Raw genomic sequence first — 103,136 nt, 5'->3', positions numbered from 1 at the left:
AAAGTAACCCTGACAGATTTGCACTACCATATAGTACTGTTTGAAACTGTATTATATAGGTCAGTGTCGACTTATATAATGCAAATCAAACTTCATTATATGAGTCTACACTGACCATATAATGCTGTTCAAACTGCATTCAGTGGTCAGTATAAAAGGGGTCTTGTCTCTTATGCAGGTCTACCAAAACAGATTTCTGGCTGCATTTCTACCACCATAATTGATTTTAAAATGATATTGTTGAAGGCTTTCACGGCTGGAATTACTGGGTTGCTGTGAGTTTTCAGAGCTGTATGGCCATGTTCCAGAAGCATTCTCTCCTGATGTTTTGCCCACATCTATGGCAGGCGTCCTCAGGGGTTATGAGGTCTGTTGGAAACTAGGCAAGTGGAGTTTACCTATCTGTGGAAGGTCCAGGGTGGGAGAAAGTACTCTTGTCTGCTTATTTTGTATACAGAAGGCAATTACAACATTAGGGGTTGCTGTAAGTTTTCTGGGCTGCATTCTCTCTTGATGTTTCACTCACATCTATGGCAGGCATCCTCAGAGATTGTGAGGCAAACTTGGCCCCTCCAGGGGTTTTGGACCACAAACCTCACAACCTCTGAGGATGCCCATCATAGATGTGGGCAAAATGTCAGGAGAGAATGCTTTTGGAACATGGCCACACAGCCCGGAAAACTCACAGCTACCCAACTTTTAATTTTTTTGATGGACAGAGTACAGGCAGTCCCCAAGTTACTAACATCTGACTCATAGTTAAGAATGGGGGTGAAACAACAGGAAGGGGGAATAATCTACCCCATAAAAGGAAAGTTTATTCCTGAAAGAGTGATCACGGGGAAAAGAGGACTCCAATGAAGTTTTATCACCAATCCTTGTTTCCATAAAAAGCCAATTTTTTCAAAATCCAATTACTACCGTGACAGAAAGTGAGGTGAAATATTCTGAACAGGGGCACAGACAACAAAACAAACCCCACAAGGGCGTCAACTCTTCTCTATGCTATCCAAGGCTGGAGTTAAATTTTAAAAATGTATCTCTTCCAACTTACAACTAAATTCAACTTAAGCACAAACTTACAGGGTTTATCTTGTTTGTAACTTTGATTAATTGTATAGCCCATATACCAAAATAGGACAAATCTGGATACACTTCCCATACAAGAATTTAAACTATAATATTCCACTTTGTACATTGCTCTTCCAAATCTTGGCCCTAAATGTATGATGCATTATTAGAATGAATAAATAAATAAACAGAAAATGAAGCATTCATGTTCTAAATCACAATGCAGAATTTGAACACTGAGATATAAGATGTGAAAATTTCAAATTTTTAAGGTAATTATGGCTCCTTCCACACAGTTGTATAAAACCCACATTGAACTGGATTATCTTACAGTGTGGACTCAGATATTCCATTCAATGCAGATATTGTGGAATTTTTTTGGGGGGTGTCAGGAGCGACTTGAGAAACTGCAAGTCGCTTTTGGTGTGAGCTAATTGGCCTTCTACAAAGACGTTGCCCAGGGGAAGAAACTGAAATCGCGGTTTTGGGACCAGGCTTTTGGACAGCAGACTTAATTAGCACTTTGGTTGGAAATTGACTGGAATGGCATGACAGCTGATGATACTGTTTATTGTTTTAATCAATGCTTTATGTACTGTTTTAATTAATGCTTTATATATATTTAATGGTTGTATTATTGTAATTGTTTGTTTGTAGTGGCATCAAATCGCTGCCAAATTTAAGCCATGCTGAGTCCCCCTTCAGGGATAGAGAATCATAGAATCATAGAATCAAAGAATTGGAAGAGACCTCCTGGGCCATCCAGTCCAACCCCATTCTGCCAAGAAGCAGGAATATTGCATTCAAATAACCCCTGACAGATGGCCATCCAGCCTCTGTTTAAAAGCTTCCAAAGAAGGAGCCTCCACCACACTCTGGGGCAGAGAGTTCCACTGCTGAACAGCTCTCACAGTCAGGAAGTTCTTCCTCATGTTCAGATGGAATCTCTTCTCTTGTAGTTTGAAGCCATTGTTCCGCGTCCTAGTCTCCAGGGAAGCAGAAAACAAGCTTGCTCCCTCCTCCCTGTGGCTTCTTCTCACATATTTATACATGGCTATCATATCCCCTCTCAGCCTTCTCTTCTTCAGGCTAAACATGCCCAGCTCCTTAAACCGCTCCTCATAGGGCTTGTTCTCCAGACCTTTTATCATTTTAGTCGCTCTCCTCTGGACACATTCAAGCTTGTCAATATCTCTCTTGAATTGTGGTGCCCAGAGTTGGACACAATATTCCAGGTGTGGTCTAACCAAAGCAGAATAGAGGGGTAGCATTACTTCCCTAGATCTAGACACTATGCTCCTATTGATGCAGGCCAAGAGACGGGGTAGAAATATCGGAAGCAAAATAATAAATAAATAAATAAATAATGTCCCTGCATTGGAAGCTGGAGCTGACAGACAGGAGCTCACCACACTCCCCGGATTTGAATGGTCGACCTTTTGGTCAGCAGTCCTGCCGGCAAAAGGGTTTAACCCATTGTGTCACTGGGGGCTCCTCATATTGTGGATTATCTGCCTTGATATTCTGGGTTATATAGCTGTGTGAAAGAGACATACATTGTGAGATCTGGGGCCCTTCCACACAGCCCTATATCCCAGAATATCAAAGCAGAAAATCCCACAATATCTGCTTTGAACTGGGTTATCTAAATCCACACTCAATGTGGGATTGATATTCTGGGATATAGGGCTGTGTGGAAAGTTCCCTGGAAAAAAATTAAAAAAAAGAAATTTGGAAAACAATACTCAGGCCGTCCAGAAGGGGCGCCAGAGATACACACAAAGTAGGCCACGCCCCTGAGAAGGATCCCACCAATCAGAAAAGAGATACAGATCCCGGAAGTGTGAGGCAGCAGCGAGAGGGAGCCTCAGCGTTCCGAAGGACGGCGTAGGGAAAACAGCGAGGATGAATATCCTCCCGAAAAAGTCATGGCACGTACGGAACAAGGACAACGTGGCCCGCGTGAGGCGGGACGAAGCGGAGGCCGAGGAGCAGCGGAGGAAGAAAGAGGCCCGAGTCCTGCTCGCGGAACAGGAGGTAAGTTGCTTCTACGGCGCATGCGCAAAAGGGACAACGGTTGTGCTCGGGGCAGCGCCGCGCATGCGCTGTTTTCCTATAACTCATGACATTAAAAAATAGCATTTTATTGCGCATGCGTCCCCGAGCTAGTTCGAATGGGCGGGGTTTGGAAGAGAATGAATGAAGGGAGAGGCATGAGCAAAGTTGGGCCTTCCTCCAGGTGTTTTGGACTCCAACTCCCGCTATTCCTAACAGCCTCAGGCCCCTTCCTTTTCCCCCTCAGCTGAGGGGGAAAAGGAAAGGGCCTGAGGCTGTTAGGAATGTGATGCTTTGCACACAATCAAAGCATCTCCAACAGATGGCCATCCAGTCTCTGCTTAAAAACCTCCACAGAGAAGGAGACTCCCATTTCAGTCTGTGGGACATTTCGATGGAGGTTTTACCATCTAATATACTACAGTAGAGTCTCACTTATCCAACATTAATGGGCTGGTATAATGTTGGATAAGGAGAGATTAAGGAAAAGCCTGCTAAACATCAAAAAAACCAAGATTATGGCAACAAGAATGGTTGACAACTGGAAAATAGAGGGAGAAAATGTGGAGGCCGTGACAGACTTTGTATTTCTAGGTGCAAAGATGACTGCAGATGCAAACTGTGGCCAGGAAATCAGAAGACGCTTACTTCTTGGGAGGAGAGCAATGACCAATCTCGATAAAATAGTGAAGAGTAGAGACATCACACTGGCAACAAAGATCGGCCTAGTCAAAGCCATGGTATTCCCTGTAGTAACCTATGGATGTGAGAGCTGGACCTTAGGGAAGGCTGAGCGAAGGAAGATAGATGCTTTTGAGCTGTGGTGTTGGAGGAAAGTGCTGAGAGTGCCTTGGACTGCGAGAAGATCCAACCAGTCCATCCTCCAGGAAATAAAGCCCAACTGCTCATTGGAGGGAAGGATACTAGAGACGAAGTTGAAGTACTTTGGCCACATCATGAGGAGACAGCAAAGCCTAGAGAAGACAATTATGCTGGGGAAAGTGGAAGGTAAAAGGAAGAGGGGCCGACCAAGGGCAAGATGGATGGATGGCATCCTTGAAGTGACTGGACTGACCTTGAAGGAGCTGGGGGTGGTGACGGCCGACAGGCAGCTCTGGCGTGGGCTGGTCCATGAGGTCACGAAGAGTCGGAGACGACTGAACGAATCAACAACAACAAGGAAAAGCCTATTAGGATTTTACAAATTAAGCACCAAAACATGATGTTTTACAACAAATGGACAGAAATAGCTGTTCAAAACACAGCAACGTTATGTAATAATTACTGTATTTATGAATTTAGCACCAAAACAGACAAGGGCGCTTTCTTTCTCCCACCCTGGACATTACTGTCCGAACATATCTCCTGGTACAAACCATCACGAACCTTAAGATCATCTGGAGAGGCCCTGCTCTCGACCCTACCGACACTGCAAACGCGATCGGTGGGAACAAGGGACAGGACCTTCTCATCAGTGCCCCCCCCCCCCCCCCCGTCTATGGAACGCTCTCCCCAGTAACATCATAGAATCATAGAGTTGGAAGAGGTCTCATGGGCCATCCAGTCCAACCCCCTGCCAAGAAGCAGGAATATTGCATTCAAAGCACCCCTGACAGATGGCCATCCAGCCTCTGTTTAAAAGCTTCCAAAGAAGGAGCCTCCACCACACTCTGGGGTAGAGAATTCCACAGCTGAATAATAATAATAATAATAATAATGATAATAATAATAATAATAATAATAATAATAAAATGAACCTTTATTTATACCCCACTAACATCTCCCGAAGGAGTCGGTGCGGCTTATAGGAGGCCGAGGCCCAACACATCAATAAAACAACAGCATAACAAATACAACAATAAATAAACTCATAAAGCAAGCAGTAAACATTAAAACAATAGCAATAAATATTAGACAATAACACCATGACACATTTAAAACTAAGGCCAGGCCAAATGTAATGATTAAAATTTTAAACAGATCTCACAGTCAGGAAGTTCTTCCTAATGTTCAGATGGAATCTCCTTTCTTGTAGTTTGAAGCCATTGTTCTGCGTCCTAGTCTCCAAGGAAGCAGAGAACAAGTTTGCTCCCTCCTCCCTGTGACTTCCTCTCACATATTTATACATGGCTATCATATCTCCTCTCAGCCTTCTCTTCTTCAGGCTAAACATGCCCAGCTCTTTAAACCGCTCCTCATAGGGCTCATCATAGGACATCAGAATGGCCACCTCCCTCCTGTCTTTTAGAAGAAAAATCAAGACCTGACTTTGGGACCAAGCATTCAATTAGAGAGCAAAAAGTAAAAGAAGATTTTAACACCCAGACTGGATTTTAGACTCTGATTTTAATAGGTGTGTGTTAATCAATTGTTTTAATTATTGTTTTAATATTTTAATGTGTTGTTGTTTTATTATGATGACACCGTATGGTGTTTGTGAGGTTGCCCTGAGTCCCCCCCTCAGGGGTTAGAAGGGCCGGGTATAAATATAGGAAATAAATAAATATTGCACAGGTAAATATACACTCCACTTCCCTCACCTGTGGATCCGAGCAGGAGGCAGACAGCGTTGGATAATACAGAATGTTGGATAAGCGAAGGTTGGATAAGCGAGATTCTACTGTATTTGAAGGACAACTGACCATGGCTGGCAGAAAAATAACAAGTTTGTCCCAGACTTCTGTGTCAGAAACAAGCCTGTGATGCTGGAAGCGAGCCTAGGGAGACCACCTAGCATTTCATCAGGGACTGCCCTTTGGCCAAAGAGGCCTGGCAAAAGGTGGCTGTCATCTTTGACTGGCCGGACTTGGCGCTCCGATCTTGGGAGGCAGTGGCCTCTGGAATGGAGCTGGAAACCGGGGGCCACGTCAACACCAAGGAAGAGGAAGAGAGACAACCTGGGAACACTTGAGAGGCCTTTTAGGATGTTCCTTGGTCAACAACAAGGTTGATGAACTTGTATGTTCTCCTGACCCTGGTTTTCCAGAGATGTTGAGAAATAACAACTCAAAACCCAGCAAATGTTACCTCTTGCTTAGGCGACCCCTTGTAGCTCGAGGATGATGGTCTTCCAGATGTGGTGTCTTGGCAGTAGGTCCGTAGGTGGCTGTGGAGCCCTATTCTTGACCCACATCTCCTCCTGCAGTGAGGAGTTTCCAGGTGGAAGGCAGTCCCGGTCAGGGTTGGCTTGACGCGCCTTCCTTTTGGCACGTTTCTCCCTTTTGCCCTCCATTCGTGCCTCTTCGAATTCCACAGCACTGCTGGTGCCAGCTGACCTCCAGTTAGAGCGCAGTTAGAGGCAGAATGGCCTCTAACCAATGGTAAAAACTCTCTCCCTGGCTAGCAGAGACCACACCGGGGATCACCTGAAGGGTTGTAGATTTTATATATAGACATATATAATACAAAAGAAAATTTTGAAAAGTTTGATACATATTAACTGAGATATATATAAATTTGCAATTGTATTTGTAACTACAACTGTATTTGTAATTGAAACCAAAGAAGAAAGAAAAACTGAAGGAATATTGCAGCTCGTTTTATAACTAATGATTTAGAAAATGTAAATGTTGCAAGCATTGTAAATACTGCAGAACTAAGTATGTCTCATTTGACTGTAATTGTTAGCAAATGTGTTTGTAGTATGTATTTATTATTATAAAAATTACTTATATCCCCCCAAAATGTACTGATATCCATCGGACTCTCCACTGCCTTACAGCTCTTACTATTAGGAAGCTCTTCCTGATGTTTAGGTGGAATCTCTTTTCGTGCCATTTGAATCCATTGCTTCATTGTGTCCTTGTCTCCAGAACAGTAGAAAACAAGCTTTCCCCCTCCTCAACGTGATATCTTTTCAGATATTTAAATTGCTACAAGGGCAAATAATTTCCTTCTGTTCTCCTAGGCTCGAACCGATTTCCTGCGCAAGAAAGCACGCCTCTCAGCCCCAGGAAGTCATGACAAAGACTCAGAGCTGGTCCCTTTAAGCTTGGAAACACCCACAGGCCATCTCAACCTATTTCAAGAGTTGCAGGAGAGTGGCAACAAAGAATATGAGGAAGAGAAGAGGAAAGAAAAGGTAAGATGGGTTATTCATTTATTTGTATTGATTTCACTCCTGCCTTTCTTTCAGCAGAGGACCCAAAGCAGCTTAACACCTTGAAAGGGGTGCAGGACAAGGAAGCTTGTGAAGGCTTTGTTTCCTCTTTCCTGCAGACCCAGGAGGATGAAAGGCTCTGAGCTGGTGGAAGTTGTATTTATTTCCTTTCTCCACAGTTTCAAAAAAGGCACCCAAGATAATAGTGGCAAGGATTATAACTAGTTAGTGGTCATGTTTAAATGAATGGTATGGGGGGAAAGGTATTCTGCACTGAGGTTCATTAGTCTAGAGAAATTTGGTGCTGAGGTTAATAGCATGGGTGCGATCTCCAGCCACTCAGCCATGGGTGATTGAAGGAATCTGGGAACTGTTATCGAAAATTACTTTTTCCAAGTTTTGGCCTAGATGGGATTTTCTCTTTTGTAAAAGAGGAGCAACAACGTGTAGTTCACAGAGATCATCCTTACAGCTGTGATGCCAGCTGCATACAGTAGAGTGACACCTCTGGATTCTTTCACTCCCTCTCAGGAGCGACAGGAAAAAGCTCTGGGCATCCTCACTTACTTGGGCCAGAGTGCAGCAGAGGCCCAGACCAATCGTCCTTGGTATCAGGAGGCGCCAGAACGAGACAAAGCTGTTGTCAAGGATGAGAAGCTGAAAGGAAAGCTGGACCCTCTTTTGGAAATGGAGAAGCACTTGCGGAAGAAGAAAGGTTCCCACAAGAAAGAAGGAAAGAAAGAAAAAGAGGAACGCAGGGGGAAAGAGAAAGGAAACCTGGCTGTCAGGTGAGTACTTTGGTGCATGTGTTATCTTTTGGTTGCCAGGATGGAGGATAATGGGAAGATGGTAAACACTGCCATTCCTTTCCAGCTAGTTGACCCTGTGTGGTCCAAAAAAATGTCAGCCCTAGGCAGGAAAAGTTGTGAGTAATGAATTAGGAGAATTTATAATAGACCATACTTCAGGAAATAAAGCCCAATTGCTCATTAGAGGGAAGGATAGTAGAGGCCAAGATGAAGTACTTTGGCCACATCATGAGAAGAAAGGAAAGCTTAGAGAAGACAATTATGCTGGGGAAAATGGAAGGAAAAAGGAAGAAGGGCCAACCAAGGGCAAGATGGATGGATGGCTGGCATCCTTGAAGTGACTGGATTGACCTTGAAGGAGCTGGGGGTGGTGACAGCCAACAGGGAGCTCTGATGCGGGCTGGTCCATGAGGTCACGAAGAGTGACTGAATGAATGAACTGAATGAATGAACAACATAATAGATCTCTTCCTTTTGGGTGCAGCTTGCTTGAAAAGAAAAAAAATGATTGTGTGTACATCTATGCACCCACACAAACTCCCATTTCACCTAGATCACCAGTAAGTGTAAGGGAATGTTTGTTTGTGGTTTCCCATTACTTCCTTGAGTTTAGCTATCACAGGGAGACTTAGCAGCACTTCATCAGAATGATGGGAAAAGACAACACTTCAGCCATTCTTGAAGTCAATGGTACCTAAATTAATTATGACATAGTTCCTCAAGACAGTTTCCTTGATCTGCTGGGTGAGCATGAATTGAGAGTTGGATCCTAAATAAAATTTCCAGTCACTATGACATAGTTGTCTGACTGGTTAGTAAGGGAATTGCAGCAAGTAGTCCAGTGCTGCAAGAATGACACGGGACTCACTCCTTTTTGGCTGTGGATCGTGTTTACTCCATGGATTATCGACTGGCTGTCACAAACTGCTCCTCTGACAAGTTCCATTTCAATTTAAATTGACTGAACTCTTGTTTTTGTCTTGTCATTGTCCTTTCTGCCTTGAGCAGCTGTTCTAGCCTCTTAGCCTAGAGGTATACAACAAATACTCTTGCTGAAGCTGTTAGATCCAGGAGCCCTCCCCATCCTCCTGGACGGTTAGGCATGCTGCCATCTCAGGTTTAGTGACAGAAGAAAAATAGGATATCAGTTGAATGAACTTTTCATGTCACTAAGCTTGTAGGGTGTGAAGTCTGTATTTTAGGAAATTGTCTTGTATCATTTGGATATCTAGCCCAGCATTTTGTCTTTCTAATCTAGGGCTCTTTCCCATCCTTTGCCTCCTCTACCTTTTGTAACTGGAAGTGCCAGGATCAAACTTTCTCTTTCAACATGCAACACCAGTGGTCTGCCCATGAACTATTATTCTCACCTCTTTTGATTTGAAAAGAGCAGCCTTCCTTGTCTCCTGCAGCATGACCACAGGAGCCCGTTAAGAGTGCAAAGATGCATGAAAGCACAAGATGGCATGAAAACATCTCAAGGAAAAACAAAGGCCTTATTTAAACATAAACCTTCTTGCTCCAACTAGGCAGCTAAAAATTGCAAAAGTTCAATGGGTCCCTTGCATATTTCAGTTTTTTCCTCTCACTTATCTGTGGTCTTTCCTGGTACAGGCCTGCATCTTCATCTGCATCATCCCCTTTGGAGCAGCTCCGTCAGGAACGGTTGCGTCGTGAGAAGGCAGAGCGAGTGCGTGCCGAGTCTCTTTTGGCCCAGAGAGCAGGAACGCTCCAGCCGCAGGAAGCAGAAGAGGAGCAGGATGACAGGAAACGTGGTTACAACTCCCAATTCCACCCTCAGCTGGCAAGGAAGAGGGTCTGGGAATCACAGTGAGGTGGTCTGTCCCAGCTGTTATCAGTGAGATAATCGCAAGGCAGTTTGTTGGGGAAAAGCTGCATTTTCCCTTCTTGTAAGCTATAGTATGAAGAAAAGTGGAAACATTAAATCATTTTTTTTCTTCTGGATAGCCTTTTGTGCTGGCTCTTGCAACATACCACATGGACACATCATCTGCAGAAGAGAGACTGGTGGGTTTTCTCACCTTATCAACTCTATAGAAATGCAGTTTTAATGTGGATCTTTTATATAAATATTTGTATTTGTTGAATTTTTGCAATGTTTGTGTTTTTTAATTGTTGTTGTTATATGCCAGGGATGATCTGCTCAGAGTATTGTATTGCTCCGTAACTGGCATTTCAAATATGGATTTCAACTGGGTGACAAATATAATAGGTGCATAATTAATTGTTTTGAATTTGATTGTGCAGGTGAAGGAAACTCCCCCCAAAGGATCCCACCATTTCCTCTCCATTTACCAGGTCCTCAGCATTTGTTAAGATCAGATCCAGAATAGATGATTGCTTTGTTGCTTCTTCCACCTTCTGGACAGTAAAATTATTTGCAAGAAAAGTGAGGAATTTGTTGGACTTTGTCAGGAAATAAAGCCCGACTGCTCATTGGAGGGAAGGACATATTAGAGGCAAAGATAAAGTACTTTGGTCACATAATAAGACAGGAAAGCTTAGTCAAGTCAATGATGCTGGGGAAAATGGACTCTGAAGGAGCTGGGGGTGGTGACGGCCAACAGCTCTGGCGCAGGCTGGTCCATGAGGGCACTAAGAGTCGGAAGCGACTGAACGAATAAACAATTTATGGCAGAGTTTGTTTTCCAACGCATATCAGAATAGTTGAAATCTCCCATTAATACTATGTCTTTTCTTTCTGTATGTTTGCTCATCTGTTCAAGGAAGGCTTTATCCAGGTTCTCAGTTTGGCTTGGAGGTCTGTAGTAGACCCCCACAACATCTTTTACAGTTCTCACTCCCTTAATTCTTATCCAGATGCTCTTAACCTGTCAGGATTGAAGTCCTGTATCTCTTCACAGGTGTAAACATGCTTAACATTTAATGCTACCCCTCCATTACTATATTCCAATTATAGGACTCATCCCACCAAGTTTCAGTGGTGCCTATTACATCATAACTGTTTTGTTGTGCTAAGAATCCCAATTCATCTTGTTTATTCCCCTTAGCTGGTTATTTTGAGATTACTGTCCCCTCATTGCGTGGTACTTGTTCCGTTTATCAAACGCTCTCTTGAATCTTTGGGCTCAAAGACCAAATTGTTCAAATAAAAATCCTTTCTAAATTTCCCATTAGCTGGAGTTCCAGTATAGGGCTTGTATATTTCAAAGAGATCAGACAAATTTCTAGAATTCACAAAAAAATGATTTTGTGCGGCCAATAAACCAAATGGCATTTCTTGTCAGAAATATTAAAAATTAACTGGGTATTTTTGATGGCAAAAGTGTGAGTCTAGCACTGAAAGTTAGTAGGCCAAAGCTAGCACCACCCTAAGGAGGGTGAGTAGGCTGAAGCCTGTTTGTGTTAGTTTGCCTCAGTGAGGGAACACCTCAGTCTGTGTGAGGAGGCTTCTCTGCATGGCTGGTCTCACAGTATGCGGAAGGCGTGATATGAGAGCCATGTGTGAGAAAAGCCTCATGAGAGAAAGCTCCAGTGTGAAGGCTGCTGTGTGTAAAGCTACTATGTATTTGTTTATTTCTGTTATGGAAACCTAGTTATTGTAAATAGTACAACCATATTATTTTACTATAACGAAAACTCTCCTATGGATGAGATAACATTGGTCTGTATATGTTGTTGTTCTTTTCCTCACCTTGGGCTACTGGTGTTGGGTCACACTGCTGCTAATAAGTTACTCTGCTGTATGTCTATGAGCAGGGTCTTTTCCTAATAAGCCCACTTGCCCAACATTCATATCCTATTTCTTGGAGCCTGCTAAGTTACTCTGCTTAAAAAAGTAGGGCATCCATATACAATGCAGTTTTTAGTAAATTCCTTTACACCAGACATGGGCCTTCCAGGTGTTTTGGACTTCAAGTCCTAACAGTCTCAGGCCCCTTCCTTTCCCCTCTCAGCTGCTTAAGGAAAGGGCCTTAGGCTGTTAGGACTTGTGGGAGTTGAAGTCCAAAACACCTCAGGGGCCGAAGTTTGCCCATGCCTGCTTTACACCCTTTAACCAAAGTTGGAAATTTACTAGAGTTTAAAAAGTGAATACATCAATCAGTGTGTTTGGATAGCAGGGTAAGGCTGACTGGGAACCCATTAAAAAGGCTCCTATCTCACCCTGTATTTAAAAATAAACATAGAATCAGAGTTGGAAGAAACCTCATGGGCCATCCAGTCCAACCTGTCCAAGAAGCAGGAAAGTTGCATTCAAAGCACCCTTAACAGATGGCCATCCAGCCTCTGTTTAAAAGCTTCCAAAGGAGGAGCCTCTACCACACTCAGGGGCAGAGTGTTCCACGGCTGAACAGCTCTCACAGTCAGGAAGTTCTTCATAATGTTCAGATGGAATTTCCTTTCTTGTAGATTTCTAGCTTTTGTGCATATTTGGAAGGGTGAAAACAATGCCTGCCAATGGCTCGGCTGGCAAAATTTATAGTCAAGCAGAAGTAGGATGCCAGCACTTTTATGTTGATGCATGCTTTATACGTCAAGACAAGATGAAACATTGGTGTTTTTAAGCACAGCCCTATACAATTGAGCAATGTAGCCTTGAGGTATATGGTACTTTTTGCTTTATCAAGTCATCCTGAGTTGCAGCCTTTAACTTCACAGACGTACAAATAAAAAGCAAAATACATTGTTTTGTCCCACCTCCCTCTGTGCATTTTATCTCCCCTTTCTCTACAAGAGAAGAAGAACACTCATATAAAACTATTTATTCATAAATATTTTCCAAAACGAAAATAGGCTTACGAAAAAATATCTTAACAGCGGCGTGGGCGGGGTGCTCCAGTTCAGGGGGATGGTTAAGGAGATGGGAGGAACGTAGCAATCTTCCCACCTCCCCCTGGGTTTCCCCAAATCTTTCCCCTCCAATTTGGAATAAATTGCAAGTCATCAAGGGGGAGGGCTCTCTGTGGGAGGAGCAGCAGAATACATACGAGCTCATACCAAATTCGGGGCGATGACAACGTTTTTTGGAAAGGGGGAAAAAGAAAGAGAGAAGCAGCAGCTTGTGGGAGAGTAGACTTGGCTAAATCCAAGTTCAGTCGGGAAAAGAAATTTCAGGACTCTTCTAAATCAGGAGATATGAGGGGATGGTGGACATTTCATACTCCCCAAGAATACCCCTTAACAAAAGGAAGTGAACGTTATCGCAGTTCTTCTACTGGCGACAGACTTTGCCTGTCCATCAAAAATATTTGTTGCAGGGCTCTCCTTTCAGGCTAGCTTCTACAATTTATAACCAATTTGTTATTTGCATTTTTGTCATTTTCAGCCATAACAAATGGGCTCAGTTTGGAGTAAACTCACCATGAGATGTTCCCAACACCAGAAGTTGTTATGGGGCTCTATGCCTTAATATCACTAGGGCACATTATGGTAGCCAAATAAGGTGTGAGGTCTATGCCTAAAAGTGGGAAAAAGCAAACTGGATGGGGTGGGTTTGAGTTCACTGCAATGGGAATGGGATTCAAATTCTCTGATTCAGGACACACACAAAAATGGAGATTTGGGGAAAGTCACTTCTTCGGTGAGATTCTCAAAAAAAAAAATTTTTTTTTTTAATCTCCACTTTCGCACCCAAATGTGATGCACATGAAGAGCATTTCCCCACTTTTTTCCTGACCTCTTCATACACTTTGCAGGCAGAAGAGAACATGGGAAATAAAGGCAGAGGAGAACCCCGCTGCCGCTGCCCCTCCTCCGTCCCGCGGTCACTTTTAAAACTTGCATGCATTTTTTAAACGTGCGGCTGGCCCCCGTCCCCCCAGGATCGTGATGTGCGGGAGGCGGGAAGATGGAGTCTCGCCGCACCGCAGCTGTCTCTGGAAGAAAGGCTTGGCACCTCCTGCTGGCCCCAGGGCATCACTGCAGGTCCCGGTCTTCCAGGTAGCGGTATTCAAAGGTGAAACCTTCCTTTTTGCGCTGGCCCCATTTCTCATAGTCGAAGTAGATGTAAGTGCCCTGGGGAGAAACAGGTCGCTTAGAAAGGATTTGTACTGAAAGGATAGCTTTATCCCAATCACTATGAACACTTCAGAACCTGTGCTAAGGGTCAAACTGGAAGGCAAGGAGTAGCTCATGCCTTCCATCATGTGCCTACTGCAGGAGTCTACCATAAGTGCTGGCGTTGGCCTTTAAAGCACTAAACGGTTCTGGCCCAACCTACCTATCCGAACGTATCTCTGCCTATCAGCCCACCAGGACCCTAAGATCTTCTGGGGAGGCCCTGCTCTCTATCCAGCCTGCTTCACAGGTGCGGCTGGCGGGGACGAGAGACAGGGCCTTTTCTGTGGTGGCCCCTCGGCTTTGGAACGCCCTTCCCATGGAGGTAAGATCAGCCCCCTCGCTGATGGTGTTTCGAAAAAGATTGAAGACCTGGATGTTCGAACAGGCATTCGGTTAATTTGGTACAATGAACTGATGACTAAAGGATTGGTAATATGGACGATGAAATTGGATTATGATTTTAGTTAAGAGATGCATTGGATTATTATTGACGGGCCAATATTGTGTATTGTGTATGTTGTTTTTTATGGTTTTAAACTGAATATTGTTGTTTGTTGTACTGTTGTAAACCGCGTTGAGTCGCCAATTTAGGCTGAGAAACGGCGGTATACAAGCACAGTAATAAATAAATATACCATGCAGCTGTGGACAAGTCTACATAGAGTCCTCCAAACGCAGCAGCGCCCAAACACGAATCAAGGAACATGAAAGATACTGCAGACTAATTCAAGTCAGCCATAGTAGAGCACTTAATGAACCAACCTGGACACAGCATATTATTTGAGAACACAGAAATGATGGACTACTTTAATAACCACCATGTCAGACTACACAGAAAAGCCACTGAAATCCACAAACATATGGACAATTTCAACAAAAGGGAAACCATGAAAATGAAGAAAATCTGGCTAACCGTAATTAAAAAACCTCTAAAATCAGGACAGTAAATAAAGAGGAACATTCAAACTACAGGGGAATTACAGACAAGAATCAATTAGGGTCAGCTAACACCTCCCAACAAAGGATTCCCCCAGGCAGCAAACAGCCATGCATTGAACCTGCAAGGCCATTAAATGCTAATCATGGTGGCCAGTTGCAAGATTCACACCTGCCTCAAGCAGACCAGAGTTCGTTCTCCCACCCTGGACATTCCACAGATATACAGGGTGAGGAAGCATAACTTCCTTTTTAAAATGTACACCATTCAGTCGGTTCAAGACGTAGCGGAGTGCTAGTGGTCTCGCTAGAGAGGCGGGAGTATAAAGTTTTGTCCTGACACAGTTCAGTCGCCATCATGCATTGGAACAGTGAGGAGCATGCTTTAGCCATTGAGGCCTACTTTTCGAGCAGATTTGGAGTGGCCGGCACGCTCTCCAGATTTGGCCCCTTGTGATTTTTTTTTCTATGGGGTTTTTTGAAATCCTGTGTTTATGTGAACCGTCCAAGGACCCTACAAGATTTGAAGATCAACATCCAGGTAGAAATTGCCAACATAACGCCTGCTATGGTGGCAAGACTCATGACAAACGCCAGAAATCTGTTTACTCAGTGTATGGAGAATGGGGGATGTCACCTACCTAATTTGATCTTCAAAACTACATAAAACAAAACTTTAGGTATGCACCTACATTATAAAAAAAATTAAAAAATTCTGATTTATACAATGGGTTTTATTAAGTTTTGAAAAAAAGGAAGTTATGCTGCCTCACCCTGTATAAACCCCACTTGCCTAGTTTCTAACAGACCCCTCAACCTCTGAAGATACCTGCCATAGATGTGGGTGAAACGTCAGGAGAGAATGCTTCTGGAACATGGTCATACAGCTCGGAAAACTCACAGCAACCCAAAAATATTTATGTTGTTTGTTGGGGAATTGAGGCAGGCTCCACTTCACAAAACCCATAATCCCCCTTCTCCAACTTTGATGACATGAAGGGATGTGCTAGGATCACATGCCTCTGCTTTCTGGAAGATGGCATCAACCAAAGCTTCACTGAGTTTTGTATTTACTACAACTGGGGTTGGGAAATTGCAGGACACAGCCAGCTCCCAATACCCCACTCATGTCTTCCCTGGGCTTTTCAAAAGAATGTGGTGTATATAGGTGACAAGCATCAATAAATTGTGCTTTAGGCCTTTCAAAATCCAAGCAAACACAAAACAGTATTTGATCCTTACCAGACTCTTCCAACCACTTACTTTTCCCTTCATTTCTCTTCCAATACAAAATTACTTCTTTGTCATTTTGGAAGAGAAATTGAAGGAAAAAAAGAGATATTTTGGCATGCTCAGGGGAGGTTTGCAGGCCATAAAGGAGTCCCTTGCACAGCTGCTTATTCCCATCCTAGAGAGAATTCTCTGAGACCTTTCAACCAAAGAAGGGAAGAGGCATTTGAAAGAAAACAAAGCCAAGAGAGAAGCCAAATGTCTGTCATATAAGAAAGTTATCACAATATTATTTCACATGGCTTTTTATCTTTATTTCATGGTAAAGGAATTGCAGAATTTTGCAAAATGAGGTAGCTATTCCAATTTAAAAAAATAATGGCTGTTTGGGAACTTTGTTTCTTTCTTGACTCTGGATATCATTACTCACTGCATACTTAACACTCTCTACAAGTTGACACTAAGAGTTAAAAAAAGAAAATGTTCATCCTGTCAATTTTCTTTCAAGTCAGAGAGTATGGCATATTGACTTTTGTCTGTCATCACTCCACCAAAAGAGAAGGCACAAAGCCCTCCTCTATCCCTGCTGTTCCCCTCACTAAAAACATACTTCTGTATTTCTCCTATTATCAGGGCTTAATAGTTAATCCAACCCTATCCATTATCAAGCAAGAAGGCTAGGCATCCTCACCTGCTCAAATTCATCTGTGATCGTCTTGGGTTCTTCGTGCCGCTGGAACCACATCATGTACTTTGTATGGAAGCGCCATGACTGCTTCTTCAGTGCCTTTGCTGCCAGGTACTGTGCCTTCGTGCCCTTCAAATTGGAAGGGGACAAACAGATTGGGACTATGGGATATATATCTAGAGGGAAGTACAACATGGGCAGAAAGGAACCCTTAAATCCTCTAGAGGGGAAAGGATGGGGAGAGGAAGATTTTATTTCCCAGTGAGCACCAGAAAGGTTTCAACATACTACCTCCAAATAGTAGAAAATGAAGAAAAGGGTCTCTGTGGAGAGGCGCTGGTAGAACTCCACGGTGTCGGAGTGTGGGGGAGGCATCTGGTGGTGGTACGGAGGGGTTGGGCAAGGATTCCGAGGAAGGTATTGCCTGCAAAATTGAACAAGGATACCGCACAATGAATGTGCAGGACAATCTGACAAAGGTCTTGGCTTCCAGCTCCATCTTGATGGCAGTCTTCTCCCACTGGTATAAGCCTCCAAACACAGGGACCCTCAAGTTTTCTTACTCTAATGCCCTTGCTGAACTGTTGCTAACCAGCAACAATGAGGTAAGGCTCCATTACAACTGGGGTTAACTCATTGTTCCTCATCTCAGAACTGACCGAAGTCTGTCCTAGGAAAGCAAAGGTGGGACTTTTGGAAACTTTTAAATAGCTCAAGGATTTTAGGAGGGCTGGCAGAGGACCTACTTGATGATAAAAAGAGTGATTACAACAAGGGGAAGAAAAAGAAGGCACACATTTGTTAGCAGCAGCTAAATAGGTGCTGAGCAATTATCACATTTCCCTTGCCATGAGCACTCCAATTTAATTTCCCAGCATCCTTTGCTCTAACACAGTGGTTCCCAACCCATGGGCCCATGGGTGGGCTGCAAGACCTGAAATCAGCTGGTGGATAAGACTCACCCCGCAGCACGCACAAGGGGGTGAGAGAAAAAAGGAGAGGGAAAGAGAGGGAGGAAGGAAGGCCGTTGTGTTCGCCAATGCTTTCTCAGCCTTGGGGGGCTTCCCAGTTCAGGGTGGAGAAGACTCACTTGCGGCACAAGTGAGGAAGCGAGATAATAGTAATAATAATAATAATAATAATAATAAGCTCCCATTGCCAGATCAGTATTAATGAGAAAGCAGCCCTTTGTTAGACCCTGTTTAGTCCCCCAAATAACAACAACTATTATTATTATTATTATTATTATTATTATTATTATTATTATTATCTCCCATTGCCAAACACAAGAGTTGTAATGGGAAAGCAGCCCTTTGTAAGACCCTGTTTAGTCCTCCAAATCATCATCATCATCATCATCATCATCATCAAAGCCGTTAGGAACAGTTTCTTGGGTCTTGCACTCTACTATTTGTATTTGTTTCAGCCTCAGCCCCCTCTCCTTTTATTTTTACACATGCATTAACAAAATCCATGGATAATAACACAGCCCAACCAAAAATGTTTTTTCTTGACGTCTTCGTTTTTAGGCCTGTTCCTGAGGTTATTTAGAGTGCTGATTCAGAAAATTGCATTGGAATAGACCACATCAGCTCTAGATTATTAAATATAGTTTTCTGTGCGCGAGTAGATGGCGATTACTAGATGGCTTATGTTCTGTATCAGAAACTAGAGCTGATGTGATTTATCCAATGCAACTTTCTGAATCAGTACCCCAAATAACCAAACCGAATCTAAAGTTGACCAAAAACTGATTCATAATCCTTTTGACACTGATGTTGGAGAGTGGTCCTTGATCAAGTGGTCCCTGTTCAAAAAAATGTTGGGAACCACTGCTTTAAAACCACTGAGTACACGTGCAAGGTTTTGGACCAGTTGCAGCCTTTAGCTGCAATATTGTGCTGCAGAGACTTTATTTCATAAGTCTCATTTCTCTTTTTGTGGCCTATTTACGGGTAGAAGATTTTAGATTAAAGTGGCAAAACAGGACCCAGAAAGAGGACTTTGAAGCCTGGGATCCAAACAAAAACATTTACAGTATTTTCATGTAAAAGATACATTTTCCTGCAATGTGCAAACAATCTCCTCCCCCCCCCCCAAAAAAAAACCCAAGCATCGTAAGTGCCCACCATTTCCCAAAATCAGGGCAATCCCTGCCCCACCTCCTTACCGGATTCTTTCTGAGTCAGAGGGATGAGGCATGTGGTGCCAGGCGGCCTCCTCCATGGCCTGTTGGTAGAGCTGCTCCTTGGTGAGAGGCACAGGCCCCAGAGGGCACACCCCAAGCGAGAGGGGAATGTTCACCTCAGATAGCTGGATGGGGGGCTGGTTGGAGGCTGGCTGGGAGGTCGTGCTCGTGATTAAGATATCAGCTGAGGAGAAAAGAACATTTAGAGGCATCTTCATACACACACACACGTAGTACATCAGTAGAAATTTTCCTTTTGCATGGCACATCCTCACAAGGCTCCCCACCCTTAACAATAATGGCAAGAGACTTCTGGATCCCACCAGAAGAATTTGTCTCTTTCAAATTCCTAAAGTCAGTTAACTGATAATTGTTTTGTAGGCTTGCCATTTCTTTCCCAAAGACCTTCCTCTTCTTATAGAGCCACAGAACACTCTGATTTTAGTATTCTCATTAAACTCTAGAGTTTTGCTTTAAGTGTTTTCATCAACATCAATTAGACTCTCAGAATGATTATTAAAAGATCACTGACTAAAAAGCTGGACCAGAAGGAATTATTTATATTTGTATCGTGTTCTTCCACCCGCTCTTCAATTGCCTCAACATCAAAAGTGAGCAGAGGAAGCAATATCTGTAGCAAAAGCATCTTCCCAGTGGGCAGGTTCAAGAAGGGGTAAAGCGAGAAAGTTGGAGATGGGGGTAACTACCTGTCCTCCAAAGTGGTCCTGCAGGAAGCGTGATTTCTGACCAAAGATCTAGGTTGTCCACACATAGAAAATATTGAGGGGGCTTGGATGAGAATCTGAACAATACAGCTGTTTTTATACAGAAATTGGTTGAAAAAGAAATGTCCTTATTTCACTTACCCCTTTCGGCAAGGTGAAGCGATGGCACAGGGTCTTCTATACTAGAGCTGATAGCTGCCCTCTCAGCCATAGATTTCAACGTACTTAGAGGCTCAGGTGCCTGCAGATCAAAATGTAAACTACACCAATGGGGGCTCATGGGAGAACTTTCTCCTCCCAAAGTAGAACTCTGAGTCACAAGATAATCAATACAGTAGAGTCTCGCTTATCCAACATAAACGGGCTGGCAGAACACTGGATAAGTGAAAATGTTGGATAATATGGAGGGAATAAGGAAAAGCCTATTAAACATCAAATTACGTTATGATTTTACAAATTAAGTACCAAAACATCACATTTTACAACAAATCAACAGAAAAAGCAGTTCAATACACAGTAATGTTATGTAATAATTACTGTATTTACAAATTTTGCACCAAAACATCACAATGTATTGAAATAGCTGTGGATCCGGGCAGGAGGCAGACTGCGCTGGATAATACAGTGTTGGAAGAGCAAAGGTTGGATAAGCGACTCTACTGTACGTCTTAAGAGTACCTCATTGTTGGGATAACATGGAACAAAAATACACATGCCCAAATAAGATTCTACAGAAAGGAACTGCTTAAAGCACTCTCATGATTAATCCAGTCCTTGCTCCTGTGAATTTAGTATTTTTTCCACCTTTCCACTAAAAAACACAAACCCGGGTACCACCACCAAGAACAAAGTGATCAATGAATCCATTAAAACTAAAGATCTAACATTAAAACTAAGTAAATTCTTCCAAAAAGCAGTGGCAACGGGAATTGGTCACATCTCTGAGAAGGGCACATACCCAATCTGGGAGTAACACACTCAGAAAGCATTATGACAATGCCTGAGAAGGTGAAGACTTTTGAGATGACAACATCCAGAATTCCTTGTCCAGTGACCCCACTTTTTCCCCAAGCCCCGGAGGCAGAGGGCCAGGGCAGCCCCTCACCTTAATTTCAGGCGTGGAGCTGAACTGGGGAGGCCCGTTGAGCAGGGTCTGGGCAGGCTTGCTGTCAGAAAAGCTGGGTGTGGGCGAGGCAGGCGGGTTGGCAGTCAGAGGCACCAGGAGGCTGGATCCAGTGCTGTTGCCACTATTTGGTGGCTGAGGAGCTGCGCTGGGCTCCTTCCTGCCAGAAAGAGGACAGACAGACAGATGTTGAGAGAATAGCGTGTCTCTGAAAACCAGGAGCCAAAACCTAAAGCCCTCAGATGCTCAAGTGTTCCTAGACAAGGAGATGAGATGAACAAAGCAACAGCCATGCAGGAGACCTAGCCTTGTGATTTTAAGGGCAATTGAATCCTACAACACAGTACAGAGCAACAGAATGTGCTCAGAAAGAAAACAGAATGTTTAGAGAGGAATTGGGAACTGCTTTCCTCATGCTAGTTTATATTGCATTATTTTCTCTGCCCAAGTTCTTTGTGGTCAGAGCTGTATCCATGTTAGGATTCCATGAGCATAACAGAATGTTCTATTAAGTTCAGAATGGAGCTTCTAGAGTCTAAGATTTTTTTTCCTTTGGCTTCCAAATGGCTGGGAAGAACCTTGTGATGCCCTACAAGTAGTTGGACTCCAGTTCCCATCAGCCCAAGCTAACATGGGCATGATCATGGATAACAGAGGTTGAAACCTATCAAGACCTGAAAGGGCATATAGTCCCTTAGCCTGTTCCAGATCCATGATGAAAAGGAGGAAATATATAATATTTAGTTAACTTTGTGAAAGGTTACAGTTCACAGAATAGGAAAAACTGACCTCATAAGCGACCTACCCCTCACCCCAGCCCCCAAACCACAGATCTATGTTTTGCCTCCAAAATAGAAATCCTAAGAAAAGTGGAAGTTAGTGAAAACAAAAGACACGTTTGGATGCTTTTTGGAAGAAGGTGTCAAGTTGTCTTTAAAATGTTCAAAATGTTATTTACTTGTGCTTACCAGGCCTTGTTATTTCATTTCACATGTGCACATGGTCATTTTTCAATAAAAAAAGTTCACTAAAATATGTTGTACTGCTCTTTTTGTAGTATATTTTTTGTACCTCTTTTCTTTACTCTTTACATGTTATTTCTGTGCCTTACTAAATTTATGTTAAAAAAAGTAATGCACAGGAACACATTTACCATGTGAACTGAGGTATCATATATACTCGAGTATAAGTTTTTCAGCCCTTTTTTTAGGTTGAAAAAGCCCCCTTCGGCTTATACTTGAGTCAAGGTTATTATTTTACTCTGTTATTATTACATTTACATTATTTTACAGTATTCTTATTTTATTATTTATTTATTATATTTCTTATTTTACTCTATTGTTATTACTACATTTATTTTACTCTGTTGTTATTGCATTTTTCTCTCAATTATTATTACATGTATTATTTTACTATATTATTTTATTTTTTATTACATTTCTTATTTTACTCTATTGTTATTGCATTTTTCTCTCAATTGCTATTACATATATTATTTTACTCTATTATTATTTTACTCTAAAATAAGAAATGTAATAATAATAATAATAATAATAGAGTAAAATAAATGTAGAAATAATAGAGTAAAATAATAAATGTATTTCAGTTAAATAAAATTTTGAAAAATGACTTGCACAATCCTGAAAAAATGTTTTACAAACTATGAATAAAAAGAAACCTTCGAATGCAGAGGATCAGTAAAATACTAAAACCCTGTTTGAAGTAGATTATGAACATCTATTGGCACAGTGGAAAAAAATAAACCTAATGGGTCCCTTGCGAGTTATGGACAGTATTCCAATTACCTGGAACACAGCAAGATGAAAGTGGTTGAGGTATGAGTGAACTGAACACATTTTGAAGAGATGAAAGGAGACACTCACGTGGAAGCGCTGGGCGGGTTGTGCGACACTGTCTGGTTCGGCAACGACTGGCTGCTGCTGCTTAGTGTCGAATCTGAACTGCTGTCAGCTACTACGGAGCTGTAACCTGGACAAGGAGACAACTGTTGAACTCCTGGGCTTGAATCTTTACACCAAGCAATCAGTTGCTGCACAAATGAGGAAACCCTGGGCTTCATGACCTAGGTTCAGTTTTCTGTCCAGTTAAGAACTCAGTGGAGCACAGAAAACTTTTTGCATCCCTCACAGCCTGACAGTAATAACTGACCAGAAAAAAAGACACCCTGCCTTGCTCCTGTACCTTTAAATGCATCTTGCTATGATAAAGTCTGCAGGTGAAACTTATAAATGGCTCAAAAAAAACCTGAACATTACCACTTGCTAGTTTTCTGAAGTTTAAAACGCTGTTAAAAAGCCACAGCTGGGGATGTAATGTCAAAGAAGACAAGAGTAGCTACTCTTGAGTATGAACAAAAATTGTATAAGGAATTAAGCTTTGGAAATTTTTTTTGCAGTTTCTACAATATTGGAGAAAAGCTAGAGCAGTGATTCCCAATCTCTACTCCTCCAAATGCTTTTGGATGTTAAATTTCAGAAGCCTCGGGGATTTTGGGAGCTGAAGTCCAAAAAACATGAAAGACCAGAGCCTGAGAAACACTGAGCTAGAGTTCACAGGAAACTCATAAGGAGAAGAGAGTGGGGCAAATTACATAACAGGGCTAGGAAAAGACAAGGAGAAATCTGTGGTTTCTGATGAAGGGCTTGAATAAGAAGGAAGGGTTATTCTAGGTCTGTGTAAATAGTAATATGGGAGAGTGTAGTCATTTTAAAAAATCATCCTAAATTTGTGGGGAAAGAAAGGAGATACCTAGCGTCATGTTCTTGACTTGGCTCAGATGTGCAGCCTTCCAGGCGTTGACTGCAACTCCCAGCATTCTTCACCCTTGCTTATGCAGACTATGGCTTGTGGGATTTGTGGTCCAGCAGCCCTTGGCCCATCCTTGTTTTGAGAGGGCTCTTCCCTGGTTGTGGCAATGACTACTCAATGGGAGTTGGCATTAGCCTTCTATTATAGAGCCCTCAGGAAAGAAGAGGGTTTCTACAGGTGCAACTTTTCACATCAGGAGGCTGTACTGACGAGGAAAAATGCACCTGTTGAATGTTCCGCTTCAAAGCTTCTTAAAGTGACAGGAGTCCTGTTCTGGGCTGAAAGATTTCCGCCTCGGGTGATCATAATATTTGTAAATACTGGTTCTTCAAAGCTTAAGTGAAATGCTAGTTGCTCGTATATGTCAGGGAGCATTCATGCTTCCACCAATCACTGCATATTCCTCCCAATGTAAAATTGTATTGCAGTGTGAGCAAAGGGTAGTCCTTTAGGAGTTGCTGGACTATAAATTCCCATAATCCTCATTAGCTTATAATGGCTTGGAATGATGGGAGCTAGTAAAGGTAAAGATTTCCCCTGACATTATGTCTAGTTGTGTCCGGCTCTGGGGGGTGAAGCTCATCTCCATTTCTAAGCCAAAGAGCCGGCCTTGTCCGTAGACAGCTCCAAGGTCATGTGGCCAGCATGAGTGCTGTTATCTTCCTGCCGGAACGGTGCCTATTGATCTACACACATTTGCATGTTTTCGAACTACTAGGTTGGCAGAAGCTGGTGCTAATAGTGGGAGCTTACCACGCTCCCCGGATCCGAACTGCCAGACTTTCGGTCAGCAAGTTCAGCAGCTCAGCGGTTTAATCTGTTGTGCCACCAGGGAGCCACTATTCCTAGGATTGCATGTGGCCTGTTCCTGGTTTAGAAAACAACAGCTATAGCAAAAGGCCTGCCTTAGAACTTGATTCTCATTTTTGGGAGGAAGATGTGATACAAATACAGTAATTGCAACAACAACAACATCTAACCAGCAATACTTTTGCCAGAGTTTCAGGCCCATGTCTATTACCACCTGCAATCCAAACCAATTGTATCTGGAGACCGCCCACATAAAAAACATGCATGCTACCAGTACTATGTAATGGTTCCTTCCCTTGAACATTTGCTTATGCTGTACTATAAAAACAAATTATGTAAAAATAATAATAAACCACGGGTCATGTCTTGCCTATGCTTCCCAGTAGCTTAAGAAAGATTTTCTTCAGACTTAATCAAATATTTACACCCTGGGAACTTACAGAAACCAGCCCCCCTCTAACCCTTGGCTCCACATTGACGCAGACTCACTGGTTGCCCCGTTCTGCTTGCTGGCGTTTTGCTGGGTGCTGGGAGGCCGGGGCTGGGAGGCGTTGGTGCTGGTGGGCGGGGGTGCCACAGCCTGGGCATAAGGGGTCGGGGTGGTGGGTGCGTGCCCTGCCGGAGGGTTAGCTTTGCTGGTTGCATTCCCACTGCCAGCCACAGCCCCGTTGCTGTTGGAGCCAGGCCCATTCCCCAAGGAAGATGAGGTGCTGGAGCTGCTGCCCATCGGGTAGCTAGGAGGGATCGGGGGAGGTGGCTGATGATGGTTGTTGTGGAGGCTTTTTGAACCGTTCTTCGCTGGGGACTGAGGAAAACAGAGAAAACATTTTAGGCCTGTAAACATTTCTAAAGAGTTAGAGTGGCATAGCAATGTGAGTGCTGGACTGGGACTCAGAGAGACCAAGGTTCAAATCTGCCATGGAAGCTCATTAGGTGACCCATTCTCAGTTTCAGAGGAAAGCAGTGGCAAACTCCTTCTTACTAAGAAGAAAGTATAGAGGTTCGCCTTTGGATTGCCATAAGCTGGAAACAACCTGAAGCCAGGAGGCAGCAACAACAAATAATACTCTTCATTCTAAGAACTTGCCAATTTGCGTTCCCTCTCACTTTCCGCAAAATGGCAGTTCCAAGAATACTGTTTCTAATGTGGTAGAATTAAAACACATAATTGTCTTACTCTTGATCAGTATGCAAAGGAATCTTGTAGGACCTTGTGACTGACTGAAAGAAGTTGGTGGCATAAGCACTTGTACATTACATTACTCCGACCTGAATATAAGCTGAGGCACCTAATTTTACCACAAAAAACTGGGAAACGTATTGACTCAAGTATAAACTGAGGGTGGGAAATGCAGTAGCTACTGGTAAATTTCAAAATATAGATGACAATACAATTACATTGAGGCATCAGTAGGTTAAATATTTTTGAATATTTACATAAAACTGTAATTCAAGGTAAGACTGTCCAACTCTGATTAAACCATTATTCTAACCTTCTTCAATGTACATGTGCTTATGTATCTTTCCAACCATAATGAAGAGAATAAAATAATAAATGTAATAAAAATAATAATGGAGTAAAACAATGGAAATGTAATAATAACAATAACAAATGGAATAAAATAATAAATGTAATAATAATAGAGTAAAATAATAAATATCTGCCTCAAGTATAAGCTAATGGGGGCTTTTTCACACTAAAAAAAGGGATGAAAAATTCAGCTTATGCTCAAATATATTCGGTACCTCATCAGATGTGTGGAGTGATGTGCCCTAGAACAGACAATACCCCTAAGGACTTCACTCCATGCATCTGATAAAGTAGATGTAGTTTATGCTACCAACTTCTTTCTCTCAGTCTCAAAGGTGCATAGGGTTCCGTATGTGGCACAGTCCTCCTACAGAACAGTATCATCTTAGAATCTTTTGAATTACTCATGGGAAAACACTTGCACATTCTTGCACGTAAAAGCTGTCTATTTCGAAGGAGAGCCAAGACAAGGAGCATTTCATCTTTGGTATTCAGTTTCATTCAAAAGTCAAGATTTTGATATAGATAGTAAAGGTAGACATCTCCTAGGTCATGTGGCTGGCTTGACTGCATGGAGCCATTACCTTCCTGCCGAAGTGGTACCTATTGATCTACTCACATTTGCATGTTTTCGAACTGCTAGATGGGTAGAAGCTAGGGCTAACAGCAAGAGCTCACACCGCTCCCCAGATTCGAACTGCTGACCTTTCAATCAGCAAGTTCAGCAGCTCAGTGGTTTAACCCACTGCGCCACAGATCCAACTCTTAAAAACAAACAATATAGCCATCTACATCCTGAAGGTTATAGTCTCCACAGCAGAATCATATTCTAACTGGAATGATACATATGGACTGACTGTAGCTGATGAGCACCAGTCTTCCTCTGCTCCTCCCAAACAGAACGCTTTGAAGCCCCAAATTCCTGGATGCCAAACTCACCTGACTTACTTCACTGTCCGTTGACCGTCCTCGTTTCTTATCATCTTCCGAGTTCTCCTTAAAAGGATAAAAGGTGGTATAAACATCACAGAAAGAAGAATGCCTGCATCAGGGCTTAGCATGCAACCAACTACCTCCTTGAAGAAAAGTACATGGCCCAGAAACCCAGATGCACAACAGAGTACTTTCCTTACCGTCGTACAATTTGCAGGACTGGGTGGGATTGGGGAGCTGGACGTGGTGGATGTGGGTGTACTGCTGGACTGATTGAACATCTCATCCTCCATGTGGCTGTGGCTGGGTGGGGAAGTGGCTACCAGGGCCTGTGCTGCAGGGCCAAGAAAAAGGAGAGCTTACAAACCAAGGACCAAAGCTACAGGTAATTAACCAATCAACCAGCACTATTAATCAGGTGGCACAGTTGTTACAAGGCATAGGCCCACAGTCCTTGCTTGAGAACAGTTCGCTATTGTGACTTTTAAATTTACTGACACCTTCTAAAGTTTTATAGACAAGACGAAGAGAAAAACTGACATCACCAATCTCATCTTGAAGAAATAATAATAATAATAATAATAATAATAACAATAAATGTTATTTATATCTTGCTCATTCTTCTCAAAGGGACTTGGGGCGGCTAAGAACACAAAAACAATATACATAATATGAAACAAAAGGCTGCAAATCAAAATCAAAATGCAATAAATTAAGGGTAAAACAATAAACGTAGTTAAACGTAGTTAAAACAGCTTATGGCTGTTAGACTTCAAGTGAAGCACGCAAGCAACAAACAGAACAATTACCAAGTTACCTCAAAACAGTAAAATATCAACAACACAGGAAATTTTACCAACACAGAGTCCAATGGGAGGCCACATATGCCCAACAAACTATCAACTGACTTTAGCACACGGGCTGACTTTAGCACATGGATGCTTAGCAAAATAAATACCCCTCGCAAAATGTCATTATTTTCTCAAGTTTACACACAGATTTTCTTAAAAGGAAGAAAGTAGCAGTCCCTTCAAAACTGCCATAACTAGCAGTGCAATAGCAGCTTCTCCACAGGAACAGGCCTACAGACTGAATCTACTTCTGTCTCATACTTCCCCACAGATCAAGGAAACTTACGAATGTCTTCTAAGTCGAGGTCATCATAAAGGAACTCATTTTCTTCAAAGTCGGGGTCCTGTGAGGAGTCTACATAGTACTCCACATCATCCTTGATCTTTCGGATGGAGTCCACATTAATGGAGTCATTGTCCAGCATGCGCAAAATCGTCTCCAGCATCCGAATGTGGTACCGGTGCTTCTCAATGTGCCGCTTCAGCCCTTCTATCCGGTCTTGCTTCTGCTTGTGAGCAGGTGGAAGAGAGCACCAGCATATTTAAAATGTCAAACCACAGTGGGACATAGGTTCAATCCCTCATCTGCCCATAAAGCTCATTTTGGATCAGTCAATCTCGCTCTTGTGCCTCACGATGTTAAATAAAGCCCTACTATTATTGAGAGCTAAGCCAGGACAGAAAAAAAAAAACACAGAGAAGGGAGGTTTCAGTGACTGCCTCCACATCCTCAAGTGTCCACTCTTTGAAGGACACACTTTCGCAACAAGCTACACTATGCAATTTAAGAACTTTAGACAGTGCTCTTGAATCAGACCTTTCTTTTCCAACCTTAAGTCAGAGCCAAAGCCAAACTGCCTCCTGACATTCACAATATTCACCACACAAGGTTCTGGCAACTTATCTCTGTGACAGACAAGTTCACCATATGATTAATTTATCTCTTTCTCCTATTCTTTTCTTTGCCCAACCCCCGCCTAACCAAGCTCCCAGAAATATCAATTTCCACACATATCCCCTCCAACTTTTTAATATATTAAAACCATGTAATGTCCTCATGCACTAGCCCCACTGTGCATCACTCACACTCTCAGGAAGACATTTTATCAACTCACATCCTTATCTCCTTTCTTCTTACGTGTCTGGACAGAAAGAGACTCCACTTCACTCTCAAACTGATCCACTTGCATGTTCAAGGTATCTATTGTATTCTGATATAGTGAAGTTGGAAAGAGGGAGGGAAGAAAAGAGACAGATCATGCACCAGCCAAACTTGAAGGTCTCGAACATACTGAAAGTATTGCCAAGGTAAGCAATACAGCAATAAAGCATTTTATGAATACACATATCTCCCTATATATAGCGGTCAAGCATTACAATGTACCGAGAGGGCTTTCATTTATGTCCTACTGGTAGAAACAGGTAAAGGTAAAGGTTTCCCCTGAGATTAAATCTAGTTGTGTCTGGTTCTGGGAGGTGGTGCTCATCTCAAAGAGCTGGTGTTGTCTATAGATACCTCCTAGGTCATGTGGCCAGCATGACTGCATGGAGTGCCATTACTTCCCGCCTAGGCAGTACCTATTGATCTACTTACATTTGTATGTTTTCAAATTGCTAGGTTGGCAGAAGCTGGGGCTAATAGTAGGAGTTCATCCCACTCCTCAGATTCAAACTGCCAACCTTTTGGTCATCAAGTTCAGCAGCTTAGCAGTTTAACCCACTGCACCACCAGGTATTTGGAAATGCGAGGTAGGACCTTCCCACATATGGGATCTTTTTTATGAAATCCCACATAAAAGAGGTTTGGCTGGCATTTACAAGAGAAGCCTGGCTGTACTTCAGCTTATACACAAAGAAAAGATCTGGCAATTTACCAATTTATCTGGATCTTAGTGATCACAGCATGAGGTATTCTTGCTGATCTCATATTGAATTATAGGTTTTAGTACTGTATGTCAATTTGCTTTTGTCAGCTGCATCCCTGCTTGAGCCCCTTTAATACAGGATGGATTATGAATATTTCAATAAATAAAAATATGAAATTAACAATGAGAAAACAAAATGAAGACAGTAAAGCCTTTAAATAACAAAGCATTGAGGGAAATAACAAAAGAAGCTTGATTCCTCAACCATTAACAACTAATCACTACCAACTGAGATGTGGAGATTCTCTCCGATGGAAAACGGGTAATTTTCCTAACATGCTATAAAGCAATTTATGATATCCAGTCCATGGGAACACCTTCAATTTAACAGTTTAAAAAAATACACTCAGTTTTTTCCTTCTTCCTAAACCCCCAGACAAAAGCTGCTACAAAGAATAGTGTTTTCCCCCTCCAGTTATCAGTGAGCCAGCTAACTTCCCTCCATTCTCACCGTCAACCACTGCCCAACGTCCTCCTTTTCCTTCTGAGCTGGGTCCACTTTCTGCGCCAAGCCCAGCCCTTCCTTGGAGTAGGCTTTCGTCTTGGTCTCACGCTCGACTACCTTGAACCTCTCCATTTGCTGGAAAAAAATGAGAGTGATTCAGGAAGATCAGCAGGACAAGGAACAAATCCAAGTGTCACTGAGAAGTCCACAGCCCTAGCCAAATTTCACACTGATCTTTTAAACTATTTATGGCATCATTTCCAATGGCAAAGAGAAAGGTTAAAAACTGCATAAAAATTCAGTTTAGCTACTTTCTCAAACTTTGACCTGTAATGAGACCACTGGATCTAATACAGGAATGGGCACATTTTGGCCCTCCGGGTGTTCTGGACTCCAACTCCCACAACTCCTAACAGCTTACTAACTGCTTGGAATTGTGGGAGTTGAAGTCCAAAACACCTGGAGGAAGGCCAAAGTTTACATTTGAGCATGCCTGCTCTAATGTATATATATATAGGTGAGATATCTATAGCAGGCATTTAGGGACCACTATGAGCAATTCAGGAATATAATATTTTGGTCCGAATTCTGAAATGAAACAGCCCCAGGAAAGCTGGACTGAGTACGTTTGCTGAACATTTGGATCAATCTAGTAGTTAAAGCACAAGCTTGCACTGAAAAGTTGTGGAACTGCAATTGACTGTTGCACATATATGGTGACAAAAATAAAATTTCCAAGCTCTACATTGGTCAATGACAAAAACACAGCATTTGGCCTTGGCATCTCTAAGCTAGATAATGATAGCTAAGATATTTCTAGAAGTGCAACCCCCACCCCCCAACCCCCCCCCCTCCCACAATATACATAATTTGAATGACAAATGATCACTGAAAACACAAGCTTCAGCTTGACTCTTGCAAATGCAGTAGTTGAAAACGTATTGCCAAAGGAGTCAGGAAAGTCTCAGCTCACAGTTCAACAGACTTTTCCATAGGTGTCCAAGAGGCAATCTCCTAAGTGGCATCCCAGTCCTCACCATCTATCCCATGCTGATTCACTCAGGACACCTTTACCAACAGGATCCTGGACTCCCCACAAAAGCACTTTCTTCTTCTCTAGATTATAATGGGCAGCTTGCTCACCTTTATGAGGTCATACTGTCTAATAGCCAATTGCAACACCATAAGGGAGGAGCTAAGCCAAGTTAAACTTATAGGTCTAAGTTTATCAACGAGCAAAACCTACCTGGGTGAATCTTTGAAAAGTTGAGGGGGATAAAATGAAGCAAGGCATATCCCATTTACACATTTAATGCAATACATCACTTTAACAAAGGAAAATGTAACTCAGGATATTGCTGAGTCCTGGTATGTAAAAGTTCACAGATTCTTCTCTCCTGCTCCTCACCGTCTCAATGAGTTTCCTGTTGTCTATTAGCTGCCTTTTGTCTTTGATCTCATTGGATGCAACCCATGTCTTGATCTGGTCCCTCAGTCTCTGTGGAACAAAAAGAAGAAAAGTTGAGAAGAGGAAAAGGAGATTTGCTGCCAAGAAAATCATCCTTACATTTCCACCCACAGTCATAAAGGCTACTGACCTGATTAATATTCTGGCAAAAAGAGCAAATTATCAATTGCTTACTACTGGCAATAAGTTGTAGAAGTGGTATTATGATTATGGAAGGCACAGTCCACCCTCCCCCCACAACAAAATACAAGTGTTCAATAACTCATTAGACAACCTACCCTTTATGATATCTCAGGATTTTCCCAAGTCTTTCTCTCAATCTGCCCCAACCTAGTGCTCCTCAAATAGCAAAGCTGCCTGCCCGTAAGGGCAATCATAGTATAAACACATCTAGAGGTCACCAGGTGAAGAAAGCATGCATCCTTATTCTTCCTCCAGTAAAATGAGGAATGCCAGCAATGAGAACTGCTAAACCCATCTTCATAACACTTTAACTCCCTGTCACCCAAAGGATAATAATAATAATAATAATAATAATAATAATAATAATAATCTTTATTCTTGTACCCCGCCTCCATCTCCCCGAAGGGACTCAGGGTGGTTTACATATGGCACAAAGTGTCTTAAATAGAGCATAAAATAAACACACAACAGAATACAAGAAAGTAAAACATACAGCATATAAAAACAAAAGTTTAAAACTCAGAACAACACCCAATAATCTATTACGACAACTATCGTAAGACATGGCAAGACTGTAAACAAGTCATGGGAATGGGATAGTGCAAACTGTAGCTGAGGAACAAGGGCATGGGATGAAAGGGGAGTGCTATGTCATTGATTGCGGACCATTGGGGCTAGACATTCCCAAAGGTTTGTTTACACATCCAGGTCTTCAGATCCCTACGGAAGGAGGACAGTGTGGGGACCTTCCTAATCTTCCTGGGGAGGGAATTCCAAAGCCAGGGGGCCACCACCGAGAGGGCCCTCTCCCTCGTCCCCGCCAACCGCACTTGTGACAATGGCAGGCACGAGAGAAGGGCCTCCCTGGCAGATCTTAATGCTTGAGCAGGTACATAGAAGGGGATGCGGTCACGAAGATAGGCAGGGTCCGAACTGTTTAGGTTTTATAGGTAATGACCTGTACTTTGAATTGAGACCAGAAACTTATCAGCAGCCAATTTAACTGCTTTAATAGGGGCACTGTGTGCTCCCTTATAGCAAGCTCCAATTAGTAGCCTAGTTTATTGACAGCCATCTCCTTTGCTCTTAATCAACACAAGACCTACAAGGACGAAAATTCTCGTTTTTCTTCTGTTCTTTCCAAAAGACTCCAGTAGTTTACCTTTCAGAACACCACTATCTCCTCCTGCATTCAGCCAGCCAAATGGTTTCTCAGAGAGATAACAAAACAACAACAAAAAAAAAAAACCTTGAAAGGATCCTAGACAATTCTTACCTGGAGTTTTTTAATCTCCTTTTTCAGATCGGCTTCATATTTCTCCTTCTGGTTTGCATTAGCTGCATTGTGGAGCTGTAGTATATATAGAAAGAAGAGTGGGGGAGAAAGGGAGAGAAAATATTAAGGTTGGGGAACCCAGGTGTCAAATATGTGCAGCCATAAAGAAAACCTGGCAACAGAAACAGCAAATAAACTCATTTTTTTAAAAAGAGAAAGTGAAAAGAAAAGATCAGGAATTTGTGTAGATACACGAAGAATGAATACACAATGATATAATGATCAAAGAGGCCAAGGTGAGATAAAAATTCCGAAAACAACTCAGGAAGGGGGAAAAAGCAGCTCTCACCTTCTGCCAGATATCTTCAAACTGCTCCACACCTTCTGCCACCTTTTTCAAACACCGATCAATCTCACCTGGGAAGGGTGAGAATGAACTATCACTACTATGGAGAATAACAAACACTATGCTCCCCACCCCCTATGTAGGAAAGAAAGGGAACAGAGGTTTCAATTTTGTCATGGACTACCAAGGTTTCTTTTTCTATGAGACTGAAGGTCTACTGGTGCCCTATTTGGCAGGTTTCCTATATTTTCAACCAATTTGACATCCTAAAAAAGCTGTCACCCCTCCTAAGATGTTGTTACTAAGAAAAGCTCTAAAGGCCCTTCCACACAGCACTAGAATATAGGGCTGTGTGGAAGGGCCCTCAGTTAAAGCTTTAAGCTACAAGTTGGAAGCTAGAATCTCACACTGGCAGCCACCTTCACGTATCTTCTAATAATATTTTCAAAATCAAATTTAATCTCCCAGGACTGAAAGACCTTCCCCAGCATTATCCTAGAGCAGTGGTTCCTCAGGTTCTCCAAATGATTCTCACGTTTTGACTGTTGGCCAACGCTGGCTTGGGCTTCAGACAAATGAAGTCCAAACACATGAAGCACCAAAGGTTGGGAACCACTATTCTGGAGTCTTCCTCCCTTGATTATAGCATCCTTGGTCTTCCCCCTACTCATGTATTAGGCCTGTCCTTCTACTCACAGGTACCTAAGGTCTCAATATTACCTGTAGTTTCAACCAAAGTAGACTCACTGAAGGTTTATATAAATGAGTGAAGACTTAGGAGACAAATCTTAGGCAAATGCCATTGTTTTGATGGCTCTGCCCTAGTTGGGATTAACAAGATTAAAGACAATTACTATTAACCATCCTAAAATTTCCCTCTTCAATAAATAAATAAAACAAAAAAACCCAAAGATTATAATCCTTGATATTCTAAAACATCCCCACTTTCAAAATGAAAGGTTCTGTCTCTGCTCAGCTTTTTCCCCATTCTATCTAACTAGGGCCTCTTCCATATAGCTGTACAAAACCCACATTGAACTGGATTATATGGCAGTGTGGACTCAGATAATCCAGTTCAAAGAAGATATTTGGATTATCTGCCTTGATAGTCTGAGTTATATGGCTGTGTGGAAGGGCCATAGATCTCACTCTCTTCTATAGAACCCAGGTGTTTTGGCCCTTGGTCACCTGTTCTGATCAAAACAGTTTCTTTTCCAGAAAAGCCAGGTGCCTAGTTTGCACCAGGAAGCATAACCATTAAGATTGTAAACATTCCATCTTACCTTGTAGCTTCCTCTTATCTGCCATGTTTCCTTTACTATAGAGGGGCTCTCTTCATACTTTATAGAGCGTCAATGCTTCAAAAAGAAGAGAAAAGAAAGTTAGAAGGCAAAGCCAGGACAAAGCCTTTCATGTGAGGGGCCAAACAGGGGAAAATAAAGACTGAGATTCAGGCTTCTGGGTTGTTGTTTTTTAAAGAGAAGAGGCATGGGAAGTAGAAATCCATACGTTTCTATCTTTTATCTCAGAAAAGGTTTCTCTCTGTTGATTTTTACTTTTCAATAGCAAATAGATTTTGTTCTTATAAGAATCAAGGCTGAAAACCTAGATGAGTCATAGACCAAAATCCTACAAAAATCAGGAGAGTAGCATGAAGATAATGACTTAGGAGATATTGGAGCAACAGAAGAGCTACAACAATTAACAATTAAAGGACCCCCTTCTCTATCTGACAGGCAAATGTTTGGCAGGTTAAGCCTTCACTAGTAAACACAGAATGCAACATTAGGACCAGCTTCACTTTCTATTTCTTGTATCAGACAGCTACTATGAATACAGAAATCCTGCTGGGGACAGATTCTTATATCGATGTGTGAACTTGGTCATACTTTGAGGCCTTTCATTCAAGACTTGTGGGCTGTTTACAGCTGAGTCAATACAATTGTTTTTAGGTAGTCTTGTGGATACCAATGTTAAAATAGGCATAAAAATGAATACTTCAGAACTTAATGAGAGAGAAAGCTTACTCTCAACGGCTCTATGAAAGAATCTCAACACATATACTCAACACTTGGAAGGCAGACTTCGCCGTGGTAGTTCACTCTCGTTACATCCCAAATAGACTACTGCAACACATTCTATGTGGGGCTGGCTTTGAAGACTGTTTGGAAGCTACAAATGGTCCAACAGGTGGCAGCCAGATTGCTCACTGGAGCGGAATACAGGGAGCATACAGCCCCCTGTTACATCAGCTCCACTGCCTGCCAATCTGCTACCAAGCACAATTCAAAGTGCTAGCTTTAGCCTATAAAGCCTTAAACGGTTCTAGCCCTGCTTACCTGTCTGAATGGATCTCTCCCTATGAACCAATTTGGAGCTTAAGATCATCTGAGGAGGCCCTGCTCTCACTCCCGCCTCTCTTGCAGGTGCGATTGACGGAGACAGGAGACAGGGCCTGCTTAGTGGTGGCCTCTTGGCTGTTGAACTCCCTCCCTAGGGATATTAGATCAACCCCCTATCCCCTGATCTTCCACAAGAGAATGAAAACATGGCTTTGTGACCAAGCCTTTAGATAAACTTGGAACAACGTGGAATGACCATTTGAACAGCCTGGATTATGCTCGTGGATTACGTGTTTAACTCTGAATGTATTGTTTTAAAATGTTTTAATTGTTTTTAATGTACTTTTTAAATTCTATTTTAATATTTATTTAAGTATACATTGTGTTTTAGGGGATTGAGAAAGGCAGGGTAGAAATGTAAATAAATACTCCTCCTCAGGAGGTTTTTTTTTGCTGCATTTTGGAAACAGGTTTCCTCAATAAATCTCACTTGTTTCTTTCTTTCATTTTTGCATGGGGTCCAATATGATATTTGAAACAAACTTCTCAAAAATTGTCTCAATCATGCACAGATCCCTCCTTTCAACTATGTGTAACTGATATCTTACATTGAAAAAAGTTTTAAAAGTTACTATAAAAGTCAAAAAAGCGAATCAAGAAAAGAAATATAGAGTTGAAATACAAAAAAGCTAAAAGAAATAAGAAACAAAAGAAAAGGTAGATTACCTCCAATCTAGTCTCACCTAGCCAAAATAAACAACATAAGTTTCATGCTCTAGGCCTCTCAATGTTGATTCCTTTTTCAAACAAAAAAACCCCCTCAAATTATTCTTCAAAACTCAAAATTGGCATCACTTGTTTATTTGAGTTGTTAGGATTTGGGGAAATTTTCACAAATCAAAGAGCACCCCCCACCACTTCCTTCTCTTGTTCAATATAGAAACAAAACTGGCTGGGAAAGCTACTGAACAGTGGGTGAGGGGACATCCTAGAGTTTGGTAATCTGATATACTTGCAGATTAAATTATCTAGCAGTGTTGTTTTAATTTGTGGAGCCTGGTGCTTTGTGGAGAAGGTAATATAAGGACAGGACTTACCTAGTGGCCCCTGGGCGCTTGCTGTCTTTCCAGCCAGGTTCCTGTGTAGGTGAGAAAACACATGACTTTTTATTTCCCAACCAAATGCCCACGATGCCAGAATTCACAATAGGATATGTGAGAGACCACAATCAATGCACAAAACTGCTTAAGCACTTCAAAGGTTTAGGCAGCTAAGACCAAGGCTAGTAGACAGAAAGGAAGAAAGAGACTTCTACTCTACCATGAACACCCTGCCTCGAAAACTATCCATCATTACCTCACTGTCACTCTTTTTCCTATCAGAGTTCCAGTACCTTTAACAGGTTATAGCCAAGTAGAAGTATAACAGGTTAACCCCCCTTGCATATGTTAGGAAAAGGAGCCTCTGTTAGCAAAATGAGTTAAACCCTTGTGCCAGCAGGACTGAAGACCAACAGGTTGGAGGTTTGAATCCGGGAAGAGCGCAGATGAGCTCCCTATGTCAGCTCCAGCTCCCTATGCAGGGACATGAGAGAAGCTTCTCACAAGGATGGTAAAACATCAAAACATCCGGGTGCCTCCTGAGCAATGTCCTTGCAGATGGCCAATTTTCTCACACCAGAAGTGACTTGCAGTTTCTCAAGTCACTCCTGAGACACACACACACACACACAAGTTAGGAAAAGCATTGTTTGCATTCCAGTATGAATAAAGCTGGCAATCTTACCAATAACCCTGTGACCAAATGTCAGTTTATTTGCATATCGCAAGAAAGTTATGTCCCCGAGATGCAGTTTTTCTAGTTCCCATGCTGCAAACATGCCAAAGCAACTCTCATTGATGCACCTGTGTAAGCACACCTCGTAAATTTAAGAGACTAAAGAGACTAGTCCGCATCCCTTCCCCAGAGTTCGCAGATAATAAACAAATTCACATTCCCTTCTGTGAAGTACCAACAGTCCTTAATACAAATATGCAACAGAATCCTGAAGTGCTAGAGTGGGCTGAAAGAGGAAGGCGAGCAGGATACTGTGCTCTAGTGCACAACATTAAAAAAATGTTTTGCGATTAAAAGTTAGCACATCAGGTTATCAGTTTTCAGTGGTTTGCTCCCCATTGCACTGGCATAGCAGAAGCAGACATAGCAGGAGCATTAAAAAGTGTGACCAGCATTTGTCGTGACACGGCTCATTCTATGCCTACTCCTTGTGCTGCCTCAAAGACGAAGCCTAAACTGTTATACTCCATTCCATTCTCAGTAATTACAGAATGTGTTGTAGGTCTATTCTTCTCCAGCGTCCTAGATGCTACTATTCTCCCAGACAACCCAGGAGCCCAGAAAAACTACACACGATTTCCGTTAACAACTGAAAGACCTGGTGGGTGGGATGGACAATTGCTAAAGCTGCCTTTGGAATACAGGCAGCCTCATGTGACACAATATTGCCTCATAAGTAAGCTCCACTGACTTAAAAGGGAATTATTCTCCAAGTAAGCACACATGTAATTGCTGTTTTAGAATTCCCAGTCTTCGCAGAATGATAGTGTTTGTACCTCTAAGTGCATTCTTTTCCTCCTCTACTTGCTCTGAGCAAAATTAGAATTTTATCAGTAACTGAAACATGGGGAAATTAGGAAAGCAAATGCTGGAGGAAGAGGGCTGGCAATCTAAGGAGTTTAATCAGATGCAACTCCAGTGCCATTAACAGCAGCTGCGGACACCTAATTCATAACACAAAAAGCCTCACCTGCCAATCCCTGTACTTCAAACTATTGTTCAAGGGTCAAGATTAAGCCAAGCCAGTTCCTTCTGGTCATCCGGCATCTTAAGCCATCCTGAGAATACTTAAAACCAGATATTTCAGCCTTCAAACCCACCCAGCATGGAGTTGTAATCCAAAACATGTGGGGAGCAAAAGACTGCACACTACTAATGGAGAGCTGGGATGGGCAACTGTGGCCCTCCAGATGTTGCTGGATTGCGGGTCCCACAATCCTTCACCACTGGCCCTGCTGGCAAGGATAAGGAGACCAACAATATTTAAAGCCACACTTGTCCGCAAGTGATCTAGAACACTCTCCTTACTAAAAAGAATCTGACTAGGAGAAAGGCAGGAACTATGCAGCCTTCTAGATAGATGTTACTGAGCTGCAGCTTCCAGCATTCTTAATCTCTGGCAATGCCAGCTTGGGCTGGTGGGAGTTATAGTTCAATGAGATCAGGAGAGCCACATGATTCCCCCCCCCCAGCCTTTAATGGGGGCAGAAGCTTTGTTGCTGTTACTATTGTTAAGACAATTAGAAATGAAATGCCATTGCTGATCTACTGCAAATTACCCAATCATCTACCAAGAGGTATCACTATACTTTCAGATTTTCTCTCTTCTAAACAGCAAAGATAGTTGAAGCAGAGGCCTATTGGATGTCCTTATAATCCTAATTGAAGAAACAACATGCACTGGAAGGATCTTGATCATTCTTGTGGAGGAATCCATGGTTCTTTACAGCAGGAGACAAACACCTGATTGAGTTTTCCATGCTGCATTTTTATTTACTCTGAAGGGTGGAATGATTTTAAAATCAAAGCATTGTAGGACTAGGTACCATATTTTAAAGTTTTATGATATTTATAGGTTGTATCTGTTTTATTTTTTATATAATGTATTGTTTGCATATCATTGAATTGGGTCATCGAATTGTGCCAAATTATGTATCATAGGCCGCTCTGAGTACCTTTTGGGGTGAGAAGAATGGGATAGAAATATTGTTAGTAAATAAATAAATAAATTGTAAATCACTGATTCAACTCACCAGGTTAAAGAGCTGTTTTCTACAGTATCTTTCTACAGCTGCAGTCGTGGGCAGACTACTGAATCTAGTGGAGCTAGCCTTCTCCTAATCTACCGGATTTTGCCTTTGATACAAAGAGAATCCAGCTCAAACAGGGTGGGAAAGGTGTAGCCCTCCAGCTTCTGAGGAAACAAGCCTAGGCATGGGCTCCACTTCAGGTTTCCTGAGGAACACAGGGTAACTGCTTGATATTAAAAAAAAATGTTTGCAACTATATGGAGTGTTCATACTATTTCTGTTCATGAGCAGACCAATTGCACTCAGAATTCACTCTGTCTTATAGGGCTGCTGCAAAACTAGGAGTATTTTTTATTTTCTCTAGACATGTTCAAGAATTTTAAGCAAAAATACCTGTTTGAAAATGTAAGTGATAAGAGGCGCTAACTGGAAGTCACTGAACAGAATAGTACTTTTCTTCAGGAAAAGTATATGTCAGTGTAATTCTTAATATTTCTATTCTCTACTCAGAAGTATGTTTTATTGAATTCGAAGGAACTGATTTACCCTAATACTTTTGATTTACACAGTATTAATTAGGTTCATTACATATTATGACATAAGTTCAAAAAAGAGAGAAATCTAGTGACACCAATTAGCATAACCAGTTGGCATGTGATATAACTTGTTTCTTCAGAAACAATGGGAAGACATGGATCGATATCTAGATCTTGTTAAGATAAATAATCAGGTTACTGCTGAATTTATCCCCCCACCCTCTTCATTTTCCTTTTTACGAAAAACTAACAGAAGCATCTCTTTAAAGACTCTGACTAATGTGTGACCTGAACAAAATAACACTTTTTGGCACTCTGTTTCATTGTTTTGCATAGAAAAGGCAGCTTTTTGGCACTCTGGTTCACTGTTTTGCATAGAAAACCACACACACGCACATTTTATTTTAAAATATATTTAATCCCCCTTCTTCTGAACCCAAACACTGACCTCCTTTGATGCAACACTTTAGCTAGTCTATTATTTTAGAAGGGAGGGTAGGGGCACACAAACACAACTTTGAGGGTGACTAACTAGAAAAAGTGGAAAGCGTGTTGAAAAGGCTGACATTGCTTTCTCCTAGTCTGTGTCAACTGTCTTCTCTCACTATAAGCAATCTGAATATCTATAACAACTGACCACTGATGAAAAAAGATGCAACAGTAGCTGGACCATAAGAGTGATCTCCACTCTGTTTAATTTTAAGTAGCAAGGAGGGAAAAGAAAGCAGAACTCAATGTAGAAGCAAAAAGTTGCCAGAATGTAATACTTTTCAAAGGCCAGATGAAAGAGTACCCTTACGCCAAAGATCAGCCAATACACTGTGGTATTTTTCAAAATCAATCAATAAAATTAACAATTGAAAGATATACAAGCTATTGATAACATTACCTCCCTGAACTCTTTTTTTAAAATCACAGTTCATTTATTGGACATGTGTAACTGATGTGTGTTGCACACAGGAACATCTCTTGACTTTATAGTCCCCTAATCAACGTTTTTAACCCAATCCAAGAGGGTTTGGGCTTACTGCCATATATATTCTACATTTGGGAAATGGTTTGTAACGAATGGTCTTCACTTCAGATGGAAGTCAATGAGAGAAAATGAGACCTATGTGGGACAGTCTTGGAACAGGACCCTAGACTTCGATTGGCATGAAAATGATGCACTCTTCCAAATATTGTTGAACTACAGCTTCCACCAGGTTAGCACCAAGTGAAGGAAATTGAAGTTCAACAGCTTGAGGATTGCAAAACCTGTCGCCCCTGCTTTATGACAAGGAAGTAAATTCTACCTTGTCTAATGGGCACCTATTCAGTAAGTGCTGTTTAGAGTTACAGCCCCTGTAACACTATCCCAGAGAGTAAAGGACCACTACAAGTGTTCTAAAAATGTGTCCAGTGCTGCAACAGCGTCAAGAATAGATCCCCTTGCAAACAATTCAGTCAACTTCAATTTGATGATTGAGCCACTACCATTCAATTTACTCATATGATACTGCAAAGTGCACCCTTTCCTTAGTCACATGGTTTCCTCTGCATCAGTGGTTCTCAACCTGTGGGTCCTCAGGTGTTTTGGCCTACAACTCCCAGAAATCCCAGCCAGTTTATCAGCTGTTAGGATTTCTGGGGACACACAGGTTGAGAACCACTGCTCTACATAGAATCATAGAGTTGGAAGAGACCTCATGGGCCATCCAGTCCAACCCCCTGCCAAGAAGCAGGAATATTGCATTCAAAGCCCCCCCCCCCCCGACAGATGGCCATCTAGCCTCTGTTTAAAAACCTCCAAAGAAGGAGCCTCCACCACACTCCGGGGCAGAGAGTTCCATTGCTGAACAGCTCTCACAGTCAGGAAGTTCTTCCTCATGTTCAGATGGAATCTCCTCTCTTGTAGTTTGAAGTCATTGTTCCGCGTCCTAGTCTCCAGGGAAGCAGAAAACAAGCTTGCTCCCTCCTCCCTGTGACTTCCTCTCACATATTGATACACTGCTGTCATATCTCCTCTCAGCCTTCTCTTCTTCAGGCTAAACATGCCCAGCTCCTTAAGCCACTCCTTATAGGGCTTGTTCTCCAGACCATTGATCATTTTAGCCGCCCTCCTCTGGACACATTCCAGCTTGTCAACATCTCTCTTCAATTGTGGTGCCCAGAATTGGACACAATGGTCATCCTCACCAGTATTCTCAAAATTTCCCATAGATGTTTTGGATTTCAATACCCAGATATCTCTGCCAGTATACAAATCATCAAGGATTCTCAGAATTATCGTCCAAATCATCTGGTCAAGCCAAAAGTTATCAACCACTCTATGAAGGCTCTATAAGACAGGGGAGGAGGATATGTTGCAGAGGAATTAAAAAACTAACACGGCAATCTGAACCCCTATTCTCTCGATATTAAAAATACTACAGACCAAAATGATGATAAAGGCAAAGAGCCGCTCTGTCTACCTTCCAAAATAACATGTCATATTTGCTGAACTTAAGTGTGTGACCACAGCCTACATTTTACTGATTTGTGACCTCCTGGAGGAAATAGCCCTGTTTGACACAAATAGCCTTCCTTCTCCAAGCGTAGCAGCAACTGAGAGATTGAGCTGTGAACAAGGAAACCTTAAATTCAAATCTCATCTCTGTTATGAATTCACCAGGTGGCCTTGAGAAAACTACTTCCTCCCAGCCTTGCTGGGCAACCACAGTAATAGCACCAAAAGAGAGGAAAGGTAATTGACTCAGTTCTTTCTTTTAAGCACTCAGGAGGCACTGCAGGTAACCGAAACATACAAGCCTTTCCAAGGAAAGAAAATCTAAAGAAAAATTAAACAAATTTCATTTGAAGAGACTGTCGATAAAATTAGAAGGAGAGGAACTGTCCTGCCAATGTTTAGCTGCTCCTGGACTGAGACTTTTAAAGGGCTGGTATGGACTTCTGCACACTCCACCTCTAAATATGCTTGCTTATATATATATTATATTTTTTTTCATTCAGTGTGGGAGGATATAACAAACTCTGTTGTAGCACCTTAAATATTAGCAGGTTTATTTGGCATCACTTTGCTTGTAGGTCTTTCAGGTACCACAAATGTTTTTGTTGTTTTCGTTGCAACAATTAAATATGGCTGTCTCCATAGACCAAATAATGAAAATAATCACTAAAGCATGGGGATTGCATTGCCCACCACAAGCATCTTCATAGCTACAGTACCAGTGGACCCTTGACACCTGAATAACCTGTTTCCATGTTACAGGATCAAACAAGACTGACCTACCATTTAAAAAGAAAATGTCACACACACCCAGTTGCTGTTCTGAATGTTGGGAAAACTGTTTTCCTGAAACAGAATCACAATCTCAAATAAAGACATCTGGATCCTGTGTTTTAATATCCTAACCATCTGGAAAGACACCCCACACACTAAAGGGAATGCTGCCATCATCAAATCTAATTTAAAAACCCATTTTTAAAAAAGTCCTGCATTATTTTCCCAATGTAAGAGATTTAGGGACAGGCTTGCTAAAAATCAGTCAACTCACCAATTCAAATCTCATCTCAGCTGTGACCACAAACAAGTCACAACACTTTGTACAGCATAACCCAAAACACTGTAAGACCCAGAATTCTTCAGCCTGTAAATCAGATGCCATGCTGCCTGAGAGTACAAGCCAAGAGGTAAAATTTCTATGCTCAGAGTTCAAGACTTCTTCATAGAGATGATGGCTGGGGAAAAACCCCCAAACATTTCCAAATTTTGCCTTGTATCTAAAACAGTGGTTCTTAACCTGTAGGTCCCCAGGTATTTTGCCCTACAACTCCCAGAAATTCCAGTAAGTTTACCAGCTGTTAGGATTTCTGGGAGTTGAAGGCCAAACATCTGGGGACCCACAGGTTGAGAACCACTGGTCTAAAACATTGAATTGTAATTATTGGACTAGAACACTGAGACTCCTTCAAGACTATCCAGGACAGAGAGTCCCCAAGTTACAAACAAATTAAGTTCTGTAGGATGACACTTAAGTTGAATTTGTATATAAGTCTGAACAGGTACATTTTAAGTGTAATTTCAAGCAAAAATAAGGAAAGACTTTACACTCCTGTGGTGTTTGTTTTGCTGTCTGTGCCCCTGTTCAGAAGATTTCTCCTAACTTTCTGTTCCTCTAAGAACTGGGTTTGGAAACATTTGGCTTTTTTGGGAAACAAGGATTGGGGATAAAACTTCAGTGGAAACCCCTTTTCGCCATGATAATGCTTTTAGGAATGATTTTCCCTTCCTAGGGGTAGATGTCTCTCACTTCCTGTTGTCTCACTCATTCTTAACAATGAGTCACTTGTAAGCTGGATGTTTGTAACTCTGGGACTACCCATTTTGCTCTTCTATTTGAGGGGGTTCTGAGAATTATAGTGCAAAAGAAAAGTCTCTTAGCTCTGCTTGTAATACCTGAAACAACCGGCTCACTTTGCTCAGTGTTGGTAATGGTAATCACTAATGGCTCTTCCAAGCACCAGGCCGCCATTAACTCTGATCTATCTGGATCTTTTGCCCCACAACCCCCATTTGCCAGCATGACTAATAGTCAAATTTGATTATAGAGCTGTTGGCCAAAATAGCTAGAGGGACCCGGACTGGAGAAGCCGGCTGTAATTGGAGGTGGTAAGGACTATGCCTGAGGCTTTGCAAACCTCCCCCATCCTCTCAGTAACACATGAGAGGGTCCTATCTATGTCCTTCTCCTATCAAAGGTGGCTAATAACAATATGAAACAGGCCAACTCCATAATAGGAACCTGGAAACAGAACTCCTTACTCTAAGCAATCTCCTTTCACTGACTGTATGTGTGTGTTATAATTTCAACTTAACTACGGCACAAACAGGATGTGATGTGGCTTTCACACACTTGGTGTACTGTGCTACACTGTTTATGATGATGTTTATTTTTATACTTTAGTTGTGAGGCACTTTAGGTAACTCATATGAACGATGAAAGCAGGATGCATTATTTAAAAAGCATAAAATACAATCACCATTCCACATTCACTAGCTTTGGAACACAGGACGCCTGACAAATTGAAAAACAAAATTTTAAAAAGGCTATTTTTTTTACCTAAGAAAATATCTCTAGGAAATTCTAGTTCCTCCAGCATGTCTTTATGGTCAGCTTCCAAAGGACATTTTAATAAAATCTGTGAATAGTCATATCTACTATTGTGGGGGGGGGGGGGGACAACTATAAAACCCAATTGCATCTCCAGTACCCAGGACCTAGGGGAAAAAAACATTGCTAGTGGTTCGGTCTGTACAACCACAGTATCACCTAGATCGGTGGTTCTCAACCTGTGGGTTCCCGGGTGTTTTGGTCTACAACTTCCAGAAATCCTAGCCAGTTTACTAGCAGTTAGGATTTCTAGGAGTTGAAGGCCAAAACATCTGGGGGCCCACAGGTTGAGAACCACTGACCTAGATACAAGGAATAATTGACTGCCTTACAAGACAAGGTGGGAGAAATAGATAAAATTCCTGGGCTAAAGCTCCCTATTTGTAAAAATTCATGGAAGTGACATTGATAAGCATCATCAGTTTTTTTAACAAACGAGATAAACTGTTGAAGCTTTCCTCAACATTGATTCCTTCTCCCAAGTGTTAAGACTGGAATAAGGATTTTAAAGCACCTTCTACATTACTGCCCATGGATACACATCCCTCTGGGTCAAATGTAAAAACGTGGCGGTGGTTGATGAATTCTGCATCTTAAGAACTTTCACTTTAAATCTGGGAAATAACAGATAGAGCAAGTTACCAGTTTCTAAAGCTGTAAAATGTGTGGGTTGTACTTGATGAAACTCCAAATCCCAACAAACTCTCCTACTATTAACAGGATGAAAATTCTTTCCTTTATCCTGCACTCTGTCTGTTTTGGGCTGGGGAAGGGAGAAACCCAAACACAGCTGAGCTATTTACTCTGCATTATTATGACATCCTGGTAAACTATACACAATTCCTCCAATAACACAAATTCATATCACCTTGAAGTGACTTATAGCTTAACAGACATTTGTAATGCTAATGTGAAGGTTTCTACATTGCCACTGCCTATCCGTGGGACAGAAATTCCTACAGACTACCACACAAACACACAAAACCAAACACACACACCCATACAAGTGCTTGACAAGCCTCTTTTCAAAGAGTTTCTTGCAAAGCACTCAACAATGGAGCCAAACACTTCCTCTATATGTATATATGTGTATGTGGATATATATGTGAAGTGTTGGACTTGGGATATTTGGAGGGGGTTGTTGGGATACAAACATACATACACACATACGTTCATATATAATGCACGTTCACACACAGGTATTCTAAGAAAGTATAAGTATATGTTTGGGATATCTGGAGGAGATTGTTGGGATACATACACACGCAGAGATATCCTAAGAAGTCATATAAACACACGCACAGCCACACCTATCTGTCTGTCTGTTGTTGGACTTGGGATCTCTGGAGGGGATTGCTAGGATACACAAGCACATAAAGTGTTGGACTTGAGATTTAAGCTGTATTGTAATGGGTTGCTGTGAATTTTCCGGGCTGTATTGTAATGCTTTTATTGTGAGCCGCTCTGAGTCTTCATATGGAGAAAAAAAAGGTATATAAATAAAACATAATAAATAAATAAATCTCTGGAGGGGATTGTTGAAATACATACATACATCACAGATACATGTGTGTGTGTGTGTTCAACTTGGGATACCTGGATGGGATTGTTGGGACACACAGAAATATCCTAAGGAATCATTCAACACACAATGGAGCCCCCGTTGGTGCAGTGGGTTAAACCCCTGTGCCGGCAGGACTGAAGACCGACAGGTCGCAGGTTCGAATCCGGGGAGAGGCAGATGAGCTCCCTTTATCAGCTCCAGCTCCTCATGCGGGGACATGAGAGAAGCCTCCCACAAGGATGATAAAAACATCAAAATCATCCAGGCGTCCCCTGGGCAACGTCCTTGCAGACGGCCAATTCTCTCACACCAGGAGTCACTCCTGACACGACAAAAAAAATATCAACACACATACCATATATATACACATACATGTGTGTTTGCTTGCATGTGTGTGTCTGTGTGTATGTGTATATGCGTGTGTATATATATATATAGGGTTAGAATTGGGATCTCTGGAGAGGATTGCTGGGATACATACACACAGCTATACACAGATATATATATATATACACACACACACACACACACACACACACATACATACACAGATATTCTAAAGAATATGTGTGTGTGTGTGTGTGTGTGTGTGTGTGTGTATCAGTGGTTTACAACCTGTGGGCCATGAGAATAAAAATCCAATCCGTGAACCTCCTTCCTCTTTATTTATTTATTTATTTATTTATTTTCCATTCCTTTCTGCACAGCTGACCAGTCCCACTCCTTTTGGTACTAATGTTGGAGAGTGGTCCCTGGTCAAAAAAAAAGTTGGGAACCACTGATATATATGGAAGTGTTGTACTTGGGATCTCTAGAAGGGATTGCTGGGATACATACATACATAGACACAAACGTATATACATGAATTCACACATAGATAACTGCATTGGACCTGGGACATCTGGGGGATTGTTGGGATGCACACACATGCACATACAAAGATAGTCTAAAGAAGATCAATAGTTTAAACATTTTTAATGCTTTTATTCCAGCGAGAGCAGCTATTTTTGATGTTATGTCCTTATGTTTACGGTAATTGCAATGATTCTATTGTAAGTTATGTTCATTTGACCTATGTAAATTTTTTGGGTAAAATTTTAACTGTTACTTGCTGTAAGCTGCCCTAAATCCCTTCTGGGAGAGGGGGCAGAATATAAATAAAACATTATTATTATTATTATTATTATTATTATTATTATTTGATACATAATAAGATTAGTACACAGCAAACAAGATCACTATGCTGGCTTTTGTAGACACTTCCCAAGTGTCAGGGACTGTGTGAAATACTGGCGAAGAATGCGTGCAGATCCGGGTAAGGTGGCCTTTTGCAGCTGGCAGATGGTAATTTTGTCAGTGCCAATTGTTTTTAAGTGCAAACCAAGGTTTTTAGGCACTGTACTCAGTGTGCTGTTCACTACTGGGACTACCTTGAGTGGCTTGTGCCAGAGCCTTTGCAGTTCTATCTTAAAACCTTTATAGAATCATAGAATCACAGAATCATAAGAATTGGAAGAGACCACGTGGGCCATCCAGTCCAACATCCAGTCCGACACCCTGCCAAGAAGCAGGAAAATTGCATTCAAAGCACCCCTGACAGACTGCCATCCAGTCTCTGCTTAAAAGCCTCCCAAGAAGTCTCCAACACACTCTAGGGCTAAGAGTTCCACTGCTGAACAGCTCTCACAGTCAGGAAGGTCTTCCTAATGTTCAGGTGGAATCTCCTTTCCTGTAGTTTGAAGCCATTGTTCCGCGTCCTAGTCTCCAGAGCAGCAGAAAACAAGGCTCCTCCCTCCTCGCTATGACTTCCTCTCACATACATGGCCATCGTATCTCCTCTCAGCCTTCTTTTCTGCAGGCTAAACATGCCCAGCTCTTTAAGCCGTTCTTCATAGGGCTTGTTCTCCAGACCCTTGATCCTTTGAGTCGCCTTCCTCTAGACACATTCCAGTTTTGAGACATCATCTCCTTTAAATTGTGGTGCCCAGAATTGGACACAGTGTGATTCTAGGTGTGGTCTGACTAAGGCTGAATAGAGGGGTAGTATGATTTCCCTGGATCTAGACCAGTGGTTCCCAACTTTTTTGGCCAGGAACCACTTGACCAGGGAGAACTCTCCAAAGCTAATACCAAAAAGGTAGTACAAATCAGTTTTTAGTCAACTTTAGATTCGGTTTGGGGTGCCAATTCAGAAAACTGCATTGGGTAGACCACATCAGCTCTAGTTTATGATACAGAACATATGCCATGGTCAGCGACAGGGAAGAAGTGGCAGGCAGTGCAAAAGGAGCAGAAATAAAAATAAATAAAAAATAAAAATAAAGAGGAAGGAGGCTCGCAGACCAGATTTTCATCCTTGCTGCCCACTGGTGGTCCGCGGCCCACAGGTTAAGAACCACTGATCTAGACATTATACTCCTATTTATGCAGGCCAAAATCCCATTGGATTATTTTGCCGCTGCATAACATTGTTGGTTCATGTTTAACTATTTGTCCACAAGGATTCCAAGATCTTTTTCACACATACTGCTATCAAGCCAGGTATCCCCCATTCTGTATTTTATCATTCTTATTCTTATTATTAAGGAATCATTCAACAAACACACCATATAGATACACACATGCAAGCATTGCTAGGATTCATACACATAGGGCTATATATGCGATCTCACACAAATATACTGAACAATATATATAGACAGTAGAGTCTCGCTTATCCAACATAAACGGGCCAGCAGAATGTTGGATAAGCAGAAATGTTGGATAATAAGGAGAGGTTTTTAAAAAGCCTATTAAACATCAAATTGTGGGAGTTGAAGTCCAAAACACCTGGAGCGCCAAAGTTTGCCCATGCCTGATATATATATGTGTGTATAATTTTACAAATGAAGCACCAAAACATCATGTTTTACAATAAATTGACAGAAAAAGCAGTTCAATCCACAGCAACATTATGTAGTAATTCCTGTATTTACGAATTTAGCACCAAAACAGACAAGGGTTCTTTCTTTCTCCCACCCTGACAATTATTCCACAGGTAAATATACACTCCACGTCCCTCATCTGTGGATCTGGGTAGGAGGCAGACTGTGTTGGATAATACAGAACGTTGGGTAAGTGAAGGCTGGATAAGTGAGACTCTACTGTAGTATTTTTATTATTATTAAGGAATCATTCAGCACACACACCATACACACACACACATATATATCAAGCATGGGCAAACTTCAGCGCTCCAGATGTTTTGGACTCCCACAATTCCACAATTCCTAACAGCCTACCTGCTGGGCCCACACACAGATATCCTGTGCAATATATAAGTACAGTATTATTATTATTATTATTATTAGGAAATCATTCAGCACACACACCATATATATATATAGACACACACACACACATCAGGCATGGGCAAACTTCAAAGTATTATTATTATTATTTGAAACACAACAAGGTGAGTCCACAGCAGACACTCTGATGACTGTTGTATTGGATCACATATCGGACACTTCCCAAGTATCTAGGACTGTGTGATGTATCAGCGAATAATGCGTGTAGATCCCAGTAAGGTGGCCTTTTGCAGCTGGCAGATGGTAATCTTGTAAGCACCGACTGTGTTTAAGTGCAGGCCAAGGTCTTTAGGCACTGCACCCACTGCACCCATCACCACTGGGACCACCTTGACTGGCTTGGGACCAACTTGACTGGCTTGTGTCAGAGTCTTTGCAGTTCGATCTTTATTATTACGAATTATTATTATAAAGGAATAATTCAGCACACAAACCTTATATACATATATACATATATATAGCGAGAGAGAGCAGATCCCAGTAAGGTGGCCTTTTGCAGCTGGTAATATTGTCAGCACCAACTGTGTTTAAGTGCAGGGCAAGGTCTTTAAGCACTGCACCCAGTGTGCCCATCGCCACTGGGACCACCTTGACTGGTTTGTGTCAGAGTCTTTGCAGTTCGATCTTTATTATTACGAATTATTATTATTATTGTTATTAATGAATAATTCAGCACACACACCGTGTGTGTGTGTGTGTGTGTATGTGTATATATATATATATATTTTACTCTGGCCCGGCCCAGTTTTATTGTGTTTTGGTGTATTGTTTATTGATTGTTGTTTAATACTGCTTTAATTGTTTTTAATTTGCTTTAGGTTTTGTATTGTTATGTTGTGTATTGAGGCCTTGGCCTGTGTAAGCCGCATCGAGTCCTTCGAGAGATGCTAGCGGGGTACAAATAAAGTTAATAATAATAATAATAATAATATATACACACACACATCAGGCATGGGCAAACTTCGGCCCTCCAGGTGTTTTGGACTTCAACTCCCACAATTCCTAACAGCCTACCTTATTATTAAGGTATCATTCAACACACACATCATATATATAGACACATACATAAATCTCAGGCATGGGCAAACTTCGACCCTGCAGGTGTTTTGGACTTCAAGTCCCACAATTCCATGCCTGATATATATAGTGTTGGACTTAGGCTCTCTGAAGAGCATTGCTAGGATACTTATACACAGCGTTTTATATGTGCTGACATAGAGATATCCTAAGCAATGTATATATATGTATACAGGGCAGTGTTGGGATTCCTATCAGTTGTTTGCCCATGCCTGGTATAATGTTGGGCTTGGGATCTCTGAAGAGCATTGCTAGGATACATATACACAGGGTTTTATATTTGCTCACATAGAGATATCCTAAGCAATATATGTATGTGTATAATGGGCAGTGTTGGGATCTCTGGAGGGGATTCCACTAGGTGAGGTTCCATAAGTTGGCCCAGGCCTGGCCTAGCGCATCCCCACACAAAGGCTCCAATTATTACGAATTACTATTATTATTAATAATGAATAATTCAGCACACACACCATATGTGTGTGTGTGTGTGTGCGTGCGTGCGACACACACACACACACACATCAGGCATGGGCAAACTTCAGCCCTCCAGGTGTTTTGGACTTCCAACTCCCACAATTCTTAATAGCCTACCTTATTATTAAGGAATCATTCAGCACACACATCATATATATAGAGACATACATATATCTCAGGCATGGGCAAACTTCGGCCCTCCAGGTGTTTTGGACTTCCAACTCCCACAATTCCATGCCTGATATAGTGTTGGACTTGGGCTCTCTGAAGAGCATTGCTAGGATACATACACACAGGGTTTTATATGTGCTCACATAGAGATATCCTAAGCAATGTATATATATGTATACAGGGCAGTGTTGTGATCTCTGGAGGGGGTTCCACCTAGGTGAGGTTCCACAAGTTGGCCCAGGCCTGGCCTAGTGCATCCCCACACAAAGGCTCCAATTATTACGAATTACTATTATTATTATTAGTGAATAATTCAGCACACACACCATATGTGTGTGTGTGTGTGTGCGACACACACATCAGGCATGGGCAAACTTCAGCCCTCCAGGTGTTTTGGACTTCCAACTCCCACAATCCCTAACAGCCTACCTTATTATTAAGGAATCATTCACCACACACATCATATATATAGACACATACATATATCTCAGGCATGGGCAAACTTCGGCCCTCCAGGTGTTTTGGACTTCCAACTCCCACAATTCCATGCCTGATATAGTGTTGGGCTTGGGCTCTCTGAAGAGCATTGCTAGGATACACAGGGTTTTATATGTGCTCAGATAGAGATATCCTAAGCAATATATATATGTATACAGGGCAGTGTTGGGATTCCTATCGGTTGTTTGCCCATGCCTGGTATAATGTTGGGCTTGGGACCTCTGAAGAGCATTGCTAGGATACACATACACAGGGTTTCATATGTGCTCACATAGAGATATCCTAAGCAATATATGTATGTGTATACAGGGCAGTGTTGGGATTCCTATCGGTTGTTTTCCCATGCCTGATAATAGTGTTGGGCTTGGGCTCTCTGAAGAGCATTGCTAGGATACACATACACAGGGTTTTATATGTGCTCACATAGATATATCCTAAGCAATATATGTATGTATACAGGGCAGTGTTGGGATTCCTATCGGTTGTTTGCCCATGCCTGGTATAATGTTGGGCTTGGGCTCTCTGAAGAGCATTGCTAGGATACATACACACAGGGTTTTATATTTGTTCACATAGAGATATCCTAAGCAATAGATATATATGTATTCAGGGCAGTATTGGGATTCCTATCGGTTGTTTGCCCATGCCTGGTATAATGTTGGGCTTGGGATCTCTGAAGAGCATTGCTAGGATACATATACACAGGGTTTTATATGTGCTCACATAGAGATACCCTAAGCAATGTATATATATATATATATGTATACAGGGCAGTGTTGTGATCTCTGGAGGGGGTTCCACTAGGTGAGGTTCCACAAGTTGGTCCAGGCCTGGCCTAGCGCATCCCCACACAAAGGCTCCAATCCCCTTTCCTGGCGCCAAGGCCGCACGACGCTCCCCTTCGCAGGAGGCCTGGGCCCCGTTCCCCTCAGGTGAGAAGCCCCCCATTTGGGGCCACATGCCTCCCCCCCGTCCCCAGGCCCCTCTGGGCCCCTTTGGAGTGCCCGCACCGCGACGCGTCCCTTCCCTCCCCTTCTTCTGAGGGGAAAGTGTGGCCCTTGCAGACCCCTCGCCCTCCGAGAGAGACCCCCGACCCTTAAACCACGCCCCCTCCCGCCACAGGCCCCGCCCCCAAGCGCTGCCCCTCTCTCCCTCCCCCCCTCCCTCCTGCTCTCTCGCTTACCGGCGACTCCGGGCCTCTTTGGCTCTCTCTCTCTCTCTTTTTCCCTCTCTCTCTCTCACTCTCGCTCCCCCCTCTCTCGGGCTCCGCGGCATCCAAGATGGCGGCAGCCTCCCCCCTTCTCCGTTCGCCGGGCCCGCCTCCTCTTGAATCCCATTGGTCCAACCTCGCGCCTCTCAAAACGTTCCCTGTTTCTATTGGACCGCGGGGATAGAGACGCCGGGGCGGGACGAGCGCTGCTGTCACTTATAAGATTGCCAGGAAATGATTCGTTAAGACGCGACGTCCGTCAAGCCGCTCCCTCGCAGGGATTGGCTGAGACTGTACGGATGTGTACGGCTTGGCCTCGCCTACCGCTCGTCGGAAAACAAGGCCAAGGGCGGGACTAATATAAAAACGGGTTGCTCAATGGACAACGGCTTTGTCTCTCAATTTTTGCCCTTCGATCATTGGCTCTGAGTTTATCGACTCGAGTCCCTCATGAGAGCAAAAATGTAATTGGACGACAGTGCTGCCACTCAATCTTGTTAGTCCTACTATTTGGCTGCTGCTTCTAAAGAGAGGGGAGCGTGAGCTGCCATTGGCTGCATGGGAGCGAGCCTGCACATGTTGCCCTCCCATTGGGCAGCCCTAACTTCCCCAAGGCCCTTTCTTCCTTGCTATTGGCAAACGCCTTTACGGGGAAAGTGGGCGTGGCCAGACATCCTATGAGAAATCCCATTGGTAGACACAAGCTGTCGCTTAAAATCGTCGCAGCCAATAAGAAAGGAGGAAATGACCTCAATCTCAGGTAAATGTTGATGGATGGCTCCTCTGAGCATCTCTTGTTTTTACAACTCTTTCTCTCCCGCCAAGCACTGCTTTATCCTTATTATATGGATTTATACCTTGCTTTTTCACTGCCAAAGGAGATTCAAAGCAGCTAACATTAAAATCATAACAATACATGAATTCAAGCCTAACACATTGAAACATTAAAGTAGAATCTACCTATCTCTATCTATCTAAATAAAATTGTAATGTTCGTTTGTGGGATTAACATAACTCAAAAACCACTGGACGAATTGCTATCAAATTTGGCCACAAGACACCTACTAATCCAAGAAGTGACCATCACCAAAAAAATTAATTTTGTCATTTAGGAGTAGCAGCTGCTGGGATTTATAGTTCACCTACAATCAAAGAGCATTCTGAACTCCACCAATAATGGAATTGAACCAGAACTTCCACGATCAACAGAAAATTATAAAAGTATTTGGTGGGCATTGACCCTGAGTTTGGGAGTTGTAGTTCACCTACATCCAGAGAGCACTGTGGACTCAAACAATGATGGATCTGAACCAAACTTGGCACGAATACTACATATGCCCAAATATAAACACAGATGGGGTTTGAGGGAAACAGACCTTGACATTTGGGAGTTGTAGTTACTGGGATTTATAGTTCACCTACAATCAAAGAGCATTCTGAACTCCAATGTTGGAATTGAACCAAACTTGGCACATAGAACTCCCATGATCAATAAAAAAAATACTGGAAGGATTTGGTGGGCATTGACCTTGAGTTTTGGAGCTGGGATTTATAGTTCACCTACAATCAAAGAGCATTCTGAACCCCACCAACGACAGAATTGACCAACCAAAAATACTTAAGGCCACCCAGTCCAACTCCTTTCAGCAGGGCAAGAAAACGTAATCAAAGCCCTCCAGCCATAAATATAGATAGATAGATAAGATTCACATACACACACAGATATAGTATAACAGATCTGAAAGGGACCCCTAAAGAAGGACAATTATATGTTGCATGTTCAGTATTTCTTGCTGTTTCTTTGTAAGTCTGATGTGGAGAGTGTCTGGTAGGCAAACCAGACACTCTCCACATAACACTGACAAAGAAACATCAACACTGACAAAGAAACACAAAGAAATTACATATATTAGAAACCCCAATTTTCTCATTACTTTTCGAGGTCACCAGACTGGGCCACAACAACACATGGCAGGGGACGGCTAGTTAAAAATAGAAATATTAAAAATTCAGTAAAATGCAACTGAATATTTTGATATATTGTATTTTATTTTCCCAACTAGCTTGGGGACCCGGCACTGCCTGGGTTATTAGAGAAAGTGGGTAATGGCAGTTCTGTATGCCAAGTTTGGTCTTTATTGGCCATTGGATAATGGCTGCATTGTTTTCAGGAAGTGAGTGAAGGAATTTGAAGTCCCATCATCTATGGACCATCCTCCTCCAAACAGCAGCAGGATATAGAGTGGGTCATAGGGGCTCTGTGTGCCAAATTTGGTCTTTATGAGTCATTGGATGAGGGTGGCAGTGGTTTCAGTAAGTGAGTGAAGGTACTTCAAGTCCCATCATCCATGGTCAACCCTCCTCCAAGCTGCAGCAGGATTTAGAGTGGGTCATGGGGGCTCTGTGTGCTAAGTTTGGTCTTGATCAGTCATTGGATTAGGGTCGTAGTGGTTCCAGTAAGTGAGTAAACATACTGCAAGTCCCATCATCCATGGTCAACCCTCCTCCAAAACTGCAGCAGGATGTAGAGTGGGTCACGGGGGCTCTGTGTGCTAAGTTTGGTCTAGATTAGTCATTGGATGAGAGTTGCAGCAATCATGGAAAGGGAGTGGAGGTACTTGAAGTCCCATCATCCACGGTCTGTCCTCCTCCAAACTGCACCAAGATGTAGAGTGGGTCATGGGGGCTTTGTGTGCTAAGTTTGGTCTTGATCAGTCATTGGATTAGGGTTGCAGTGGTTTCAGTAAGTGAGTAAACGTACTGCAAGTCCCATCATCCATGGTCAATCCTCCTCCAAAACTGCAGCAGGATGTAGAGTGGGTCTTGTGTGCTCTGTGTGCCAAGTGTGGTCTTGATTGGTCATTAGAAGAGGGTTGCAGCAATCTTTGGAAGGGAGTGGAGGTACTTGAAGTCCCATCATCCATGGTCTGTCCTCCTCCAAACTGCAGCAGGATGTAGAGTGGGTCATTGGAGCTCCGTGTGCCAAGTTTAGTCTTGATTAGTCATTGGCGAGGGTCTCAGTGGTCTCAGGAAGTGAGCAAAGGTACTGCAAGTCCCATCATCCATCTCCAAAGTTTTCCAAATAACACCAGGACGTAAAGTGGGTCATGAGAGGTCTATGTGCCAAATTTGGTCTTGATCCGTCATTGGATGAGGTTTGCAGAGGTCTCAGAATGTGAGTGAAGGTACTGGAAGTTCCATCATCCATGGTCCACCCTTCTCCAAAACTGCAGCAGGATGTAGAGTGGGTCATGGGGGCTCTGTGTGCCAACGTTAGTGTTGATTGGTCATTAGATGAGTTTTGCAGCAGTCTTGGGTAGTGGAGGTACTTGAAGTCCCATCATCCATGGTCTGTCCTCCTCAAACGTGCACCAGGATATAGAGTGGGTCATGGGGACTCTGTGTGCCAAGTTTGGTCTTGATGAGTCATTGGCGAGGGTCTCAGTGGTCTCAGGAAGTGAGTGAAGTGACTGCAAGTCCCATCATCCATTGTCAAATTCTTCCAAACTGCACCAGGATGTAGAGTGAGTTATGCGGGCTCTCTGTGTAAATTGTGGTCCTGATCCATCATTGTTGGCAGTTATAATGGTCTTAGGAAGGGAGTGCAGGTATTGCAAGTCCCATCGTCCATGGTGCATCCTCCTTCAAACTGCACCTGGATGTAGAGTGCGCAATGGAGACTCAGTGTGCCAAGTTTGGTATTTATTGGTAATTGGATGAGGGTTGCAGTGGTCTGAAGAATTGAGCAATGGTACTGCAAGTCCCATAATCCACGGTCCATCCCCGGTCAAACCACACCAGGACTTAAATTGGGTCATGAGAGGTCTATGTGCGAAGTTTGGTCCTGCTCAGTCATTGGATAAGGTTAACAGCGGTCTCAGAATGTGAGTGGTGGTACTGCAAGTCCCATCATCCATGGTTCATACTCCTCCAAACTGCAGTAGGATGTAGAGTGGGTCATGGGGGCTCTGTGTGCCTATTTCGGTCTGTATTGGGAGTGTTCTGACCCAGCCCCCTTTGGCCTTTCCTTTCCTCTCTTTGTCATCTCGGAATGTTGGATTTAAGGCTGGCCAATCAGAGACCATATGCAAATTTCCTTCTGTCATGCCCCGTTTCTGCCATGAACCCTCTTCTCCACCAGGGGCTCCTCTTGAAGCTGGCCAATCAGAGACCATATGCAAATAGCACCACTGCGGCAGCCAATCCGAATGTTGGAACTTTCAGGCTGGCCAATCAGAAAGCCGGCACATACACCGCCACACATCCGCCGCATACAAGTTTTGACTTTTATTATATATATAGATAGATAGATATTTCAACGGGTAGATCTGACAAACCCCATCTTCACAATGTAGGAAACTTGGATTATAGTAGTTTTCACAAGGAGTGCATCTGCACTCTGTGATTAATGCAGTTTGACATCACTTTGATCATTATGGTTCAATGCTATGAAACCATGAGAGCTGTTGTTTAGCACAGAAAGCTAAAGACCATGTAAAACTACAGTTCCTACGATTCTATAGTCAGTTAAAGTGGTGTCAAACTACATTAAGTCTATAATATAGATTAGGCGTGGGCAAACCTGGGCCCCTCCAGGTGTTTTGGACTTTAACTCTCACAATTGCTAACAGCCTCAGGCCCCTTCCTTTTCCCCCCCAGCCGCTTAAGCTTGCTAACCGAAAGGTCACAGGTTTGACTCCGAGGAGCAGCAATTAGCCCCAGCTTCTGCCAACCTAGCAGTTCAAAAACATGCAAATGTGAGTAGATCAATAGGTACCGTTCCAGTGGGAAGATAACAGTGCTCCATGCAGTCATGCCAGCCACATGACCTTGGAGGAGTCTATGGAAAATGCTGGCTCTTCAGCTTAGAAATGGAGATGAGCACCAACCCCCAGAGTTGGTCACGACTGAGCTTAATATCAGGGAAAAACCTTTAACTTATTTCTTATTGCAAATGTGTTTTTATAGGTTATTGGTTTACATATGCATATTGTTTTGAATGGTCTTTTATATAATGTTGTAAGCTGTTTTGGGTCCCATTTAGGGAGAAAAGCGGAATATCAATAAATATTAATAATAATAATAATAATAATAATAATAATTCATTCTCTGATGCAACTATATTCCCAGCTGATTTCCTTCTTTTGATATATCTATTAAATTGTTGGGCTTAATATTTATTTATACTGCTACAATGATTTGTTTTGTCTTCTGCATCACCTGTTTGCACCTCATTTGCTAAGCTGTATGTGTTCTTCTGAGAATAAAAAGAAAAGATTCCCTTGACTGATCATTAACATGTTGGCATTCTCCTGAGCTTAGCAACCATTTTCCTTTTATTGAATGAGTCTTCTGGGTGTGAAGCATGTGACGTACAAGCCATTCTCTAAGGAGCTCATAATGAGCTGTGAATTAGGCTAGGCATTGGATAAAAAAGCTAGAAGGCAACCGTTTACTACAGTACAGAAAAGTAGCATTAGCAAAGAACATCTTCTAGCAACATCCACCTGATTTACTTCTATAAAAACCAAACCAATCTCCTGCTTTTGCCAAAACATGTGGCAAGTAACTGTGGGTTGTGACTGTGGCACTTGCAATACACAATTCTTAATCAAGAACTGGCCCGGAGAAAAGTCGAATGCACTTTCTCCACTCCCCTGGCCCTATAATATGCTGTTTGCACTATCTCTTGCCCAGCCCTTTTATAGTTGACCATGCCCATTTTGTAGTCCTGGCCATTGGTTTTGCTGAAATTGTCTGATGGAGTTATAATTGCCATTTGTTAAAATTTTTATTGTATTAGTAAGATTTTTGTGTTTTGTGGGTGTTTTTTTTGTCATGTCAGGAGCGACTTGAGAAACAGCAAGTTGCTTCTGGTGTGAGAGAATTGACTGTCCGCAAGGACGTTGCACAGGGGACGCCCGGATGAATTAATGTTTTGTGGTGCTTTTATTTTAATCGGTCTGTATGATTTTCTTCTTGGCAACTGAATGTTTTGCCTTATATGTTGGAAGCTGCCCTGAGTCCCTTTGAGGAGATAGGTCAGTATACAAATAAAGATTTATTATTATTTATTATAGGTTGGAATGATCTGAGATCAGTAAGTAGAACTGCCATCATCTCAACTCTGGAAAGCTGTACTATATAAACTATTGGATAACTTGTTTAAAACTAAAATAATAAGATAGACAATTTCAGAAGTTTATCCTCTATTCCCAATAAAAGGTAAAGGTAAATGTTTCCCTTGACATTAAGTTCAGTTGTGTCCAACTCTGGTGGTTGGTGCTCATATCCATTTCTAAGCTGAAGAGCCAGTATTATCCGTAGACACCTCCAAGGTCGTGTGGCCAGAATGACTGCGTAGAGGGCCGTTACCTTCCCGCCGGAGCGGTACCTATTGATCTACTCACATTTGTATGTTTTTGAACCGCTAGGTTGGCAGAAGATGAGCCGAACAGTAGGAGCTCACACCGCTTCCCCAGATTCGAACTGGCAACCTTTTGGTCAGCAAGTTCAGCAGTTCAGTGGTTTAACCCACTACGTCACTGAGGGATCGCTATTCCCAATACTTGATAGTAAAACTCTTTCTAACAAGTATAGGAAAAGGCTGATATGTGCAAGATGCAGAAAACTTAAGAGATCTCAAGACTCCAAGGAATCCCCAAACTGAGTATTAATATAGTGATCTGAGGATCTATTACAAATAGATTGACTAAAAGGTCCAACATCTCAATATATTTTAACCTTAGACTTCTCCTCCCAGCTCCACCACCACCAACAGCTTCCCCTTAATCCAAAAAGAAATGGATTGCACACAAAGGCTCAAAATGGAATTGTATTTCTTCTCCCAAAGTACACAAGTCACAGCAAACTGTTGTTACAATACATACCATCCAACTATTCCCCTCACTCTGCAAGGAATCTACATTTAATTTTGTTTCATTTAGGAATGTAATTTTTTAGTCAAGAAGGACATTATCTGTAGGCAAAAGTACCTCAAAACTTCTTTACTTTTAAGATAATAATTATTTCTCTTCGCCCTGTTGTATGTACACACAACTCTTTCATTCTCTATCACACACACACCTGTCATTTCAAATGTTCAGTTCAAAGTATCGACTTTTCTCTGAAAAGGTTTTAACCACATAATTTTGACCCTGGAGCTTTTCCCAGTTTGGCAGATGCTGGCTGGGGATGATAGAAGTTGTCACTCAGTAAATCTGGACAACACCAACTTCAGGGAGGCGGTGTTATTCATGCTGCCTTACCATATCCTGATGCCATAGTTCTAAACCAACGAAAAAGGGAGATGGTATTTACAAAGAGGTTTTTGACTGGCTTTCAGTTAAGTGGTTAAAGGGGTGGAACACAGAATGGTCTTGACTGTTGCTGCAGTTCAGCTTAGTTCACATTATTTAATGATCCTGCTTTTCAATAAGGCATGAAACCTTGGAGAAAAACTCTGTTCTTTCTATTATGCAATAATATACACACAGAATAGTAGGCTCTCTATTGAAATATTGCTCAAGGGACACAAAGAGGAAAATGATACCAAACAGGTCCAGGAAAGAACCATGCAGTGCTGAATTCTGAAGAGTCAGGGGGCCTATGGAACTCCAGCAAAAATCCTTCTGCTTCCACTTAATATGGAGCTCCAGTTGAAAAAATATAGTGTCTTATGAGGTGGACATGATGCCACTCTTCTCTGTCTTCACTTTTAAGAATTCGGCCATGCTGGAGAAATACTTCTGGTTGGCTTCAGCTACCTTCTTCTCAGCTGCCTGCGGGTTCACAATCTCCAGACCCTAAAAGAAAGGAAAATTTAAAAATATGTGAAATATAAAGGTCTGGCTCTTTCTGTGCCAAGAGAGGGGCAATGAATTTGACATACACTCCTATACCTAAGAAGCGTGTCTTGGATATAAGTCAACTGTTGCAGTGTATTTCTTTAGTAAAGGAGGAATTAAGAGACACCACACACTGGGGTTTGTAATTCTTTCTTCGGTTATGGCCTATGCTGATCATCAAACATTTCAATCAGAACACTGGGAAAGGAGAACTAAAGGATGCCAAAATAGCATGTCATTCAACATCCTGAAAAGGAGCCCCTGGTGGCACAATGGGTTAACCCAGGCATGGGCAAACTTGGGCCCTCCTGGTGTTTTGGACTTCAACTCCCACAATTCCTAACAGTCTCAGCTGAAGGGAAAAAGGAAAGGGCCTGAGGCTATTACGAATTGTGGGAGTTGAAGTCCAAAACACCGGGGGGGGGGCAAGTTTGGCCATGCCTGGGTTAAACCCTTGTGCTGACAGGACTGCTGACTGAAAAATTGGTGGTTCGAATCCAGGAAGTGGGGTGAGCTCCTGAGAGGCAGCTCCAGTCTCCTTTGTGGGGACGTACGAGAAGCTTCCCACAGGATGGTACAACAATGTCCTTGCAGACGGCCAGTTCTCTCACACCAGAAGCGACTTGCAGTTTCTTAAGTCACTCCTGACACAGAAAAAAAAGCCTGAAAAAGCATTGGTTGAAAGATCGAAATCAAAACAGTATTCAATTGATGTTTTAATTTTCATACTATACACGTTTCATGAACAAGCAACTTGCTACAGTGAGCTGGATCTCTGCTCCCATGGCTTTAGAGTCCATGTTAGTACCACAGTTAGTACCACAGCCAAATGTTAACAGCTATCCAGTGGCACAAAAGGGCTTTGTTTGTATTCGTGCCCTTATTTGAGCCTTTTTACATTTGCTTTTCAATTTTGTCTTCCAAGATACCAGATTCCAAGTTCATTTATTTCAAGAGCACAACACTTAAATTAAGTACAGTACTTACCTGCAGTGGAGTAAAAGCCACGCTGGATGCAGTACCCGAGGAGCGGTCCCGGATGGTCGACTTTCCTCCATACACCATGCTTTGCTTCTGGAGTGTGCGCTGGTTGGGGGGGACAGGTGAAAAAAAGTCATTAGAGCTTTTATAAAGGAACCAATGGACAGAGATGGAAGAAAAATGCAGGTGAAATAAATGCTTCTATCCAGTGCCTCAGGGGCATGTTTTACAGCTCATGCTTTCTCTAGGATCAGCATCTCTTCAAACTGCTATCAAGCATCTCACCCTCTCTGGTTTCTTAGCAGATCAATTTTTCTGCCACATTATTGCCTTAAGTGAAAAAAGCTAACTCACTGTGGCCCCCTTTACTACAAAAATACAAGGAAGCCACTTGTGGAAGTAAATTTTAATTTCCAGAGATATTTTTAAAAGACAGAGACTTAGTTTTCACTTAGACTAATTTTAAGCAAGCTGCCAGAGAATAAGGCCACTATTCTGTCTGCTAATGCTTTTAAACAATGTTCAAGAGTACTCCACATTATTGTTCCAGGAGACAGTTTTAAATCTTAAAGCAAGAACAGAATGGACATACTGAATGGATGGCATACTGAGCATTGTATTATGAGAAAAATCAATCCATTACTGGGAATTCTATGTGCCAGTGAAAAATATGATACCTTCTTTACTAAGAAGGAAGCATTTCCCTAGAACCTGTTTCTCGACTTAGGGGTCAGGACCCCGGGGGGGGGGGGGAGGGTGGTCAGAGGGGTGGCCAAAGACCATCAGAAAACACAGTATTTTCTGTTGGTCTTGGGGGGGGGGTCTGTCTGTGTGGGAAGCTTGGCCTAATTCCATCTTTGGTGGAGTTCAGAATGCTCTTTGATTGCAGGTGAACTATAAATCCCAGCAACTACAACTCCCAAATGACAAAATCAATCCCCAACCCCACCAGTATTCAAATTTGGGTGTATTGGGTATTTGTGGCAAATTTGATCCAGTGAATGAAAATACATCCTGCATAGTACTGATATTGTACTATGTTAATAATTTTAAATTTTTTGTGTGTGTGTATATATATATATAGAGAGAGAGAGAGAGAAAGTTGCTCTGAGTCCCCTTCGGGGTTAGAAGGGCAGCATATAAATGCCGTTAATTAATTAATTAAATATCAGCTATTTACATTACAATTCATAACAGTAGCAAAATTACAGTTACAACGTAGCAATGAAAATAATGTTATAATTGGCAGTCACCACAACATGAGGAACTGTATTGAGGGGTCATGGAAGGTTGAGAACCACTGCCCTAGAATAAGCACTTTTTGTATGTTTTTGTAACAAAAACAGCAATAATGAGTTGTTGTCCTGCAAAAGTATATTCCTTAGCACATGTTGATCCTGTTAAAGTTATAATTGCTAAGGTAATATCTAAAAACCTTTGTATCATTTCTAGAAAAGACTCTAATAATATTTCACCTGCCTCTATTTTATAAAAATATTTTAAGCAAACCAGTTAAGGAACTTGGCAAAAACCAAAAGCTTCCTGGTGGTGTGCTCAACCTTCACATACTTTGGAGAAGAGTTGTGATGCAGTTTGGAAAATTACCACAACTTGCTGATGTTGAAAGATCTACAGTTTGTTACTCTACCATAATAGAATAGGAAACATTCCCTAGGCTTGATCTTCTAGCATACTATATGCACATGTTCTAACCTGCAACGTCTTTGAAATGCGTGCCTTCGTTGCCTCATTGACTTGCGTCTGTCGGACTCGGCCACTGCCTGATTTGCCCAGATGGCCCAAGCTGAATCCTAGGTCTTCCTGGTAAGCATCCTCTTCAATCTAGGAACAATAGTTTAGAGAGATGGAGCAGAGGAAGGAAAAGTCAAATTGGAATTATTTTTAGATATCAACATACAAGTGCCTGCCTGTCTTGCCTCAAAGGGCCTGGCCTCTTGTTGTCAAAGTGGCTCAGATGAGGAAAACAACAGCATGTGGGTTGGAATCTCCTTTTCATTTAAAGGCGAAGGTTGCAAAGTTAAATCAAGCTGTCTATTCAACAGCTTAGTCTTCATATCTTGTATAATATTTACACATTTATACAAAGTCTGTAAGTTCACAGCTGTAACTGCAGAAGTTTTTATTTTACTTCTCAACTATGAGCCCAACACTGAGCTCCTGAGCACATGAACACATTAGCATACATTCTGATAAGCTATGTGGACATTTAATACTTTCATTCCTCGGAAATACTTCCTTTGCTTTTTCTGCCTAACACGTGAAACAAATCTTAAGATTCCTGCCCTGAGTAACACCCATCTCCATTGTACCAGTTAAAAGAAACATGAAAATTCTGGTTTTTGTGCCCATCTTTCCCAACGACTAATTCACCATTGGTTCCCAGAGATTAAAATGTATCCTATATAAGGAAAGAAAAGATTCCACACCTCTCCAAAGCTCATGCGGTTTGCCTGCTTCCGGATTTCTGTTAGGCCAAGGCGCTCTTTCATCTTACGATATCTGAAAGAGTAAGGAAAGTGTGTAAAACTTGCAGAAAGGTACTGAGGCTCCAAAGCAAAGAGAGACCACTAGGCTCAAAAATGGGACAACAAATTCAAGCAGGGAGTAAAGGCCAAGATGACTAGGCTGGCTAGTGAGGTTTTTTTGTGTGTGTGTTTGTCAGGAGTGACTTGAGAAACTGCAAGTTGCTTCTGGTGTGGGAGAATTGGCCATCTGCAAGAATGTTACCCAGGGGGCGCCCAAATGTTTTGATGTTTTACAATCCTTGTGGGAGGCTTCTCTCATGCCCCCATATGGGGAGCTGGTGCTGACAGAGGGCGCTCATTGTGCTCTCCTTGGATTCGAACTTCTGACCTGTCATTCTTCAGTCTGCCAGCACAAGGGGGTTCCTGGTTAGTGAGATGTATGTGTAGGAATGCATGGTTTTTATGAATTCCAATATGAACTGGCCTGATTTGTACTTCCCACGTTAACAGGAAATTCAGAACCGGTCTATTGTCCATATTTCCCAAACATTAGATGCAACTCTTAGTCAAACAACAATATTTGAAAAGAATACGAGTTGTAACTGAGCATTTTATAAAATATATTTTTGTTGATGTGTGTCTTCAAGTCATATTCAATTTATGGCAACTCTAAGATGAACCTGTCGTGGGTTTTCTGGGCCAAAAGTGTACGATAATCCCAAAGTCATGCCATGTCCTCATGTCCAGAGGCAAAATCCAGCGCTGAAACCATCATGTCACACTGGCTCTAATACAACACATATATGCTGCTATTTATAACAAAAACAAAATGTGTGCCCAAGTTCTTATTTCCTCCCAAATGCAGCACAGTCTTGCCCTTCAACTCCGTTCCTTGAGCCATCTCCCCAGGTCTTCCCCAATACCTGCGCCCTCCACGCTTCTTCCTTTGTCCGTCCAAAGGGGCTGGTAATGGTTTCACTTGCTTGACAGGAGGGGGCTCTTGCCACTTGTCAAACTTCCTCTCAATTTCCTCCTTCAGATCATACCCAACCTAGATTGTTAAAAGAAGAGATCAAAGTTTTCCAGTGGGTGTGAGAATGAAATAATATATTTAGTCCAAAGACTGCATTGCAATATTGTATATTGGACGGTTGATTTTCTAATCTACCTTGACCCTTTCCAGAGACTCTTGTTACTAGATAGCTCCTAAGATAAACAAATAAATAAAATGTTGGTGGAAACCTGATGAAGGAGAATCACAGAGTTGGACGAGACCACAAGAGCTATAATTTTTTTGTCGTGTCAGGAGCGACTTGAGAAACTGCAAGTCGCTTCTGGTGTGAGAGAATTGGCCATCTGCAAGGACGTTGCCCAGGGGACGCCCAGATGATTTGATGTTTTTATCATCCTTGTGGGAGGCTTCTCTCATGTCCCCACATGAGGAGCTGGAGCTGACAGAGGGAGCTCATCCGCCTCTCCCTGGATTTGAACCTGCGGCCTGTCGGTCTTCACAGGGGTTTAACCCATTGCACCACTGGGGGCTCCAAAGAGCTATAATAATATAATAATAACAACACTTCATTTATATACCGCCCTTCTGACCCCGAAGGGGACTCAGGGCGGATCACAGTACAAACATTCAATGCTGCTTTGTATAGACAATACACAGACAGACAAAACAGGAGGTGGTTTGCTTCAGCTGTTTTTGGTGCCATGGAACGTTTGGCTTGAGTCCAGGGCGTGCTGTTGCTCTATCCTCTATGACAAAGAGCCGTCAGGACTTCCTCCTTCCTTTTGGTCACCCAGGATTTTCTGATCTTCTTTCTTTATGGTGTCGTAAAACACCTCCCCTGCTTTTTAGTGGTACCTAATTTCTCAAATCACAGCTAAAGCTGCTTTCGAATTGCTTAGGTAAACAATGAGCTAGGGTGACAGTTGGCAGCTCACGCCAACCCGGGGTTCGAACTTGCAACCTTTTTGGTTGATATATCTTACAATTGCTGATTATTTACCAGCTGTGCTAAACCTCTGGTCCTATCCAGTCCAAGCACTGGCAGGAGGAATACATAATCAAAGTACTCATGACAGATGGCCATCCAGCCTGTTTAAAAACCTACAGGAGACTCCACCACACTCCACTGTTGGGCAGTTCTATCCATCAGGAGATTTTGATGTTTAGGTTGAATCTCTTTTCTGATCGTTTGAACTCCCCTATGTTAGAGGCATTGCCCAGTACATCTTACCTTTCCTTCTGAGCTCTCATGGAAGCTGTCTACACGTGCTGCCAGTGTACATTTTGCTGCTACCAACCGAGCTGCCTTCCTCCGCAGATCCTGTTGATATATATGCAAAAAAAATGTTGGCTGTTGCCACTGTGAAGCTGGTTTACCAATCAGGCAGTGAAAGGAACAGCAGCAGAACATACATACCGGAGGCAATGACTGCACAATATCACTATGGTAGATATAGCCAGTGTGAGGCAGCACCGAAGTGCTGGAAAAGCCAGACAGGGTCTTCCTTTGTGCACCCAGAAGCATGATGTTGCAAGCTGGCATCTTGGAGAGATTTGTGAGACCACCAGCAATGCCTTGGTAAGAAAGGAAAATATGACACAAAGACCACAAAATAAAACAGAGAAGCCATCCAGGTTCATGTCTGCCAACATCATCTTTACATTCCCTGACTGCTGAGATATGCACACTGCCAATTATTGACCATGGGCATCTGCCAGAATTAATATTGGATAAATAACAGAAGCTATGATACTAATTAGGGTATTAATTTCAGTTGTGTATTTCTACCTTTGATTTTTGATTAAGAAGTTTTAAAATTAATATTCTGACTATTTCAAACAAGATCAACATGGGTTGTTGTAGGTTTTCAGGCTATATGGCCATGTTCTAGAAGCATTCTCTCCTGACGTTTCGCCTGCATCTATGGCAGACATCCTCAGAGGTTGTGAGGTCTGTGTCTTGGAACGGTTTCTCCCCATAGGGATGTTCAATGTATTGTTGAAGGCTTTCATGGCCAGAATCTCTGGGTTATTGTAGGTTTTTTGAGCTATATGGACATGTTCTAGAAGCATTCTCTCCTGATGTTTCGCCTACATCTATGGCAGGCATCCTCAGAGGTTGTGAGGTCTGATCTACATGCTTCAGTGCATTTTCTGTCCATGGTAAACTAGGGAAAAGCACAGTCTTTCTACAAGGAGCTTTCCCCTGATTTTCCAAACTACGGAGAGTCTTACCCATGATCTTAGCAGCAGTGGAGGCCCCCACAATGATGGACAGGTTGGGGGCAATGAAGGACATGCGGGACTCCACATACTCATAGATGCGATGCTTGGACTGGTTTAGCTCCAGGGCCATGTCACAGGCCTCCTCAATGCGTTCTAGTTCTTCTTCAGTTAACTGCTGCCTGTAATGGGAGAGATGACACACTTGAAGCGTAGCTCATTGCAATCCAGTTTTCAAAGTACTCATTAACATTCAGCATGCTAAAGCCTGGGAACATTTGGTTTCACTGTTCTCCATATTTTCAAATCTATACTTTACATCAGGGGTACTCAAACTTTTTAAATAGAGGGCCAGGTCATAGTCCCTCAACTAGTTTTGAGAGCCAGATTATAATTTGAAAAAAAATTTTTGAATGAATTTCTATGCACACTGCACATATCTTATTTGTAGTGCAAAACACTTTAAAACAATACAAAAATCAAAGTGAAGAACACTTTTAACAAATATAAACTAATAGTATTTCAATGGGACATGTGGGCCTGCTTTTGGCTGATGAGATAGGATTGCTGTTGTGTGCTTTCAAGTCATTTCAGACTTAGGTTGACCCTGAGTGAGGGCAGGGTAAATGACCTTGGAGGGCCTTAGTTTGAGGACCCCTTCTTTACATTATGGCCCTTGTGTAGCAAATAAAGTACCATTCACACAAGGGGAAGAACCTCTGTGGTTTACAGAAGGACAAAAGACACCTTGGAAAAACAATTCAATCGGGACTGTGCATTCTCACTAGGCTTGAAATATTGACTAGGAGTTCTTGAGGAGGACACAATTAAATGACTGGGAATCTATGAAGGAACATTTTGCACTGCAACATTTTATTGCAGTTCCCATTTGTATATTTTGATGCATAATATATACATCAGAATATACAAGCCAAAGTAAATCATCCCACAGTCATTAATCCAACAAAAGGATTATTAAAGTAACTAATATGGGGAAAGAGTGCTTTCTTCCAATCTGCTATATGGCAGAGTAGAAAAATTATACTGATGTATATGCATGGACATATCCATGCTCTACTTGCTGGCCCAGTCTTTTTTTCCCCATGGAGTTTTTCCTTGTAACATACACTTACAAATGGATTTCATCATGTGCAGTATGGAACTGCTCCATTCATTCAACCTTTTTCTGCTCCAGACCCCTATCAATCTCACATGTCCCCTTAGTAACCCTACTAGCTTTACAGTATGTCCATCTTACCCCTGAGTAGTAGATGCTGTAACACTGACAACCATGATGGTGGCATTTGTAAGGATCTGCTGAAGATTCTCATTGTTCTTGCATTTGTCCAAGCTATTCCCTAGTTCCTGCAAAAGTTAAGACATAGGAAGAAAACATTAGCTTTCAAACAAGAGATGTGGGTTGAGCTGTGAGGTAATGTCAACTGTTTACCAAGGCTTTATTTGAGGCATTCTCGTTCTAAGAAAAAACAGATTGTTGCACTTGTGGAAAAACATCATGTTTGCAGAAGAGTCGGGTAAAATAACTATTATTTAAATCTATATTCTTTCTCTTCCAGCAGCATTCAAACCACAGTGACCTCATCCACTAGGCTAAGATCCAGGCTGTGAGAGCCACTAGAACCCCTATACTTCCCCAAAGAAAAATATGGCAAGTCATTTATTGGTTTCAGGGAAATGATTGCGGGGAATTCATGGCCTGCTTCCCTATCTCTCATATTTATTCTTCCAATTAAATGATTAACAATTTTCTTGGAAGCCATCCAACTTTGTGGCTCCATATGAATGTGCTAGATAGTAAAACAAATTCAAATAATCACTTTGCATATTTGAAGCCACAATACCTTGACAGTCCGAATGTAATCCAGAGCATTTGGGACAAGGGATTCAAGTTCTGGAAATCGCTTGGAGTATTTGTCTCGAATAAATTTATGAATAATGTCTGCAAAGAAAAAAAAGTAATCAAAGATTTGGCATATTAGCCAGGAGGAATATATATCGTTATTCTAGAGAAAGCATACTCTAAAAGTATTTATTTTATTCCAATGTTTACAGCCCGGCCATGATGTCAGTAATTTACCACCACGATTAGAGGATTGCAGCTTGATTAAATCTGAATGATGTTTTCATATGTGCATGTTATTTTGTATTATGTTGACTTTTATGTTTGTTTTAGGCACTTTGTGTCATCTGTAAGCCGCCCGAGTCTCTTCAGTGAGATGGTGGCAGGATATAAGAATAAAGTTATTATTATTTAAAGTAAACTTTAGAAGGTAAACACAAACATATAGTAGACTTCTGGCTGAATGCATTAGCATTTCTGGGCTGTACTTAATCATGGAAAACATGTGGTTCCCCAGATATTTCTAAACACAGTTCCTATCATGTCTCACAACTGGTAAAACTAGCTAGAGCTGATGGGAACTGGAATTCACTAACATCTGGAGGACCCCATGCTCCCCACTTTGTTTGCATGGCATCTTTGGATATTGGCTAGTCTGGATCACACATTACCCAAGGAAGATTAAATTTCTAACAGAAGAGTCCCAGAAATACCTTAAACTTTTAATAACTATGCAATCTAATACACACACAGTCTGCATGGCACACCTCCCAGCTTTCTACTTAATAAACTACACACCCATCCCAGAAAAACCAGCCCTTCCCAACACTACTGCCTGCTTAATTTATTCCGCCATCCTCGGACCACTAAGTTACAATTTATGTAATGCTGCCAAAACTTCCCACTTGTCTTGTCACTATTTTCTCTTCCCTAAGGTAAACAACCAAGACTTTTACTCACTGAGCTCATTTTCAATTTCTACTGTGAGGTTGTTGGCATCCACAATAACTCTGTATTCAGGTGCAGCCTCCACTGGGCCTAGAACTGGGAAGTGAAGAAAGGAAAACTCAAAATCTTTATCTATTGAAAAGTATCAGAGAAACAGGCAAAAGTGTACTCCAACTCTCTATCACAGGACATGGAGGATATGTAGTGGATTCTGCATTGAAGGAAACAGGATTGGGGTTCAGTGGGGTTTTACAGTGTAAAGGTGGGTGACCTATATTCAAAGCCAACTCAGTACCGTCAGATGCTTTCGGTTGCTTGCTGATGTATTCCTCTATCTTCAGCATGATTTCAGCAAACTGTAAAGGAGAAGGGCAAAGACATGTGGAGTCTGGCTTTGTGGATAGCATCCTTAGCCTCAGCCTCCTAACTCATTCTCAAATTCTAGAAGAGGAACGGCAGATCACAGAACAAGAAAAGTTCAGGATTAATCTTAATTTTGAATATAACTTTAATTTACATACTGTCAACAGAAATCTCCTCCCCAAAATTTGAAATAGTGAATACTTTTAATCAATTGGGCATATGGGTACTATGGAGTATTTTATTGTATCCAAGCAGCTTCATAAAACTCCCACCAATATACAACAGGGTTTTCTCTCATTGTTCTCCAAATGTTGTTTGCCTTTTCCACGTGGGATAAATAACTTAGACACACAGGTTTTGTTTCTATAGGATTCTTAAACTTGTCATTGTTGCTGTAAGTGGGCCCTTGGTATCTCTACGGATGTCCTGGTCCTCAAACACTCTGTGGTGCTTGTTTATAAAGCTATTGTCCTCCCAACCCTGCTATACGCCTGTGAAACGTGGACTATCTACAGATGTCACATGCAACTCCTAGAACGATTCCATCAGCATTGCCTCCAAAAAATCCTGCAAATCTCTTGGGAAGATAAGCAGACAAATGCCAGTGTGCTGGAAGAAGCAAAGACCACCAGCACTGAAGCGATGGTCCTCCGCCATCAACTCCGCTGGACCGGCCACGTAGTCCGGATGCCTGACCACCGTCTCCCAAAGCAGTTCCTCTATTCCGAACTCAAGAATGGAAAACGGAATGTTGGGTGGACAGGAAAAGAGATTTAAAGATGGACTCAAAGCCAACCTTAAAAACTCTGGCATAGACACTAAGAACTGGGAAGCCCTGTCCCTTGAGCGCTCCAGCTGGAGGTCAGCTGTGACCAGCAGTGTTGTAGAATTTGAAGAGGCACGAATGGAGGGCGAAAGGGAGAAACGTGCCAAGAGGAAGGCTTGTCAAGCCAACCCCAACAAGAACCGCCTTCCACCTGGAAACTAATGCCCTCACTGCAGGAGAACATACAGGTCAAGAATAGGGCTCCACAGTCACCTATGTACCCACTGCCAGTACACCAATCTTGGAAGACAATTCTATTTGGACATCGAGAGATCGCCTAGGTAAGTAAGTAAGTGGACCCTGCATTTCTCTCACCATCTTGCTATCCCACAGCTTGGCAATACTCTTGACAGAATCAGTCGCCAGATCCAGCTGCATCTCCTCCTGGACATCCTCAATGGGATCCTCATCCTCCTCATCTGCAAAGCTGCCATCTTCTTCCTCTGCTGCTTCCTCAAGGTCAGCTAAAAGCTCATCTGCTAAAGACATGGTGGATCACACCTATAACAGCAAGAAAAAAGAGGAAACTATGACATACATATCTGAAGTGCTGGGCACCCATATTCTCTTGATAGTGAATTGGGAGAGATTTTACCTACAGAGCAACTTCAAATACTCCCCCAAACCAAATACAAGCAGTCCCAGAGTTGTTGTTTTTTTTATACCACTTGGCTCACTGCTATAGAATCAATGAAGTTGTGGTTCTACAAGGCCTTTAGCCGTCTCTGCCAAAGAGTGCTGGTGCCTCACCAAACTACAGCTTCCATTATTCCATAGCATTGAGCCATGCCAGCTAAAGTGGTGGCAAACCACATTTATGGTAGAGGCGAAAGCAGTGATTCCCAAACTCTAGTCTCCCAGGTTTTTTGGATTCCATCTCCCTGGAGCTTCGGCCAATAAACCAGCGGTTCTGGATCCGAATTTAAAAAATATCTGGAAGATCAGAGTTTGGGAAACACTGTTAAAGAATGAAAGGAAATAGGAAGTTCAACTTGTGGGTTACAAGGGACCAGATTCTTTGAGGGGTGTCTGGATCCTATACAGCAGACATGGGCAAACTTCAGGCCTCCAGGAGTTTTGGAGTTCAACTCCCACAATTCCTAACAGCCGGTAGAATCTTAGGAATTGTGGGAGTTGGAGTTCAAAACACCTGGAGGGCCCAAGTTTGTGTTAGTTCCATTTAATTCAGAGGGCCCAAGTTTGCAAAAGCAAACTACTACAATCTACAGCAGGCCTGGGCAAACTTGGGCCCTCCAGGTGATTTGGACTTCAACTCCCACAATTCCTAACAGCCTCAGGCCCTTTCCTTTTCACCCTCAGCCACTAAGGGCCTGAGGCTGTTAGGAATTGTGGGAGTTGAAGTCCAAATCACCTGGAGGGCCCCCAAGTTTGCCCAGGCCTGGATTAGTTCCATTTAATTCAGAGCGCCCAAGTTTGCTCAGGCCTGCTGTAGATGCACCTAGAGATGCAGTCAGAATAAAAGAAAAGGCTCAGCTAACACATTTATCCCACCTTCTCCCCTCTTAGCAACCTTAATCCGGCCTCCTTCTAATTCCTCACCTTTCACGAAGCTCTCTTGACTCTCCTCTGCTTCCTTCTCTTTCTCCCGGCTACTTGTACCAGCTATGCGACAGCAACTCCTGTCCGTCCCGCATTAAATACGTCACAGAAGCCGCCTCGTCGCTCTCGATGTCGTCATCGAATCCTCGCGCATGCGCTTGAAACCAAAACCTAGAGATAGAGGAAAGTATTCACTCCGATAGACCAACACTTCCGGTTTTAGAACGACTTCATTTAGAATCAAAGCTTGGAAAGGCTGTAACTCTCCCAAACTTTCAGGGCGTCTATTAGAATGCGACAGAAGCCCCGCCTATGTTAGTGTCGTCACCACAAGGCGACACGTCTTATTCTCCCCCATTGACTCTATAGTCAAGGAGGTTCCAAAACGTTAGACGTGACAACATCATCAGTCAGAGACATCCTCATCCAAAGGCTTTTTGACATCTCCGAGGGATTGATTGGTGAGATTAAAGACTTTAAAGCATTATTTGGAGGAAATATTTGTTAAAATCATATAATTCTATCATTCTCAGTATCCGCTTTTTAGGCCCCTTCCATAGCTGAATAAAATCCCACATTATCTGGGTTGTTGTAGGGTTTTTTCGAGCTATATGGCCATGTTCTAGAGGCATTCTCTCCTGACGTTTCGCCTGCATCTATGGCAAGCATCCTCAGAGGTAGTGAGGTCTGTTGGAACTAGGAAAAGGGGTTTGTATATCTGTGGAATGACCAGGGTGGGACAAAGGACTCTTGTCTGTTGGAGCTGGGTGTGAATGTTTCAACTGACCACCTTGATTAGCATTTGATGGCCTGGCAGTTTTTTTGGTGTGGCTCGTTAGTGCCTGGGGAATCTTTTGTTGGAGGTCAGCAGTGACCAGTCGTAACCTCATGGAGTAGGCCACGCTCGATCACCTGACATCCGCCGGGAAGTAGCAGCCAATAGTGAAAGGACCAAGGCAGAGACATCTCCAGCTCATCCCTTGTTTGGGTATCAGCCAGCACGTCAACGACTTAAATCAAGAAATAGTTTTCTTAGATCTACAGAGACACTCGCTGGAACACCTCAGCAAGCGAGAGTTCAAAAGTGGCAGGCTCTAACCCAGAACCTCAATCCGTGGGTGATACCAGATGAGAGACTCCCCCCTGGGCACACAGAAGACTGGGCGACTTGGAAGGCGCTGAACAGACTGCGCTCTGGCACCATGAGATGCAGAGCCAATCTTAAGAAATGGGGCTACAAAGTTGAATCCACGACATGCGAGTGTGGAGAAGAGCAAACCACTGACCATCTGCTGCAATGCAACCTGAGCCCTGCCACATGCACAACGGAGGACCTTCTTGCGGCAACACCAGAGGCACTCCAAGTGGCCAGATACTGGTCAAAGGACATTTAATCAGCTACCAAGTTTGCAAAATTTGTGTGTTTTTTTATCTGTTTGTTTGTTTGTTTTGCTCTGTTAGAAATGTAATACAATGTTCTGGTTGCGGATGACACGATAAATAAAACAAATAGCTGCACGAATGGGGGGTGAAAGAGAGAAACGTGCCAAGAGGAAGGCGCATCAAGCCAACCGAGACCGCCTTCCACCTGGAAACCACTCCCCTCACTGCGGGAGAAGATGCAGATCAACAATAGGGCTCTACAGCCACCTACAGACTCACAAGAATTCTGATCCTGGAAGCCTATCCTACTCGGCCAACGAGGGATCGCCTAACTTCCAACTAACTTTTGTTGAGAGGTGATTAGCTGTCCCTGATTGTTTTCCCTCTGTTGTTTTGCTGTTGTAATTTTAGAGAGTTTTTAAATACTGGTAGCCTGATTTTGTTCATTTTCATGGTTTCCTCATTTCTGTTGAAATTGTCCACATGCTTGTGGATTTCAATGGCTTCTCTGTGTAGTCTGACATGGTGGTTGTTGGAGTGGTCCAGCATTTCTGTGTTCTCAAATAATATGCTGTGTCCAGGCTGGTTCATCAGGTGCTCTGCTATGGCTGACTTCTCTGGTTGAAGTAGTCTGCAGTGCCTTTCATGTTCCTTGATTTGCGTTTGGGCAGTTCTGCGTTTGCTTGTCCCTATGTAGACTTGTCCACAGCTGCATGGTATATGGTAGACTCTTGCAGAGGTAAGAGGATCCCTCTTGTCCTGGGCCTTACAGAAAACCCACACAATCAGATAAATATCTACATAAAAAATCCTACTATCAACCAAGTCAAAAAAGAAGCACCATCAAAGCCTTGGCAGACCGTGCAAAAAGAATCTGCGAACCCCACCTCCTCCAAGATGAACTGAACCACCTCAACTGGGCTCTACAGGCCAATGGAAACCCCACCTCAGACATCAGAAGAGCTGCAAGACCGAGAACAAGCCACAAGACTAAAGACAAAGATCCATCCACAGGAAAAGTGTTCTTGCCATACATCAAGGGAACCACTGACCGCATAGGGAAGCTGATGAGGAAACACAACATACAAACTATCTACAGACCCACCAAGAAAAACCAACAAATGCTATGTTCAGCAAATGACAAGAGGGATCCTCTCACTTCTGCAGGAGTCTACCGTATACCATGCAGCTGTGGTCAAGTCTACGTAGGGACCACCAAACGCAGTGCCCAAACACGAATAAAGGAACATGAAAGGCACTAAGATTCCCCCAGGCACTAACAAGCCACACCAAAAAAAAAAACTGCCAGGCCATCAAATGCTAATCAAGTTGAAACATTCACACCTAGCTCCAACAGACAAGAGTTCTTTGTCCCACCCTAGATATTCCACAGATATATAAACCCAATTTTCATAGTTCCAACAGACCTCACTACCTCTGAGGATGCTTGCCATAGATGCAGGTGAAACGTCAGGAGAGAATGCCTCTAGACCATGGCCATATAGCCTGAAAAAACCTACAATAACCCAATGATTCTGGCCTTGAAAGCCTTCGACAATACATCCCATATTATGTGCTTTGAACTGGAATATATTGCAGTGTGGACTCAACCCAGTTCAAAGCAGATATTGTGGGATTTTCTGCCTTGATATTCTGGGATATAGGGCTATGTGGAAAGGCCCTGAGTCGTAATTGAAGAGCCAAAATTGAACAGCCTCTTTTGATAAGCCATAATAGATTTCTATTTCATTTTCAAGAATTCAGTTTATGTAGTAAAACTTTATTTACAAAATGTACTTTTATTCCACATTTGTACTAAAAATAGTCAAATACAAAGAAAGTATGGATGATATCTAAAATGGATCAAGTGAGAATGACTACAAGCTCTGTTTCTTTTCTTTTACACTTAAGCTTTACTGTTTGATTGTTTTCGATTTAATTATTGTTACTTAGGGCCCTTCCACACAGCCCTATATCCCAGAATATCAAGGCAGAAAATCCCACATTATGTGAGTGTGGATTCAGATAACTCATTTCAAAGCAGATATTGTGGGATTTCCTGGCTTGATATTCTGGGATATAGAGCTGTGTGGAAGGGCCCTTAAATGTTACTATGTGTTTTTAGATTTTAAACTATTCTTTTTTTTTTTTGCACATAATTTAATTTTAAATGTCATTCTCTACAAACGAGTTAGCTCTTCATTTGTTTTGACCTTTCAAAAATACAGAACTGAAGCAAAGGGCCCTTCCACACAGCCCTATATCCCAGAACATCAAGGCAGAAAATCCCTCAATATCTTCTTTGAACTGGGTTATCTGAATCCACACTCTACACTCAAGGCAGAAAATGTGGGATTTTCTGCCTTGATATTCCGGGATATAGGGCTGTGTGGAAAGGCCCCATTTCCCTTCATGCATGTGTTTAAACTATTCTGAGGAGAGAGAAGATGAGTGTGTGTCCATTTAGAGTATGTTCTGTCATTAGAGCTTGTAAATCTTCAGAAGGTTCATCTACACTGTAGAATTAATGCAGTTTGGCACCACTGTAACTGTTGTGGCCCAATATTGTGGAACAAAGGGTATTGTAGTTTAGTGAGGTACCCGCTTTTTGGTAGAGAAAGCTTGAGTGCATGTAAAACTACAATTCCCATTGCTCCATACTATTGGGTCACAACACTTTAAGTTGTGTCAAACTGCATTTATTCTAATGTAGATGCACAGTTACTCCAATTGAAGTTTTTTAAAAATTCTGCAATAAGGGAGATTGGTTCACAGTTACAAAATGTTCTCCAATAAGATGCATTTTAATAATAGGTTGCATCTGATACCTACTGGGCATGTATCTGAAGCAGCAATGTAACCTCTCTTGATGTAGGGAGAGTTGTGATTTATAAGGATGTGTGTGATTTATAAGAATCTGAGTCATCCGTTGCCATCTCTATCTACTCAGAAAAGAGATTCCACCTAAATATTAGGAAGAACTTCCTGATGGTAAGAGCTGTTTGGCAGTGAATACACTGTCTCAGAGCTTGGTGAACTCTCTGGAGATTTTTCAAGTAGAGGCTGGATGGCTCTCTGTGGGGAGTGCTTTGATTTTGCATGGCAGAATGGGGTTGAACTGGGTGGCCCTTGTGGCCCTTCCAACCTTATGATTCTAGATGGGAGAGGGATGATGACCATTAGTCCATATATCACTTTCTCTTTTCCAGAAGAGAATCATGGCAGCTGTGGGCTTTGAGGAATTCTCGGTGCCTCCTGGCTCTGAGCTGGCCCTCCCTCCTCTTTTTGGTGGCAATATCCTTGAGAGTGAACTAGAGACAGAGGTAGAATTTGCTGATGGTGGAATAGCAGAAGAAGAGGAAGAGGAAGGTGTCTTGCGGCAGCAGGAGATGACACGACGCAAGTGCCAGGCACTAGCACGGCGCTGCAAGGAGTTGGAACAGGTACGGATTCAGTTGAAAAGGGTAGATTGCTCTAACATCTGGAAGTTGTGAGTTGTTGCTGTGGCTTCTACTCTGCATTAGCGTTTTTATGCCTGCTTAATGTACAGTCTTAATTTTGGTTGTAAAAATGTCTTTTTAAAAATAATTATAGGATGCTAATTTGGAGGAAATTTAGAGGAAGGAAATTTGGGGTGCAGGGGGAAGAGAGGCATGACAAAATTTTGTGCAGAAGTCTATACCAAGCCAGACCTTGCTAAATATTATTTACAGAACCACCATTCTTTACAGTGGTGGACTAGCATTTTAAACAGGTAGCTTTCCTAGAAGCTACTGAGCACTTGGAGGGACTGAACTTGCAGAAGCAAGCGCTGTGATAATGAACCATTTCTCATTCTCTACATGAGAATGGGAAATTCCTTCCCAACAACCCAGAGTGATATAAAAGGCTAAGATACTGTATTTAGGCTAAACTTATCAACTATATTTTGAGGCAGTGTGGAGATGGGAATCTGGATCAGCATGCTGTCCGCTCTAGCACAGTTCAACTAGATGTACAAAAAGACAGAGACTCTAGAATTGGGAAGTGGGGAGGCTGTGTCAGATAAAGATCCAAATAGCACATCCTGTTAAGGATAGGAAAATGGAAAACTAATAAAGGAGAAATTTAAGTGTATCCTTGTAACATGAATCCACTGTTGCAGGTGAATGAGAGGATGTTAAATCGGTTGCATCAGGTTCAGAGAATAACACTGCGACTGAAGCAGGAGAGAAGGTGAGTCTGGTAATGTGCTAGTAGCAAAGATATAGAGGTGTTTCTACTCAGTGCATGGTAAACATGCCCCAGCTGAATCAAACCCAGGTCAGTTGTAGTGTCCCAAGGGTCTTCTGGTTGTGTCACATTGCAGATGTCTATGATGGCTTGAGATAATAGGATTGTAGCCCAACAGATCTGGAAGCTCCCATCTCAAGTAAGGCTGCTTAACTTAGGAAAACACCTTGTTTACAGGAGTGGCAGGCAGGATACCTTCAAGAAACTCACAAAGAACAGCCTCCCTCAATGCTTGGTTCCTGGGGCAATACAGTAGCAACACTGCTTCTGAACATGGAGGTTTCATTAACTGCTTGTGTCTAATAGACTTCTTTCACACATTTGTTAAATCCCATTTCAAATCAATCTAGCCCAATGTCTTCTAGTAATTACTCACTCCATGGGAGTGCCCTCATACAAGACAGTTGGTGAGGCTGTTGCTTCCTCGGGACATCTATCTAACAAATGCCTTCCTTTTAGGTTTCTCATGAGGGTGTTGGATTCGTATGGCGATGATTACAGACAAGGCCATCTGGACATAGTCTTAGAGGTAAGAAAGTTGGCTGAAGAGGCCAAAGCAGCCTTCACTAACTTGGAGTCATTCAGCTGTTTTGGACTGCCTCACTTAATCATGGGTTGAAAATAAAGATTTCAGCAAAACCAAAAACTCATACCAGGGCTGAGACAAGGGAGTTGCGGAAGAAGGTTACAAATACTAAGACCTCTTCTGATTAGAAGTTTCTCTCCATGATTTAATGTATCATTTGGAGGAGTTTTGATTTCTCCATGCTGACTAGAGGATTCTATTGATTGTAAGGCAAAACAATAACTTTTGCAAGTTTGGATCAAAATTTGGCGAAAGCTCTGATAATTTACTCACAGGTGAATATCTCACAAAAAGCTAGGCCAGAGAGATAAAGACAAGTCTCCTCATGTTGTTACCTTACAGTGAAAAGGAGCATTACAGTGTTGTTCTTGTTCAACTGTGTGTCCTTGTCTAGGATGAAGGGGGCCACAGCCCTGATGCTCCCACCCCCGGCAACACAGAAAATGAGCCCCCTGAAAAAGACATGCCCAGGTGCCCCCCAGGTCCTCTCCCTGCCCATGAGCCTGAGAGCCTTTCTCCAAGTGAGGGTCCCACCACCAAGAAGCGGCGGCGCCACCTGCGAGAGGAAAAGGAAGGGAGGGTGCGACGGGTAGCCCAAACGTTGCTGCCTATGGAAGAATTCCCTGCACAGGTACGAGAGAATGTATAGGCTTCCCAGTTTCCTAAATTTAAAAGGATTCGCTGTTCCTTTTCCATTTGAAGAAAAACTACTACCAGTCTGCTGATTGGATATATAAATGCACTCGGGCCTTGTTAGATCACATTAGACCATTTAAGAACTTTGGCCATAAATCTTTCGTGTTGCTTTGATGTAATTTAGATGTTTTATGTTTAATTTCTATGTTAGTTACAATTTTTAATTTATTGTGTTTTATTTAAATTATAGTTGTTATGCTTAAGTTGCTCTTTATGTGAGGTTTTCTTGGGTTTTATGTTTGCGTTTACTGTTAGGAAGCATTAAATGTTTGACTTTTTGTTTGTTGGACTCTGCCCTGTGTCCCCCAGGGGAGATAGGGTGGAATATAAATGAAGTTGTTACTATTATTATTATTATTATTATTATTATTAGCCGTCCCCTGCCACGCGTTGCTGTGGCCCACATGGGGCTTCTGTGTGGGAGCTTTGGCCCAATTCTATCATTGGTGGGGTTCAGAATGCTCTTTGATTGTAGGTGAACTATAAATCCCAGTAACTACAACTCCCAAATGTCAAGATTCTATTTTCCCCCAAACTCCACCAGTGTTCACATTAGAGCATATTGAGTATTCGTGTAGAGTTTGGTCCAGATCCATCATTGTTTGAGTCCACAGTCATCTTTGGATGTAGGTGAACTACAACTCCAAAACCAAAGGACACTGCCCACCAAACCCTTCCAGTATTTTCTGTTGGTCATGGGAGAACTGTGTGCCAAGTTTGGTTCAATTCCATCGTTGGTAGGGTTCAGAATGTTCTTTGATTATAGGTGAACTATAAATCCCAGCAACTACAACTCCTAAATGATAAAATCAATTTTTTTGAGTGAAGGACATACATTGGGTTGTTGTCTTGTGTCCAAGTTTGGTGTCAATTTGTCCAGTGGTTTTTGAGTTCTGTTAATCCCACAAACGAACATTACTTAACAGCAGAATATAGGGATGCAGGTTTTCAATGTTCAGCAGCATTCTTTTGCCTTAGATAGAATTTCTAACCACTTTTGCTTTTGTGGTTCCAGGTTAAGTCTGAAGAGGAGTTCCAGTGTGAGCAGGAGGATGTCCTTGCCTCCGCCTGGCAGCCATCCAGCCCTCGAGACAAGCTACTTCATTACCCTAAGTTTTCAAGTCCCGGGGCCTGTTCCGATTTTGACTGAGGCCAGCCACCACTTGCCTGAACTCTAAAGGAGATTCTATACATCACTTACATCTGTTGCTTCCCACCAATTTGTCAGATGACACTGAAGGAGCACATGCTCATTTTCCAGGGACAGAAGGAGATGGAGTATAGAAATTCAACACACCTACTGCACACCAAACTCAATTCCACACCGAGTGGAAAAATCAAATGGCAGTATGAACTGTACTGGGACATTTAAGAAATAGCCTAGAAGTCAGTAGTAGTACGGAAACCACTATGTATACTGAGTAGTTTGCCCCACTGTAACACCTTCGCAGTGTGTGGGATTTTAACTCCTGCTGTTGCCAGCCAGCATGTCAAAGGCAGAAGACAGTAGGAGCTGTAGTCCCACATAGCTGGAGAGAATATTGTATTAAATGAAGGGATTTTGTTTCACATGTCTGAAATCTTAATGTAGGATACCAGGTGGGAATGGGCACTTATTGGCCAGGTTTTATGTATATTTAATGTTGTAGTGGATGTGTTGGAAAAGAGAGTGGTGCTGCTTGAGTCATTAAGTGTTCAGTCTCTCATCTGTTGTCCTTTTTGTAAGAAATGATGTCTAAACAAAAGGGGAGGTTGTATCTGGCATCCACAAGTTCCTCTGAGAAAGTAGCTGAGGAAACATCATTGCTGTTCCATGTGATAATGTTCTCTAGAGACTTGCCTTCTAACAGCTAAAGTCGCTGCTGAGGGAGAACTGGTCTCCTATGGCCTTGATTGTCAAGGCAAGATTCTAAGGTGTGTCTCCTGACCAGTCTCATGAAGGACACATTATTACAGACTTTTGGATTTAGCTCCCACTGGCTGTGGAGGTATTTATTCCCAACAATACATGAAAGAATCCCATCCCTGGCCTGCATTGGTTGTTTGAGTGGAAGTGATGGGACCTGCAATCCAGCATCACTGGAGAACATCAGCTTTGGAAGAACTAGCATCATGGCGGCTTGCATTAAACAAGTCAGTTCTGTGCCAATAAAAGCAAAGCTTTGCAGCCTGTATTGCTTATGTCAGTTTATCAGAGTTGTCAGTGTTTCAGAGTTTGTTCTTCTGTTAGTTATAAGAAAAGACATTAAAAACATTTCATATTCTTTTTTTTCTACATGTTTTCTGACCGCTTTTTAAAACCATAAGGACTAAAAGTTTAATTTCTTAAACCTATGACAAATATCCTGGAAAATACTTTTGCTTCTAAATCATGGCTTGAAAATGGCTAATGTAGACTTGGTATTTATATTTATTTATGGTATCAGAAGCGAACCGAGGGTACAGTTGTAATGTATTTAAAAAAAACACACACAGAGAGTTTAAAAACTTGGCATTATACTAAATGTCCTTTGACCAGTAGCTGGCCACTTGGTGTTGCTGTAAGAAGGTCCTCCATTGTGCATGTGGCAGGGCTCAGATTGCATTGTAGTAGGTGGTCTGGTTTGCTCTTCTCCACACTCGCATGTTGTGGACTTCACTTTGTGGCCCCATTTCTTAAGGGTAGCTCTACATCTTGTGATGCCAGAGCACAGTCTGTTCAGCGCCTTCCAAGTCGCCCAGTCTTCTGTGTGCACAGAGGGGAGTCTCTCATTTGGTATCCTCCATGACTTGAGGTTCTGAGTTTTAACCTGCCACTTTTGGGCTCTGGCTTGATGAGGTGTTCTTGCAAGTATCTCTGTAGATCTTAGAAAACTATTTATTGGTTTAAGGCATTGGCGTACTGGTTGATATCTGAACAGAGCATGGGCTGGAGATGTCACTGCCTTGCTGCTTCCCAGTGGATGTCAGGTGGTGAAATACTGGCTATCCAGTGGTGTGGGGCATAGACATCTTGTGATAATGTGGTATGTCTCATTAAGAGCCACATCCACTGTTTTAACCTGGTGAGATGTGTTCCACACTAGGCATGCGTACGCAGCAACAGAGTAGCAAAGCGCAAAGGCATATCCCAGTGGATAAAAATCAGATAAATGATGTGGGGAAATGGCAACACCCTTAGTATTAAGGAACAAGGCAGCTTTAATACATGCTCAACTTTGTAATGTGTTTTTAATATCAGAACTAAGCCATTTCAAATTTTATGTAAAACCACCAATTTTATCCTGTTTGTTTCAGTAGCCACATTTATAATGGGGTAGAATGTTGAAACAACTGAGAGTTACACATGTGTCCTGCTGCAAGGTTATCTGGAAGCAGTTCCCAACATGTTTTCTGTGCACCTCTGCCATAAAATCAAGCATGCCACCAACTACTTCCTCCCACTGCCACGTTCCCCACTGTGCTGCCCTAGAAACATGACTAGTTCAAAGAAGAAACAAAGAATGTTTTATTATCTGTTAACTTCTCCCAAGAAAACACAGTTACACATTGCACATTCTCTTGAAGTAAGAAAATATGCTACCTAAATGGGTTAAGTTTCTTGACACATTTAACACAGAAGCAGATTGGTATGGACAGTGTCCAAGCAATATGCAACCCATCTAGGGGACCTATCTACGATAGCTGGAAACATTTTTGCCCTCTGGATGTTTTCAAATCCAAGTACCATAATCCCTTTCTACTGAGCATCCTGGCTTTTGGGAGTTAGCATTGCAAAGGTTTCCGATCCCTGTTCTGAGACAAAGACTGCAGAGTCTGTTTGTAATTTAACAAGTTTATTACATCCTCAAAATACATGTACAAGAAAGGGTAGCGATAGCTTTCTGTGCAAGTCATTCTCAGAGATTCTTCAGCCAATCGAGGCTTGGGCCTTCCTTATCACAGGGATGGGAGGGAATATCTGGCATGTTGCCATCATCCCGAACAGGAACTAAGGACATAAAAGAGAGGGACAATCAAATAAGTGGCCATGCCTTTGGATTCAGCTGCAGCCTGATACAGTTAAGTACCTCTGGGGGGGGGGGGGGGCATTAAAATCATTTCTCTAAATGCAAAGAATGTAAAGAATGTGACATCAAAAAGCAAAAACAGCCTAAGGAGTTGTCCAAAAACTTCCGAATATCACATCTTTCCAAAAGCATGAATAACCAGGATAACCTTCTTTTGGAGCAGTTGGGGCGAGGGGAGAATGTGGGCCCTCAAATCAAATTTCCCTTCCTTGGCCAAATATCTAGCATTGCAGTTATTTAAAAGTACAGCTGAGTATTTACAACTACAGTTTAGGTCTCCAAAGAAAAGGGGCATGCAAAAACGACCAAGGATATGCTAGCAAAGTAAATGGGAGTCCTAAATATGAATAATTTTCAATACTTCAGTCTGCAAGGTAAAAATTTAGGGACTAAAGGATTTTTATTTATTTGCAGAGATATAATTATTACTTCATTTCTCATCAACAGACATATTCCTTTCAAGAAACAGTTTTCCCTCCTTAAATATTAGGTCACTTTTCTGTTATCCCCTAAAATCCAGAAGCCACATCTGAAACAAACACTGTAAGTTTGATTGTACCTGGATACGCATATGGCATAGCTTCAATGGCCATGGCGGTGTATTTAGTGTAGGGACTGACCCAGGGTAGTATTACAGCTGAAATGAAGAAAGAGAAAACAAAGATCTGCATCAGAAAAGAATTATCTATAAGATATTGGAGATCTGTCTAGCTCAGTGTTCTTCACATTCATTGAGAAAAGTTGTCCAGTTTCAAACAGTCATCTTCCCTAGCCTTGCCACCTTGTATAGGCAAAGGACATGCTCTTATCACCGAGCCATAACCCTTCCCTGATGGAAAAGTAGTGCTGTGCGGTCAAGGCAGGGAACGGAGAGAGAGCAGTAAATTAAGTTCTGGAGAAATGGCTTGAAGAGCTATGATAAAACACCTTTGCTAAAGCCAAGTAATCTGATTCATGTAAGTACGCAGAACAGAAAAGTGAACATCTATGTGCTGCCTCTAGTTCCACAATGGAAGGAAATGGGATGCTATTAAAGATTTCTGAGCCACAGGGAAATACGTGAACTCACCTACAAAACCAAGGGCACAAGAGACCACGATCACAGGCTCCTTTGCCCATGCATTCTTCAGATATGCGCCAACTTCTATAGGACAGACAAAAAAGAAACATACACTATTTATAGTATTTATTTTAAAAAGCACCTGGGTCTCTGGCAACAGATGAGGGAGTCCTAATACATCAAAACAGGTGAAAATTAGAGTGATAAATGCCTCGGAGAAAGGAACACTGTGGGATCTTTTATATTTGTTTCAACAGGCTTTTGACCTTTGATCTGTTGTTTTAATTTGTGTTAGATTCCAGTTTGTTTTGTAAGCCACTCCGAGCCCTAGGGGAGTGGCGGCATAGAAGTTTGAATAATAAATAAATAAATGTGGGACAAAAGTGCTTGTCATCTACCTTTAAACCCCTAAATCAGTTGTTCTCAACCTGTGGGTCCCCAGATGTTTTGGCCTTCAACTCCCAGAAATCCTAACACTTGGTAAACTGGCTGGGATTTCTGGGGCTTGTAGGCCAAAACATCTTGGGACCCACAGGATGAGAACCACTGCCCTAAACAGTTCGAGGTCCAGACTATTTGACAAATCGCATCTCTTCCGACAAACCAACTCGGACATGGCAGCCAGCGGAGGAGGCCCTACTCTCAGTCCCACCCCCATTGCAAGCACGGCTGGTGGGAATGAGAGAAAGAGTCTTCTCTGTGATAAGCCCCCACCTCTGGAACTCTCCCCCCCCTAAAAAAATAAAAATGCCCCCTCCCTTTTCTCCTTCAAAAAACAATTAAAACCCTATTTGTGCTCATTAGCACGTGGAAAGGAGGACTAGTTAATACACCTTCACTCAACTCTTAACAGCCTACCAGGTGTTTTGGAGTTTGTGGGAATTGAAGTCCAAACTCTTGGAGGGCCGAAGTTTGCCCATGCCTGGTGTAGATGCACACACCACCTTCCCCAGTATGACAACCATTCATCTATATTCAAGTGTATTCCCTTGCCATGGACAAGTTGTATTACTATTACAAGTAATAGTAATATTATTAGTAATAATATTACTATTACTATTCTACTATTAGTAATATTACTATTACTAATATTACTATTACTATTAGTAATATTACTATTAGTAATAATTATTACTAGTAATAATAATATTATTATTGACACAAAAGCACAGTATGTCACAGCAAATGAGATCTATATGCTGGATTTTGTATCACAGAATCACAAGTCGAACACTTCCCAAGCGTCTAGGACTGTGTGATGTATTTTTGAATGATGTGCGCATATCCAAGTAAGGTGGCCTTTTGTAGTTGACAGATCGTGATTTTGTCAATGTTTATTGTTTCCAAATGCTGGCTGAGATCTTTTGGCACGGCACCCAGTGCGCCAATGACCACTGGGACCACCTGTACTGGTTTAGGCCAGAGCCTTTGCAGTTCGATTTTGAGGTCTTGATAACGGCTGAGTTTTTCCTGTTGTTTTTCCTCAATGCGACTGTCACCCATTATTATTATTATTATTGGAGCCCCCGGTGGTGCAGTTGGTTAAACCCCTGTGCCGGCAGGACTGAAGACTGACAGGTCGCAGGTTCGAATCCAGGGAGAGGCGGATGAGCTCCCTCTATCAGCTCTATCTCCTCATGCGGGGACATGAGAGAAGCCTCCCACAAGGATGATAAAAACATCAAAATCATCTGGGCGTCCCCTGGGCAATGTCCTTGCAGACGGCCAATTCTCTCACACCAGAAGCGACTTGCAGTTTCTCAAGTCGCTCCTGACATGAAAAAAAATATTATTATTATTATTATTATTATTATTATTATTATTATTATTATTATGTGAATCACAATAACATTAGTACACAGCATACAAGGTAACTATGCTGGCTGTTGTGTTGGATCACGTCAGACACTTCCCGAGTGTCTAGGACTGTGTGATGTATTGGTGAATAAAGCGTGCAGATCCGAGTAGGGTGGCCTTTTGCAGCGGACAGCTGGTAATTTCGTCAGTGCTGATTGTTTTTAAGTGCAGGCCAAGGTCTCTAGGCACTGCATCCAGTGTGCTGATCACTTAATATGTCGCCTTTTCTCTCTTAAAGAGACTCAAGTCTGTGACTAGTGCTAAAAATAATATACAATTAAAACACTTAAAAGCTACACATACTGAAATAGAATTAAACCTAGAGCTATCTAAAAATGGACACTTAAAACCATGAACACCTATTTGAAATACACAAAAAGTCACACAACATCCCCTGGCTCAAGTCTTCAAAACGTTTTAAGAGAGTTCAAGCAGGTCATCCTTTCAATGCCCTTGCCCTTCCTTCTCCACCCAACACCAACAGTCCTCCAAATATATATATTGAAATTGACACCCCACCCCAAAAAACTTTCATTCCCTTATTCAAATGGAGGGATTCTTAATCTGCCAGGAAATGCATTGACCCACCAACCCCTGGAGCAAGCAAGCATTAGATGCATTGCTCCTGCACTTACTGCTGAGCCCCGACATCTTGCAATCAAGGAACCGGAAACGCAAAGAATCCTGGGAACTGTAGTTTTGTAGTCTCTCTCTGTGTGTCGCTGAACTACACAGAGGCTAAGCGATGCCTATCGAAAGAAAGCTGTTGCTTGCAGCCCTGTTTGGTTGCTGTGACCTCATCCACATTGCCATGTAATGCAGCTTGAAACTGCATTATATTTGCAGTGTAGACTCATATAATGCAGCCTTCTTTGAGTTAGCACTGATTATATAATGCTGTTTGAAGCTACATTACATGGCAGTGTAAATAGGGCCTGAGTTTCAAGATATTTCTATACCAAAATGGAAAATTCCTACTAGTATTAGCTATTATTAGTATTAGGTTCTTGTGGGTTTTTTCGGGCTATAGAGCCATGTTCTAGAGGCATTTCTCCTGATGTTTCACCTGCATCTATGGCAAGCATCCTCAGGGGTAGTGAGGTCTGTTGGAATTAGGACAATGGGTTTATATATCTGTGGAATGGCTGGGGTGGGGCAAGGAGGTCTTCCCTGCTGCAGTTAGGTGTGAATGTTTCAACTGATCACCTTCATTAGCATTTGAAGGCCTGCCTGAGCCTGGGAAAATCTCTTGCTGGGAGGTGCTAATCTGTGCCTGGTTGTTTCCTCTCTGTTGTTTTGCTGTTATAATTTTAGAGTTATTTAATACTGGTAGCCAGATTTTGTTCATTTTCATGGTCTCTTCCTTTCTGTTGAAATTGTCCACATGCTTGTGGATTTCAATGGCTTCTCTGTGTAGTCTGACGTGGTTGTTGGTGTGGTCCAGCATTTCTGTGTTCTCAAATAATATGCTGTGTCCAGGCTGGTTCATCAGGTGCTCTGCTATGGCTGACTTCTCTGGTTGAAGGAGTCGGCAGTGCCTTTCATGTTCCTTGATGCGTGTCTGGGCGCTGCGTTTGGTGGTCCCTATGTAGACTTGTCCACAGCTGCATGGTATACGGTAGACTCCTGCAGAGGTGAGAGGATCCCTCTTGTCCTTTGCTGAACGGAGCATTTGTTGGATTTTCTTGGTGGGTTTGTAGATTGTTCGTATGTTGTGTTTCCTCATCAGCTTCCCTATGCGGTCAGTGGTTCCCTTGATGTATGGCAGGAACACTTTTCCTCTGGGTGGATCTTCATCTTGACTCTCGTGGCTAATAATATTATTAGTATTATTAGTATTATTAGCAGTATTATTAGTATTATTAGTATTAGCTAGTATTAGCTAGTATTAGTATTAGCTTCTTGGGAGGAGAGCAATGTCCAATCTCGACAAAATAGTCAAAAGTAGAGACATCAGACTGGCAACAAAGATCCGCCTAGTCAAAGCCATGGTCTTCCCTGTAGTCACCTACGGATGTGAGAGCTGGACCTTAGGGAAGGCTGAGCGAAGGAAGATCGATGCTTTTGAGCTGTGGTGCTGGAGGAAAGTGCTGAGAGTGCCTTGGACTGCGAGAAGATCCAACCAGTCCATCCTCCAGGAAATAAAGCCCGGCTGCTCACTGGAGGGAAGGATACTAAAGACAAAGTTGAAGTACTTTGGCCACATCATGAGGAGACAGGAAAGCCTAGAGAAGACAATTATGCTGGGGAAGGTGGAAGGCAAAAGGAAGAGGGGCCGACCAAGGGCAAGATGGATGGATGGCATCCTTGAAGTGACTGGACTGACCTTGAAGGAGCTGGGGGTGGTGACGGCCGACAGGGAGCTCTGGCGTGGGCTGGTCCATGAGGTCACGAAGAGTCGGAGACGACTGAACGAATGAACAACAACAACACTAGCTAGAGCAGGCCTGGGCAAACTTCAGCCCTCCAGGTGTTTTGGACTTCAACTCCCACAATTCCTAACAGCCGGTAGGCTGTTAGGAATTGTGAGAGTTGAAGTCCAAAACACCTGGAGGGCTGAAGTTTGCCCAGGGAGCATCTACACTGGTGAATTAATGCAGTTTGATCCCACTTCAACTGTCATGACTCCATGCTCTGAATGTCCTACGCTTCAAAATCAGAACTTTTCTATTAGGCAGCTGGATACTTATTTTTTTTATTCCAACCCTTCTTCCTCCTCTCCTCTCCTTTGTGCCAAATAAGTAAATACATTATATGTTTGAATGGTTAGAAATCAAGTTTTGTAAGTCCAAGCCTGTTTTTAAGTAACGTAATTATAGTCCTATGTTCATCCTTAACTGTCATAATGACATCCTTTTTGAAGCCCAGAGGTCTGCGGAGATGCCCAAAAACTCTGACTAACTCCTAATACATATTTCTCTCTAATCAGGGAATCCCAAGACTTTGTGGGTTGTCGCTATAGATGTTAAAGTGGAATATAATGCCTTTTTTTGTATGTGGTGCGGAACTCTCATTACACCAAAAAAAAAAAAGTTTAAAGCAGAAAACTTGGGATCAGATCCTGGGATATATTGCCTGTCTGGAAGGGTCCTAAGGCTGAATAAAATCCCACACTATTTGCTTTGGACTGGAATATATGGCAGTGTGGACTCAGATAACCCTGTTCAAAGCAGATATTGTGGGATTTTCTGCCTTGATATTCTGGATAGTAGGACCTGTCTGGAAGGGCCTTAAACACTTGTTTCACAGTCACAAATATAGCACTTTGACATACTGTATTCCTTCAATTCTAAAACACCATCAATTATAAGATGCACGTTAATTTCAGTACCAACAATAGAAAAAAAGGTTTATTTTTTTAAAATGCTATTATCTTAATATTATTTTTAGTAGTAGTACCATGCCAAATTTAGTCTCTTTTAAGAGCGAAATAGCAGGTAATAACAACAATAAAAATAAAACATAGCATTTTCTTTTTTTGTGGTTTATTCATGAAAATCCTCTACCCTCAACTCCAGGGAATGTGGAGGGCTGGCTGTACTTTAATAATAATATGCCGCTTTGAGTCTCCTTTGAGAGAGAGAAAGCAGCATATAATAATAATTGTTGTCACCAATGTTGTAATCCCAGGCAACAGCAGGACTGATGAGAAACAATTAGAAAGCTTACATGATATGAGGATTTAAACATCGGACTGCAAAGACTTTGGCACAAACCAGTAAAGGTGGTCCTAGTGGTGATCGGCACACTGGATGCAGTGCCTAAAAACATTGGGCTGCACTTAAACACAATCAGCACTGACAAAATTACCATCTGTCAGTTGCAAAAGGCCACCCTACTCAGATCTGTACACATTATTCACCAATACATCACACAGTCCTAGACACTTGGGAAGTGTCTGACGTGTGATCTAATACAACAGCCAGCACAGTGATTTGTTCGCTGAGTACTAATCTTGTTGTGTTTCAAATAGCAATAATAATAATTGGACCACATCCTCAGCTGCTGCAAGAAGTTCGCGCAGACAGAATACAAGCAGAGGCACAACACAGTTGCTCAGATGGTCCATTGGAACTTGTGCCACAAACACCATCTTCCTTTGACAAAGAACTGGTGGGATCACAAGCCTGAAAAGGTTACAGAAAATAAACAAGTCAAATTACTCTGGGACTTCCGAATTCAGGCTGAAAGAGTTTTGGAGCACAATGCTCCTGACCTCACGATCGTGCAAAAAAACCCCAAAATATGGATCATTGGTGTTGCAATCCCAGGCGACAGCAGAATTGACTTGAAGCAACTGGAAAAGCTTACACGATAAGAGGATTTAAAGATTGAACTGCAAAGACTGGCACAAGCCAGTAAAGGTGGTCCCAGTGGTGATCGGCACACTGGGTGCAGTGCCAAAAGACCTTGGCCTGCATTTAAACACAGTCCGTCCTGACAAAATTACCATCTGCCAGCTGCAGAAGGCCACCTTACTGGGATCTGCACACATTATTCGCCAATACATCACACAGTCTTAGACACTTGGGAAGTGTCTGACATGTGATCCAATACAACAGCAGCATAATTATCTTGTTTGCTGTGTACTAATCTTGTTGTGTATAGAATATTATTAATATTAATATTAATAATAATAATACATATCTCTGGAATTTATAAATCTTCTAGCTCAACTTCCACAGAAAGCTGACAATAGAATTATACTGGAGGACCTAGAAATTCCTAGGGGGATGTTCTCTTTAGACATTTCTAGGTCCCCCAGCAAAGTATTTCAAAACTATATATGTATGTTTCTATTCTAGAGTTACTGTATATGTAAATAGAGTAGGGATGTACATTTGTAGGAAGAAGTCTGTAGTTAGTTGTTTAATTTATGTATGTTTATACTTAGCTAAAATAAGTTGAATGTTGAATGAATGTTGAAACTGAATTTTAAAAATGGTGGGTGGACCCACAAAAGCAGAAGGCAGGCTGGACTGCAGTTCTCCTCTATGAAAAAGATAACCCCCTCAAATCCTGCAGCCATCATTTTCAGTTGTTGCTGTTGCCCAAGACCTTTTGCTGCCTGAGTCAAAGGGCAATATAGTACTCACTTCATTCCATGTACAGAAGCTAGCTTTCCAAACAATTCATGTTGGTGAAACACTTTTTAGACATGCATTGTTTCGTGACACAGTAATTCAGTTTTTACTAGCAAACTGGAGGTTAAACCAACCCCTTAAAAGAGATATGCACACATACATAAATGGTAATAGCGAAATGTATGGGAACACAACGTATCTCCTGAAAACCTTTCATTTGTATATATTTTAATATAGGATTTATTGCTTCTTTCACATAGACTCAGCGGTCTCTCGTTACTTTCGTGCAACACACCTACACATCGCAGCCAACATGCAAACATGTCGTGACACACATTTTGGAAAGCTCTGCTGTAAATGGAAATAACATCTTTCACCACATATAGAAGCAGCTGGTAACTTTAGGGAATATATAGGTCACACAGCTCTGTCCTCAGAGGAATTAGAACTAAGGAGAAAGAGGAGAAGCCATTGCCTCACTTTCCCTAATGTTGCAGCCACCCTTGGAAAAGCAATCCCTGCATGAAATTGCGGTTATGCCAGCTAACAAATTAATCCCAGTGACAGGAAAGTTTGTGCTCATTCTGTCTATCCAATATCATCATTTGGATGTATTAATGTTGTTTATTAATTGGGTGAATCGTTTAGGCTGCAAAAGTTATGTAAATGTCTTCTGCCTGCACATAATGACACATATGGATGATGGACTATTTGTGCTGTTCTAGCTGACAGTCCCCGAAGCTTCCACAATTTCCTATGAGCTGTTCTCTTGTGGCAACATGAAAGCAGGTCAGGAGCATGCCATTGCAAAATAGCTATACTCCTATGTAGGGAGAGCTCGGAAAATTGTATTTTTGGATGACCACTTCCAAGTTTCCCAAAAGAGGGTCCAATAGAATTGATAGGGGGAGTTGTCCCCATCCTTATGCTTTTTTGCGTGGAACAATGTTCTAGTCTTAAAACCTGAAGCTATTTTGTTCAGCCGAGAAAGCTGCTGCATTAAAAAGCCATTTATCCTTCATTCAGACATTTATCCAAATGATTTTGATAACCCCAGGCAAGACTGTATATAAAAATATCTATATGTATATTATTTCAAATATTCTGCAGGAATTGAATCAAGTCACTTTAACCAAGCTTTGATTTATAGAAATAAATAGATTTACTTATTGGGCCTGGCATGATTTACTTTGGTCAGGGAAGAGGAGAATATTCGTGTGTGTTTTAGTTTTATTAGATGTTATTAATTAATGGAGCCTCTGCTGGTGCAGCAGGTTAAACTGCTGAGCTGCTGAACTTGCTGACCAAAAGGTCAGTAGTTCGAATCCAGGGAGCGAGGTGAACTCCTGCTGTTAGCCCCAGCTTCTGCCAACCTAGCAGTCTGAAAACATGCAAGTGTGAGTAGATCAATAGGTACCACTTTGGTGGGAAGGTAATGGCGCTCCATGCAGTCATGCCGGCTACATGACCTTGGAGGTATCTACGGACAATGCCAGCTTTTCAACTTAGAAATAGAGATGAGCACCAACCCCTGAGTCGGAGATGACTAGACTTAATGTCAAGGGGAAACCTTTGACATTAATTAATATCACAGTACTTGAAAACAAAATAGCATGAGGATTTCCAGAAGTGAATGGTATGGAGAGAGACTTCCTACTCTTTCATATCACACCCCTCATCTCTCTTGCTTTGGCAGGGTCAGACCTTGGATGCATCTACACTGTAGAAGTAATGCAGTTTGACACAACTTTAACTAATATGGCTCAATGCTAAGGAATCATAAGAGTTGTAGTTTTACAAACTCTTTAGCTTTCTCTGTCAAAGAGTGCTGGTGCCTCACCACAGTTCTACCTCCATGATTCAATAGCATCATTTTGGTCAGGAGAAACTTGGGAAACTGCAAGTTGCTTCTGGTGTGAGAGAATTGGCCATCTGCAAGGACGTTGCCCAGGGGACGCTCAGGTGTGTAACATCCTGTGGGAGGCTTCTCTCATGTCCCCGCATGAGTAGCTGGAGCTGATAGATGGGAGCTCACCCATCTATCTATTCCATAGCATTGAACCATGGCATCAAACTGGCAGTAATGCAACAATGCACCCCTAGTTTGTCCTCTGTTGACACACTTTTTCAACTGCTTTCAAAATGTCCCAGTTTCTCTCCACTTCACTACTTTCCTCCTTTGCTTACTTTAGTTGCTAAAAATTTAATTCAGAATTCAAACATGTGTACTCTATTAACACAGGAAGAAGGAATGAAAAGAATGGGTGGAAACCTGCCCTTCCCAGTAGCTTTAAGCAAGAGCAAACTGCGGTAGCCTCTCCTAACTTCATTATTGATAACATTTTCCAGCTCGATCAGACTTTGCTGTTGTTTGGCCATCACTTTTGTCTGGAAAATGTAGGAAGGTATGCTGCTTCTTTACATTTATTTTGGAAGTGTCTATCATCAGAGCATGTGCAGAGTGTACTTCGCTGATTGCTATAATCTCAAAAGCAATTATAGGAATGAGCAACGGTTATTGCCTCATTCGATACATGCCAAATGTGTTGGACTACAGTTTTGATCACCATCCTGCCATGCTGTCTTGGGTGATGGGAATGGTAGTCCAACAACACATCTAGATGGCACCAGCCTGTGGAAGGCAAATGAGGTAGGACTCTAGAAATTCTGTGTCTGCTTCTCTGGAATTATCCATTCAGTTTCTCTCCAAAGAGTCTTATTTCATGCTTCAGATTACCCAGCTAACTCCGAGGAGAGAGATAATTTTTGTTCACAATGTGTTGCTTCCTTTGAGTCATCATCAGGGACTTTCCGGATCTGAGAGGAGGAAGCTTTTGACCTTATTCAACCCCAACGCTCCAGATTGTTGGTCTTTTAAACATTTCATTTGGAACTATCTGGAGGGTAATTTTTTTAATATTGTATTAGACTCTAGAAACAGACTTGGAATCATGTGGCTTTCCAGATGTTTCTCACAGCAATGTCAATAGTGTGCCATGCTGATGTTTATAACACCTGGAAGGCAAAATTATTCATCCTCCTTATTCTAGAATAGTATTACTTAACATAATGGTCTTTGGGCTGATGTTGATTTATGAGCAACTGATAGCTAGTCTGCAGTGAGTATGACTTAAAAAATAATAACATTGCAGGCACTGGACACAGTAGGGGGGGAAGCCCATTCTCTACATTTGTTTTATATCAGTTTTCCAAGTTCTGAAAATAAAATAACAAAAAATGCAAAAGTTAATAATTTGCTACCTATTAATACCTCCATATCTACTGCCTGTGCAGATGCAGACTGTGGCCAGGAAATCAGAAGACGCTTACTTCTTGGGAGGAGAGCAATGTCCAATCTCGATAAAATAGTAAAGAGTAGAGACATCAGACTGGCAACAAAGATCCGCCTAGTCAAAGCCATGGTATTCCCTGTAGTCACCTACGGATGTGAGAGCTGGACCTTAGGGAAGGCTGAGCGAAGGAAGATCGATGCTTTTGAACTGTGGTGCTGGAGGAAAGTTCTGAGAGTGCCTTGGACTGCGAGAAGATCCAACCAGTCCATCCTCCAGGAAATAAAGCCCGACTGCTCACTGGAGGGAAAGATACTAGAGACAAAGTTGAAGTACTTTGGCCACATCATGAGGAGACAGGAAAGCCTAGAGAAGACAATTATGCTGGGGAAAGTGGAAGGCAAAAGGAAGAGGGGCCGACCAAGGGCAAGATGGATGGATGGCATCCTTGAAGTGACTGGACTGACCTTGAGAGAGCTGAGGGTGGTAACGGCCGACAGGGAGCTCTGGCGTGGGCTGGTCCATGAGGTCACGAAGAGTCGGAGACGACTGAACGAATGAACAACAACAACAACATCTACTGCCTGAGGTAGCTGCCTAATGATAAGTCTGTCTCTTCTTACTGATTTAGGTCAAGATCAATCTAATAGACATGGGTCAAACTCAAGGCCTACAGGTCAAATCTGATCTGCCTTGTAATTTTATGTGACCCTCCAGATGCTGAACTACAATTCCTTGATTCCTCATCATTGGACATCGTGACTACAGCTGATGGAAATTATGATATGGTAACATCTGGAAGGCGGCAGTTTGTTTTGCTTAGTGAGGATAATAGAATTTGGATTTAGATACAAGGCTTGTGGCTATGATGCCTGACTTTAACCTTTCCTCAACCTTAGATCTACAAGTGCAGTTGAGTTGCAATTCCCATTATTCCCAGTCTGCGTGGCAGATAATAAAATGTGATGAGAATTGTCATTCAATAACATGGGGACTCAGGTTGGGTAAAAACAAAATAACACTGACCGCTATGTAAAAAAAATATGTAATTGCCCTCTGTTTCCACGGATTCTTTGTCCATGGATTTAACTGCCCTTTGAAGACAACCATAAGGCTGATGATATGAGTTTGACATCCCTGATTTGGTAGTACAACAATATTCCCTTTAATGGTCCTCTGTTTCTGGCTCATACCAACTGAGCATATTTGCCAGCCCAGTTGACTATTTCTTGGCAAAAATTGATGCTCCCTAACATGGAGGAGCCATCAGACACTGTTTTATTGAAGAGTTTACTGTTTTATTGAAGAACAGACATGCATCTTGAGTTCTGAGGATTACCTGGGAAGAAATCCCACTGGAGCATTGCAGCACACCAAGATACCTGGGAGTTACTCTGGACTGTGCCCTGACTTATAAGAAGCACTGCTTGAATATCAAGCAAAAAGTGGGTGCTAGAAATAATATCGTACAAAAGCTGACTGGCACAACCTGGGGATCACAACCAGACACAGTTAAGACATCTGCCCTTGCATTTTGCTACTCTACTGCTGAGTACGCATGCCCAGTGTGAAATACATCTCAATAAATAAAACAGTGGATGTGACTCTTAATGAGACATACCACATTATCAAAAGATGTCTACACCCAACACCGCTGGAGAAATTATACTGCTTAGCCGGTATTGCACCACCTGACATCTGTTTGGAAGTAGCAGGCTGTAATGAAAGGACCAAGGCAGTGACAGCCAGCAAACCAATGCCTTAAATCAAGAAATAGCTTCCTAAGATTTACAGAGTTACTTGCAGGAACTCCTCAGCAAGTGAGAGTCCAGAAGTGGCAGGCTAAAACCCGGAACCTCAATCCATGGTTGATACTGAATGAGAGACTCCCTCCTGGCCACACAGAAGACAGGGCGACCTGGAAGGCACTGAACAGGCTGTGCTGTGGCATCACGAGATGCAGAGATAACCTTAAGCAATGGGGCCACAATGTGGAGTCCACGACATGAGAGTGTGGAGGAGAGCAAACCACAGACTACCTACTGCAATGCAACCTGAGCTTACATGCACAATGGAGGACCTCCTCACAGCGACACCAGAGGCATTCCCAAGTGCCAGCTTCTGGTCAAAGAACATTTAGCATAATGACAAGTTTTAAATTTTGTTTGTGTCTTTAAATACATTATAACTGCACCCTCAATTTGCCTCTGACATGATAAATAAATAAATATTGAAGAGTGAAACCTCTGACATATAAAAATCTCATCTTATGATCTCCTATTATGTCTCAGAAAAAAAGAAAAGAATGTACTTGATGGGAAAAAATGTGTTGCTCCAGCCTCAAGGCGTACATTACAGTTTAAGAATGAACTGTTAAAATGCAATGCAGCTCATCTATTTTCCATCTTCACACCCATGCAGAGGATATGGCTTCCATAACTATCTTTAGAGCGACTGAATGTCTCAAATAGGAATACATTTCCTCTTGCCTCTGTCAGAAGGGGAACTGGCCGTCTTTTCTCCCTCCCTCTCCATGGTGACTGATGATGGTTCATCATTTCCTGGGGGATTCATGCATCTTTAAGACTCTCAGACACACAGTTTTTTTATTTATTTTAAGACTTGGCATAAAGTTATTGCCTTCCATTGGATATCCGTATCGTCAAACGATGCCTGTTACCCTCCCCGTCTTACTTCTTACTATAAGTGAGTATAGTTTGGCTTTTGTTGGAGCACCAAGCCTGGAAGTAACTAGTAGCAAATTACATGTTGCTTGCAATTAATACCCTTTTTTTTTTGCAGTGTCTAAAGTACAATTAAGTTGTGTTGTTGTTGTTGTTGGCCTTCAAATTGCTTCTGATGTATTGTGATTCTATCACAGGGTTTTCTCTGCAAGATTTGTTAAGAAACTATTTGTTTTTGCCATCTTTTAAGGCTGAGAGTATGTGACTTCCTCAAGGTCAGCCACTGGGTTTCTATGGCTGAGCAGGGATTCGAAACCTTGTCTCCTGGAGTCATAGTCAGTTGCTCAAGCCACTCTACCATATTGGCTCCTTAGGTAAAGGTTTTCCGCTGACATTAAGTCCAGTCATGTCTGACTCTGGGGTGTGGTGCTCATCTCCATTTCTAAGCCGAAGAGCCAGCGTTGTCCATAGACACCTCCAAGGTCATGTGGCCGGCATGACCGCATGGAGCGCCGTTACCTTCCCGCCGGAGTGGTACCTATTGATCTACTCACATTTGCATGTTTTCGAACTGCTAGGTTGGCAGAAGCTAGGGCTGACAGCGGAAGCTCACGCCGCTCCCTGGAATCAAACCTGCAACCTTTTGGTCAACAAGCTCAGCAGCTCAGTGCTTTAACCCACTGCGCCACCAGGGCCTCCTATTGGCTCCTTACGATCTAAAATTATCCTATTAGCATTATAATTTTTAACCTGGTAAAACGTCCAATCTTTGTGAAGTATCTATAACTCTATTTCATTTTTAAAAGAATATAGCAGTGGTTCTCAACCTATGGGTCCACAGATTTTTTTGGCCTTCAACTCCCAGAAATCCCAGCCAGTTTACCAGCTGTTAGGATTTCTGCGAGTTGATGTTATATGTCAGTCTGTTCAGCCTGTGATTGTGTCTGATGTTCATGTTGATGTTTATGATGGGAATGGGGATGATGTTCCTGATGGTAGGCCTGGGTCTCCTGGCATTGGGGATGAGTGTTTGCTTGGATCTGAGTTAAGTTCAGAAGAGAGGCCTGAGCTGTCTCAGGAAGATTCACATGGCCACATTCTTGGGAGAGACCCTTCACCACTTTTCTCAGAACAACTGGCGGAGCATTAAATAAGTGAAAATGTTGGATAATAAGGAGGGATTAAGGAAAAGCCTATTAAGTGTCAAATTACATTATGATTTTACAAATTAAGCACCAAAACATCATGTTTTACAACAAATTGACAGAAAAAGCAGTTCAATACACAGTAATGTGTAGTACTGTATGTATGAATTTAGCACCAAAACATCACAATGTATTGAGACAGCTGTGGATCCGGGCAGGAAGGAGACTGAGTTAGATGATACAGAATGTTAGATGAGCGAAGGATAAGTGAGACTCTTTGTTGTTGTTTATTCGTTCAGTCAATTCCAACTCTTCATGACCTCATGGACCAGCTCATGCCAGAGCTCCCTGTCGACCATCACCACCCCCAGCTCCTTCAGAGTCAAGTCAGTTAGTTCAAGGATACCATCCATCCATCTTGCCTTTGGTCAGCCCCTCTTCCTTTTTCCTTCCATTATCCCCAGCATCATTGTCTTCTCTAAGCTTTCTTGTCTTCTCATGATGTGGCCAAAGTACTTCATCTTTGCCTCTAATATCCTTCCCTCCAATGAGCACTCTTGTTTTATTTCCTGAAGTATGGACTAGTTGGATCCCCCGTGGCGCAGTGGGTTAAAGCACTGAGTTGCTGAGCTTGTTTTGTTGATCGAAAGGTCGCAGGTTCGATTCCGGGGAGCGGCGTGAGCTTCCGCTGTCAGCCCTAGCTTCTGCCAACCTAGCAGTTCGAAAACATGCAAATGTGAGTAGATCAATAGGTACCGCTCTGGCGGGAAGGTAACGGCGCTCCATGCAGTCATGCCGGCCACATGACCTTGGAGGTGTCTACGGACAACGCTGGCTCTTCGGCTTAGAAATGGAGATGAGCACCACACCCCAGAGTCAGACATGACTGGACTTAATGTCAGGGGACTACCTTTACCTTTACCTTTACCTTTTATGGACTAGTTGGATCTTCTTGCTGTCCAAGGCACTCTCAAAATTTTCCTCCAACACTACAGTTCAACAGCATCTATCTTCTTTCACTCAGCTTTCCTTATGGTCCAGCTCTCACATCCATAGGTTACTACAGGGAATACCATTGCTTTCACTATGCGGATCTTCGTTGCCAGTGTGATGACTCTACTCTTCACTATTTTATCGAGATTGGTCATTGCTCTCCTCCCAAGAAGTTAACATCTTCTGATTTCCTGGCTGCAGTCTGCGTCTGCAGTAATATTTGCACCTAGAAATACAAACCCTGTCACGGCCTCCACGTTTTCTCCCTCTATTTGCCAGTTATCAATCAGTTTGGTTGCCAGAATCTTGGGGTTTTTTTATGTTTAATTGCAACCCAGCTTTTGCACTTTCTTCTTTTACTTTGATTAGAAGGCTCCTCAGCTCCTCCTTGCTTTCAGCTATCAGATTGGTATCATCTGCATATCTAAGATTGTTACTGTTTCTTCCAGCAATTTTAACCCCAGCCTTGCATTCGTCAAGCCCCACACATTGCATGATGTGTTCTGCATACAAGTTGAATAGGTTGGGTGAGAGTATACAACCCTGCTGTACGCCTTTCCCAGTCTTGAACCAGTCTGTTGTTTCATAGTCAGTTCTTACTGCTGGTACTTGTCAAGAGACAGACAAGGTGGCTTGGTATCCCTATACGACTAAGAACTTACAACAATTTATTATGATCCACACAGTCAAAAATAGTCAATAAAACAGAAATAGATGTTTTTCTGAAGAGATTCTACCGTAACTAAATTGAGATCATTAATTTCAATTGGGTTTGCTATTATTTATTATTTCCTGTTTCCACAGTGTGGACGTATCCCCTAAGGATATAGAGGTTGGACTGTAATAAAGCCTATATAAATTAAAAAGCATACAAAAGCATCCGTAAAATATATAAATAAACAATGTATTTAAAAACAATTTAATAATCCAACCATGTACATTAATTAATAGCCAATATTTTAAAAAATCAACAGGATAGTATTAAAAGCCTTTCACATTCAGGCCCTAAAAACTTGACAGAATAGGAATGTTTCCACTTGTGAATGGAAGGAGAGCAAGGAGGAATCCACCCTGGCCAACTTGGGAGCAACCATCAAGAAGACCCTCTTTCGAGAGGCTACTGAGCAAGCGTCAGAAGACCTGTTAAAAGCTCCTCCCTAAACTACAAACACCAGAATTCTGCAGGAGGCACAAACTGGATTTTAAGTGGATTTTTTCTGTAGTGTGATGAAGTGGCATGAGACAGAGAGAAGGGTCTGTCCCGAAGAACTTAGAGCTTTATTGTAGTTGTTAACTGCCTTCAAGTCAACTTTGACCTATAATGACCCTATAAGTGAGAGGTCTCCATGTCTACCCATCTTCAATCACGCTGCTCAGGCCTTGCAGACCTAGGATTGCTGCTTCCCTAACTGAGATGATCATCTGAAATGAGGTCTTCCTCTTTCCCTATTGCCCTTCACTTTGTCATAGATTAACTTCTTTTTGAGATATGGTCTTCCAGTTTCAATACCAGTCTCTTTCTCTCTTTTCCCAGCCCTCCCAAAGCCATCCATCTTCTGGCACCAGACTGTGGATGCTGAAGGGAAGCACCATCACTTTCAATGTGTCACTCAGGAGGAATATGCCGGCAGCTGGTTCTACCTGTACAAAGGAAACAACCTAGAGCCCATCGCTGAAAAGAAAGCCTTGCCCTCACAATCCAAAGTCATGTTTGCGGTCCATGTGTTAGTTCCAGGGGAGCAATTCCGCTGCAGCTATGAGATCCAGGTGGCAGGCAAAGCCATTTACTCTCCACTCAGCAGCCCAGCAAACATCACAGAGGGTGAGTGTTTGTTTTGACTTATTTTGCAACTGACATTGTTCTCCGCAATGTGAGAAAGGTGGGATTTACACTAGCATTTAGTTACTTACAAGACCTTACCAGTATTCAAAAAAACCCTAAAAGCAAAACAGTAAATAAAGAGCAAAATTCAAAAAAGCAGGGGAATTCCAGACAAGAATCAATCGGGGCCAGCTAACACCACTCATCAAAGGATTCCCCCAGGCAGCAATCAGCCAGGCTTTGAAGCTGCAAGGTCATCATATGCTAATCAAGATGGCCATTTGCAACATTCACACTTGCTGGA

The 103,136-nt window shown here is 42.2% G+C and overlaps 5 protein-coding genes across 10 annotated transcripts; 2 read left to right on the top strand and 3 right to left on the bottom strand.

Annotated features, from left to right (window-relative positions):
* Positions 1 to 2,875: 2,875 nt before the first annotated feature.
* Positions 2,876 to 12,700, top strand: LENG1 (leukocyte receptor cluster member 1). The gene is made up of 4 exons (XM_060780404.2): positions 2,876 to 3,108; positions 7,034 to 7,207; positions 7,757 to 8,013; positions 9,649 to 12,700. Exons 1-4 carry the CDS (start codon positions 2,977 to 2,979, stop codon positions 9,866 to 9,868), a joined length of 783 nt encoding a protein of 260 aa, XP_060636387.2. The 5' UTR covers positions 2,876 to 2,976; the 3' UTR covers positions 9,869 to 12,700.
* Positions 12,701 to 12,764: 64 nt separating this feature from the next.
* Positions 12,765 to 53,898, bottom strand: CNOT3 (CCR4-NOT transcription complex subunit 3). 4 transcript variants are annotated; one of them, XM_060780397.2, is made up of 20 exons: positions 53,778 to 53,898; positions 37,003 to 37,043; positions 34,847 to 34,921; positions 33,567 to 33,634; positions 33,218 to 33,292; positions 31,699 to 31,788; positions 30,297 to 30,425; positions 29,036 to 29,131; positions 28,207 to 28,429; positions 27,270 to 27,403; positions 27,076 to 27,132; positions 25,095 to 25,410; positions 22,850 to 22,955; positions 20,949 to 21,126; positions 19,985 to 20,084; positions 19,826 to 19,873; positions 19,101 to 19,302; positions 17,222 to 17,354; positions 16,934 to 17,059; positions 12,765 to 14,031 (listed from the first exon to the last, which is right to left on the bottom strand). In XM_060780397.2, exons 3-20 carry the CDS (start codon positions 34,869 to 34,871, stop codon positions 13,933 to 13,935), a joined length of 2,205 nt encoding a protein of 734 aa, XP_060636380.2. In that variant the 5' UTR covers positions 34,872 to 34,921; positions 37,003 to 37,043; positions 53,778 to 53,898; the 3' UTR covers positions 12,765 to 13,932. The 4 variants fall into 4 exon arrangements, with proteins under 4 accessions (XP_060636380.2, XP_060636381.2, XP_060636382.2 ...); XM_060780398.2 differs by having other exon boundaries at positions 28,207 to 28,426; XM_060780399.2 differs by lacking the exon at positions 19,826 to 19,873.
* A 6,723-nt stretch (positions 53,899 to 60,621) lies between these two features.
* On the bottom strand, positions 60,622 to 74,037 carry PRPF31 (pre-mRNA processing factor 31). Of its 3 annotated transcripts, none has more exons than XM_060780387.2 (14): positions 73,883 to 74,037; positions 72,667 to 72,852; positions 71,458 to 71,518; positions 71,175 to 71,258; positions 70,216 to 70,313; positions 69,612 to 69,718; positions 68,366 to 68,535; positions 67,548 to 67,705; positions 67,362 to 67,451; positions 66,042 to 66,169; positions 65,080 to 65,152; positions 64,346 to 64,474; positions 62,639 to 62,737; positions 60,622 to 61,609 (listed from the first exon to the last, which is right to left on the bottom strand). In XM_060780387.2, exons 2-14 carry the CDS (start codon positions 72,838 to 72,840, stop codon positions 61,481 to 61,483), a joined length of 1,500 nt encoding a protein of 499 aa, XP_060636370.1. In that variant the 5' UTR covers positions 72,841 to 72,852; positions 73,883 to 74,037; the 3' UTR covers positions 60,622 to 61,480. The 3 variants fall into 3 exon arrangements, with proteins under 3 accessions (XP_060636370.1, XP_067325967.1, XP_060636369.1); XM_067469866.1 differs by having other exon boundaries at positions 73,912 to 74,037; XM_060780386.2 differs by having other exon boundaries at positions 73,864 to 74,036.
* Positions 74,038 to 74,078: 41 nt separating this feature from the next.
* Positions 74,079 to 83,112, top strand: TFPT (TCF3 fusion partner). The gene is made up of 6 exons (XM_060780388.2): positions 74,079 to 74,372; positions 78,504 to 78,737; positions 79,439 to 79,509; positions 80,026 to 80,095; positions 80,547 to 80,783; positions 81,864 to 83,112. The coding sequence occupies exons 2-6, from the start codon at positions 78,513 to 78,515 to the stop codon at positions 81,996 to 81,998; spliced, it is 738 nt and encodes a 245-aa protein (XP_060636371.2). The 5' UTR covers positions 74,079 to 74,372; positions 78,504 to 78,512; the 3' UTR covers positions 81,999 to 83,112.
* A 1,534-nt stretch (positions 83,113 to 84,646) lies between these two features.
* NDUFA3 (NADH:ubiquinone oxidoreductase subunit A3) lies at positions 84,647 to 88,553 on the bottom strand. The gene is made up of 4 exons (XM_060783065.2): positions 88,450 to 88,553; positions 85,967 to 86,041; positions 85,457 to 85,534; positions 84,647 to 84,818 (listed from the first exon to the last, which is right to left on the bottom strand). The coding sequence occupies exons 1-4, from the start codon at positions 88,463 to 88,465 to the stop codon at positions 84,727 to 84,729; spliced, it is 261 nt and encodes an 86-aa protein (XP_060639048.1). The 5' UTR covers positions 88,466 to 88,553; the 3' UTR covers positions 84,647 to 84,726.
* Between the last annotated feature and the right edge of the window lie 14,583 nt (positions 88,554 to 103,136).

Source organism: Anolis sagrei, chromosome 6 (assembly GCF_037176765.1).
Source record: "Anolis sagrei isolate rAnoSag1 chromosome 6, rAnoSag1.mat, whole genome shotgun sequence".
NCBI lineage: Eukaryota > Metazoa > Chordata > Lepidosauria > Squamata > Dactyloidae > Anolis > Anolis sagrei.
This window is presented reverse-complemented; position numbering and strand designations above follow the sequence as displayed.

Coding starts and splice junctions, on each gene's coding strand:
- PRPF31 (XM_060780387.2), bottom strand. CDS start 72,840: ATGTCTTTAGCAGATGAGCTTTTAGCTGACCTTGAGGAAGCAGCAGAG. Junction 71,519..72,666: donor AGCTGTGGGATAGCAAGATG/GTGAGAGAAATG, acceptor TCTCCTTTACAG/TTTGCTGAAATCATGCTGAA. Junction 68,536..69,611: donor ACAGCATCTACTACTCAGGG/GTAAGATGGACA, acceptor CTCCCATTACAG/GCAGCAGTTAACTGAAGAAG.
- NDUFA3 (XM_060783065.2), bottom strand. Junction 85,535..85,966: donor TTGTGCCCTTGGTTTTGTAG/GTGAGTTCACGT, acceptor TCTTCATTTCAG/CTGTAATACTACCCTGGGTC. Junction 84,819..85,456: donor TATGCCATATGCGTATCCAG/GTACAATCAAAC, acceptor TTATGTCCTTAG/TTCCTGTTCGGGATGATGGC.
- LENG1 (XM_060780404.2), top strand. CDS start 2,977: ATGAATATCCTCCCGAAAAAGTCATGGCACGTACGGAACAAGGACAAC. Junction 7,208..7,756: donor AAGAGAAGAGGAAAGAAAAG/GTAAGATGGGTT, acceptor ACTCCCTCTCAG/GAGCGACAGGAAAAAGCTCT. Junction 8,014..9,648: donor AAAGGAAACCTGGCTGTCAG/GTGAGTACTTTG, acceptor TTCCTGGTACAG/GCCTGCATCTTCATCTGCAT.
- TFPT (XM_060780388.2), top strand. CDS start 78,513: ATGGCAGCTGTGGGCTTTGAGGAATTCTCGGTGCCTCCTGGCTCTGAG. Junction 79,510..80,025: donor CGACTGAAGCAGGAGAGAAG/GTGAGTCTGGTA, acceptor CCTTCCTTTTAG/GTTTCTCATGAGGGTGTTGG. Junction 80,784..81,863: donor TGGAAGAATTCCCTGCACAG/GTACGAGAGAAT, acceptor TTGTGGTTCCAG/GTTAAGTCTGAAGAGGAGTT.
- CNOT3 (XM_060780397.2), bottom strand. CDS start 34,871: ATGGCAGATAAGAGGAAGCTACAAG. Junction 25,411..27,075: donor CGGACAGTGAAGTAAGTCAG/GTGAGTTTGGCA, acceptor TGTTTTCCTCAG/TCCCCAGCGAAGAACGGTTC. Junction 17,060..17,221: donor TCATTTTCTACTATTTGGAG/GTAGTATGTTGA, acceptor TCCAATTTGAAG/GGCACGAAGGCACAGTACCT.